Genomic DNA, 135,986 nt, shown 5'->3' with positions numbered 1-135,986 from the left:
TCACAATACAATATCAAATTAAAATCAGTAACCCAATTAAAAACGATTTAAAATTATACCAGTGTACCCCCAAACGGATCAGTTTAATTGGCGGAAGAGCCACGTCTTCAGCTCGCGACGGAAGGAAAGAAGGTCGGGGGCTGTCCTGAGCTCAGTGGGCAATCCATTCCAGAGGGTCGGGGCTCCCACAGAGAATGCCCTCCCCCTGGGGGTCGTCAGCTGACATTGTTTGGCCGACGGCACCCTGAGGAGGCCGACTCTGTGAGAGCGCACAGGACGATGGGAGAACGGCTGGAGATGGTCCTGCAAGTACCCCGGGCCTAAGCCATGAAGGGCTTTATAGGTGAGCACCAGCACCTTGAAACGTATCCGGAGTGCCACCGGTAGCCAGTGCAGCTCATGCAGGAGAGGTGTTACACGGGAGTATCTAGACGCCCCCGTAACTACCCGCGCGGCTGCATTTTGGACTAGCTGAAGCCTCCGGACACATCCCAAGGGCAGCCCCATGTAGAGGGTGTTACAGTAGTCCAACCTAGAGGTAACAAGGGCGTGAGTGACCGTGGCGAGGGCATCCCGGTCTAGGAACAGACGCAACTGGCGCACAAGACGGACCTGTGCGAAGGCCCCCCTGGTTACGGCCGTCAGATGGTCATCTAAAGACAGCCGAGAATCCAGGAGGACACCCAAGTTGCGGACCCTGTCGGAGGGAGCAAGGATTTCACCTCCGATCATTAAGGATGGAACCTCCAGATCCCGGGATACCGGCATCCACAGCCACTCAGTCTTGGAAGGGTTGAGTCTAAGCCTGTTCCTCCCCATCCAAACCCGCACCGCTTCCAGGCAGTGGGACATCACGGAAAGGGCATCCCTAGGGTGGTCAGGGGTGGAGATGTAAAGCTGGGTATCATCAGCATATTGATGATACCTCACCCCAAAACCACGGATGATCTCACCCAGCGGTTTCATATAGATATTAAAGAGCAGAGGGGAGAGAACCGATCCCTGAGGCACCCCACAAGTGAGAGGCCTCTGGGAGGATCCCTGACCCCCCGCCCAAACAGACTGCAGACGGCCCGAGAGATAGGAGGAGAACCACTGTAAAACAGTGCCTCCTAACCCCATCCCCCTGAGCCGCTGCAGCAGGATACCATGGTCGATGGTATCGAATGCCGCTGAGAGGTCAAGAAGGACCAGGATGGAGGAGCAACCCCCATCCCTGGCCCGCCAGAGATAATTTACTAGGGCGACCAATGCCGTTTCCGTGCTGTGGCCACGCCTGAAACCAGATTGGTAAGGATCCAGGTAGTCAGTTTCCTCCAGGAATTGAGGGAATTGCTGTGCCACCACGGACTCAACAACCTTCGCTAAAAAGCGAAGGTTGGAGACTGGACAGTAGTTGTTAAGTACGTCAGGATCCAGGTTAGGCTTCTTAAGGAGGGGTCGAACCACCGCCTCTTTAAGCGCAGCAGGAAAGACCCCTTCCTTTAGTGAAGCGTTGACAATAGCCTGGATCCAGTCTCCAGTCACCTCCCTGGCTGCCGAAACAAGCCAGGAGGGACAAGGGTCCAGTAAACATGTGGAAGACCCCAACCTACCCATAATCCTGTCCACGTCATCCAATGAAACAGGCTCAAACTCAATCCAGATGTCTCCACCGAGACTAGGCCCTGTCACCTCAACGGACTCTGTCCAGTCGGAGTCCAACCCGGTCCGAATCTGAGTGATTTTATCTTGCAGAAACTGTGCAAAATCCTCAGCACGGCCCTGTAAGGGGTCCTCCCTCGCTCCCTGATTAAGGAGGGAGCGGGTCACTCTAAACAGGGCTGCTGGGCGATTTTCTGCAGATGCAATGAGAGTGGCGAAATAGTTACGTTTCGCCACTTCCATCGCCACAAGATAAGACCTAATATGGGTTCTTAGTTGTGTTCGGTCGGACTCGGATCGGGAGGATCTCCAACCACCCTCCAGGCGTCTTTTCCGACGCTTCATTTCCCTGAGCTCCACGGTAAACCAAGGAGCCGCCCGGGATCTGCGTCGGATCAGAGGCCGCAAAGGCGCGATTCGATCCAAGGCCCCCACCGCAGCCTGTTCCCAGGCCGCGACAAGTGACTCAGATGAATCATGGGCTAAGGAGGCGGGAAATGACCCAAGCTCCATCAGGAAACTTTCAGGTTCCATCAGGCGCCTGGGGCGGAACCATCTTACTGGTTCCACACCCCTGTGACGGGGGGTGGCGGAGGAAAAGTCGAGTCTAAGGAGGGAATGATCGGTCCATGACAGAGGGTCAATAGATAGAGTCCCCTCCCCACGATCATTTATCCACTGTCCAGAGAGAAAAATAAGGTCAAGTGTGTGTCCTCCAATATGAGTTGGGCCCTGTACAATCTGAGTCAGGTCCATGGCCGTCATGGAGGTCATGAACTCCCGCACCAACTCAGATGACTCACCGGCCGATGGCAGATTGAAATCTCCCACAACCAAAAGGTTGGGGAGTTCCACCGTCAATTCGGCTAAGACATCTAGTAGTGCGGGCAGGGCTGAGGCCACGCAGCTGGGGGAGAGGTACATGATCAACAGCCCAGACTGAACTCCAGGGTCCCATTTCAAAAGGAGGGATTCACACCCGCCAACCTGAGGAACAGTGACCTCCCTAGGCCTAAGACTTTCCTTAATAACTACCGCCACTCCTCCGCCCCTCCCCTGGAGTCGTGGCTGGTGTAGTATCCGGAAACCTGGGGGACACAAATCCACGAGAGGGACACCGCCCTCCGGCCCCAGCCAGGTCTCAGTGATACAAGCCAGGTCCGCGTCCTCCTCATCTATAAGATCTCGGACGAGGAGTGTCTTGTTCAGATAATTAAGAAAGGGATTGAAAATAAAAGTGCCAACGTTGTTTGAATTCTGTTTATAATTCTGGTTGCTAGACTTCAAAAAAAGACATAATACAGCTACAAAAAAGCCAGATAAGGGCAAATAAGATGATCTCAGGATCAAACATATTATTTATGAGAAAAGGCTTTGAAGTTTGGGAGTCTTTATTTAATTAAAAAAAAAAACACTGAGAGTAGATATGATCGGAATTTATAAAATCATATTTGGCATGCAAAATGTGAACAGAAATATTTTCTGTCCCACTTCTACCTTGTGAAAACATCAGGTTATTCAATGAAACTGTTTAGAAGGATATGTAAAAAAAAGAAAAGAAGGCACTTCTTCACTCAGCCTATAATTAATCTATGGGATTCAGAAACCTAAAAACATGGTGATGGTCATTAACATGGACAGTTTTAAAAAGCAATTGGATTTTTAAAAAGAGATTGGTTAAATTCATGGAGGACAGGTATATCAAAGACTACAGATTTTGCAAACTGTTGTTTCCAGAATAAAACCCTGGAAATGAAAACAAAGATAATTTTTTTAATGAAACAGTTCTTAACTAGACTAGCAGACTGCCCCCTGAAATAAATAACAGTGGTATAAAATGCCACAGGGGCAGACTGCCCTCATCCAGGTGTTGGCATAGGTCAGAGATGGCAAATGTTGAATTCAGCATGTCAAAAATTCGGAAAATGCCTAACTTGATTCTGATGGGGTGTCACACCCCCAGCTCCCAAGCAAACAAGAAACAATTCTTTACATAATCATTATTAAAAAAAAAAATACAATCCAATCATAAGCATGATCCCCAAGATGTTCGACACACTACTTATCTATCAGGTGACATGCTCTTTCTGTTGATAGGCTAAGGTGACCAGATTTTAACATTGGTAAAGAGGGACATTGTGGGCGTGGCTTATTTTGTGGGTGTGGCTAGCTCATCATGTGACTGGGTGGGCGTGGCTAGCTGGTCATGTGACCGGGTGGCCATGGCTATGTGTATAGGGTAAGGTGAACAGATTTTAACATTGGTAAGAAGGACACCATTGTGGGCGTGGCTTATTGTGTGGGCGTGGCTTGGAGGCCATGTGACTGGGTGGGCATGGCTAACTGATCATGTGACCGGGTGGCCATGGCTATGTGTATAGGGATTACTCAGAGGACTGAAAAAAGTCATTTCTGACAGGTCCTCACACTTTTGACTGGTCCTCACACTTATGACCATCCTCACATTTATGCCCATGCAGCATTCTTAACAACCATGTCACTCATTTCACAACTGCTTCTCTTCACCATGATGACAAGATAGGGCAAAAATGTAAAATGTGAGGACAGTCGTAAGTTCGAGGACTGGTCAAAAGTGTGAGGACCAGTCAAAAATAACTTTTTCAGCCCTCTGAGTAGTCCATATGCACAAAAGGACTAACCAGAGGGCTGAAAAAAGTCATTTCTGACAGGTCCTCGCACTTTTGACTGGTCCTCACACTTATGACCATCCTCACATTTATGCCCATGCAGCATTCTTAACAACCATGTCATTCATTTCACAACTGCTTCTCTTCACCATGATGACAAGATAGGGCAAAAATGTAAAATGTGAGGACAGTCGTAAGTTCGAGGACTGGTCAAAAGTGTGAGGACCAGTCAAAAATAACTTTTTCAGCCCTCTGAGTAGTCCATATGCACAAAAGGACTAACCAGAGGGCTGAAAAAAGTCATTTCTGACAGGTCCTCGCACTTTTGACTGGTCCTCACACTTATGACCATCCTCACATTTATGCCCATGCAGCATTCTTAACAACCATGTCATTCATTTCACAACTGCTTCTCTTCACCATGATGACAAGATAGGGCAAAAATGTAAAATGTGAGGACAGTCGTAAGTTCGAGGACTGGTCAAAAGTGTGAGGACCAGTCAAAAATAACTTTTTCAGCCCTCTGAGTAGTCCATATGCACAAAAGGACTAACCAGAGGGCTGAAAAAAGTCATTTCTGACAGGTCCTCGCACTTTTGACTGGTCCTCACACTTATGACCATCCTCACATTTATGCCCATGCAGCATTCTTAACAACCATGTCATTCATTTCACAACTGCTTCTCTTCACCATGATGACAAGATAGGGCAAAAATGTAAAATGTGAGGACAGTCGTAAGTTCGAGGACTGGTCAAAAGTGTGAGGACCAGTCAAAAATAACTTTTTCAGCCCTCTGAGTAGTCCATATGCATTAAAGGATACATCAATAGAGAGGGATGAAGGAATGGAAATTAGAGTAGAGTGAGGGTAAGAGAGGGAGGAAGAGAGGAGGAGAAGGAGAAAGGAAGAGGAAGTAGGGAGGAGAAAAAGAGGGTGGGGGGAAGAGAAAGTAAGAAGGAAAGAAAAGAGAGAGGTGGTAGGTTTGAGGAGAAAGATTGCTGTACAATAAAAAAGATGAAAGGGAAGAAAGCCAACCCCAAGCAAATATAAAGATATTAAGATAAAGAATGAATTGTTAAACTTTAAAGAATAAAAGAGAACAAATATGAATAAATAGCAATAATTAGAAACACACATACAAACATACAATGTATTTTCTTTGAACAGAATATTTGGCTGGTTCACAAATTTAAACAGCGTTTAGTCATTTCAATTAAATTTACAATTTCTATATTTCCTTTTTGCCATATTTATTCCTCATCTATTTTTTAAAAAAAAAACAATATTACCCTTCATCCTCATCTCTAATCTTAATCAAATTCAATTTTTCCCTTCTATTCTATATTATACCCCTTCCCATTGTCATCTATTTTTATATCCATCCTCACATTGGTTAATTATGTAATTATGTAATACAGTTGTTTAATACAAATTCAACATTTTAATATAAATCAATTAGTTATATAACTATCTTTTTTGTATATTAATCAATATGAACATGAATATTCCAATTATTTCCATGCAATCCAATTTTTTACAAATCAATTAATTATATTTACCAATAATAATAAACCAAATAATTTCCCCCATATATTCCTCCAAACCACAACTTAACCATTTCTGCTTTCAACACAATATACAATTATTAATAGTATCTCAATTATTACAATTCCCTAGTTAAATAGAGCTTTTTTTCTTTTGTGTTTTAAAATCTTGAACTCTCCTCTTTTGCCCTAAATTTCCCATTGTTTGCAGTTTTGCACCTACCTTTTTTGGTGAGGAAAAAGAAAAAGAAAAAGAAAGAAATCTCTCTCTGCCTCATTTTGTCACATTGCAGCTTTACTTTCGCTTTCGCCTTTGTTTTCAGCATAGCTAGGGGGGAAAAAATCTTCTCCAGGAACTTTTTGCAGCTAATTAACCTAGCGGAAGCTGTAGGGGCTCTTTTTTCTATTTTTGCAGGCATGGGTCTACTCTTTTTTTTTTTTTAACACTGATCAGCTGTAGGTCGGCCCTTTGAAGCCCCGCGGCAAGAGTTTAAACAGTTTTTTTTCCCTCTAGCCATCAGCGGGGACTCAGGAGGCAGCCGGGACTCAGGAGGCAGAATAAAAAATCGGGACTTTTTTAAAACGCCGCGGGACGCGGGACAAATTGCTCAAAAGCGGGACTGTCCCGCCAAAAGCGGGACGTCTGGTCACCTTATGATAGGCTCCTGCGGCCTATTTGAGGCTGGCCTTTTCAAAAAGGAGCAATTCAGTCTCTTTCAAGGCTGATAGTAACTTCTGTCCTGCAAGGAGGCTCTTACAATCTCCAGGGGCCAAGTGATTATCCCTGCTGCACACAATAGCAGGAAGGCCAGGTTCCAAAGAACCGGTGAGAGGAAATAACTTAAACAATATTCCTTCTATTTCTTCAGAGTTCCCAGACTGAAAGGAATCCCAGATATGGTAATAGTGCAAGACAATGCGCTAATCACTATAAAGACAGCCCCTATGGGCTCAAAACTATGTTAAATCTGAGCAATTTTATCAGCAAGGTACTGTACAAAATGGTCACAATGACCTAGGGGGAGATCTGTATGTTAATATATCCCTATTAGGAAGTTGGTTGTTGTAAACAAGACTGCCTGCTAATACAATACGGGAGAAATAGCAGACATGCTTTGCCCTCCTTATTGCCACAAAGTAGGCTCAAACATGGGCATGTACTTTATTCAGGTAATTCAATTTTAGTGCCACCCACTTGCTCAGTCAGATTTGCTTTTCATCTTTTTCCACTGGCCCTCTAGACCAGGAGTGTCAAACTCGCGTCGTCACGTCATCACGTGACATATCATGATTTTTTTTTCCCCTTCACTAAAATGGGGTCGGTGTGGCCAGCTCATGATGCATCTGGCCCGTGGGCCACAAGTTTGGCACCCCTGCTCTAGACATTGTTTCTCAGCTTCCTGTCCTGAAGACCCCCATTAAATCAAGAACTTGGCTGGGAATGGAGTAGAGGCTACCAAAGAGGCTACTCAGGAGGTAATACTGTTCGGGGTCTGATTTGTCTCCCATTGCTGGTTACTCAATAGCATTGCACAGAATTGCTTGCCTGGATAGTTGGGAAACTATCTAAGCAAGGAGTATCTGTATCTGTATCTGTATCCACTGTAAGACAAAAACAAGGTTTGGTTTATGACCATCTATATATTAGGTCTGATATTATTTGAGCAAGTACATAGTTGCCACAGAGAATGTGAAGTTTTGCCAAAGCTGGTACCCAGAAAGGTTAACCCAACACCAAAAGATGAAGGTTAACCCAACACCTAAGCCCAGAAGCTATCTTTAGGACTTTAGAAAGTGCAGCAGGGCACTTGATACACTAACTGGATGCCAAATTTTTCTCTGTGGTCTAACTGAAAATACTGGATTATTCACAGTTCTCAATCAACCTAATGAACACTGCTGAACTCCCTTACAATCACTCTTATGTACATATTCACAGAGAGAGGTAGATTATAATTATCCTGTTAAATTATTACATTGTTAAGCATTTGGGTTCTTCCCAAGCACTTTATTCCAAAACCCCACAGGTTTTGTCCCATTAGCTTCTTACTTCAAGCAAGGCCTCCTAATCCCTGCCACATATTATGCTCGAGGCAGTCTTTAGGATTTAAACAGAAGAGAGTCGATCAAACTAATAGGGCTGGCGTGTGTCTAAATGTTTCCCTCCAAACACTCGGGGTCCATTGATCGCCTTCCATAGGTTGGTATTGAAGGTCTTCATCCGAATTCGCCCTCCAACAGCGATTGTCCAGTCATCTGTCTCAGACTTGGCAACTCTTTGCTGTAGTTGATCCAATCCTGCCCACAGTTGACTGATAACACTCTCTGATGCTTTTACAATCTGAATTCCAAAAGAGGTCCTGCTGAATTATAGTCAGCAGTAAAAGAATGGTTCATATTAAAATGAGACTATGCTATCCTCATGCTCTGAAGTCCTAAAGGCATGCTCTAAAATTTAATTCTGCAGCACACTAACCTTCACAAATTTTTTAGAGTGGCAATGGAGTGGTTCAACTGCCATAACTCAGCTGCTGCTGGAATTCAGCAATATCAGACTCTGCAGTCCAACCAGATTCCTATTATTCATATCTGCTCAGAAGTACAGTATGTAGGCTTGGTTCAAATGGAATTAACTTCTCCAGAAAACTACCTAAGATTGTTCTCTCAACTATGTATAGTGTTATATGCTATATAGTATTTATAGATGGATTTCTGAATTTGCATTTCATTGCAGGTGTCTAGCAAGAGATGGAAGGGGAAGGGATTTGTCCTTCATCAGATACTCCATAATCCCCAGACAGTTCATCTGATAGCTACAAAAACTGGATTGTTATAGTTCCTTTTTTACAGATGGATAGTTATATACATTTGTTTTAATAAGTAAATAAAACATCTAAAGAGTCATGTTATTGCCAGGTACATTTAGCATGTGTATTGTGAAAATAGCAAAATAACTGTTTGCTTTTCCTTTCCATTTTATTATAGGGAATATTAATTCAGAAGCTAAATGTTATTTGTATATAATCATACATGTAAGATAATTTGGCCCATGTTCAAGGAAAAGTAAAAACTGGTTACTACATCCTGATATTATAGATTCAGAATATGCAGCTATATTACTGAAGAAACTTAAGTTGTTGAAAAGGCTATAGCCCTCTCTGATAGCATGGAGCAGTCGCCCCAGTTCAGCTCTACTGCCCATGCATGCATGCCTCCCGCCAGCCAGCTGGTTTTCAGGTTTCTGCCGCGCATGCGCGGGGGCGGGTCACATGCAGGGGGGCCTATAGCAATAAAAGTGTAAACAAGAAAAAATGGATGAAAACTATAATCAAGGAGAAAAGCAGCCTGGAAATGAGAAACAAGAGTGAGAACAATTAACCAGTGGAACAGCTTGTCTTTAGAAGTTGTAGGTACTTCATCACCGGAAGTTTTTAAGAAAAGACTGGACAGCTACCTGTCTGAAATGGTATAGGGTCTCCTGCTTGAGCAGGGGTTGGACTAAAAGACTTCCAAAATCCCTTCCAGCTCTAGTCTGATTGATTGATGTTATTGAGAATTTAAAATTAGAGAATATGAGAAAAACTGTGTTGTGTAATTAAACACCTTTTTTAACTTAGAAGGGAAAACTTTCATTCAGAAAATAGGACAATTGCTGAATTTACATAGCATGGTGTCAGACATTTTGGGGGACAACACATTAGCTCACACTTTTGCTGACCCTTGAACAGTTGAAAGTATCTTAATGAAATATATTTGTATATAGTAGTCCTTGACTTACAATCAGAATTTCCATTGCTAAGCAAAGCAGTTAGGTGAGTTGCACCTGATTTTATGACCTTGCTTTTTGCCACAATCGTTAAGCAAATGAATCAGGTGCTTGTTAAGCGAATCCAACTTCTTCCATCGACTTTCTCAGAAGCCTGATAGAAAGGACACGTTAATCATGTAATGCCAGGATGTCTTAAATACATGCCAGTTGCTAAGTGCATGAATTTTGATCACGTGACCATAGGAATGCTGTCAGTCATAACTGTGAAGACTAGTCACAAATCACTTTTTCCAGTGCCCTTGTAACTTCAAACAAATGGTTATAAGTCAAAGGCTACCTGTATCTAACCCAATATTGGTGCTCTGTCAAAGTTAGTGTATTTTGGATCCCTGAAAATCAAATGCCATATATCAGAATATAATAAGTGTTGCAACAGCTTCCCTCTGGAATAACATTCCCAAAGATCCATATTGTTCACACCCCGATAATGTTCTGGAAGTCTTTAAAAACCTGGCAGTACTTCCAGGCCTTGTGACAGAGTATTTGTGGAGCCCTTATCAGTTGTGGTACATCCTATATAGAATGTGGTTTGTTCAGACACATTTTTTTCTATTGTTTTTTTTAACTGACAAGTGTCATTCTGGAGCCAACAGCCCTCAAAATTTAGTGAACAAATACTACCAGAGAAAAAGTACTGCTGAAGGTTGTAGGTGGAAGTCCACATTGCTAGTTAGAAAATTTAAATGGCAAAAGAGATTAAACCCTAAAAAAAGATATTCTTAGATTCTAAGACATATTAGCCAAAAACATTTCAATTAACCAGATTGCACTAAGAATAAACAAAAGCACTTTAATAGTTGTGATTTATATATATACATAAAACATATGTATAGATATGTTATATCCATTCCAAAGTAGCTAAAGCAAGTAGCAGAAATGGGATTTATTCTTTTCTTAAAATGTTATATTTGTAAAAATTGTCAATGAAGCTTTAAAAGCATTAGAAAAAGCAGATGACAAAAATGACGCCTAAATTTTATCTTCAAAAGGAAGATGCTTCTGACATTTATAAAATTCCCATCCATTTAAGGCTCATTTTAAAGGAAACAAAATTGCATGCAACACTGTTTGCACAACGTAATACCCATGGTTGACTAACCATCGTTTAAGCCATTGTCAGATTCCTTATCACACTGAATCACAAATTAACAAATTCAGAGTTCAAACAAACCAATTATATATTCTTTTATATTTATAAATCCAGCCTTTGTGAGCTTTTATGGGAAATGACTAGTTTTAGCTTGGTTTTTGGATTATTATTATTATTATTATTATTATTATTATTATTATTATTATTAATTATTATTAGAATTTATATACTGCCCTACTCCCAAAGGACTCAGGGTGGTGCACAGCCAAAAGATAAAATACATATGATACAAATGTTAAAAAAATCATTAAAATACAATTAAATAATTTGGTCCAGAAAACAAAATTTAAAAACCCCAATTTTATAAGACAAATTTAAAATTTAAAAAATTTAAAAACAATTTAAAAAAGAGGTTAGACCAGGCCGGCCTGCTGGAATAGGAATGTTTTAAGGGCACGGCGGAAAGCGCGCAGATCAGTGATCCTCCGTATGTCCGGGGGGAGCTCGTTCCAGGTGGCAGGTGCTCCTACAGAGAAGGCTCTCCCCCTGGGGGCCGCCAGTCGACACTGTTTGACCGACGGCACCCTAAGAAGCCCCTCTCTATGGGAGCGTACTGGTCGGTGAGAGGCTATCGGTGGCAGAAGGCGGTCTCGTAGATACCCCAGTCCTAGGCCATGGAGCGCTCTAAAGATGGTAACCAAAACCTTGAAGCACACCCGGAAGACCACCGGGAGCCAGTGCAGCTCGCACAGGAGGGGGGTCACATGGGAGTGCCCCGTCGCTCCCATAACCACCCGCGCGGCCGCATTCTGGACCAGCTGGAGCCTCCGGGTGCTCCTCAAGGGGAGCCCCATGTAGAGAGCATTGCAGTAGTCCAGGCAGGAAGTGATGAGTGCATGAGTGGCCGTATTTAACCAGTCCCGATCCAGAAAGGGACGCAACTGGCGAATCAGGCGAACCTGATAAAATGCCCTCCCGGCCACAGCCGTCAAATGCCCTTCTAAAGACAGCTTTGAGTCCAGGAGGACACCCAAGTTGCAGACTCTCTCCATGGGGGCCAACGACTCACCCCCAATAGTCAGTGATGGCACCAACTGACTATATTGGGATGTCGGAAACCACAGCCACTCGGTCTTGGATGGGTTGACCCTGAGTCTATTTCTCCCCATCCAGATCCGTACAGCCTCCAGGCACCGGACATCACTTCAAGGGCATCATTGGGGTGGTCCGGGGTGGAGATGTACAGCTGAGTGTCATCAGCGTACTGGTGGTACTTCACCCCGAAACCACGGATGATCTCACCCAGCAGCTTCACATAAATGTTGAACAGAAGGGGCGAGAGGACCGATCCTTGTGGCACCCCACATACAAGGGGCCTCGGGATCGACCTCTGCCCCCCCTGCCAACACAGACTGTGACCGGTCAGAGGGAAAGGAAGAGAACCACCACAACACGGTGCCCCCCACCCCTATCTTTTCCAGCCAGTGCAGCATGATACCATGGTCAATGGTATCAAAAGCCGCTGAGAGGTCTAATAGGACCAGGACAGAGGAACAACCCCTGTCCCGAGCCCTCCAGAGATCATCAACCAATGCGACCGTGCTGTACCCAGGCCTGAAGCCCAACTGGAACGGATCCAGATAAGCCGATTCATCCAGGTATTGAGGGAGCTGTCGTGCTACCACACTCTCAACAACCTTCGCAACAAAGCGAAGGTTGGAGACTGGACGGTAATTAGCCAACACTGCCGGGTCCAGGGAAGGCTTCTTGAGGAGAGGTCTCACCACCGCCTCTTTCATGGCAGCGTGAAAGACACCCTCACTCAAAGAAGCATTTATAATCCCCTGGAGCCAGCCTCATGTAACCTCCCGAGAGGCCAGCACCAGCCAGGAGGGGCACGGGTCCAATAAACATGTTAAAGTTAAATTGGAACACATGTCCCTTGTGACTCTGGGCATTTCTGTAACAATGTTTAAAATGATATGGTTTACACAATAACTAAGCCATAATGCAGGCCTAGTATGCTGTCTCATTGACTGGCTTATTCAATAAACCATGGTTAGGTAAAGCTATGTACAATGCATGCATCCAGTCAGTGACATTTTCCAAGTGCTTTGCCATTGACATAATAGAGAAATCTGATTTAGTAAGAAATACTCAAGGCACTAATTTATTTATCTAGCTCAATAAATCTATCTAGCTCAATAAATCTATCCAACTCAAATATCTGGCTTTTATATATTTCTACTAACATCTCATCAACTCTAACCAATACATCTTTAGAATTTAAAATTCTAAAATAGCAAAGAGGTGCTCAAGATACTAGCTTAATCAAAGGGTACTATAAATCAATGTAACTTTGCCCGAAGATCATTTTAGAAGAAAATATTCCATTTCTTTTGTACATGGAATGTTTCCCTAGCATAAATCAAAGGCAGTAACTTTGTATGAAGTGGCATAGACACCAATTTAGTATTTGAAAATTAAACAGCTAGTTGTGTACTTCCATAACTGCTTTAATGCAGTCAAAACTGTGCCTTATGACAGAGCTAAGAATTGTTCTTATATTAGGAATAAAATTCAGAGACTTAAAAGCAATTTTAAGACACTTAAACATAAATACATTTAGGAAAGAGAATTTTGAGAAGAGTCACAGAAAGAGATGTTGCTCATTGTGACAACAGTGTATGAAAGTAATGGTTCAGTTTCACTTTCTACTTTTGCCTACTTTTAAGTAATTATGAAAAGACATGAATAAGCAGAATAATGGAATGAAAAATAGTGGTCTTATGAACTATTATAAAATTAATAAAATAGCAACAAATAATGCCTAGAAATGTATTTTGGATGAAGGACCCAATATTGGAAAGCAGCAGTAGACCAAAGACTGGGAAGTAGAAATAAAAATTTGTGGCACCTTCATAAGTATTAAACTACAGGGTTATATAGAGCTTACACATTATTTCCAATAGCAATGTGTGTCTGCAAAGCTGGTATGCTAGGTTTCCAGTGAATGAATACTTTAATAGAGTAAAAAGAACTGGAAAAAATTCTGAAATCCCAGAACTGGCAGATCAAAGTTGAATGCTTATGGAGAAAAATTCTTATTGTTCCAATTGTGATTGGAGCCCCCACTGCAATATCTAAAGCAATTTCCTTGATATATGGAAATATCACAATTTATCGGAGCAGAACACTTTACAAAAATCCACCCTATTTGGAACTATCCTTGGACACTACCTTAATTCTTAGGTCCTTTCTTAGGATTTTAATTGTTTCCACCAGTTTAAACTACCTACACATGATAATAATATGGCGCAATACTAACTGGAAATTTTCAGTTTGAAAGTAAGTTGAGTCGTGATAGCTACGGGTCAACATAATGCACTGCAATCATAAGAGTTTCAGGGTACTGTTCGGAATCCTGAAAGGATAGCTTAAGAAAGAGTACCTTTGTCCATGCTGTTGTTGGCACTCTTTACTCATGCTAAGTTGTTGGACTACAATTCCCACAATCTTTTATAATGTTTGCTAAACAACTGTTTCCATTTCTGGCTTGAAGAGTGTTATTCATATTTGGAGAACAAAACAAATAAGATTATTGTAAAGTCTTCAGGAAGCAGTATTTTATGTTGTCACTTCTTACTGTGAAAAGAACAATTATATATTCAACCTAATTCTTAAAATTTAGCAATGCATATAAACTGCATGCTTTAAGCAAGGAAAACTAACAAAATGTGTATATCTGCATAATTTGCTCAGTAATTCATTTTGCTTGAACAGAATTCCAAGTCAGTCTTACGAAGTACACAGCTGGAGGCATTCGCCAGTCTACTAAACTACTGAAGACAAACAATCGATCTACACTTTGTTAGCTGCTTTAAAGCACTATACTTCATACCTTAAACTAGATTACAGTGCCAATGTGTCTGCTAACAGCAGCAAAAATATATCCAAAATTAGAGTATGACAACACAGTGATGAACTGTGTCAGTATCACCAATCTTTTCAAAGTAACAGATCTTACTGGTCAATTTTTTAATTAACAAAAGACATACATTATTCAGGAAACCATGACGCAGTTTTCTATATTTCACCTCATTTTGGCAGACTGAAGTTTGCTATGGTAAAATAGTCAGAAGGCCTCTTCATATGTCATTTTATTCGATTCCTGTGCTTGCTGAATAAACACTATTCTTTTTAAACTCTTTCCATTTCCAAATTAGGCATAAAACTTGCCTGTAGCATGGATCAAATGGGGCAATAGCCCAGTTTTTCTCAAACAATATTCTCCCAATTCCATCCCACCCCAAAGCTACTTGGGCTTTCAGAAATCAGAGAACTATTTGAATTTAAGAACTGCCATTCAATGAAACCCAGATTCTGTAGGGAGACAACATGGGTAAAAAAAAATATCAATACAGATGATATTTTAATACAAAATATTTTTACATAAGTCAATTTTTTTAAAATATAGAACCTTAAAAAAGAACAAATTGCTATCAATATACTATAAACACGAGTCTTTGTGCCATGTTTGATAGCATTATCTGAACATTTTTAAACACCAGTCCATATTTTAACACTGCCTTTCGGTTTTTAAGAAATACTAGCCATGGTCTGTTATGTCCACTGTGAAGTACTTCCATTCAGTTCTAATCTGACAGACTGCTCAATGTCTTTGCATAATGATTTTCGCGTTCAGCTTCTCATCACAGTTCAGTGGTGCACAATATGGCCAGTCCCATTATCTTAAAAGAATATCAGTTACATGTACTTGAGTACATTATGTAGTTACAAGTTCTTCATCTGAAAAGCAATCTTGTTGAGGTTTAATAGATGCTCTACCCTGATCATCCAACCAAATTTAACAGTACTCCAATGTTTATTTTGATTTCTCAAAGTTGAATAAAATCATGTCAGTTTTTCATTAAGAGATGAACTACATAGCATGTACATCTCAGGAATGTTTTGGAATATTCTATTTTTGAACTCATGAAAATAAAGAAAACTAGATCTTGCAAACTCTTGTTTAATGGTAAATCATCCATGACAAGATGGCAACTTAGCCAATGAAATTTAAGATGATTTACTTGCATTGGAATAATTTACAGGTTTGAACTTATGCATACAGTACAGAACTATGAACAAAAAGGTGAAGCAAACTTTATTTATATTCAGGTAAAAACATTAACCTGATGAAGTAAATTATTGCAGATTTGAGAAATCAGCACATAAAACAGTAGGACAGCATTTCTTACAGGTGCATTATCTGTGTCAAAAATGGATGAATTGTCTTGATCCATACCAGTATTGTGGGCAAATGGGGGGGGGGGGAGGGGGGAATGCTAGCTGAAGCAGAGGCAAGTAATTCAGAAAAAACTGTGAACTTAAAATAAAGGAAACAAGACTGAACAGGGAAGAAAAAAATATTAATTTGACTTTATAAAAAACTTTACATCAATTCAAAATGTTCTGGCCACATCATAAATATTGGCCAGACCAATCAATTGTTGAGTTTTTCAACTACACAAAAAGCATACACTCCTCCTAGCCCCTGGTAAGAGTTGGTTTGCCTAAATTACTGTGTAAACAGCTCTAGAGTTTCTTCTGGTAAGTAGCCAATATACACTACTACATTAAAACTAAGCTATAGGAAACATCCTACCTACTTACAAAGGTGGAATTATTGACAATATATTTAATAAAATTAAATTATTTTTTAATTTGAGAAAACATGGAACAGTAAATGTCCATGTCCAAAAATGTAACAATTGTGAGTGATGCACACAAATAGAGCCATGTGGATTGCATATCAGACAATACATGAGGGAGGGAAAGGGGAGCAAATCATGGTATACAGAACTAGTCTACTTAGCTAGAGGGTCCAATACTTCTTTCAATTTCTGTACTTATGTACAAAGTTGTCTTTGGGAGGAAAAAACTGCAGACTTGGCTAGATGGATACACACAGCCCAGTATTAAACTGCACAGCAACATTTATTGTTCCAGCCTGAAAAAACATCCCTTTTAAATTTCACACAGCAAAGCAAGTTAAACTTCACTCATTGATAAATGATAATTTAAAACAAGAACTTGCTAAAGAAACCTTGTCACAACAACTTTAGGGCCTGATCACTTTAAAGTCCAAGGGGCCTTTAATGAATATCAACCTAGTGTCTTTGTTTATAATCTGCAAGCCGTTTTCTAAACAAGGCGTAACGTTTCCTCGACTCAGATGATACATTTAGAAAAGAATCATGATTCTCTTTTTGCTGTAACAGGCAGACATTGCATTATTCTTTGTGATCAGGAAAGGTGGAATGACTGCTGCCCTTCTTTTGCAGCTATCAAAAGTTTTTCACGCATTATCTCAATACTTGAATAGTCTGGCAACTTGAGATAGTTTACACAGGTCATTACTGAGGGTAAGAAGTCATCTGGATTTTCTGTGGATTCAAATGTCTTCCGTACAATCGTAAGGGGAGGATTCAAACTTCGAAAGCCTAAGAAGAAAATGGGGGGGAAAACCAATCTTCACTACAAATTTATATATAAAGCCATCAGGCTAGAATACAACATGATTTACATAAGTTTTTGTATCACAAAGTGGATCCATATGAAAACAAACCATCTTTCAGCTCACATTTGTCAAAACAAAGTATCTTGTCTTTGTGTCTTCCATTATGGGATTCATTATTACAAAAGATACATGTGTTCAGATTTCCACAGCCTTCTCATTTTTGTTGTATGGTTGGTGTGATGCTCTTTTCTTAACAAAGAATTGTAATATTTAAAGTGGAAGTCTTTATATTTTCCCTGGAAGTTCCCTTAAATAGTAAATAGGGGTTTTTTTTAAACAGGAAGGAAAGGTAGAACATTTGAAGCTATGATGTTTCTTCAAAAATCTCTTGCCAACTTGTTCCTTCCTCAGCAGGCTAGAACTCAGAGTCTTAAATGAGTGACTGTCACAAAAAGTCTAATTGTTTAGAGCTTTCTATGTGCATTTCCCTCCACTGTAACAAGATAAGCCTATAAATATGGACTCCTTGTTTTATTTATTTTTATTTAGAAATATATTGCTGCCTGCTCGGACATTATTCAAGGCAAGTAAATTGTACTCTGATGAAATTATACATTTTTTATTTTATTCATTATATCCAGTTTTCCCTCTCAAGAAATCAAGAAGCATCTTTCCCCCACAATAAGCCAATAAGTAACCTGAGCTGAAAGACAGTGACTGGCCCAAAGATATAAAGAGAATGTCCATACAATTAACCAAACCAGAGGCCAGATCTACTTTCATTATAACTTCATATATAACTTCTTATATACTAGGATAATGTTGTAGTCAATATATACTTATCTAGGAGTAAAGTTTATTATACTTGACAGACTTTATTTACTGGTATGATCCAAGCAGGACCAGACCATAAATTATTTTATTTTAAAATATAACTATGGATGATTACAAATTAAGAATTATATAAGTACCCCCTTTGGAGCTAAAGCTGTGTTATGATTAAATAGAACAAAGATGGCTTTAAACACAAATAAATTATTAAGATTTGTTTTTATTAAGATACCAAACAAAACACGTACCTCCGACTGGCAGTCTCGGGCTACCAGTCACAAACTGAAGAAATAATCTCTGCTGTTCACTATCAAAACTACTAAGAATTTCAAATAGGAATTTCACAGCACGACTAAAATAATAAAAAGAGGAATACTTCAGTTAACAAACATAGTTATCTTTATATAGATACAGTATAAAAAGCTGTTTGACTCATAAATGAATTATTGCCACTTATCAAGAAATTTATGTTACCTGTCATGTGTATATCCATGATCTGGCCTACAACATTCCATTAGTGTCTTTGCATCCCAAGTGTCTGTTTTGCTACCACACAGCAATTGATCCAGCTATAGGAGTGTTTTAGAACAGGAGGCAACATGAGAAATGTGAGAAGAGAGAAGAGTACAGAAGCCAAGTCAACTTATTACTGCAGAACTATTACATGATTAACAGAATCCAAGCAAGCACTACCACTTATCCAAATCTTGCAGAAATTGAGCTTTGTATTTTTCAGACTTTTTTCTACCTATTCCTTATGAACAAAACCAAATATCAAAACCAAATAAGAGCTGATAGAAGAGTATCAGCTCTTAAAAACCAAGCCGCAAATTACAGAATTATGTAATACTGTGTAAGAGATAAAGTGTCCTCAACACATATTGATTGCAAACACTAAAAAAATAAAATATATGGCCATTTCAAAACTATGCGAAGAAATCAGGATAATTTAATTTTATGAAGTTAAATATTTTCCATGAGAGATATCCATTACCAAACAAGTTGTATAAATCTACCCATTTATAACAAAAAAAAAAAAAAACAGTTCAGAAGTACAAAGTTATTTCTCTAGATTCAAACATAAAATGTACTAACCTCCTCGGGATAGAAGTACTGAAGATGACTAAGGGGAAAGACAGATTCAAATCCATCTCTGAATGAGTCAAATTGTCTAGAAACACCTTCATTTAGTGCCCAGAATATAACTAGCTATAAGAAAACATTGACAAAATAGTAACATTACTATACTACTCAAGAATTCACTATCAGTATTAATGGGTAACAATGTTTGTAAGAAAACTAATTAATATACCATCCAAATCTAAGCTATATAACATAAAAGAGTTCTAAGGTTGATAGTTTCCTTTTAGTTATTAAATAACAAAGCAGAAAAACTCAGCAATATTTCTAATGAAATTCTCCAATTATGAAATTTATTCTGTATTAAGTTATTGGTACTTGCTCATGCAGCATGATTAACTGGCAATACTACACATTTCTTTCTAAATAATATTACTGTCCTATGCTGACCCAGATTTAAGTGGTCTATGATTTTAATTATATGTGTAAAGATTTATACTGATTTATACTGATTTTTTTAAAGTTTAAAAATGATTAAAATATATTTCTTCTCTGAAACAGATTAAACAGATTAAAACACAATGAAAGCATAGAATATGAGTGTAATAAACACATTTATAAATAAGCATATCCAGGAACAGTTATTCACTAAATAACCTTTTTAGCAAGTGTGATCACCAGCATCATGGAACATGTCAGCAATCATTCAGAATTAGTATTAGTAATAAAATTTTACTGCCAATCAAATCCTTCAAAATCTCTGATGTTACTTACTCTGAGATATTCTTCTAAATTATGAACAGTTACAGGTATGTCTTTCCCTCCTTTTTTCAGTTCTATATTTGGAAACCCTGGCAATGTGAAATCCAATCCTAGATCTTCAACTGAACAGCCATTCATTGTAAGGGTCTCCAGTGCATATTGTAGACTTTCTTTGGTCTAAAGGTATAAGCATAAACACAAGTGGTCATCTAGTAAAAATGTTTTAGCTTTCTATTTTTTACGTATGTAGTTAAACATGTTCCAAGAAGAATTAATTTAAATAGGGGACAAAGTGAAATACTCCTTTTAAGGATTAATTGAAAAGCAACCAAATAAAGCCTTTCCTATCTAACATTAGTACTGATACCTGTGATTTGTCTTGTTCAAGTCTCCTCTTCTGTCTCACAATTTCTTCAAGATGATACACAGATTTGGCTACTACAGGATCAATATTGAACAAGTCATGAGATGTTAGAGATGTTTCCTGTCGCAGCATCCATTTGTAAAAGGGAAGGCCAAGTGGAAGGTCAACCTAAAAGCAAGCGGTAAAAAGTTTCAATACCTAAATCAAGCTTCTCTCCCCCCCCTCTCTCTCTGTGTCTGTGTGTGTAGGGAGAGGGAGGAAGAGAGGGAGAGAGAGAGAGAGAGCAATCTTTTTATTGAACGTAGACTATAATTTTTTGCCAATATTAGCTGAATTGTCAAAAGGTAAATCATATCCAGCTAATACTGAATATTTTTTTCCAAAACTAAAAGATATACTGGTTAGTTTGCAATTTCACATATGAAATTGACATATGTGACATATGACAATAAACGTTACTTTAAAGATAGTAAAAGTTACATCAACCCAATTATGCTCTTACCAGTCTAAAATCCATGATTGCTTTTGCCATTAATTTCCCCAGAAAACGGAACTTCATTTTAACTTTAGCAATATGGGCAGGCTTAGCAGTTCTGCCAAATGGAAGTGCAAACAGACCTTGAATATTATGAACATATTTGGTCCCTTCTTGGCTTCCTGTTCAAAACAAAAAGTAGTTTTATATACAAATCATATAACAAGATTAAACTAATAACATCTTAAAGCTAACCACACCAGTTTAAAAGTACTTACACTAGTGTTTTTAAAAACATGGACAGTTTCAAGAAAAATTAACAATATTGAGCAGTATAACATTTTTATGCTGCTCCAAATTGAGCAAAAAGTCAAGTAGCTACAACTTACAAGTTTTATAAACTGTAAACTATATTTACAGTTCTGTACCAAGTTTAGGGAATTCTCCAAAGCTTTTGTCTTATTTACAAAATAAAATCCTCCAAAGTTTTCAATATCAGTCTTGAATTTCCACTTTCTAAAAAAGAATCACGCAGAGCAATCCTGATCCTGCATCTGCCAGCTAATGAGAGTTGGGAATAAGCAGGCAAATCTTTGAGTTGCTTCTATTGAGGAAATGTAGAGGACTGTTTGTCAGTCCAAGATGTTAATCATACTTGTAGTTCATTCTGCAAGTCTACAATTAATTACAGTATATTCCCACTAGTACTAGTTTTAGAAGTGAAGTAGGACATATACATAGCAAAAGTGACCCTAAATTTAGTGGATTCTAAATTTCTTAGTCTCTGAAGAAATACTCAACAAACTAACTTTCACGCTATATTCCCTTCTACTTTACTGGCAATACTGTTTCCACTGGCATATACCATTGAATCAATGATGGAATGCAATTTGATTTGACCTTTATTTACCTTTAGGATTGGCAAGAGTAACTTCTTCACCTCTCCATAGGCCCAAGTCTGCTCGTTGTAATTCCTGAGATACAAGTGCATAAAACTCCAGTGTGGGGCCTAAACCTGTGCCAACCTTTTGAGGAAAAACAAATCACTATTTAACATTTTATGATCTTTGAAGGAAAAAACCAACAACAGCCCTGCAACAGGAAATGCTAGTTGTTAAAATCCAGCAAACCATAGGTCTTGTTCTTGAAAGGAGGAGCAAACAAAAAAAAACCAGCCATTGAAAACATTGCAGTGGACTTAATTATAAGTGACTCACAATGGAAAAATAATCAAAATATTTTTCCTTCAAATACCTTTACTTTAATCATTTTGTGATAATTCTGGACAAATAAAATTAAAGTTCCTATGTCAGAAATAACAATTCTGGGGAATGAATTCCTTCCAGAATTTTCCAGAAGATGTGAAATGTCACAAGATTTCAGTCAAGAACAATGGCATGAGATTTCATGACAAGTTTAAACTTTAAAGTATTTTTAACAGTAATTTTCAGATTTTGTAGCTACAATAATGCCAATCTGTGTCCTTAGAGAGGTTGGAAGTGGACAGAAAAAGGGAAAACAGAAATGTAGAGCACAGAACCTTTTTAATCCTTTTACTCACTCACAGAGGAAGATAAACATTAACACTATCTGTAGACACAAACAGCCATAATCTTTGCTTACTTCATTTTCATACTGGATTTCCAACATAGCTCTTGAACTGCCCAGATCTTGCATCACTGATTCTGCTTGTTTTAATAGTTCCTCTCTATTCACTGTCCGCTGTTGTCAAAGAAAAGGACAAATTATTTCTTCTGCATTTATTGTCCAGCTACAATTTTAATGTTATCATAATCATAGATGAGAATATATAAATTCACTGAGGTAGACATGACATTTTAAAGGTTTTTATTAATCCTGTCTTTTGATTTTTATAAATAACTCAAGGTAGCAAACATACCTAATTCGCCTTTCTCCTATTTTCCCCATAACAATAACACTGAGATTGGTTGGGTTGAGAAAGAGTGATTGACCCAAAGTCACCAGGCCAGCTTTCATGCCTGAGGCAGAACTAGAATTCTCTGTCTCCTGATGTTTAATTTGACACCTTAACCGCAAAACTGTCTCTGTAGCCATGTAAATTACATTTAATTTAATTTAATTCATTTAAATTACTTATAATGGAAATTTGACATAGGCTGAATTCACATATCATCCTAGGCTTTGAGTGGTTTTAGCTATTTGTTGAAATAAATCTAATATTACAGATGAGCACAGTAATCCTGATGTTTATTGGATTCTAGTTTCTTCACCTTATAGGGAAGACAGGCGGCATAAAAAAATCATTAAATTAATTAATTATTCAAAATCCAATGGCTTTTAAGAAAGACAATTTTCCTATATTTTTTTATTATTTATAAAATAAATAAATAAATAAATAAATAAACTAAATAAAATAAAATAAAAAATAAAAAATAATTAATTATTCAAAATTCAATGGCTTTTAAGAAAGACAAATGTCCTGTAATAATTTACCTTTTTCCGATCCAGCCGGGGTGCTACTCTGCTATCCTGAGAATCAGACTGATTGATTTCTGGATTAGTGTCCAGCAGTCTCTGCATGGCTCGATCACGATCAAATGCAGTTACATAAAACAGCATTTGCCGAGTGTCAAATGGAAAGAAAAAAGGACTATAAAAAGAGAAATAATGCTTACATTACAAATTTATTATTTTGGAATTAAATGTCATTACAAAGCTGTAATCATGAGGCTGAAAACACTTTCATTATCTAGTTCTCACTGCCCAGTGTAAAAATTTAAAATAACTTGCTAATGAAAAAATATTACATACAGTAAAATATTTAAAGGACACTGGAGTGTAGTTTAAAGTACTGGGGACTACTGAAGGTGCAATTCAACATAAGCATTTAAACCTAGCAACTGGATGCCTACTGAAACAGATTTCAAGTAAACACCCCTAGGAAAAAAAAGATGTAAGTGATTTTCTTAGAAGCTACAAAACATACTTCTGAAGTTCAAACAAGCTGACATTATGGTAGTTAGCCCTTCAACAATCCATTCCGAAATTTTATATGTCAAAATCAGTGTAAAGTGAATTAATGAGCTGATTTAAGTATTGGCAAGACAGACTTGCATAAAGCTGGATTTGCAACCAAATGATATTTTTAATTTGCAAAATTCAGCCTCATGTAAAGTTGTAACTCTATCTAGAAAATTTGGAACATGAATAAAAGAAGCCAGATCTCCTAATTGTTTAAAGTTACTATGTTATATGAGTAATACTTGAGCACTCATTTGAAGAGCCAGGTTTTAATAGAACAACTCTTGGGAGCAGGGATACAACCTAGAGTCATGACTTGGAAAAATGTCACCGAGAAGCAATATCTTTTCATTATTTTCTTTGATTTCCCAACCACTAAGTGACTATGCAAACTGTATATACTGCATAAACATTAAAGATACTCAAAACTTTATGCAAAGAATTGCTTATTACTCTTCTTGGTATTTTGAATTTCAGTAACCTGAAATATATAGGTGTGCTTCTTATTAAATCAAGCAGTCTTATGTTTCATAAAGTCATCCATCTACCTACTCCATATTAAAATTTAGTATTTTGTATTTACTTTCCTATTTTTTATTCCTTCATAATAAAGAAAACCTTATGCAATACGGAATAAACATATTAAAATATCTAGTGATTAACAAACTTCATACCATGATTTTCCAAGCTCTGTCAGCCATGTTGGTATGTTTCCTGTCATTATTACCAAAGGATCTTGAAGCTGTCTGTTAGCTTTTGCTGTTAGCTTACTGTTGATAAATTCGGATGTTGGGATAATTTCTTTACAGCTTGCATTCTGTAGTAACAAAAAGAAAGTTGTTTCTATTTGACAGTTAAATGTATTAAGGCTGTTACGAAGGCAGATTGTGAATGTCTTCTGAACCTGCTTTGCCTCTTTATAAATCATGGTGTGCCATCAAAAGTTAGGTGCCATAACTCTCCCACTTCCTCTCTGAATAAAATTTCCTGGTCCCATTAACCATGTCATATATAACATAACTTGCCTGCAAAAGCTGTGAATGCTCCAACACTGGAAATTTTTAAGAAGATGTTGGATAACCATTTGTCCAAGTGGTGTAGGGTTTCCTGCCTGGGCAGGGGGTTGGATTAGAAGACCTCCAAGGTCCCTTCCAACTCTGTTATTCTATGTTCTATAAAGAACTACCACAAAACATGGAGAACAAAAATTATCACCCTTCCCAAATCTACACAGCTAGCAGTAGCTTAAATTTCCTGCAAAGCATTTTGAAGCATACTTCCAGAGTGTCTTTTGATAAATGACAGTGTAAATTATTCTCTGTATTAAACCATTTCACAGGATGTGCATTTATCAATACACTGAATAGATAGCCTTTGCTGTGATCCAAGGCAGTTCTTATATTCTCAGAAGTGTCAAGTAATCAACATTTGATATAGTTTTTAAAGTGTAATATCTGCATGAATGGACAACCAAACAGTACATTATTCAGGTCCACTATAAATTTCTATTGATACGCATGGACAAATTAGCTTTGTGGTGAAATAATACTATTGCCATTAGGACAATAATCAATAATTTCATACATTGTTAATTAACATTGTTCAGCTGATCTTAAATAGACAAGTAAACAATTAAAATTTGTTTAAATTATACCTAAGAAATTGAAGCTCAACACAGATCCAGACATCTAATGCAAATGTACCATGAATACTTACATCATATAGATAATACCAATAGCGACTCATGGCATGTAAAACTCTTAAAAGAATAACAACATCTAATGAAGGATCTTCAAAAGTTATACTTTCAGGAGCAGAAGATATGAGATAAACTTCCAAAGGATTTGAGACAGAAGGACATACACCATCTACAAGAAAATACATTCCATTAGAGAAGAAAGTATATACAATATTTTCATTAGAGCCATTTTACATCATACAAGTACAGAAATACAATGTCAACTAATTGCAGCTGAAATAATATACTTCAAAATTTATACAACCGTTAGTCTACATTAGGAAATGAACAAATTACTTACCATGCCACAATTCATCATGTTTTTTTGCATTTCTGGGAGATGTTTTCGTAGGAGCAGTTTGTGCTCTTCCTCTTTTACCACCAACACTATCTTTATTACTATCTTCATCTTCTCGTACTGGCTTGTACCTAAAAGAAATACACTCTAATAAATTATTGATTCAACAACGGAGAAGCATGAGCAATAGCTTTTTTCCTTGGATCAATTTAAACATAAAAAATCATGTCAATCAAAAAATATGCCTAACAGACAGGAAATAGGTGAAACTAGGCAAAATATTAAATTTACAGTAGATAATGTTGAATTAGCATTATGTAACCTAAATCTATTGCTATCCACAGGACCAGATGGATTATGTGCTTTTTTCCTGAAAAAGCTTGCTACTATCCTAGCTGAACCTTTGTGTACAATTTTTGAAGTATCGTTTTGAACTAGTTCTCTGCCTGATCTATGGTCATCAGCTGTAGTTATACCAATCTTTAAAAAGGGTGACTAGTTCAGTTGAAAATTATAGACCAATCTCTTTGTGCTGTGTTACATGCAGTTATGGAATCAATTATAAACCAATCCATCGTTCACCATTTAGAGACAAACAACATGCTATCTGACAAAACAGTTTGGCTTTAGGAAAAACCCGTCGTGTAATTTACAACTTTTGCACTGTAAAAACATCTAGATTATATGTCTTGATCAAGGTAAAGCTGTGGATGCAATTTACATAGATTTTTTTAAGGCTTTTGATACAGTAGTACATGATAAACTGCTGTTGAAATTAAACTCTTACGGCATTTCTGGAACTTTGCACAAGTAGATTGCTGCTTTTCTGTCTAAAAAACTGCAGAAAGTCAAAATAGAGAATAGAATAGAATAGAATAGAATAGAATAGAATAGAATAGAATAGAATAGAATAGAATAGAATAGAATAGAATAGAATAGAATAGAATAGAACAGAACAGAACAGAACAGAACAGAACAGAACAGGACAGAACAGGACAGAACAGGACAGAACAGGACAGAACAGGACAGAGTTGGAAGGGACCTTGGATGTCTTCTAGTCCAACCCCCTACTTAGGCAGGAAACCCTACACCACTTTAGGCAAATGGTTATCCAACATTTCTTAACAACGTCCAGTGTTGGAGCATTCACAACTTCTGGAGGCAAGTTGTTCCATTGATTAATTGTTCTAACTGTCAGGAAATTTCTCTTTAGTTCTAAGTTGCTTCTCTTCTTGATTAGTTTCCACCCATCACTTCTTGTCCTGCCCTCAGGTGCTTTGGAGAATAGCTTGACTCCCTCTTCTTTGTGGCAGCCCCTGAGATATTGAAACATTGCTGTCTCCCCTAATCCTTCTTTTCATTAAAACTGGAAGAATGGTTCCAGTTCCTGCAACCATTCTTCATATGTTTTAGCCTCCAGTCCCCTAATCATCTTTGTTGCTGTTCTCTGCACTCTTTCTAGGGTGTCGACATCTTTTTTACATCGTTGAACTCACTGTCTAATCCTGCATCAGTTAACAGTGGTATTCCGCAAGGCAGCGTTTCAGGTCTCATGCTTTTCTTGCTCTGTATCAACAATTTATGTGCCATCATGCCATCACTCTGCTAAACAACTAATTCCCACAACAGTCAAACTATTTATTAAGACTGTATTATTACTATTATTCTTCTCATCCTTCCTGTTACCTATTTCCTTCTACTTATACTATAACCTTGTTGCTTGTATCTTTACGATTTATATTGTTTTATTTAGTTTCCTAGTATGATTTGATTGCTTATTTAGTATCCTATGACTATCACTAAGTATTGTATTTTGATGAATGCATTTTTATGTACACTGACAGCTTATGCACCGAAGACAAATTCCTTGTGTGTCCAATCACACTTGGTCAATAAAGAATTCTAAAGAAATAAACTTATATCTATAAAATCAAATTATTAATTTACAATTTATTTCCCAATCTCTCTCTATTTATGTCACTTGATGGAGCCCCTCATAGCACATTCTGTTTGTTTTTCTTGATCTGAAATCTGCATTCACCTTTATATTTAGGAGAGGCGCTGGTAGAAATTGATCCTCTCCTTCACAAATGAGAAATATATACTATTAATTAAGAAAACATAAAAATATCCCATGAAAGTTAAGATTTTATAATTATCTTTACCTCTGCCAATATTCTAATCCTGAAAGGGGTAAAGTAGAGCAGCATTTTGCCTCTTCTCTTACTTGATATTTATTTGAACTCTATAGCTTTAATTAAAAGCAACTTTAATCTTTCAATATGAGGAATGTACAAATCACTATGTTTCCTTATGTTGATGATGATGGTATCTTTTTACTAAAAAGATTAGATGCAGCAGAAAACTGAGCTCTAGAAAGCTACTGTGATAAAAAAAACCTAATTATTAGTCTAAATCTTTTTTCTTCTGGTGGCGTAAATATCATTGGCAAATAAATTAAAACTCAGTGGTACAATTCAGATCCATTAGATACCTTGGACTGATATTCCATCCTTCCTGGAAAGAACAAAGTAGGTCAGCTGTCAAAAAGACTGACAGGGATGCAAAGATTATACTGAGTTTCTTTCTCATGAGGAGGCTATTGTACATTAGTGGCCATTAGTATCTTTAAAACAAAACCAATCTTTCAGATGTCATATGGTTCCCACGTTTGTACCCCTCTTAAATCCAATGAAAACCATTCCAATTTTTTAGCCAGACAGTTTTAAATGGACTTCCTTGCCCATTTAAACGCATTTGTTTACATAACTAATGGATTTAACATAGGTATACATCTGGGAACCATATTCTACTACACAGATATATCCAAGCAGTTTTTATGAAAACGGTTCAGTAGTTTTGCACTATCTTCTATGATTATTTTTAATTGCCCTAGTTTAGCCTACAACCATTGAACTACCTGGTGATCTCCCATCCAGGTAACTACAGGTCAAGTCCTGCTTTACTTCAGAATCCAGAAAAAACTGGTCAAGTGTCTGTTATCTGCTGCAACATATGCATGTCAAAAGAGAGAGTCGGAAGTGCTATTTTCCATGACATGTTATGGCCTAACACAGGCGTCAGCAACCTGCGGCTCTGGAGCCGCATGTGGCTCTTTCATCCCTCTGCTGCAGCTCCCTGTTGCCAGGGCCTGTGATTGATAGGGCTTTCGGTTAGGACAGGTAGAGGAAAAAGGATGCCGGGCTAGGAAGAGACTCTATGGTGGGGGAACCAGACTTCCGGTTAGCAGAGGAAAAAAGATGCCATGCTAGGAGGAGACTCTATGGTGGGGGAAATGGACTTTTGATGGGCTCCAGACTTGAACGAGGGGCTTCCAGTTAGGACCTTTATGACTCTTTGAGTGTTTAAGGTTGCTGACCCCTGGCCTAACAAAATTAACAAGACTCCAAAGTACCAAAATATATTCTCATCAAATGTCTACTGGAGGATAAAAATCCCATTCTATTCTTCAGTTTAAAGAGGTTAGGAGTTCAACCACCAAGGTGGCCTATAGTGTCCATTTCCAATTCCCTTCCACATATGAAGAAATGATCATTTCATACTAACTTCTAGTTACAATACTATAGCCAAAGAATGAGCCACTGAAAAGAGATAGGAATAATTAAAAACTTGACTGGCCCTTAGGAGATCCAGATACAAATCCACCATTAGCTATTGAACTTAACGGGGGATTTGAGACAGTAAACTCAATTTATCTGAAAATGTAATGTGTGTAGGAAAAAATGGAACTGGGAGTTTTATACATCATCTTGAACTTCTGGTGGAAGGTGGGACAGAAATAAAGCATATAAATAAACCTACTTCTACAGTAATTATAAATCAATAAAAATAGCATATCAGAAGAAATGAGTGTCTATTTCACCTCATTGAAGAGTCATCAATATTCATGTGAAACATTCAATCTTATTTTTCAAGCAAAATTCAGTAAAAGATCTCCCAATTTCCTTTCACCAGGAAACAAATATGTGGTTTTAGTATCTATTGTTCATTCAGGCTGTATAATGCCAAAACAATGATGCCAGAACATTTTTTCCCCGTTAGGAATGAAGCCAATCCCTATACTCACATGAATTTCCAGATTTTTGCACTAGATTAAACCATTCAGAATGTTTTAAAATCTGCCTCAACCTACTGCCCTCCATTTTGTCATGTTAACTAGAAATTAAGAAATATTTTATTTTATTTTATTTTCAGATTTACATGAGAACTGTCACAGATCCTTTCTTTTGACTCACCAAATGGTATGAGTTTTGGTCCAAATGCCAGCTCTTCCCAATGGGTTGCTTTCATCATCTGTAGACTCCCTCTCTTCTTCAGCTTGCAAACTAAATTGTCTAACTGCTTGATAAACTGTCATGTTGTATGGCAGGAGATGATCCCCAATATAGAATTGAAGCCGGTGCCTCACATTCCCTGAATTTAGGAACTGAGCAGCCTATTTTAAAAAAAGCAGATGTGCCCCGGGTTGGGGGGGGAGGGAGAAAAACTTTTAAAAATGACTTTTGAAAATGCATAGCAGAATTATACACTGAAGAGTACCTTACCAGAGATTCATCTATTTCCTCATCTGATCCATCATCATCACTATCTTCATCATCTTCTCTCACTCTTCCATAACCTAAAATAAACAAATAGAATGTGCCACTGGATTTTCAAAAAGAAAGAATGCTTTTAAAATAATTACAGAAGCTGCAAAGTATTATTTTATGCTCTTATATTTACAGAAATTGCCTTCACTTTTTAAAACTATTTTTTTAATGCTAAATCACAGCAAAATATTCTATCTCAAATAACCCATTACAGAAAGAATAATTTAGCATGGGAGTTCCAAGAATCTTACCAAGATGTTTCTACATACTAAGGAATTTAAGAAAGGACAATTAAAATTTTCTGCTTTAGGCATGGGAAGACTTACCAGCATGCTTCTTCTGGGATAAGTGATAGGTGGGTGTTATGGTTTTTTTTTTTTTACAAAGTTTATTTTCATTTTTAAAAACAATGCTTTACATATATACATACAAAATTATTGCAACTACCGTATACAAATATGCGCCTATACCACTAATGAAATCCGTTTCATTTCCCTGGTTTTTAAATTATTATGTGTGGGTAATCTAAAGTTAGATTTACAGTCTAGGTCTGGTGAAAACTTAATAATTCAAATGCTAACCAAGCACCTGAGATGGTACTAAGGTGCCATCTAAAAATATAGGCAGTTCCAAGCAGAGTAATTTTTAGGGTGTTCATATCAGATAAATTCAATATTTTGAGATATAGAGGAAGTTCTTTATGTATTGCTTTGAGGGCTCCAATCAGGATTGGTATAACAATGGACATGTCTTTAATAGGTATACAACTTTGGTCTGTATGTCCCACTATTTCGGTATTTCATAATTTTTTCCCAATTATTTTTCCTCAATCAATTATTATGGTTGGTCACACATTCAGCCAAATGTTTAAAGTGGGTTTGGCATTTTTGTCCACCTATCAAGCACTTCTTATGGACCTGGAATGATGAAGACTCTATGGTTTTTTGTTAACTTTATCATTTTTGCTTATACTACAGAAGTAATAATGTATATGTACATACATACATATGTTATGTGCATGCATAAATAAATACCTTCCTAAGTTATCCAATCATCTTTATTTTACTCATTACTAATGGATATACCTCTATTATGAATCTATGTATTACTAAAACTCACATGCCTGTAACCTTCCACTGGGATGAAACGGTGCATCATAGGGCAAAACATTTTCAAGCAAGGTATTTCAAATGAGCTAAATTACAGAATGTGTCTAAAGTCTGGGAGCCATGAACTCGCACGGAATTGAAATTTGACAAATTTTATAAAACATTTTATAACAAAAAACTATTATAAAATATCTATTATGTAATAATAAATGTCATAAAACATTTCCTGCGGTCAACCCCTGACATTTGATTGTGCTATATAGTTTAACATGGGCTATTTTTAAGTAGATACATCTCTGATATTTCCCTGAATTTTTAAGAATTTTTCAAATGCATTAGAAACTATGCTGATGACCCAAAGACAGGTTGTCTAGTTTCTATCAGAACTGCAAGATAGACAGCAACTGTCACAGAGGGAATAGTTATCATTCAGAGTCATCAGCTGTGTATCCCAGCAACATGGAAGAATTTAGGCAGGGAAAGTTGTCATATCACACTGGAAATGTTCCTTGCCTCATATAACACATACAATCCAACAGTAAACTGTTGCTGATATATGAAGGAAAATTATATATGATAAAAACATTGAACTTGAGTTATAACAATATTAAATAAGAAATGTCCTTCAATTAGCTATTTGTCCATATTAGCTGGTTAATATATTCCTCCACTATATATGAACAGACCATTTGGAATGAGCAGACCAAACTGTTCTTAAAAGTATTACTCAAATAGCTAGATATGTAACCATTAAACACTAATGCAATAGGGACTAGAACGTCGTTGCAAAGAAACCTTGGGTAGACTGCTTAAAACTTTTAACTAAGTGGGTTATAATATAGTATGTAAAAGATGAGCTCCTAAAACACAACTAGAAATAATATACAATTGTGATCATACAGTGGTAGTGACTCATAGCAAGAATAAAATACCTCTAACGACAAGATATCTTTCAATGGCTTGTACCAACGCTAGAGGATCTATCTTCACAGGTCCTCCTTTCCACTGTTTTACATTAGCACAATCTGGATGTCTTTGCAGCTGGCATTTCAACTGATGTGTGTTGAAAAATTTTAAAGCTTGTGATCCTCTGTTAAGAGAAAAACTCAAGATAATTTATGAAAAACGTTGCTACAGTTATTCTATTTTTAGTTTCATACAATAATTCATTATAATAATTAAAATAATTCATCTTTTTCATTGGCTACATAGATTACATTGGTAAGATTACAGATACTTTAATTTGTCTTTTAATTGAGAACCTTCATAACACCACGTGATATCTTTCAGTTGATTTCAAACTATTTTAGCAGGGTGCTGTTCAAGACCGTTTAAATTGATTAAAGTAGCACCTTCATACAATCTTACCCAGGGCAAGACCGATTAAAAAATGTTACCTCCTTTTGAATAAATATGTAGAGTAGTGCACAATGCACTAGAAGAAGAAACTAATTAGATATTACTTCATTAGACATCCCATCTTTGTTAGTTTTAATCTCAATGTTCAAGCATACAAATATGTCATTGTTTAACCTATTGTCTAATGGGTTATTGTTTTTAGTTCAAATTACTGTAGTTTTTCATCAATCTAGTCTAAAATCAACATAGACTTCCACTTTCCCACAATTCCTACAGATGCCATAGTATGATAGAATATACAAGAACATTCAGTGAAGCTGATACCCACATCATTTAAAAGCTAGCACTTCCCAACAGTTACTTTGGTGTATTTTTAATTAGGTGAATTCCTCAAAGAGTAGCAGGTTTTTTTAAGGAATTTATGATATCCGTTAAGAAAATTATGATGGATACTAACATCAAAAATGATTTATCAATTGACAGAAACATTTATGTTAGATATCAGAATTTTCTTTTGGAAAGCTAGAGTTTTATCCTAAAACAAAAACAAAAGAAAGCATTTGGACTATAATTTCAATGACAATCTAATTTAAGAAATTTGTTTGAGATTTATATGGTGCTTCTTGCATCTTTTTCTCATAATCCATGTGGATTTTCATATATCAGGTATTCTAGTAATTTTTATATTATGATTTTCCTCTTATAAATATAAGAGGCAGAATAGCTAGAAAGACAGGTTGCTTGTTTATAACTATAAATCTTTTGGTTGGCATCTGCACATTCACATATACAGGTTTTGCACCTGCATTAAAGCCTATCAAAAACCTTCTATAGCTAAGGTTTTTGATAGTCAAGAACCTTTGAGTGGAAAACATGCCAGTATTGTCGAGGAAATTTCTCCTCTTTCCTTTCCAATTCCTAAGGATTAGCAAAGAAATACTTGAACTAGAATCACCCAGCAAGATAGACTTAAAAGAGGAAGGGGAGTGGTTTTTGTAAATACAGAGATTATAAAGAACCGCAGTTGCAAGTAAACAATCTATTTTCCTTTATTGTGGCCTCAGTGCAACACACATTTGGGGGGGATGTTTACCTGACAGTGATGGCCCAGTGCCCCTATTAGATCAAAACAAATAAGAGTAATACCCTACTTAAGAATTTCCCCTAACCCACTGACTGAATTGGGAACATATGACAAGGCCTTAATCAGATGCTTCTTTCTAGGTATCTGACAGAAATATACCGTTGCAAAACACTGTTGATATTGAAAGGGCCCATGTGGCGTGAATGCATAATTCCTAATTCATTCAGAATCTAATGTACAAAAATGGACAGAAACATACAGTAAGGCTTTTCAGTCTCTCCAGTGAATATTGAAGGCAACAGAATAATTGCATCTGAGAACTATATTGTGGAAAGAAGTGGGATTGATAAACTACTGAAACTTGTCCTGAAAATCATATTTGGATAAAATATTTTTGGGGCAAACCCACAATGGAGAATAAAACCAGTGCTGTGAGAACCAAGAGCCATTGTACTAATGTATTAAGCTTGATTACATTAATCCTCAAACTACAAACTGGAGTTCAACAGGCTAAAGCTACCGATTAAGAAGCTAATAAATTCTATTGTACCTGCCAATCAGTGAATTTCTTAGCTATAGAGGCAATTAAATAAAAAAAAGGAATATCCTCAACAATCAACCAACTGCTAAATGGCAGAAAAGGAATAAAGAGGAAGAGACTGTTTCCATGCATGCCAATACTGGCATAGTTCCCCAGGAAAATTTTCTTCAGCAATAGAACATTCACAAAGCCCACATAAGTAATGCACAGAGACCACACATGAAGAACCAGATACACTTTTAGGGATAATACCTTTGCAATTATTCCACAAAAGAATGATTCAAACCATGGATAACAACTGGAAAAAAATCAGGAGCAAACAGAATATCAAAAGAAGACCTACTATACGTAATAATATTATTGATCTAATCTAATTGAACTAAATTCAAACCAGGAGTTGTTTTCTCTAAATACAAAGTACTATCTCTAGTAGTTAATGAACATGAACACCTACGAAAATTAAACAATCAGAACATGCCTTGATTAAAATACTGGAGGTACAATGCAACCTGAAATTACAATAATGATACTACATTTAGCCTCAGAGTAAAGTTTTTCTGGAAAACATTTTACCGCAGATTAACATAGATTATGAAAATATATTCTTTTCCTTCTCTCTTATATGGATACACATAGACTCAACCACTTTTTCAGTAGGTTGAGGAAGACTATTTTAGAGGCCAAAGTGTGATGTGCGGATAGATGAAATTGGCAAATCATATTCCAACAACTGAAGTTCATGCATCATGCCAGATTAGGAAGCTGGAGTTTTATAAGTATTATATTCTTGCAACTTCTACACAGAACAATTTAAGATTTTCCACTAATTTGGAAATACCTGTTTAGTATTTAAAGAAAAGAAACAATAAACACCATATAGCATATAATTTTACCTGTGCAGGATTCATAATACAAGGAACATGCTACAAGGAATACAAATACATTTACCTGAGCATTAATCCTTACCTGCTTCCCGTTCCATTTCCACTTGGAAAGTCATGGACTTTAACTGGAAATTGCTCCATCTGACTAAGACAATTATTCATTTTATGGACCAATGCTAACAAAGGTGCATTTTCTAAAGGTTCTAATCTTCCAAGGGGTTCTTCTCCAGGAAGCTGTAAAAATTAAATTTTTTCCCATTATGTAAAAATCACAAAGCTTGGACAAGTCAACATCTAGATAATCCAAATGAACAAACAGAAATGGAACATTATTATGTATTTGAAAGGGACCACTGAATTCATACAGCTCTTAATGAGGAACTGAAATTAAACAATACAGTATTATTATATTCTTTGGGCAATACGGAAGCTAAATTATAAATGTTCAAGACAGTACAACTCTGAGAGCAGTATAATTGTATTTTATTTAATTTGTTAACTGTCTCGATCATTAAACTGAAGAATTTACATATCAAATAGAAAACTCAGGTATTTTTCTTTGTATGAGGTTGGCGTCAAACCATATTTCATAATTTGGCTGTCAAGCATTTACAGGGATAAAATAACCAGCATATTTATCTGGCAGAAATGTCTTTAATATATTCAAAAGATTTATTACAGGGTAGTAGATAATGTACACTGGAATGAAAAGACCCCTATAATACTGAACAATATATGAATACTTACAGGAGAAGAAAAAAACACATGAAGGAACCTTTTCAATCTGACATCTCTGCTTACGGCATCTTTTTCACCCTTTGACGTCAAGTAAAGCAGCAACTGCTTCATAAACCCACTGTGCTGGATCTCAAATGAAGAGACATCAGACTCAGAGACTATACTACGGATTTCTACAAGGCACTCAACTCCACCATCCGCCTGAAAGAAATAGTTTCTATATAAGAACAAGGCTTAGTAATGTTGGAACCATTTCATAAATGGAACAGAACCAGGTAGTTAAAAACAGAAATGAGAGAAAGATGTACTGCAAAATATATGCAGATTTTACTTTAACTGACCTGTTTTGTCATATCTGAGTATGCACAGAACCCATACTATGAGTAAGAGATTGAGCACAATACACTCATGCAATGCATGACCCACACAGATAGGATGCTTGAAATATTTATGTTCAGAACACTTCCTCAGAGCCATCCAAGTGAAACTTTGACACACACACACAAATATTTTCTTCTGATAGAGGCAACAAACAATAAGAACCAAACTATGCATTTCTTATTTCCCTCTTACTTTCATAACAGTTTCATTGTTTCCACCGTGGCTTATTAAATTCATCAGTACCCATTATTTGTGAATCCTGAAATTTTCATTCATCCATTGCTCACTAATTAGCATACGATCAATTACACCTGTATGGATATCTACTAATACAAATTAATGAATAAAAATATGAAGAACACTTAAAACAGTTTGATGAGAATATTAAGAGCCACTCTTACAAAATCATGAAATAATTGTATTACCCAAGGTCTGAATTAAAAGAGATACCAGATCTATTAAGTAGTAAGGTTGTGCAAAGCATCTGAACAAGGTGTTTTGCAATGCATGGGGCCTTGAATGAAACATATATCTTTAACAAATCATTAAAGCAGCTTTATGTTTAGTGGAAAGTAAAGCAATAAGATTATGTCTGCAGAAACACCGGAAAACAATTTCGAAACGAGGTATAGGAAGTCGTCATTTAGCAACCACAATGGGGACCGGCAATTTGCTTGTAAAGCAAAGTGGTCACTAACTGAAACTGAAACTGCTTACATTGTTACTTCAGCTTTCCTTTGCTTTACAGACCTGCAAAGGTCACTCTATCAGTGAGATGGATGGTAAAGAAATGTAATAAATAAATGTGAAGATTAGTTGCAAAGTTACTTTCTCATTATTGTTGCAACTGCAAACAGCTGCTGTACATTTAGTCACTAAATGAGGACTACCTGTACCATGAAATGAGTACAACTGTTTTTGAAGTGCTTAAATTAAAATAATAGTTGCTTGTGTGTTTAGTTTCAAAGCTCAATTTCCACAACGTTTGACCTTTTTTAATATTTAGTTACTTTAAGATACATATTGCTAGGGAAAATAATATTTAATTGGCTCAGATTAAATCCAAAATTTACTCAAATGTAAATTTCTAGTGTGTTTCAAACATAAGATTGTCTATCCTGCTATATTTTCCTGAAGAGAAAGCCTGGCCTTCCATGGACATGCACATCTTCATACTGGATCATTAACTGGAATAAGAATTCCATAACTACTATTATGTACTCAGCCCTGGTCAGCCCAAATTACTTCTGTTTGTAGTATTAAATTCACACATTCACAGATCGAGCTTAGGCACTAGTTTATTCTATGTTCAATTGTGCTTAGTAATATCATTACAAAATTACATCTTAGAATTAAAAACAACAAGAAGCTGGTACAATTCTAATTATATCCTTAAAAATTATTTGAATAAAAACTGATAGTGACAACATATCACCATCTTTCTTCAGCAAAAAAACTACAAGCAAGGATCTTGAGCACAACCAAGTTTAAAAATCTATCTTTTCCAAAGCAAAGCTATGTGCATTAAACATTTTTACTTAAGCGAGAAGAGATATATAGTTTAAGCAGCGAAGTGCATAATCCCACAAATGTTACCCTTTTATTCAAAGGCAGATGAAAAAGATATCCTAACCTGAAGGTTGAGTTGTTCAGTTGCAGTGCAAAGTCTCTGTAACACATTTAGTGCAGGGTTACTTCCATCCATATTCTCCGAACTAAAATAACGTTCCACAAATTTGTGAGCCTGCTCTTTAATCCAACTCTTAATTTTCTCTCTACAAAAAATGCACAATTTAATACATTACCACCTTTGTACTACACACATTCTCTGAACAACTCTTTGAATATATATTTATAATGTAAACAAATCACATAATTTCAGAGAGAATGAAAACTAAAAACCAAAAATTTTTCTTCCACCAGTAATCTCTGCTTATTGCAGACTGACTAGTTTCTTCAACATTCCTTTTCTTTTTATAGAAACATGAAAGACTTGTCCTACTTATTTATCTTGGTTTTAGCTTGAACGATTTGTTCTTCAATTTTTCACACATATACTCCCATACCTTGATAATCTCCATCATCTAACTATTGGATAACATTTCTGACTCAACATGCTTTTTAGGATCTTCTTTCACTAAGGAAGTTATAAGCTTAGTTGCTATAGACAAATCAATACATTAAAAAAATAAAAGTAAAAATAATAATAATAATAATAATAATAATAATTTTATTTCTATACCGCCCTTCTCCCGAAGGACTCAGGGCGGTGTACAGCCTATTTAAAAACACAGAACAAAACAACAATTAAAATTTAAAATCATTAAATAATTAGGCTCCAATTAAACACCCGGAGGTCGGAGATCTTATGTATTTCCGGGGGCAGTTCATTCCACAGGGCTGGGGCTCCCACAGAGAAGGCCCTCCCCCTGGGTGTCGCCAGCCGACATAACTTGGCCGATGGCACCCTGAGGAGACCCTCTCTGTGGGAGCGGACTGGTCGGTGGGAGGCTATTGGTGGCAGAAGTCGGTCTCGAAGGTACCCGGGTCCTATGCCATGGAGCGCTTTAAAGGTGGTAACCAACACCTTGAATCGCACCCGGAAGACCACTGGGAGCCAGTGCAGGAGGGGTGTCACGTGGGCGCAACGAGTTGCACCCATAACCACCCGCGCGGCCACATTCTGGACCAGTTGGAGCCTCCGAGTGCTCTTCAAGGGGAGCCCCATGTAGAGAGCATTACAATAGTCCAGCCGGGAGGTGACAAGGGCATGAGTGACCGTGCATAGGGCGTCCCGATCCAGAAAGGGACGCAACTGGCAAATCAGGCGAACCTGATAAAAGGCCCCCATGGCCACGGCCGTCATATGCTCTTCTAAAGACAGCCGTGCGTCCAGGAGGACACCCAGATTGCGAGCCCTCTCTGTGGGGGGCAAAGATTCACCCCCAATAATCAGCGATGGCACCTGCTGACTATATCGGGGCGCCGGAAGCCACAGCCACTCAGTCTTGGAGGGGTTGAGTCTGAGCCTGTTCCTCCCCATCCAGGCCCGCACGGCCTCCAGGCAGCGGGACATCACATCAAGGGCATTGTTGGGGTGGTCTGGGGTCGAGATGTACAGCTGAGTATCATCAGCGTACAGATGACACTTCACCCCAAAACCACGGATGATCTCACCCAGCGGCTTCACATAAATGTTGAACAGGAGAGGCGAGAAGACCGACCCTTGCGGCATTCCCCATGCGAGATGCCTCGAGGTCGACCTCTGTCCCCCTGCCAACACAAACTGCGAGCGGTCGGAGAGGAAGGAGGAGAACCACCGCAGAACGGTGCCCCCTATTCCTAACCCCCTCAACCGCTGCAGCATGATACCATGGTCGATGGTATCAAAAGCCGCTGAGAGGTCTAATAGGACTAGGACAGAGGAGCAACCCGTCCCGAGCCCTCCAGAGATCATCCACCGACGCGACCAATGCCGTTTCTGTGCTGTACCCCTGCCTGAAGCCCGACTGGTACAGGTCCAGGTGCCGGGGAAGTTGTCGTGCCACCACGCTCTCAACAACCTTCGCCACAAAACAGAGGTTGGAGACTGGATGATAGTTGACTAATTCAGCCGGGTCCAGGGAAGGCTTCTTGAGGAGGGGCCTCACTACCGCCTCTTTCAAGGTGGCAGGAAAGGCCCCCTCACTCAGAGAAGCACTTATAATCCCCTGGAGCCAGCCTCGTGTAACCTCCCGGGAGGCCAGCACCAACCAGGAGGGACACGGGTCCAATAAACACGTGGCGGCACTAATCTTACCCAGAACCCTGTCCACATCCTCGGGAGTCACAGGATCAAACTCCTCCCAGATAACATTCTCAAGACCTGCCCTCGTCTCCTCCCGTGGACTCATCCAGTCGGAGTCCAAGCCATCCCGAATCCGAGCGACTTTATCATGCAGGAATTGCACAAAATCCTCAGCACGACCCTGCAAGGGATCTTCCCGCACTCCCCCCCGAAGAAGGGAGTGGGTCACCCTAAACAAGGCGGCTGGGCGGTTCTCTGCAGATGTGATAAGAGCAGAAAAATGGTTAAGATTTTGCCGCTTTTATTGCCACTAGGTAGGTCTTGATATAAGACCTCACCTGTGTCCGGTCGGAATCGGATTGACTGGTCCTCCAAATGCTCTCTAGGCGTCTTTTCCGACGCTTCATCTCTCTCACCTCCTCAGAGAACCAAGGAGCCAACTGAGATCGGCATCGGGTCAGAGGCCGCAAAGGCACGACGCAGTCCAAAGCTCTAGCAGCCGCCCTTTCCCAGGCGGCCACCAGCTCTTCAGTCGAGTCGTGTGTTAGGGTCTCAGGGAACGGCCCAAGCTCCGTCAGGAACCTTTTGGGGTCCATCAGGCGCCTGGGACGGAATCATCTAGTTGGTTCCGTCTCCCTGCGGCGGGGGAAGGCGGTAGGAAAGTCTAGTTGGAGGAGCGAATGATCTATCCATGACAAGGGTTTAATATCTAGGTCCCCTCTACCAAGATCATTCAACCACTGACCAGAGACAAAAATCAAGTCCAGAGTGTGTCCCCCTATGTGAGTTGGGCCTTGAACTAACTGGGTCAGGTCCATGGCCATCATGGAAGCCATGAACTCCCGAGCCAACTCTGACGCCTCACCTGCGGATGGAAGTTTGAAATCCCCCATGACGATAAGTCTGGGGGTATCAACCGCCACCCCGGCAATGATGTCGAGTAGCTCGGGCAGGATCGCTACCACGTGGCAGGGAGCCAGGTACGTAGTCAGCAAACCCATCTGCACCCCACGGCCCCACTTCACACAAAGGGACTCACATCCGGCTATCTGAGGAACAGTGATCTCCCTCGGGCAAAGACTTTCCCTAATAATCACCGCCACTCCCCCACCCCTCCCCTGGGCCCTTGGCTGATGAAATGCACGGAAACCTGGCGGGCACATCTCAACAAGGGGGACCCCCCCTCCTGGCCCAACCAAGTCTCCGTAATACCTGCCATGTTGAATGTTGTACAGAATTGTGTTTTATATAACAAAGCTGATTTCCATTTTTTTGTGAGAGGTACCTGTTGTTGGATATTGTATCTTTTGAAGCAGCTCTTGCCAGGCCACTCACACCAGCTGTACGTGCTGGTTCAATGTTGTTGCTGTTCGACTGTGTGCTTAATCTTCCCCACGTTTTAGGATTCAAACTTGCCAAGAAGGAAGATTTTGGAGATTGCGTAGCAGTAGGGCTTTTTGCTTTTAGAAAATAATGGAAAATGGTAACAGACTTTAAGTTTAAAGGAACTTACATAGGATTAATACATTTGCCAATTATTTTAAGATTGTTCTAGATTAAGAGGTACCAACATTTGTGTTTGTTAATACTCTGTATGTGATTCAACCCACAGCAAACTGTAAGGAGTCACAGCTGCCAAGTGAATTAAAAATAGTATCATATTACCAATGCACTTTCAAAATGAGGATATGTATTATTCATGCTTTACATACCCATATTGCTGCCACTCTTTGGTTTATATATACATATAAGCTGCCACTGCAGGCATATACCGCTGTAACAGTTCTTTGGTATACGTACCAACTGTCAAGACTGTCAAGATGCTGAGGGGCCTGATGTTTGCGTGTCTGCTGACTCTTGGTGCTGACAGTCAAGCATCAGACCCCCCTCAGCATCAATTACCTGGGGCAGGAAATCCCCAGGAGTAGGGGAGGAGGAGCAAGGTGAGAGCTAGGGATCAGAATCTGGCAGCGCATCTAAGTCCAGATGTATCTGTGCTGCTCTGCTCCACAAGAAACAAAGACACAAATGCTTAAAATTGAGCTATTCATCCAACTGGCCTATTTAAGAATAGATGCCAGTAATTGCCCCTCTGCTGGAAACAACTCATCCCCTAGGATCTGCATTTCTATATCCTGCTCTGTTTTATAGCTCTGTCTAGCTGACTATCTCTCTAATGTTTGATTTCCGGACTGCAGTGAACATTAGCCTCTCTCTCTCTCTCTCTCTTTCTGCTGTTGCAGCTTCTTTCCTCAAATTTGTACAAGTATTCCTTGATTTACGAAGCACAATTGAGCCCAAAATTTATGTTGGTGAGACAGTTAAGTGAATTTTGCCCCATTTTATGACCTTTCTCACCACAGTTGTTAAGTGAATCACTGCAATTGTTTAGTAACACGGTTGTTAAGTGAATCTGGCTTTCCCATTGACTTTGCTTGTCAGAAGCTTGCAAAAGGTAATCATATGACCCCAGAACACTGCAATGGTCATAAATATGAATCAGCTGCCAAGCATCTGAATTTTGATCACGTGACCATAGGGATGCTGCAACAGTTGTAACTTCAAACAGTCACTAAATGAGCTAAAGTAAAGGACTACCTCTATTCTATCAGTGCCCTATGGTTTGACTCTGGACTTAACTCTAAACCATTTGCGCTATGCCTAGCTAACAAGATAGACTTTTATTTCCCTGTGTTTTCTAGGGAAAGCATCTGAACAGTCAACTCTTTGTAATTTCCTGCAATACTACTCATCATTAAATCTTTTCTAAATCGAACTGTTGTGGGTGCTCAGCCTGAAACAAGACATCAACCTGGTTTTTTAAAAAACATTGTGTGTGTTTGCATTTAGAAAGGGATTTTTTTTTAATATTAGAAAATTTGCTACTGTTTGATTTCTCTCTATTACTGTAATACTTTGGGTCATCCAAATACCATAATTACTGTTTTTCCCCCCTCCCAAGCAAAACAAAGTAACCGCAAATAAATAATAACTAGTATACAGATACTTAAGAATAAGCCAGGATGTTTCAGATTCTAGCTTCTTATTTCATGTTATGTAACCAATATTTAACTGCTTGCTTGTCCATTCATTTAAACATGTATACTGTTGGTTTCAATGAAGGGACTCACAGCAGTTTACAGCAAAAGCAAAAAGAATGCTATTTCTTATCACAAGCTATGATAAGGAACAATAAAACATCCAAGGTAACAGGACTTAAATGCAGGATTAGAATATCCATGGCATATTTAAAATTTAAATATTTCAAACATTTTAGATGTGAAAAAAACCCTGATGGCATCTGTACATTGAAGAGAATCCCTATGAAACAGTGCGTATTGTCAAGAAGACGGAAACCTTGATGTCAGTGAAAGGCTTTTCTAGAAGATGGTATTTCAGCAGAAAAGCAACACCACCTGGCAACAGCCTGAAAATTTCTCAGAAGTGGGTTATCCCAGCAGTTTCACTTGAGATGGTTTTGTTGGCTAGGATAATACTAGCTAAACTATGTGGCTGGAAGAAACCTAATTTATTTTAATAATTTACATTACCTGTTTTGACAAAACTTACCTTGATTGTCTACTTTGTCCTCATCTCTGGGAGGTGAATATTTTGGCCTTCGGGGTCCACGTTTTGGCAATCTTTTTCTCTTCAAAACATCACTTAATCGGCTATTGAATCAATACACATTATATATCAAGCTTGCTTATGTGGCTTCACATTTCAACAAATATCAGTTTAAATATATATGAATTTTAAATGATCCTACTAGATATACTTGTCAGCAGCTAACATTTAAGCATTGTTTAGAAGACAAATATTTGCCTTGATACACAGGTGATTTGTACTACTTTTTCATTTTATACAATTTAAAAAAACAGGTTGAGACAGGTTGGCAAATAGTTCATTGAATATCAGCTACTGATATGTATTTTAAAAGATCAAAGACAGCCAGAACAAAAAATTCAGACTTTTTTAAAAAACAAATGCATGTAGGAGAAAGTCCAAAATTATTACAACAATACTAACATCCAATTATGTTGATTTCTTTTTAAAACTCACTCATTAAATATTGAATCATAATGTTCTTCACTCCAATTTTCTTTATATGCAAATAAAGAATAGAAAATCTTGAACGGGTTAATAGACACCTTAGGAGGATATGATTTGGAGACCCAGTCAAGTTAACTCACCCCTGTGGACTCAGGTCCAAAGAGTCTTCCCTGCTATGCTGTAAGCTTGGAGAACCTAAGTCTGAAGCAGCATTGCTAGCAGTAGTGGCTGTTCCAGTGCTTACTGTTGTAGTAGCACTAAGAGTTCCTGAGCCATTAGTGCAAGCCCTGGGGGGACTTGTCAGTAAAGCCTCCGATTCTGCTAAATTCTTCACCTGGTGCATAACTCCTGAAAAAAGTGACAGAATTTATAGCTCATTAGATGAAAATTTTACTTGGATAGAAGCAACATGGTTTAATAATTACTTTATAAAATCAATGTTGCATGTACACTCAAAGATCATGATGCCCAGTCTTGTATAGGCTAATCACAAGTATTCCAACGTTATCCTACTTGCAAACAGTGGAAGGATAAAAGAAAATATAATGTAAAATACTTAAATCAAGTTTACTCAACAAAAACAAGTAAATGGAAAAAATGAACTTATTCAACAATTCTTTGACAGCTAACCAAAACAAGAAAACAATTTCCTCTCATAAATAAAAGTACAGATGTTTCTTGCTGCCTACAGACTCAGAAACTAGCAAGTGTTCCGCAAACTATTTTCCCATATTAAACATCTACATTTCAAATTCGCTTAGAAGAAATAGGAAGAAGAAAGAGAAGATGTAGTAGGGGAATGCAGAGAAAAGACATGTCAATGAGGGTGAGGGTACCCAAAATGCTTGGATTTCAAACCATTTCAAATTTAAAATATCCTGTTTGGACCAACAGCTGGTTTGTGTAAGTACAGACTGTCTTGTTCATTTGGGTTCTGGTTCAAGCTCCAAACACTTTCAAGATGGCTGAAATATTGTTTTAAATTGAAAACAAATAATGAATTCAAAACAGGAAAATTAGTTTGATTTTGAAACATTTTTCACAATCTTAAATATATGATGAGAGCCAACATGGTATCATGGTTAATGTGCTGGACTGAAACTGAAGAAGCCCAGATTCTAATTCTCTTTTAGGCATGGAAATCAGGTGGGTGATGTTTTACCATTCTTTATCAGCCCTAGACAGGAAATCAAAAATTATCCCCAAAGAAATAATGGCAAACCACCAAGAAAACTGCATAGAACTGTCCAAGAAGTCATCAGAATCATAACTGATTCAAGAGCACTTAAAAGAAAAGGATAGCAACTTATGTTCAGGTTGCCCCTCTTGTATGCAACTGCTCCTTCTTGAAACTCCTTCTGCAGCTAGGAGATTGAGGCAGTTCATTCAGCCCCCAAACCGTTATGTGGCCAGAAGAGTTGCACTAAATGTTAGTGCTAGAACTGGTGTACCACTAAAGTTCATTAGAAGAATTGAGGGGATGTCAGTCTTGTAAGGTAGACAAGAACCACACCTGGTTGAACTAATCCAATTTTATTGTAAGGTTACATTAACAATCTTGTTAGAAGGAACGTACTTAGCCCCTCATCTCTCTTTTTAGTGCCTGGAAAACTAGGGAGTGTGTGGACTAAATTGCATTTTATCAGACCATTTTCTATGATGTGGGTTTTCTTCCAGTCTCCAAAGGTCATTCTCACATAACATTATAGGGAGCTCCATCAAGTCCATACAGCCTAAGAATCACAGAGCATGAAATTTAATTTTCATAGTTCTACAAATACTGAATTTATAACTAGTTGATTATTACCTTATACTTTGCATATAATCAAAACTGTATGTAAGATACCAAATACCAGAATCCAGTCAAAAGTTAGCATTACCTTCTCTCCTGAAGTAAACACTAAAAATGTCAGGTAATTTTTGCATTAAAATTTCTGCCATCTGAAGGGCTCCAACAACTATCTTAAGATCTTGACTTGACAGCATAGAGGCAATATGACTGTAATAACCAAACAACAAAAAAGAACATTATGGAAAATGCAATTTAACTAAGATAAATGATATTTATGATATTTTCACTACTGAGCACAATGCAGAAGATGGGGAGGAAAAGTATATTGAAAATAACATTAGCAATACACTTTATATTTCTATAGCATATGCAATATGTTAATATGCAAGTCCTACAATGGAACATGTGTTTAGTATTTGCCGGACTGTACATTTTTCCAAAATGAGTTGAAAATAACTATACATTTCTAAATATTTTGCATGTATTTCTTATCTTTATTGCTGAATATTTGAGTCAATTCTCAAATACAAAGTAAAGGTAAAGTGGTACATGACGGAAGTAAAAATAAAAAAGCAAAAAGAAAGTATAGGGCACAAATGCATACTATACACACACACACACACTATACACACACATAGTATTGTAGATAACTAGATATGTTATGTAGAATTTGGGATGCAACAGGGTGTATAGCTATGAAAATTAGCATATCAAAAACTGATATAATTATTGTGACAGAGAACTAGTAAGTAGATGAGATTTGGCAGTGTTTTAAACAGATGGGAAAATTAAGAAATTTTAAGAAATGCAAATGCTGGTAGAAAGCTGGTAAATAGTATATGGTCTATTACAAGGAATGAATATTTGTCAAAATAAGATGAATTGGTACGAAGGACATCCTGCTTCTGCCTGCTTTGTTATGTAGAAGAGCTGGGAATGAATTTCAAAAAGAAGTTAAAGAATAAAGGCAATAAAGAGCACATGATAAGAGAAGCAAGGGTGGTTTGCAAGGAGAGACAAATTTATTTAATTAATTTAATTTAATTATTTAATTTAATTTAATTTAATTTAATTTAATTTAATTTAATTTAATTTAAATTAAATTAAATTAAATGTCGCCCCTCTCCGAAGATTCAGGGCGGCTCAAATAATGCTGTGAACTATTGTTACCTATATTTCCTTTTCCTGTCTCACACCTTGAATTTTTTATCTTACTATTTCTTATTCTTTTTGCATATTTTGTATAATGTTTCTCATTAGCTCTTTATTTCCTTTGTATAAATAGGCCACACTAAAACTTTCCTAAAGGCAATTTGTCACTAATATGATAGGAAATAAGACTAATTTTGGGACGGCATTTTCCAGTATATTAAATTTGTTAAAATATAAATCTGAACTCCGTAAACAAGCTGAGAAAATTTTTAGCAAGACCTTGCAGGCTGCACGAATAAAATTTTGAATGGAAAAATATCAAGATGAGGAGGTATGTTGAATAACCCTGACCCAATAAGAGAAATGTGTGCTCTAAGATAAAGAGAGATCCAGCTGCATCTCAAGATACTTATATTTACTACTTATGTGTCCTGCAATATGCAGTGCAAAAACTAATACTGGCACTAATTTTTTGATCATTTATTTCAAATAATATTTAGGCAAAAAGAAGGCAATGACCTCAATGCCTTTCTCATTTCCACTTGCAAGAAGACAAAATTAAATCAACTACAAAGTTGAAAGTGCAATTTCCTAACACTATGGGATAATGAACAGAAAATGTGAGAGCCTCAATTATTAATAAAGGGGAAGAAGAATAAAATACACCCTTGCCTTACTCTTCTCTTAGTAGTAATAGTTCCATCAGTAACATCTGACTCTAAACATGGGGTTAAAATAGTCTGAATAATAAAAATCAATATTTTATCCACTGTGTTTTCTCTCATAGCCTCTCCAATGGAATCAGATCAAAAGCTGATTTGAAATCCATGAAGGTAACTTTTGACAGTAAAATAAATTTTTTTAGCTAAATGGTACAGGATCCAACAACAGTCCAAGGTTGAACAGTTGACTCTGAATCCAGCCTATTCCTTAGCAAAAATATTTTCACTTGGACTCAATCCAATAATTTTAAATAAATGTTTGCATATAGCTTTCTTCTTGTATTAAGCAGGAATATTCGATAATGGCCTGATTCTACTCTAATAGGAAACATATGGATTAATATAAGTAAATGAAGCAGCGGGCACTTAATATTAAATAATAAACATCTAATGTTGATTAAGTAACATTCTCAACAATTCTCACTGTAGCTATAATTGCCAAATATAGAAACTTTAAACAATTAAATATCTTAATTAAATTAAATTATTAAAATTTCAAGACACTGGTTTCAGCAAAACTCAAGTATTTTTATAGTATCATTCACAACAAAGATATGAATTAATAAGCACCTTGACACAGCATGATTTTTCAGTACATCCTTCAGAAGTTCAGCATCAGCAAAATAAATTATTCTAAGAATTGCTCTAAGGCACTTGTGTCTAACAGCAGGTCCGGCTGAAGAACTATACACTTCATAGAGAACACCAAATAAGGTTTTAATAAAAGATTTAGCTAGATCTGGATCTTCTTTCATTAGCTGTGCTCGAGCATCATCCTTCTTTGATTCTGGATGTCCACCTGTAAAAGGATAGATAGATGGTTAATTATTTGCATTGAGCTAAATGTACACATAGAATTCAATTCCATTCCATTTATATATTATAGCATTCTTTTAGAAAACATTTGACACTTTTACATTTACAAAAAATATCATAAATTTCCCAGTAACTGACTAAATTTCAAACTAAGCACTAGGAAATAACCTTTCTTAAAATTTTGTTGAATACTTATTCATTTTTTATTTTGTCTTTATTACTTTATAACCAACTCAAAGCAATGAACATACATACCCGTGTTTCCCTGAAAAAAAGACTCTGTCTAATATATATTATATATTAGTATATATTATATATACCCCGAAATAAGCGCTTGGCCTTATTTTCAGGGAGGTCTTATTCTTTTTGGGCGCGTGGAGTAAGACAGGGCTCCTCTTGCTGTCTTACCTGATTTCCAGCTCTGTCTCTCTAACCCTAACCAGAGAAAATGGCGGGGACCAGCTGTGCATGCAATTACATTTTGGGGGGAGGGCTTATTTTCAGGGGAGTCTTATTTTAGCGCATGCGCTTAAAAGCCTGATTGGGCTTATTATCAGGGATGTCTTATTTTGGGAAAACAGAGTAATAGTCCTTCCTCATCCGATTTTCCCCACAATAATTATCCTGTGAGATGGGTTGGTTGAGCAAGAGTGACTGATTTAAAGTTACTAGGCTGGCTGTCAATGCTACAACTCACAGTCTCCTGATTTCTAGACCAACAATTGTTACACCAAGCTAATGCTCAATGTTTTAGAAAAGAATATGGACCATAAAAAATGAAGGACATATTTAAAATATAAATAAAACAATCAAATTCCAATAACTTCAAGTAAATAAACATGGGATCTAAAATGTCAGAGCTTTGCAATATATCCTTAATTACTTACAAAGTTAAGGCATATATCACTTCTGTAGTCTGTAACTGCAAGTCCACTTATCTCTCTCATTCCACACTGAAATAAATATTCTCCCTTGGGATTTGAAGCATAGCATTCTACCACCTCTGAGTGAGATCCAACAGAATAGCACAAATCTCACTATAACTTACGATACTACTCTATCAGACCTGAATCATGAAGAAGCTACCTGTATAAAGCCATGCTAGGATATGTAATTTAGAAACCCAGAAAATAGGATACAGAGCAATAGTCTTTAAGAAAGCAAATTCTAGTTGAATGTTGGGGGTGGGGGTGGGGAAATCTAATTATCACAGCAGTTCAACAGTAGATGCAATCCTTGATTAATTTGGTAAGTTTTCTTTCTGGGCATATTTTAAATTGGAGTTCTGCAGTCAGAAGAAGTAGATTTAATGACTTAAGAATATGCCTAAAACTCTATGATTCTAGAAGCAGAATAGAAGCAGAATATGTGGCCAAACCTGCTCATTGAAACCACTGGGATATATGCAGTTCAATAATTTACTAGCATGCCTTCTACAAGATATTAGTAACCCAAGGTGGGATCTACTATTTGAATTATGAATATATAAAACTACTGGATTTACTCCAGGTAGATTAACAACTTGGACCACTAACAGGGATACCACTGCTCAACTACATCTCCTTTAGAGCAAGAGACTCTTGACAAAAATTACTTATACTCTCATTCCACGCTGATTGGGCTATTGCAATGTGTTCTGCCTGAAGTTACCTTTAAATATAAAGCAATATAAGCATTTTGTGGGCAGTGCACTGGCTTCCAACATTTCTGAGTACAATTATCACCCTCTGCTTTACAGACACAGGATACCTGCAAAATTATCTCCTCCAAGGTGAAATAAATTTAGACAATAGCATTAATGCCAGGCATCCTACCTGGTCTGCAGTAGGCTTTTTAAAAAATTTATTTCTGTTTTACCGTTTTTTACTGTTGTTACTATTTCATTGTGACTATATGGAATTGGAATATGGAATAGTGGCTGCATAGAAAATTAGAAATAAATGTATTAAAAAATAAATTGTAAGACTACACAGGAAGCACTCTTCAGTGACAAAAATAAAATAGTGCTTACTAGTACTGGTATTGGCTAGAGGATTGGGTTTTCTCTGAATGGCACGTGCTGTTCCAGTATCCTCATTGATCTGCTGCATAGAATTAAAGTCAATTGTATAAACACGCCCCAATGTAGACAGACTTATTTCATCTTCACCAACCTGATGAGCTGCCTGAGAACAAATATATAAGTTTAAATACAAATACAAATTTCTTTAGGACAACTTCCTCTTCTTCCTATCCAGCAACACATTTCTGAGTAATCACAGAATGCTTTAAATGGCATAAGTCACACACAATACTAAACCATAGTGGGTGGGTTACTTGCTTCTGCTTCAGTAGGATTTTTTAAACCACCATTTTGGTTTAATGTCATATGGAAATCTGGTCTATGAGTTCATCTAACTTAATATGTGACTAATGTCAGAATAATACTTTTTAAAGTTTATTGGCTTTTTGTTTGTTTGTTTGATTGATTGATCGTTTAACAATCTTGATTTTGTTTAATCTATCCTGTGATCCTGCTGAAGGACAGTAGAAACATCTTTTCAACAGCAATATATATACAGTATTAGGAAGAAATACATTTTAATCATTCAGATAAAGCAAATAAATGATTAATTTATGAATATTGAATTCATAAGTATTACATCTTGCCAACTAGTGCTAATTCCAAAGATCTACCTGTAATTCACAGCTGAAATTTGATTAGAAGTTGTTATATTTATGACAGTGGCTGATAAGTGATGTCCAACCCCCTATATAAAATGCAGATGTTTATATGCTGATGTTACTACCTCAATTATCCGGCTATCAATTCTGTTATAGGGATGCCAGAGACCCCTGTCATCTCGCCACTGCCATATTGCACCATCTGTGTTTTGCGCATTTCCTTTCTTTAGCATAGTGTCAACAGCAAAAATTCCTTCTTTAGGTAAGCATGGCATCAATTCACTAAAAAGAACAAGTCAACATTTTAACAGTAAATGTGTGTTTTAGTAACAGCATTCATCTCATTTTAGGTATTATGAAATATGATCCTGGACAAAAACTGGATAATAATTTCAGATGAAACCTACCAGATAAGTGAAGTAAGTTCATACAGTTCTTGAGGACTTCTTGGAACAAGATCAATTTGTTCCTGACAACTCCCATTTGAGGCTCCACAAAGAAGAAAGTGAAGAGTTTCTGCAATGTCTTTAATAAAAACCACACAATTAGAATATTAGTTTCCGCTATAATGTATAATCAACATGTTGCTTTGAAAACATACATTAGGCAGATTTACATGATTTAAATTTGCCTAATATATGGAAGATGTGTGGGAAAATGGTTGTATATGTAGGGTTTTTCTGGTTTATGCAAACCCAGATTATTTGTTGATGATTCCATAAATTTACTTGTAAAATGCCATGAATCTGCTGGAATAAATAGCCTATGAACAACTGTGTTTGATAAAATAAACAAATGCAATGTCAGAACATAAATAAATTGAATATGCTATGCAAACTCAATTTTTAACTACATGAATTAGGTTCCTAGACACAACAATTGAAAAAAGCCAAACCACAACACTGATTACTTCACATGCCCTTGAAGGCAGAAAGATATGACACATTACAAGATAGGCATACAACAATTGAAAGATATATTGTGGCATTCTCAGGAAGTTTGAAATCATCACATTTTTTTTAGAATGAAACCCTTCTGTACAAATATACAGACTTAATATTAAGGTCCTACTTTCTTTTAGTTCCCCCAATCTTCTGACACCTCATTCATAATTAATTTTGTCAACAACAAACAAAATCAATTCAAACAAATAAGTTTTTGTACTTTGAACACCTTCATTACTTGGTATGACACCGATACCGATCACCACAGATCTTTGGAGGCTCTTTTCTAAATAAAACTTAGTACAGTATGTGTGGAGTGCTTGGTGCTCTGTGAGCTTTGTTATTTTCTTGCAGAGATTTCATTACTTGGCTAGATAACATCTTCAGTGCTGGAAGGGAATGGAGTTTGCTCTTTTTCTATATACAGTAACTTGCCGTCAGGGTCGATGAGGATGTTGTTTTCTCCTTGGTAGTTCCTTGATTAAGCTATTGCTTACTGCTTGTTTGTCTGAGTTGGTAGTTCCCTTATTAGGGTATTGTTTGTTTGTCTTAATCTTTACTGCTTGTTTGTCTTAATCTTTATTTGGGTGTTGATTGCTGACAAGGAGTGTTCTGGTCATTTTTGTTTTTTTACTTTTTTGTCTGTTTTGAATGGTATGTAAATGTGGTTTATCTCTATGTCCCTGCTGATTTGTCCGCCAAGCTTCCAGGAATTCCAGAAGGTTTTTGGATTTAACTTGGTCTACCATCTTCACAGATTTCCAGTTGAAACTATGGCTAAGTTTGTTCATATGTTCTGAAATTTAGGAATTTTCATTGTATATTCTGTCTGTCCTACATAGTGGTTGTTACAGTTCTTACACGTATTGTACATCACTTCTGTTTTTTTCTTCTTCTTTCATAACTAGATAATTTGGTTTATTTAAGATGATTTGGAGGCCTTTCATTGATTTGTGTACTATGGTAGTAGTATGTGGTTGTACTAGTCTGTGCTGCTTGTGCATTTGATGTATGGCAGTGTTACCCTTGTCATACTGTTGGTTATACTGTAGTGGATTGAATGGTAAGGCACTTTCTGATAAAAGATGGGTGGGTATATTTCTTGTTGGAAGGTGCTGTATAGGCAGTCTGCTTCCTTCTTCTGGCATTCTGAGTTGCTGCAGTATGTTTCTGCTCATGTATATAATGTTTTTACATAGCTCCTTCAATGGGATGTGAGGTTGTTACTTTGGTAGTGGAGCACTTGGTTAGAATGGATGGTTTTTCAATATACTGGTGCTTTTAATTTGCCACGTTTGTTGTTGATAGGAATATCCAGGAAGAGTACTAGGTAGTCTTTGACTTATGGCCATTAGTTTAAGAATGGTCTGGAATTATGGCAGCCCATAAAGGACTTCCAGCCTTTATCATGTAAATCCCATTTGCAATCTTCTCTGTCTGCTGAAAAGACTCACTCTTGTCTCTGAGGGCTGGCTAAAAGGGAGCTGAATTCTCTTGGTAGGAGCTCTTTTAGCCAGTCCCCAATGACAGGGAGCAGATTCAAGCAGAAAGGCAACATTGCAAGGTAAAGAATGTGAGATATGTCAGGGGAAGCCCTGGGAGACCTGACAAAGGCCATGTTTGTCTCTCCCTTAGGGGCTGAAAATCCTGCCTGGATTTTGGCAGGGAGGATTTTCAGCTCCTGAGTGAAGCCTCAAGGATCCCCCCCTATCCCCGAGTCACCCCACACAATTTACCTAGCAACTAACAATCACACCTGGGAGTGCCGGGATTGTAGTGGTTGAGAGAAGCAGTAATGTGGGCAACTTTTTAATGACTGTTTCGCTTACTGACCAAGATTCCAGTTCTAACTGTGCTCTTACATTGAGGACTACCTGTACTGTGGTAGGGTTTTTTTTCCCTTCCCTTGTGAATTTTAATCTTTTGAAGATGTTGATTGTTTCATGTATCTTCTGTTGATGTTGTTTCATGTGTTCCGTTTGTGTGTGTTTCTCAGCTGTTAAATGTCATTACCAAAGGAGTTCACATAGCACCCAGTATGTTGACATTCCAGAGCCAAGGATTTTAAAAATATTATTCATTTCACTTTATCTGGTTTTTATCTAATCTGCTTTTATTCTATTGTTTTCAACTTTAACAATTATGTTATTCTCTTTCTATACTGATAGAATGGTCTTGCTACGTAGTGGCCTACAAGATTTTATTCCCAGATAATGTCAATAAACTTTTCCTCAAGAAATGTGCTGCAGTATCCTTGTCAGCTTCTTAAAAATAATTTCTATTACTATCCTATGCATCATCCTTTTCCCAGCTGGGCACTTTACTGATTCACTGGACTTCATCTATAAAAACTACCAGCTAGTAAACAAAAATAATTGACACATGAACTTACTTTGCTTCATAAGCTGAACTGCTAGCATAGGACAGTTGGAACACATTAGAGAAAACATGCGCACCACCATGATGAACATCCCTGAGCTCAAAATTGGAGGAGTCACTACTAGGAGTTGTTGAATATTTGTAAGCAAATCCTTAGAAGCAACCTGCTGCAGCAAATTCTTTGAGAAAAGAAAGATAAATTATTAATATTTCATATAATCAACCCTTTTTAAGATTATGCTGAAGAAAAAAAAAAAAGACACTACCTCTTCATGTTGGAAGTTGTCCACCAAACGTGCAAAACAAAGGCAAGTGCTTTCTACTGACTTTTTATCCTATATGGTTTGAATACAAATATTATGTTTTAATATACAAATATACATCATCAGGCATTTCAAGAACCAAATCCTGAAAATTTTCACTAAGAACTCAAAGATAGTGACCAAGAAATACACAAAAACATCTAACTCAGCTCCAGTATCCTATAAGAAAAAAGAACCCAAAGAACTGAAACAATTGCTTTTTTATTTTGGCTGTAAAGCTAGGCTGATATGAAGTATTTTCTCCCATAATAGATCTCATTATCAGTTAGAATTACAGGAAATTCTGCATCATCATCATCATCATCATCATCATTTTATTTATATACCGCCCATTCTCCCGAAGGACTCAGGGCGGTGTACAGCCAGAATTAAAATACAAATGTACAATATGAAATACCTTGAACCATACAACATGAATGCCTTAAACCATACAACAGTTCAAAAGATTTTCCAACCTGGTGGGTTAGCCTTTGGGTAAGCAGTGGAAGAGAATCTGCAACAAAGTGAAACTCATCAGGAGTGATGCTCTGGCAGCAATTGGCAGCAATAGCTAATGCATTCCTCTGAGCATTTATGCTGAAAAACTCCAGGTACAGCAAACAGTCTGCTAAGCCTCCCTATAAAAACAAAAGTTAAAAAAAATGTTTGAGTCATAAGAGACTTTATCTCATCCAGGGAAGGAGGCAGGGAGAGGGGGGGAGAGGGAGATGATCACTGTAACAGTAACTTTTTTTAAACTGGAAGCAATACTTACTGCCTGCAAAATAGCTTTACTGTGTCTGCGTGACAACATCTCCAAGGCAGTCAATGCTTGCTCTGCCACATCAATACACTGAATAACTTGAAGCTAGAACAAATGAAAATTATTTAAGTCATATGCAATGAATCGAGATAACTGTCTAAAATAGCAAACACTTCCAAATGCTCAATGTTCGTGTTATGTAAGGAATCACTTACATTTTCAATTCAATTTTTTCTTCTCATTCATTTTAGCAGTTTTTAAAAGGCATTTCAAAATACTCAGAAGCCTAAAGTATATAAAAGACCAGAAATTCTAAAAGAAAACTAAAACTACTTCCTGAATTGAATTTATGATCAAAGGTACCCTATTAGTTATCATTATAACTTATCATTAGCTGCCATTCCCTCTGACACTCATGGATAATCTCAAAATCTAGGAAAAAAATCTAGAACAGCCCTTTCCAAACTTGGATGAATTACCCAAAATTACCGTATTTTCCGGAGTATAAGACGCACACACACACACACACACACACACACACACGCTAAAGGAGGGTGAAAATTTGGGTGTGTTTTATACACTGAATGTAGCTGCACCCATCCGCCAGCCCCCACCCTATGGTCTCTGCCTCCTAGCAATTTGCCTCCTTGCAGCAAACAGCAAAGCCTGTTTCAGTTTCAGCTTCAGCACAACCTGATTAGCACAAGCAGCTGATTGTCGGTTGGATCGGCCTCCCGACCATCAGCTGTTTCAGGTTGCAGGGATTGCCGTTGCCTATTGCTGCCTCTGCGTGCCCCATTTTCAGCCTTTGCTGTTTGCTGCAAGGAGGCAAATTGCTCAGAGGCAGATTTTTTTTTTCTTGTGCTAATCGGTTCGGTTGTGCTGAAAATGAAAATGAAACAGGCTGTTCGCTGTTTGCTGCAAGGAGGCAAATTGCTGGGAGGCAGAGGCAGATTTTTTTTTCTTGTTTTCCGCCCCCAAAAAGGTAGGTCTTATAGTCCGGAACGTCTTATACTCTGAAAAATACAGTAGATAAAAGTGGTTTCTCTTTGGGTAACAACACACAAAACCATTACCCAATCACAAGAGGAAAAATTAAATTGACTTAAGAGTATTTTACCTATATTGGGTAACAAGGACTTTCTAATAAACAGTTTCAGGTAAAGAAGGACAAAGTTTGGGAAGCACTGATCTAGACTTAAAAATCTGATCTACTACAATATATATCTACTAGAATTAATACTAGATTCATGGAGAAGATATTCACTTGTATCATAAATATACATTAACTATGATAATATGTTTGGGTACAAATCAGGAAGAAATATAAGAAAACAATTAAATAAGCCAAAGATAATTAATCATGGAGATTAAAATAGAAACAAAAAAGAAAATATTTTGCACAAGGGAACAAATATGTTTCAAGTTTTCATTGTATTCCAAACAATGCTTGGAATACTAGGCAAAAAATCTAAATTTTACAATTTATCTGATCAATATTAGACAGACTTCACATTTCTATAATTAAACTTTTTCAAAACCAATTTTCTATTCTCAAATGCACCAGTTCTATATTTTATAGTGTTCCTGCTCTATCCCTACTGAAAGAACAATTAAGAATATTCAGCTATAAATATAAATTATAAAATTATTTACTTCTCAAAGAACTTATAGGAAATTCTGAATTCCTGTACCACAAACAGGCTAGTATTAAGTACAGCCAATGAACAATGACTTTGAGAACATTAATTGACAATGTCTTTTATTGCAATTCTTGACTGATCAGTTTTTACCTTCTCCAAAAAAACAGGAATTGCATCCACCACAACTGCAGATGATCTGGGAAGTGCTTCCATCATGTAAGTTAAGGCTCGACAAGCATGATTCATCTGTGAAAGCAATGCAAAAGCAGTCCTTCCAGATCACACCATAAGCACAAAAGCTTGCTTATTTTGCACAGTATTTTCTTTCATAGTATAGCTAACTAGAAATCCCAAAGAAGCTCAGAAGCAGAATATTAAATATTTCTCCTTTCTACTGCTAGTTCCCATAAGCATTATTTTAGAGACAAAATGTTTCTAATCTTGAATCGAACCCTGAAGATAAGTAGCGCATTTAGACATTTGCCCTCAAAATGTAGGGTATACATTCAAGATGAAATACTCACAATGTCGAAGTTGTGCTCCATCTGTAGCAAAGTTATCTATAAATAATAGAAAAAGAATAGTCTTTATTCTATTTATTGATTTATACTGCTCTTTCCTTCAAAAGCTTAAGGCAGCAATTATGTGTATGTCTTTACGGTTTATACAATATTCCCTATTAGCACTCTCAGTAATAGATTAATGAAGTGTGTATTGTATTATATTGAGCAGACAATAATCAGGTGGCACAAAAATTACAGCTGTCAGCAAGAAAGGCTAGTAAAAAGTATTTCTAAAATTTAGCATCTCCCCATCCTGAACAATTTATGTTTCTATTTTAGGTACATTGCTGTATTATTTTAAGATAGTTTAAGGATTAATCTAACAGTTCTTAATTTTTTATGCTATGGACCCCTTCAAATAAGTAAGAACATGGGGAAAATAACTGCTTCCATTTATGTACATATTTCAATTGATCCATTTGGTCTTTCATGAAATTACAATGAATCAAAGGTAAAAGTTGATATGAATTAATGAATATCCTTACTAGAGCTGGAACAACACTCTTGACTGGAAAACCTCCTAAAGTTTCTTCATTACCCATGACCAATAGCTGACACATTTCTATCACTGACTGTAACTGCTGGCTTTCATCAGTGGCCTGAAGCCCTTGTAGAAGTTGCTGAGCTTTAGAACCTAAAAAAGAAAGAGAGAGGGAGGGAGGGAGGGAGGGAGGGAAATTCAAAGCATATTAAGAGCCATGGTGGCGCAGTGGTTAGAATGCAGTATAGCAGCTTAATTCTGCTGGCTGTTGACTGCCGGCAGTTTGAGTCTCACCAGCTCAAGATTGACTCAGCCTTCCATCCTTCTGAGGTTGGTAAAATGAGGACTCAGATTGTTGGGGCAATATGCTGACTCGTAAACTACTTAAAGAGAGCTGTAAAGCACTATGAAGTGGTATATAAGTTTAAGTGCTATTGCTATTTTTTCACATTTTCACATTTATTTGATTATAATAGATAATAACTTTATTTGTTCCTTATTAAAAATTACAATGAGAACCCAATAAAATTAATTCATCACCACCCCATGCCAGCTTCATCAACATCCTAGACCTGGGGGGAGCCAGTCTTTACTGCCTTCTTGAAAGTTAATAGGGTGGGATCCATGGATACAGTATCTCCAACTATACCATTAGGCAGTATTTGATAAGAATTTAGTGCTTGATTATAATCCTACAAAATGAAGACTCACTATCCTAAAGTACTGTAAAATATGCAAATCAGTCTACTTACTAGCTCCACTTCCAATTGTTCTGTGGAATAGCTGAGACATTCGAGGGCCAAGAGGACCAAACAGATGTGGAGGGAGTCCTCTAGCTTCTAACAAAGCTAGAAATAAAAATAAAAACTTCATTAAACTCTTTGTATTATATTACAAGCTATGATTTGCATAATATAAAATTTCATTTTGTAGCATTTAAATGGTTGAAACTTATGCTGCATTTTTATTTTACAAGATTAATTATTAGGCCCAGTTATATATATTTCACTTTTGTAGAATCCTAGACATAAAGCAATTTTCTCTTGAATGCCACTAACATTGTAATTTATCACTATGCAATTTTAATGACCAGACATCTTTTTGTTTCTGCACAAAGTTTTAAATTTTGTAAAATTTTGAAATAGTCCTGTTAGATATATCCTACTTTACCTTTACTTATCTAAGCCAAAATCGAGGAAACTTGCTCTTCTTCCATATTAAAAATAGCAAAATTTGAATGGAAAATTTACATTCCTATAGATAATAATGGATTTTGATTTCCAAGAACTTTAATAGGCATGCCAATAGTCAAGAATGTTAAGAATAGGAGTACAAACAAAACCTGGAAGTCAAAGATTCCCTCAACACTTGTGTATTTTGGTTAGGTGAACTGAAAACATCTTTGAGAATAAAAGGGGACTGAGTTCTAAAGAAAGTTATACAGCTACATAGATTGCAGGAGTCCCTCTAGTAATAAATACCTTTGAATAATGAGAGAAAACAGGATGCTACAGAAGTAGAACAGTTTCTAAAACCCATTTTCCCTAAAATAAAATGGATTTTACAACTGTATTAATATGCTTATTTAAATCGTAATAATAATTTCAATGTATTCATTTATACCAAAGATGATTGATATGTCACTAGTTTTAGCAGACCTTTAATTACTTGGTCAAAAATGACCAAGCATTTTCTTCAAGTTATAGAAAAAAATTGAAGTGAACATCAGAAAAGGCTTCTAAGAAAGACTCCAACTGTTTAAAAGAAATCTAGAGAGTTGTAACCTTAAAATTGTTATTTATATAATGGAAGCTTAGTATATACCTTGTAATCTTCCCATCTCAGAATCATCTGATTCACTTTCACCAGAGGTGGTCATGCCCACAGCCCCAGCAACAGAACTAGAAGCTAATGAAGAACACAAAATAAATGGCATTAGTAAGTCATGCAGCTTACATACTTACAAACTCAGAAATCTTCCTTCCAAAGTTGTGAACGAAAACCTTTAACAACCCCAGTAGGAATTGGAATGGGCATACAAAACAGCAGGTTTATTTTTAGTTTTGACTTACACAGTATGGCAAGACTGCACTTGAACAGCCGGTTTATGCTTTCAACCATGCATGTGACTGAAACATTCTGAATTTTTACTTATTATGATTTTTATTTGAAATAAGAAAAAACAGGTAAACAGAAATCTGACAACTCTACAAAATATGATTAGCGTAAAGTGTTCATCACAAGGGCTTGACAGATCTGAAATTATAGTATACAGATCTGAAATGCACACCAAAAAGTATTGGTATAAAATCTGCACACACCACAAGAAAGAATGAAAATTACTATTGTAAAGAAATGTCCTCCATGAAAATCAAGGAACATGTTCATATCTCTTAAGAAACTTTTCCAAAAGAAGCACAATGCAGTGATCAGAATTAAGTTCTAGATTGCAATGGGGTTTCATTTATTATTAAGTATGTGTAAGATTGCAGCTTAACCAAAAATAGAAAACTATGTCAATCATTATTCTATTTAAATCAGAAAATAAGATACAAAATAAGCTTATTAATCATCACACATTGACAACAATTTAATTTCTTTAACTGCATTTAACAATATTTTTATCAAAGTATACAAATATATCAGATAAAAATGTATTTAACTAGGATCACTATAGGAAAACCCTGGTTCCTTTTAAACTGTACTAAAGACACTGGAAACAAGTTAAAGGTTCTTTTGAGATATTTTCCCATTCTCAAATGTTATATTCACTTAACAAGCAATAGCAACTGTCATCTCAAATTAATTAATAGTGATAAGGGCTTTTCCTTAATTTCAATGATAAAACCTTGAACAACTGTATGTTATTAGAAAGAGAATATGTCAAGAAGAAACATGAAGCTCCAATTAAATTAATTAATTGCTAAATCATGACAATGTGTGTTTTCCCTTTTCAGAGCTGGGGTGGGAGTGGCCTACCCATGACGCATCCAGCCCGTGGGCTGTCAGTTTGACACCCCTGGTCTAAGAGGACCTCTAGATTATCAATACACTTTGATTGGGTTAGTGTGACCCTGTCCAGAGCTAAACATGGAATATCTTTGGAAACAGAGGGCTTCCATACTTTCACAGTCTCCATATATACTCAACAATGTCTCATGTTCAGCCCAGAATTAAGATATAAATCAGTATCCTTTGCTTACTGGTGATATCTGAATCTATCCTAGTAGAGACCACCCTGAGCAGCTTCATTTAGGTCTTAAATAGGAAGAGGGGAAATACCATACCTTATGTCTCTCCACAGTAGAAGGCCTTAAGGTTTGTCCTCTCATGCTTACCACTGATTTGAATCACTACTTAGAAAGAACCACCACAATACAATGCCCCCAATATCAAATATCTCAGATGGTTTAAAAGGATACCATGATTAATTATATTGAAAGCCACTGAGAAATCAATCAGAACCAGGGGGTTTAATTTCTCCAAGTTGTTCTTGAGAGAGACCAATGTGAATTCATTTCTCTGTACCTGAGCCTAAACCTTGACTGAAAAGAATAATCTATTTTCTCCAGAATTCCATCCAATCTCAGCACCCATCAACCCTCAAACTTTCAATAACATTCTCCCTGAAGGAAAGATCACAGACTGGTGAATAGCTAATCTAAATTGCTGGGTCAAGTGAAGGCCACAAGTGAATAGCTAATCTAAAATACTAGGTCAAGTGAAGGCTTCTTGATAACAGAGTGCACCATGCCTCCTTCAAAGCAGGCAGCATCACATTTCCCTCAGAAAGTATTCATTACCATCCAAACTTAGCATTCTGTCACACTTTAGGAGTTTTTCACCAACCAGAAGAAAGAATGGGGATTCAAGATGTAAGTGGCTGTGCTAATTTTGCAGAAATCAGGACTAACAGACTAAGAGACCCCTTTAAAATAATCCCACATAATCTTGCAAATTTATCTTCATAGGATATAACCAGTTAACAAACAGTTAACATTCAAATTAAGAGTGAATCTGAGTGATTTTAGCCCACAAACCCCTCACAGTGACTCAAAACATGGTATTTTAGCCTATTTTCCTCCAAAGAGCTGCAACACTTTAAACCGAACATCCAGCCAGTATAAAGACATAATAAAAGCATGAAAAATTGTTCTTTTTCCATATTTATTGCCACAGTATAGTCTCAAACCCAAGTTCACATCTGTATTCAGTCAAATACCTTTTTTCTGTTGCTTCATCTCCCAAAGCTCCTCAGTAAACAAGGAAAAATATCTGGATTGGCAACTTGGAAAACCACTCAGGTCTAATTCGGTCCTATATTCCAGAATGCTACTAAGTCTTCTGCCACAAAAATGTTGGGGAAATGATTGCCACTGTAACTTTTGGGAGGGAGGGGGGGATCAAGTATTCTCAAATCAAGAAGATCCATTAGGCACCTGGGATGGACAATCAAATAAGTCTATCCTTGTAGAATTTAGCAATATTGTCAAGTACACAGCAATCACGTTGTACAGCTAGCTTTCTAAATGTAATTTTTCCTTTAAAAATATAGAAAAAAGACTTCAAAGTATTATTTTAGCTATCTACAATGTTTTAGAAATGGTGAGTATTAAGCTTTTAGTTGTTTCTTTGTTTAAATAAGCTCAATTTATATCATAAATTAGATATGAAAGTCCTAAATTTATCAGAACACATAAGTGGTTTAACAGCTATATCAGTATCCTCAACTTTCTACCATAATTGGAACCAGAATCCCAGTTACTATGGAGTCACTGAGTGAAGCAGTCATTAGGTGAGAGGCCTACATGATCGCTTCACTCAATGACTCCATCCCGGCACTCCCGTTAGTAGTGTTTAAGCCATTTCCTGGGTTGTAAAGGAGATGGAGTGAAAGAGCTGCCTGCCAAGTTCAGCTCCCTTGTACGTGGAAGAGTAGGGGTGAAATGCTCCTGGTTCGGACCGGATCGCCTGATCCGGTAGCAAAAATCCCTGTCCCCCACCCCATACCCTTTTCCGACGAAAAAATGCTTTTAAAAGTTTTTTTAAAAAGCCTCTGATGATCGTGCGGCTCAACTGGAATCGTCAGAGGCTTTTCTGCAACCTTTTGGCCGAAGAGGTGGTTAAAAAAAATGCTTTGAAAAGTCTCTGATGATCCCAGCTGAGTTGCCTGATTGGCAGACAGGCCTTTCAAAACATTTTTTAAAAAGTCTCTCTGACGATCCCAGCTGAGTTGCCTGATCGGCAGAGGTTTTTCAAAGCATTAGAAAAAATGCTTTGAAAAGTGTTTTTTTTTAAAGTTGGCCACGCCCACCCAGTCACATTACCCCCCCAAGCCATGCCCACAGAACTGGTAGTAACAAATTTTACATTTCACCCCTGTGGAAGAGAACTCCTTTGGCAGGCTACAGGAAAGGAGCTCAGATCTTTAGGATCTGAGCTCTGTTTCTTTATCCTGCCAGAGCAATTATGCGGCCCTCTCCATGCGCTGGCAGGAACTGTTCTCACAAGTTGCAGAATGAGAACTTGAAATCCTTAGGATCTGAGCTCCATTTCTACACCCTCCTGAGGGAGTTCAGCTCCTTTCGCAAATAGCAATCATGTAACTGCAGGGTGCTTGGCAACTGATAGTAAGTGCAAACAGGTTGCCAAGGACCCAGATCACATGACTGCAGGGGTGGTAATGCCACATTTTCAATGGCCAGCAATGTTTTACAGTCCATATAGCACCCTTTCCATGGCCATTATAATTCCAGATCATAATTAAATGAACAGTCATAAGTTAAGGATAGCTGTAATTCAAATTTTAAAAAATGCTTATATACTTACTTTATTAACAATAATTATAAAGTGTTCAAAATCTTGAGGACTCTAGGAAATTTATAACAGGAAGACGGAAAAAAGTAATAAAATCACAGTAGAAAATAAAAGACAGATTCCTTTAACAGTTAGGTGGAATAGAGGTTTACTGAAATATCATCTACGTAACTTGGTTATAGAATGTAATCAGAATGTTATCAGGTTCGCCTGATTCGCCAGTTGCGTCCCTTTCTGGATCGGGACTCCTTACACACGGTCACTCAGGCACTCGTCACCTCCCGCCTGGACTACTGTAATGCTCTCTACATGGGGCTCCCCTTGAGGAGCACCCGGAGGCTCCAACTGGTGCAGAATGCGGCCGCGCAGGGGATTATGGGAGCGATGGGGCGCTCCCATGTGATGCCCCTCCTGCGCGAGCTGCACTGGCTCCCGGTGGTCTTCTGGGTGCGCTTCAAGGTGTTGGTTACCACCTTTAAAGCGTTCCATGGCTTAGGGCCTGGGTACTTACAGGACCGCTTTCTGCCACCGATAGCCTCCCACCGGCCAGTACGCTCCCACAGAGAGGGACTCCTCAGGGTGCCCTCAGCCAGACAATGTCAGCTGGCGACCCCCAGGGGGAGGGCCTTCTCTGTGGCAGCACCTGTCCTCTGGAACGACCTACCCCCGGAGATATGAAGGATCCCAGATCTCCATGCTTTTCACCGTGCCCTTAAAACTTTTTTATTTCATCATGCCGGGCTGGCTTAACACACACACCCTTTAGATATTTTTAATTGTTAATTGATTTTAGTCGGGATGTTTTAAATTTATTGGACCAAAATTTGTTTAATTCTTCTTAAATTTTGAATATGATCTTTTTTATTCTTAGCTGTTCACTGCCCTGAGTCCAGTGGGAGAAGGGCGGTATAAAAATCTAATAAAATAAATAAATAAATATGTTTATTTCTGTTCTTCTGGATGAATACTATTCCACAAAAGAAGGCCAACTTTAGAGAACGCCTGTCATCTTGTGCTCAACCCATGAACTTTACAAGGAGAAACTCTACCAGGATTTCTTTAAAACACGACTAGTAAAATCAGTTCCATCACAGTATTTCCTGATAAACCCAGGACTGCATTAGAAGAAAGCACTATATAGTGAAAGTAACCTAGAATTTATAGGTATTCTGTTTTCCTTACCTGCAGCTCCTTGTGGAGCCTCATCAGCTCGTGCAGCTGAAGAATTAACACCATCCTGATTGTTATCAGGATCAGCCATTTTCTCCTGTCGGCGAGCCTCAGCTGCTCCTCTTTTGCCCAGGCCAGAGCCTCGCCGACTAAAAAACAGGTACAATCAGAAACCTTCTAGATTATGTTTTTAGTTTACAATGGCTTCAAATTAAACCCTATATGCCCTATAGTAGTACTTTTTCACTGTATGTTCAAAAATACTTTAAAAAGCAACTTCAACTATATATAAGAAATATACCATCAATACCACCACATCTTGGCTTAGCTAACTCTAACAATCTAGTTCATGGAAAAATACTTCCATGTTAATGTCCATCTATTTTCAAAATCTATATAGCAAATTAAAGACTTCCTGCAGAAATATAGATACATTTTTTTAAAAAAAACCTCCCACTGAAGTAGGAGCTAGGAGTAAACAAATATTTCAGATGCCACCCCAAAAATCTTTAATCTTCTGTTAAATTATATATTTTTTATTTATTTAAAACATTCCTATAGATGCTCTGGGCAGCTTCCAATCAAAAGCAATTGATTATTTCACCTGCAAATCAACACTACATGTAGTCTTCGGGCTATGATAGCATTTGGGACCAGAACATTTGTTGTTAAGTGATGCAGTCATAAAGCGCAATGTCACTTAGTGACAGTAATTCAGGTAGCTGTCGTAACTCCAGGATGGCACAAGTCATTAAGTAGGAAGAGACAGGAGTCCCAGGCTAAGTGCTTAAGAGGATGCATGAGTGCTGCTGGGATGTGTGCAACTGTCACAGGCAGGGACTAGAGTTCAGGAATATGCCATTGTGGGTGGGGTGAATGCCACAGATATGTAGTGCTAGTGCGTCAGGGGAGACTGCAGGCTGCCAGTGGAAGCCACATACACAATAGAGTGCAGGCACATTGGCAGCCCGGGGGGTGGGGGTTGGGTGTCAGTGGATGCTATGGATCATGGGTGGGCCAGTGGGAGGAGGCACGCATGAGTTTATGGAATGGGGGGATGCTACAGATATTGTACTCCGCAGCAGGTCTTCTTAGGAGAAAAAGTGGAAGAAGCAACTTACAGGAGCAACTTGCAACCTCTTCTGCCTGCATCCTCATTGAATTTGCTTGTAGTAAGCCAGTAGGGAATTTTACAAATGTGATCACGTAACTGTGGGATGCTGCAACTGTTATATATGCAAGTTTGCCAAGCACCTGGGTTACGAACAGGTGACTGGGAAATGCTGCAACTGCCAGAAGTTTGTGGACTGGTTAAAATTATCACTTGTTCAGGGCCATTGTAACTTTGAATGATTGCTAAACTAGTAGTCATAACTTCAAAGCTATTTGTAGTTACTGCCAAGAACTATGCAGTTTAAATCATAGCGAATCTATTAAGATTGATTCAAAATATTTCTTTTCAAAAATATTTTATTTTTATTCCTATGTCCCTTAGAAACATCTTCACTTATTTTCCAAATCCACATCATTTAGCTTACTTGATCTGTTACATTTGCCAACCACTCAAGTATCTTCAACTATATTATTTATCAGCTTACCAAACATCACTTTTTCAATGTATAAAGTTATGCATAATATTCAATTTTCTCTATGTTAATTTCGAAGTCTTTCTACCTCCTTGTGGAAGAGATATTTAAATACTCCATCAGCCATATAACTTCTTTGACTAAAGAGTTTTACACTGTTATATTTTATATGTTATATTGTCAATATTGTTTTATATTGAGAAAATTAGTACACAGTCTTCTCATACTTTTTTCCCATTACCTATATTTGAATCCTATTCAAATCCTGTCCTCTTGCAGTCACCTCTACTAGTTTTTGAAGTATTTTTTTAAGTTCACTATTTTATGCTATTCAATGTGTTTGAAATATGTAGCATGATATTGCTTCTTGAAAGGTTTGGTTAGTTTGTTGACTTATTAAATAACATTATCAAAGCACTCTGGGAAGCTGACAGTTACAAAACCCAAATCACAGCAAGAAAAATAATATTATTTAAACTGCCGCATTAAAAATTGGCAAAAGATCAGCAACCCCAAATTCACCCTCTGTTCTTAAAAGTTCATCAGAAAAATCTATTCCTAACAAACTTCCAAAAGATTAAAAGAGAGAAACAACTAACCTAGCTATTTCAGAAGGGTAGAGCAATCGCCTTATTTATGTTTAAATATTGTATAAAGTTCTGCACAACTAACTGACAACTTCAGGACTTTTACTTAAACTTTATTTTTAGTTTTTAACTAAAGTTTAAAAACTAAGTTTTTAACATATATGCTTGTACAACCTATACTTATACAATAGATAATTACTCTCCTAGAAATGATCTGGTTTAAATAAACAGTTCCTACAGAATGTATTTTTGAAAGGGAAATTCATGTAATTGTTGAATGGCCCAATTCAAATGCTTGTATGTCAGCAATATAAATTGAGTCATAACTTAACCTTGTTACAATCTGCTTTCCTTCTTGATGTGTCTTGAATTAGGTATTATTTCTTTTAAATCCCAAACTATGAAATGTTAAACTACAGTGTAAGATCCTGTTTTAACTGAAATTTAACTATCTGAAATCTGATAGTTTCTGGGTTAAATGTAATGGGAAACAATAGTTTAAGATGTGCTGTATCTCAGAGTGTTTCAAAATGAGCCTGGTGGAACAGAAAGAGGATGGCAAAAATGTGGAATAGGTTCACATGTACCTCAAATGATTAAGGAAGTTGTTTGAACTGGATATAGTTATCATATTTAAAATCAGCAAAGTATTTAGTGTGGACTTGCTAATTTAGTATAGTACTGAGAACAATTACTTATTTCAAACTGTGATTTTATGTTATAGTATTTCTCAAATCATTAAATTTGTCAAATTAAACATACTATCTATCAGGCACACAAATATAAACTGTCCATTATGTTCATTCAAATTCTTTATAAGCTTTTCCCAAATGCAATTTCTTCAACTATTTTAAAGTGTTAGTAATTTTATATCACATTATACCTGGTACTAGCACAGGAGCCCGTGGTCTTTTGCCGTGTGCTCCGCCTCAAACTGGGGAGCTCAGCAGGTGGTGATTCACTGCGCTTTTTTGTAGCTTTTCTCAAGCCTAAACAAATAGAAAATGGGTAATAATGACAGCTTATATTTCTTCACAAGTTTCCCAACATGAAATGTTCCCATTACGCTCCTCGCTCTTTTTACTCATGCCACCATGAAAGAGAACTTCTACAAAGTTGATTTAAGAAAAACAAAAATATGGTAAGGTTAAAAATGTATTTATTTTATAAATACACTATACATTATACTATTACTGTGTTCATTTATTTACATGATATTTGAAAAGCTTTTCAATATTCTCACCAGTAAAAAAAAAATAACCTGGTATTTCTTAGATTTATATTCTGACTTTCCTCTATGCCTATCTTTTTTCTCTATAAATACAATTTTGTCAGATTTATTTGCCTAAGAATGATTAACCCACTGAACTACCATGACTGACTTGAACTTTATCAATTCTTTCTTAACTTTTATCGCATACAACTGCATATCCCATGGTATGTACAACTTCATGCTATGATTTATAGAAGCCCATAACATACTTAATGCGGAGGACAGGGGGAAAAAAATTCAATCAACTATTTTATTTCAATCTATTGAAAGGTATACACAAACCATTTTGACTTTGAAATGCCTTGTTTAAAATTATGATTTTCAAATTTGAAACAACATATTTCAATCTAATTTCATTTCAAAACAGTGCTGTTCTGTGCCCAGGAAACTTTTGGAAACTAGTTCAATATCAAAATATTTGACAATATTACATAGAATACCTTGTATGAAATGAAAAACCACTAAATAATCTCTCATATCAAAAAATATGTCCATATATGAACATTTTGATATATCACACTAGTTAAAGAAATTGCTTTCTAATGTCAACAACCTAACTATTCTGCAGTGGAGAATGGATGTATAGAGAGAATCATCAAAATATGATGGGATACAAGAAATTCAAACAGGGATTAATTTTCAATCATTGCTGAAGCTAAAATACTTTTTACATGAAATTAGAAAGTGGAGTGGCTTGATTTTTTTAGAAAGTCATAAATATCTGCACAAAACGAAAGGAACTAAATCCTTTATATCTCAATAACTAGTATGACTTAAGCTATAATTTTTTTCCAAAATTTAATTGAAGGAAGTTTCTTGAAACTATGGAAAATAATAAAGAAAGTGCTGACAGACTTTAGGATACTCCCATATGCATGATCGTAGAAAGAAAAAATCTTTCCTTCTCCTGGAGAGAATACGGGGACATGAGTGATACCTTTTCTTTTATGAGTGGAAAGTGGAACATTAGAATTAAAAATAGTTTATACTAACTAATGCCATCTCATTTAATTTTCTTTTAATTTGCAGGGGAGGAGGCAAAATACTGGGAAAGGAGAAAGAGTATTTTTACTATATTATTATATACTATATTATATACTGATATTATTTCTGTACAAGTTAAACATGTCAAATTATAAATTTTTAGCACTGATCAAAGAAGAAAAACGAAGTCAAGGACCTGTTTATGGGTTTATTTAAATTTATTTAAATCAGTGTAGTACTGCATGATTCATAGCTAGGACTGTGCAATGCTTTGAATTCAATTTCTAAAGGATGCTTCGAAATGCAATGGAGCATAAATGCAATGTTTATCTATATATGACTCTTTTTTCCAAAGATGCATGGTTACTCCCATGCATCTGTCACATAATCCCAAGAAAGTCCTGGTTCTTTTACAATGTATAGGTATGGTATCATATTTGCTTTGTTGGATGCTAAGGCATATCTTTTGTGGGTTAAACTAAAGCACTATACAATGCTAGGTAAATTACTTACTATGGCTACTAATGAATCCATTTAAGGCAAGAGAAAGGGAGCTGAGTTACTACACTGAAATCTGAGAAAAAACAAGGTGGTCACAGAATTTTCACCAAGCTGCAGAGTGTCCACCACGAACGCCGGCCCCAAGACAGTTGGTGACTGGGGAAAAAGCCAGGGAATGGCTCTGCCCAACTCCGGAATGATCCCAGGTAGTGACGCAGACTCTTCCCACCGATGCCCATACACCAACCAAGGAGGTCGGGAGCCCACCAAGTACTGGACGATTACCGGTTGTGTCCGGTGACAGCGACAACAAGGACCCGAATGACCCAATGGTAAGTAACCCTGTTCGTCTCTTCATGGTCCCATTAACCGTTCAGAACTCACACACATCCCAGGGGTTAGGCAGGGGGCTTTAATTGACTTGGACTGCACCCGGTGCTTAATGCACCATGCTGTGGTCGATGAATTGGGGTTTCGCATGACAAGGCTGCGTCAGCCCATTAAGTTTGAACAAATGGATGGTTCCACACTTGGCGGAGTACCTGCTACCCATGTCACTGAGCCAGGTAGGTTAGAAATGGGAGACCACTGGGAAAACATCAAGCTTATTGTAGTGGAAAGGATGATTGAACCTATCATTTTAGGATTAGCCTAGCTGGATAAACTACCAGAACTAACCATCTGGTGGGAACAGGAGTTCCAGAAACTAAGGATGGCACTTGGTCCTGAGCCACCAATCCGGAGTCAGGTGAAAGGGGGAATAGGAGCGGAGGGGGGTGTACAGCAGGAACAGGCACTCACGGATGGGTGGTTCCCAAGTACATTCGGGGATTTGGAAGACGTCTTTAGTGAGGAAGAGTGTGAGGTCCTACCACCTCACCGCTTGACACACTGTGGCATCGAGTTGATACCAGGAGCCAAACTGCCAAAGCCCCGTATGTACTCGATGACACCGAAGGAACTCGAGGAGTTAAGACGCTACATAGACAGGAACCTGGCCAGGGGGTTCATTCGGCCCAGCAGGTCCCGCATGGCCGTGCTATCCTGTTCGAAGAGAAAAAGGACAGCGGTCTACGCCTGTGTGTAGACCTCCGTGAACTAAATGAAGTGTGTGTGGAGCATCTATATCCGTTACACTAATGAAAGATCTACTTGCCACCTTACGACGGGCCGGTTTTTCACTAAGCTCGACATGTGGGAAGCCTATTACCGGGTGCATATCCGACCGGGGATGAATGGAAGACAACGTTCAATTGTTCCCTGGGGAGCTATCAGTTGCAAGTGATGCCATTCGGGTTGCAGGGAACCCCGGCCATATTCATGCAGTTGATAAATGAGGTACTGCATGAGTATCTGTACAGGGGGTATTTATATACCTGGATTACATCCTAATTTATACCAAAATGATGGAGGAACACTCCTGATTAGTACACCAGTTGTTGCAAAAGCTGCTGGCTGCCAAACTGTTCGCGAAGCTCTGTAAGTGCAAGTTTCACCAAACAGAGTTGGATTATTTGGGTTACCGAATATCTGGTGAGGGGGTGGAGATGGATCCTCAGAAGGTCAGGGCGATGTTGGAGTGGCAAGCCCCGAGAACAAAGAAACAGTTGCAGTTTCTTCGGGTTTGCAACTTCTACAGGCAGTTTATTCCATTATTTGCTCAGGTGGCGATGCCCCTGACAGACTTACTGAGTACCAAACCCGCCACGATAAAACCATGCCCGGGGCAAGCGTTGACGTGGACGACTGCATGTCAGCGAGCATTCGAAGAGCTAAAAGCGCTGTTTGCCCATGAACCAGTCCTAAAATACCCCGATCCAACATTGCCCTTTATAGTGCAGGCAGATGCAAGTGATGTAACTGCAGGAGCGGTCTTGTTACAAAAGAACAAGTAGGTTCCAGCCTTGTGCTTACACATCCCGGAAGCTCATGCCCACAGAATGAGGCTGAGCGATATGGGAGGAGGCCTTCGCAGTACGATGGGCACTCCTCACATGGCGAAATCTATTCGAGGACGCAGGGACGCCGTTTGAGATATGGATCAACCACAAAATTTAGAAGCCCTCCAGACACCCCGGAAGTTGTTTCCAAAACAAGTGCGCTGGGAATAATTTTCTAGCCGACGTCTTGTCCCGTATGCCCCAGTACAACAGCAAATGGGAAGAAGTGATACAAGCCATAATACCACTTAGGCAGTCAGTAGGACAGATAAAAGGCAATGAGCCAGTAAACCCTTGGCACGCCGAACTACGCAAAGCCTTGTCAACTGACTCTTGGCTAGTGGACAATAAAACATTATTAACCCACAGGGAGGGCCTTGCCTGGAAGGAAGATAAGCAGTATGTTCCCACTGGCCTTTGGCTTCCAGTGTTAAAGAGATGCCATAACATTAAACCAGCCGGTCACTTCAGTTTCCTTAAAACATTACACCTGACAAGATGACAATTCTGGTGGCTATGGATGCGCATGGACATTGAGGCTTATGTAAAGAGTTGTCCAGTCTGAGCATTAACCAAGCCACGGCTGGGTAAACCTCTTGGCTTGTTACAATCTGTAGCCGAGGTTGGTCGGCCATGGGATGAAATTGCCATGGATTTCATCGTCAACCTCCCGGATAGCAGCAGTCATACAGTGATATGGACTGTGATAGATTTATTTTCAAAACAAGCACACTTCATACAGTGCAGCGGTTTACCATCAGCACAGCAGTTAGAGAAATTGTTTATTCAACACATCTACCGCCTGCACGGGGTACCCCATTGCATTATCTCGGATAGGGGGGTAAAGTTTACCGCCAGGTTCTGGCGGAACTTCATCCTACTAATAGGATCATCACAGGGGTTAAGTTCAGCCTTCCACCCTAGCATCAATGGAACAGCCGAGAGGACCAATGCTATGGTGGAACGCTACCTGAGATGTTACGTTTCCTCCAGGCAATCAGACTGGGCAGGCCTTCTACCATTTGCCGAAGTAGCATACAATAACACGGTACACCGCAGTATTGGTCTCACTCCCTTCCAGATAGTGTCTGGGAGAGAATTTTCTGCTATTCCAGAACTAGAGCTTAACCCCCAAAACCCAGTGACCCTGAATAAGTCGGCTGATAAGATTGGGGAAGTCTGGCCCCAAGTCAAACTAGCATTACAGAGAGCCACAGAGGATTATAAACAGCAGGCAGATAAAAGAAAGGCAGACCAGAAACCGTTCCAAGTGGGGGATCGGGTATACCTGTCCACTAAGTAACTAAAGATAAGGACACCCAGTAAGAAATTGGGTCCCAAATACCTAGGACATTTTACAGTGACCCGGATTATCAACCCCGCAGCGCTGGCCCTGAAACTACAACCCCTATTAGACAAAATCCATCCTGTGTTCCATCATAGTCTGCTAAAACCAGTGGAGGCCACTAGGGCTCCGACCGAATCCCCTGGGCCCAGGGCTAATGACCACTACAAGATAGACGAGAACCTTGACTCCAAACTCTCTAGAGGAAAAGTACGATATTTAGTACATTGGAAAGAGTACTCTTACATGGAGGCTTCATGGGTGGCGGAACATAACATCAATGCCACACGGCTGTTATGACAGTTCCTTCACAAGTACCCACACAAACGGGGGGGGGGAGGCGGCAGTGGTCAGTCAGGCAACACAAACCTCTCTGCTTTTGTCTCTTGCAGGTGGACTCCTGGAGCCCTTCGAGCTCCAGTCCAGGGCTCGACACACGAATAGGGGAAGTACACACAAACCTGGAGGGAAGTTAGAGCAGCTGAGGCGAAGCACACAGAGGCTGACATGAGCACGGATGATGGTGGCGAAACGCAGGGCGGTGGGTGGATGGGCAAACGGCAACAGCAGGGCCATATTCGTGGTCCGGCTTCCTGGCAATGGTGGATGATGTCACGGCAGTCAGCACACAGGAGAGAGCCGGGCAACCCGTTTGAACCGAGCCACCAAACAGCTGAGAGGGGGCCTGATGCAACCGCCGAATGCTTGTTTGATATGGGGTGGTACAAGCTGTTAAAAGGCGCTTTTGTTTTTTTTTAATTTGATTTATATGCCGCCCTTCTCCGGAGACTCAGGGCGGCTTACAATGCGTTAAGCAATAGCCTTCATACTTTTGTATGAAGCAGAAGCTCTCAGCGCCAACTTTACATCATTGTGACTCAGCGTGGACTAAGAACCGGCTTGTAGCGGCAATAAAAACTACATCAAACCAGCACAGGCCTGGTTTAGCTGGGCCGAGACTCTGATTTTAATCTTATTTTTTTCTGAAGAAAATCAATAAACAAATTTTAGAAATCATTTTGAAGAATTATCTGTTGGAATATCTGTTTAGAAAAGTTACTTTTTTCTAAAAAATTTAGTCTAAATGCTCTTTACCCCTCTTCAGATATTAAAATTCTTCTGATTGGGTAAAGGACTATGTCTTGCTGTGTTCCCTTCATCCTATCGTCCCTATCAACACAGGACAGACAATAGGCTACCTTGACTTGAATATCTGCTACTTAAGTAGTTCTTCATAATCTTCCCCTAGAATTTGCTACAAAATGATGAACAATTTGGGTTTTTATTTTAAAAAAATAGAACATTTCATAGAGGTTAAAGTTGTCAGTCTTTTAACTGTCAATAACTCTATTTATCACAAACAGAATCAAAAGGATAATATTTTTCAAAACTAATTTCTAGAAAACAGAAGTATTAGTTCATATTCTGTGGATTTCCTAGATGCAGCTGACTGATTTTCTCAAAACAGTATAGGCCATTTTTTTTAGGACAGATAATATGTAGAATCAGAGTACTGGATTTGTTTCAACTCAGAAGCAGCCTTATGGTATTTTAGCCTTTCTAAACTCATTTGGAAATGTTAGAAATATAATAAATTTTATGTGAATTAAACTGCATATAGATTTAATTTGAATTAATTCTAGGTTTAAAAAACTATTTAGTTCAAACTATATCTAACATGAAATGATCCAGAAAATGAGTTATTCAAATATATATATTTAAAATGGGCATTACACTGTAGTGCTCTAGACTCTAGACTAAAACAATTATTCATGTTCTACACTAAATCCAATATATACAGTTTCAGAGAGCAAGAATTATAAATATGAATCACTGTATCCTGAATTTTACTGAACAAATTATTTTTAGACATTAAACATCAAACATGTACCCACACATGTAGTAGTATATAGACTGCAGTGATAAAATCAGAGATTTTTTAAACTTCACAATTGTCTTCCTTAAACTAAATATTTACTGCAAAAGTATGCATTGTTTTCTTGTAGCACATGGTAGATATTCATAAATCATATGAATTGCAAAAGTTAGAAATCTACTGGAAAAACAGTATATGTTAGTTGATAATTTAAGTATCAAAGAGAGACTCTGAACAGAATCCGCATTCTGATCCAAATTCGTATTTAGATACAATCATTACATTTGGTAACCCTTGTCCAAGTTGATACCTTTCCCTCTCTCTTTGCCACACAGGATTGTGAATAAATAATTCCTACTCTTGTTTGGAAGATACAATTTAAGAAATAAGAAAAATGGACTCATTCAACATAAAATATGCTAGTAAACCAGATAACTTGAAATATAGGCAAGATATATAAAAACTAGAGGGCACTGGAAAGTTACATCTTTCCTAGTCCACTATAAGCATAGAACTTAAAAGTACAAAGACATACCCTACTGAAATAGAGATCAAGAGTAAGAACTGATGTCTCTTTGCACCTGAAATATACACTCCCTGCCTAGAGCCCCCAACAGCCCTTTCTTTAATTTACTAATCATCCAGTGATTATGTATGGTAAATTACCTTTCATATGATTTATTATAGATCTTACTAAATTATTACAATAGCTATATTACAATAATAATAGTAATAGTAATAATAAAAATAATAAAAATTCCAAGACCTCACAGAAATGAAAACATTTTCAACAACTCACTTGCTAGTTTAGCCTGTAATCCTGAAGGCCCAGGTTTTGATGCCTCTGGTTTAGAAGACCCCGGTAGAGAAAGTTTTGTTTTAGGCAAGCTAACCTTGGGGCTAAAACGAGCAGCCCAATCAAACTTTGAAGAGCCACCTATTTTATTTTGTTCTTTATCCCTGCTACTCCTCCGTGGGCTAGGGCTGGATGCAGATCTGGAGCGCCTGGCCTTGCTCTGGTCTTTTCCCTGTTTGACTCTAGCACCCTGAGAAACAGCAGAAGATGCAGAAGCAACAACAGAGGAGGAGGAAGATGTAGAGGCTGAAGAGGAGGAATCTGTGATGGTACTGCACCCAGCTTTGGCTGAGCTCACTGATTTTGAAGCCAGCTTGGTGGGTTTTGCTGGTCTCTCTTCACTGCCAGTTGATTCAGCTGCTGAACGACTCTTTACAATAGGTAAGGTTTCTGTCCTTTTCCGTTTCTGGCTTCTGGAGCTAACGGTAGCTCCACCCTTTCTGGTGTGAGCTTTACTGGTTGATGGCAATTGTGAAGACTTTGACTCTTGCTCTTGATGCAAATGTCTTTTCTTAGACTTAGTCTGAGATTTATTTCTTTCCAAGTCCGAAGAAGAATCAGCGTGCTGAAGTGCTTTGGTTTTTTTGGCAGGGCTAGGAGAATTTGTCTGGTTGTAATCTGGGCTAGCACTGCGTTTCACTCCTCGAGAACTGTCTCTTTTAGGCACCTGCCCGGATTTTTGATGCTCTAAAGTACTGTCTGTGTCCAGAGCCTCTTGTTGTGGAATTATAATAGCAGATGAGCTACAGCCTCTGAGAAGGTAAACATAAATTCAATATTACTACTCAGCAAAGAAAATAATATTTTTAAAACCTTCAGAAATCACCTGGCTATTTAGTTTGTACTTTTCAAAGAAATGTGGCTGAACAGTTACTACTCTACCTCTACATAAGAACAAAGAAGCAGGGCAAAGCTTTGAGTCAAATCATAATAATCAACTAATCAACATGTTAGTTATTAACTAACATGACTCCCAAATCATGAATTATATTTACCATGTTTCCCTGAAAATACGACATGTCCTGAAAATAAGACCAAGCCTGATTTTTGGGGTGGGCGTGAATATACGCCCTCCCCCGAAAATAAGCCCTAGTAAAGGGTTTGGCATGGGCAGCACAGAAAGCAGCCCTTCCGTTCCCTGGTCAGCTAATGGCAGCTGGGCTCCTTAATGGCAACCTGCGGATCAGCTGAGCTAATCAGGAGCTGCCCCAGCGTTCTTGGCGCTCGCCCGTCTCGCATCCATCCATCTATCCCCCTCGCTTGAAAACTCCCACCCCGCTTGATGGCCACCCAATGGACACCTCCCCCCTCTGGCCAGGCAGAGCGCCCCTCACTGACCGAGCGGTATCCCAGAATCACGATATGGGCGAAGCCGGTGAGCACCAGGTCCTTGAGGAGTCTGTGCCGCCGCCATCCCAGGACTGAGCCTGGCTTCCTCTGTGACTTCTAAACCCCGGCTGGAAGCCGCTGGAAGCCGCTGGAAGTGGAGAAGAGGCTGGTCGGGCCAGCTGCCTGCTGCCAAGTCTTCGGGAGCCGGGGCAGAAAGTCTTCTGGCAGCCAGAGCAGCCACATGGACCTCAAATCATAGAGCAGGAAGTCCACTCTATGGTTCTAGGTCCTTACGGCTGCTCTGGCTCCCGAAAGATTCAGCATCAGGCGGCTGGCCTGACCAGCCTCTGCATCCAGCCGAGGTTTGGAAGCTGCAGAGAAAGCCATCTTCAGTGCTGGGATGACAGCGGCGCGGACTTCACCCTTCGCCGCCTCTCTGCCCCGGTTCCCAAAGACTCTGCAGCAGGCGGCTGGCCTGACTGGCCTCTTCTCCACTTCCAGCGGCTTCCAGGCGGGGTTTCGAAGTCACAGAGGAAGCCAGCCTCAGTGCTGGAATGGTGGCAGCACGGACTCCTCAAGGACCTGGTGCTCACCGGCTTCGCCCACATCGTGATCTGGGATACTGCTTGGTTGATGAGTAGTGCTCTGCCTAGCCGGAGGAGAGGTGTCCGCTGGGTGGGCACCAAGTGGCAAGATATGCCGGGCGGCTGCTTTCTTCCAAGCAGGCTCCTGAAGACCCAGGCAGCAGCACAACACAGCAGCAACCATAAGCACCCCCAAAATAATAAGACCCCCGATAATAAGGCCAAGCCCTTATTTTGGGGTTCAAAAGAAAATAAGACCCCATCTTATTTTCGGGGAAATATGGTAAATAATTTTTTAAAGTTAATATTTAGTATATTTCAACTGGGAGTAATAGATCAGTTATAGTAAATGCATTATATGAAGAAACAGTAGCAACTATGATTCTGGAGTCTGTAATATACCCACAGATAGTTTATTGGATACTTAGAAGTTCTTTTGCCCAACTTGGCTTGAAAAAAAAGATTACAAAAAGAAATAGAAAGCTGGCACACTACAATATGGCTACCTTCAGCTTTATATTTATTTTCAAAAATGACAGATTATACATGACCTCTAAACATTGAAAATAAAATTAGTGAATTAGTGGGCCCTATGATCCAGTATTTGAAGAGATTCAGAATTCATTGGTTGCCATTTCTCATAAAGGCTGGGAACAAACTAGCAAAGATATAGAAATTTTTTATTTCAGGAGTGTTCGATAGCAATAGCAGCTCTTTGGTGGAATTTGACTCTGATTATTGAATATGTTTGTCTCTAGTTGGCAGGAAACCATGTTGAATCTGCAGGTGTGATATAAGTAATTTATTTTTGCATTTAAAGCATTTCTGCCCCCCAAAAGTGGAATTGTGCCTTGGCCTGTAACCCCATTCAAAGTTGCTGTACTTTTTCCCTCATTTACTACATAGACATTTTTAACTTTCTAGCCCAGTGTTTCTCAGGAACTTTAAGGTACATAGACATCAGATCCCAGAATTCCCCAGCCAGTATTGTTGAGAAACAATGTTCTTGCCTAATGAATATATGTAAGTTAAGAGCATGTTTGGGGTATTTTTATAAAATAACTGTGATACAGATAGCTGATCACAAAATATGATTGAATTTATTTCCATTCCCCTTCTTTTCTCATAACTTTTGACTTCTAAAGAACAGGTGTTTTCAACACAGTGAAGTTTCCTTGCTTCACATCTGATGTTCTTATATCAGGGCTTTGTAATGCTTCATTGGGAACTACATTGAGTTTCAAAGTGAAAATTGCCAATACTGAACAAAATTAAAGATGCTAAAGCATTCAATGAAACAATCTGATTCCATATTACTTAGACAACTGAATTGTTATTCTACTAGATTAAGAGGACTCCATTAAATATCCCAAATAGGAAATTTAAAAAATCAAAATACACTGATCACCTATTCATCTTTTGAAATGAATAAAACAGGTTATGATTCAGACAGCCCAGCTGAATTCAGAAGGGCTTCATAAACCTTGAAAATGATTCAGAAAGAGTGCTTTTGACTTTGCATGAGCACATTGTTTTTCTATTACTAATTACAGCAAGCAATTTCAGAAGAACACAAAGATATGTTGTTCCTTTAAGGAAAAAAATAATTAAGTAGTGTCTGTTTAATATGACTCTTAAAGCCGTTTCATCTTTTTCTTTCCATGGAAGATTTAAAAAAGACTTGCATACTTTAGCAAATAGCAGAGAAGTGCTACGTTTGCACAAAGCTAAATTAGTAATTCTCCCAAATTATTTCTGAACAGAGTATAACTCTAATCTTTAATAAACAAGTTTATTAAAACACCAATCAACCATAAATAATATTTATTTATTCTCTTTCTTGCAGTCTAAAACAGATTTACAAGTACACTGCTTTTGTATCACTCAAACAGACACCTTTCATTCTGCTGATATCAGGCTTGTCAAACTTTCATCATCACATACTTATGTTTCAAATCTGAATGTCTGAAATTGAAAGTTTTTCCTTTAACTCAAATCAGGTAAAAGTTATTTAGAAGTTTCTAAGAAATTAGCATGTTTGCAACACATTCCATTGAAGTTACATTAGTGAATTCATAAATATAAATCTTTTACCTTTTAGAAAAGTGTCCTTTGGACTGTTCAGTAGTAGTATTGGACTGCACTTTGGGTGCCTTTGATATAGATTTTCTACTTTCAGAAGGGCTACGTGCTTTATGTTTTGCCTGCCCTAAATGTGACCTGTCAGCAGAAAAACAGAAAGCTATGAAGAACACTGGAACACAAACACAAACATGCATAAGGAGCAATTTATACACTGAATTTATTACACAGTTTCTCATTAAGTTGCATAACATGTTTCAGGAATAGTGCTACTAGCTAAGCTTTAGATCTCCTTATGAACTCCTGTACCTGAAATTATGTTTAAAATATTAGGTTTTCTTTTGATGTTCTGTTCTTCCCATTGTTCCAATATTTTACATTAAATAAAGTTTTAGAAACAGTAAGCTATTCAAAAGCTTCTATTTTCCTTTATTCTCAATATTTACCTATTCTCATTGAGTGTGGGGCCAGTGGTCAGGAACGGGTTAACTCCTGTCTGATCTAGATGGATCAAGTCTGAAAGTTGAGAAGCTCCTCCTCTTCCTTTAGCTCCCCAGCTTTCAGACTCGGTCTGATTTGGATCAGACACACCTTTCTGAGCTGCCATAAGTTTTGACCGTTGGCACCAAGCAATTTGACCGCTTTTGCATCTTGGCTCCCTATTTTAGGTTAAGCACTTCCAGCGAGAAAGGCTTTGCACCAAGATGAAATGATGTAATTGATGTAACTGTCACAGAGGTGTTTAATTTGACAATATCATACTACGAATTATATTTCTACTTGAACCTAGCACACAATTTAAGGATTTGATCAGCAATAAAACCCATGGAATATGGATAGGCAAGTTTATGTGAAGTCTAGCAAAAGAATGAAAGTTATAAATAATGATAGCAAATAGAAGAAATGGGGGTGGGGATCAGAAGTGCTATTGTCACATCCAGGAAACAGATATCATTGTAAATTTGAATGGTCACTAAACAGGACAGTTGCTAACTATATGTAGAGGGTGAAGGCATGAAAGAGCATCTAATTCAGTAACCTCCCCAACCATGCCCATACTTCGTAACCCAAATGCCATTTACTTTTATTTATTTAAATCAATTCCTTACCATTTCCGTTTAAAACAACATTCAAAGCAATTTACTATTATAAATCACATATAAATCTAAATTAACACATTTATAAATACAATGCAAAACACAAAATAAAGTAATAAGCAAAAAAAATCAGAAAACAAAAGCATTAATAGTTTTATGATAGCAGCATTTGTACATTATTAAGAGGCCTGGAAGGCTAAAAATGTATTTACCTGACACACATACACACACACCCTGAAAAGATGCCTAGCATACCTCACTGAAAAAAAACTCTCCTAAATAGGGGAGAAGAGAGTACTTTTAAAAAAGATCCTCCTCAGGCAGCCAACACACCTCAGGGTGGCAGAGCACCTGGAACAAGTTCTTCAGAAATCAACTCAGGATATGGTTTGAAAGAAATGTTCCTTCACATACTACAGCCCCAAACCATTAAAAAAAATCCCATAGGTTAAAACGAGTATCTGGACCTAGATGGTGTATTTCATTGTGAATGAGCTTAGTTTAAAGTAAACTATAATGGTAACTCATGGACTTGAAAACATGTAGCTTCCTGTAAAACGTAAAAGAGTATATTTTAAGTAATGAATATATTTTGTTTCACTTTAATTATATCTTAGACTTTTCATACAGAAGTCAGGTGTCCACAGATACAGTCAAGACACGACCTTGAGGGCAAATAATAAGGAAACCATATAAAACATAGAACTATCTGTAACCTGCATGGCAAGGAATTTTCTTCCCGGAAACCTTTCTTCTCACCTTCTTCCAGAGATGATCTCATTTCCTCTTCTTACACTGTTCTTAGGACAGTTTACAGCTCCCAAACCAATTTCTACATTTAAACTTTCTCAAACATCATCTCTTCAACAATATAACAAGAGGTGGTATATCAACTACACAAATCTGGGTAACCACATGATAGCACTGAAGAGATTTTTTAAAATCTCTTTTCATTGCTGCTACATAGTGGGCAGAATTACATATAACTAAAAATTCAATTAATTGGTAGTACAACAAAAAGAGTAAAGGTAGAGCTGAGGATTTTGGGCAATATCTGCATGATAAAATCGCTTAGATTCGGCACGGCCTGGACTCTGATTGGATAGTTTCGGACGGGATGATGGAGGCGAGTCTTGAGACTGTTATCTGGGAAGAGTTTGACCCTGTGACTCCTGAGGACATGGACAGATTTTGGGGAGGCTTAACGCTACCACATGTTTACTGGACCCGTGTCCCTCCTGTTTGGTACTAGCCTCCCGGGAGGTTACACGAGGCTGGTTTCAGGAGATTACCAACGGTTCGCTGTGTGAAGGTGTCTTCCCAGCCGCCCTGAAAGAGGCAGTGGTGAGGCCCCTCCTCAAGAAGCCTTCCCTGGACCTGGCTGTTTTAGCTAATTATCGTCCTGTCTCCAACCTTCGCTTCGCGGCGAAGGTTGCAAGAGTGTGGTGGCGAGACAACTTCCTCGATTCCTGGATGAAGCTGTCTATCTAGATCCGTGCCAGTTGGGCTTCAGGGCGGGTTACAGCAGGAAACAGCATTGATCGCATTGGTTGATGATCTCTGAAGGGCTCGGGACAGGGGTTACTCCTCTGTCCTGGTCCTCCTAGACCTCTCAGCAGCTTTTGATACCATCGATCATGGTATCATGCTGCGTCGGCTAGAGGGGTTGGGAGTGGGGGGCACCGTTTTAGGGTGGTTCTTCTCCTTCCTCTCTGACTGCACGTAGTCTGTGTTGACGGGAGGGCAGAGGTCGACCCCAAGGTCCCTCACTTGTGAGGTGCCGCAGGGATCGGTTCTCTCACCCCTCCTGTTTAACATTTATGTGAAGCCGCTGGGCGAGATCATCCGTGGCTTTGGGGTGAAGTGTCAACTTTATGCCGATGACACGCAGTTGTACATTTCAACGCCAGGCCACCCCAATGATGCCCTTGACGTGATGTCCCGTTGCCTGGAGGCTGTGCGGATCTGGATGGGGAGGAACAGGCTCAGACTCAACCCCTCCAAGACTGAGTGGCTGTGGTTTCCGGTGTCCCGATATAGCCAGCTAACACCATTGCTGGCTATTGGGGATGAGATCTTCAACCCCTCAGAGAGGGCTCGCAACTTGGGCGTCCTCCTGGACTCACGGCTGTCTTTGGATGATCATATGACGGCCATGGCCAGGGGGGCTTTTTATCAGGTTTGCCTGATTTCCCAATTGTGCCCCTTTTTGGATCGGGACGACTTGTGCACAGTCACTCACGCCCTCATCACTTCCCGTCTGGACTATTGTAACGCTCTCTACATGGGGCTCCCCTTGAGGAGCACCTGGAAGCTCCAACTGGTCCAGAATGCGGCCGCGCGAGTAATAATGGGGGCGACCCATCGCTCCCATGTAACACCTCTCTTGCGCGAGCTGCACTGGCTCCCGGTGGTCTTCCGGGTGCGCTTCAAGGTGTTGGTTACCACCTTTAAAGCGCTCCATGGCTTAGGACCTGGCTATCTACAAGACCGCATTCTGCCACCGATTGCCTCCCACCGACCGGTACGCTCACACAGAAAGAGCCTCCTCAGGGTGCCGTCAGTCAAACAATGTAGACTGGCGACCCCTGGGGGAGAGCCTTCTCTGTGGGGGCCCCTGCCCTCTGGAATGAATTGCCCCCGGACATACGAAGGATCCCCGACCTCCGCGCCTTCCGTCGTGCAGTGAAGACCCTGTTATTCCAGCAAGCCGCTCTGAAGGGATAAATGGTTTTAATTTGGTTTTAATGGGGTTTTAAAACTGGTTTTAAATGAGAATTTTAAATTCAGCCTATGATTTAATTATTTTAATCTGCTTTTTAATTCTATTTTGTACACTGTTTTATTATGGCTGTTCAGCACTCTTGAGTCCTTCAGGAGAAGGGCGGTATATAAATTAAATAAAAAGAAAAAAAAACATTGTAATGCCTGGAACGACCAAAACATTGTACTTGCTAACTGAAGGCAGAATTTTAAATGGTGAGTCCTTAGATTGTTGCACATTAAAGCTACATAAACAGCATGGAACCATTCCAGCTGGGCAGTAAGGATATGTTGCGGGTGCATCAAGAGGCAGAATTTCCCGCTAGTTTCAGAATGGGAGGAATATGGTATGGATGTGGATGTGTGGATGTTGCCTAAGACAGTAAATAAATGAGTATTCATTTTCTTAAAAGATAAAAGTATTTAAAAAGTCACCACACAGTTTGCTTTGGAAGAGGCTAAGATGGCAGCAATCTTTATAATCTTGAAAGGAAAAGATCTGATAGACCTTCAACTCAACTTGACAAATGCTAAGTGTGTTTACAATGATATGCAATAAAGATGTTTCGAATATGCTTATTTATGTTATGATTTATGTTTTTACACAGGCTGTACTACAGTAAATTACTAAAAAAAAAAACCCATGAAATTAATGTAATAACTTCCTCCAAAAATTGGGAGTCTATGCTATGGAGACTGTTTCTCCTTCAAGAGGCTTTTGTCAACCAAAGCACAAATATGAATCTGACCTACATCATTTTAAATTATTCTTCAGAATTATTTTCCATTTAAAATATTTTTACTTGTCCTCTTACACATCCAATTTTATTCCAGCACTTCATGAATGGAACTGTTTTGTTATAAATTTGAAAATAATTGGTGTGGTTAAATTAGAACATTTTTAAAAACTGCATAAATGCTATTTTATAATGCTCAAAAAGAGTGCTGCTAGACAAGACAGGCAGCACACAAATCAATCAATCAATCAATCAATCAATCAAATATATACATACATGCCGGTACATACATACATACATACATACATACATACATACATATGATAAGTTATTCTGGAGTTTAAGATACTAAAAAAAGATATAAAAAGATATGAGGCAATTAAAAAAGCCTAGTTTAATGAAAAGAAGGACTGGGGGAGATATGATAGCAGTATTCCAATATCTCAGGGGCTGCCACAAAGAAGAGGGAGTCAAGCTATTCTCCAAAGCAGGGGTAGGCAAACTTGGCTCTTTTACACCTTGTGGACTTCAACTCCCAGAATTCCTGAGTCAGCCAAGCTGTTTTAGGAATTCTGGGAGTTGAAGTCCACAGGGTGTAAAAGAGCCAAGTTTGCCTACCCCTGCTCCAAAGCACCTGAAGGTAGGACAAGAAGCAATGGGTGGAAACTAATCAAGGAGAGAAGCAACTTAGAACTAAGGAGAAATTTCCTGACAGTTAGAATAATTGATCAGTGGAACAACTTGCCTCCAGAAGTTGTGAATGTTCCAACACTGGAAGTTTTTAAGATGTGGAATAACCATTTATCTGAAGTGGTATAGGGCAGGGGTGGGTTCTACTTAACTTTACTACCGGTTCGCAACGGGAGCGCTCACACAAGTTTCTGCGCATGCAGAGATCGTCAATGGTGGATGACATCCTGGTGGATGGGCGGAGCCTCCCGCCACTTTTACTACATTGTGCCATCTGGGACTGGAAGTGGGCACCCCAGCCAAAGAGGCTGGCATCTGTTGTGATGGTCAGGCAGCCGGGCTCCTTGAAAACACATCCCTTGGTGATGGCCTGGGATATCCACCACTGGAAGGATTAAAGTACATTTGGTGAGACCTGAACCCTGGTATTTGAGTTGCTCCTGACAGACCGTTGGTAGGGCAGGAGGAACCACTGCAAGGTTCTGGCATTCATGCGTGCCCAAGGGACGATTGCAGGACACCATTTTGCCCTACCAACGGTCCGTCAGGAGTTGTGAGAGGAGGGCCAGGGACACTGTTCGGTCTGCTCGGATCCAACTCGCCAAAAGGTCCTTATACTGACCTGACGCTTCTGAGAGAGGGAGACCTCGCACAGCATGGTGTCTATGACCGCCCCAGGTGTAGCAATCTGTTGGTCAGAGCCAGGTGGCTCTTTTCGAAGTTGATGGAGAACCCGTGATCCTGAAGGACCCGGATTGTGACTGCAGATCCTCTGTCGCCCGGAGGGGAGAGGAGCACCGTATCAATATATTGTCCAGGTAACATTGGACTCGCACTGGGATCGCCCTGAGGTGTGCCGACAGTGCCGCCAGCAATTTGGCGAAAGTCCTGGGCGCTGAGGATAGGCTAAATGGTAAGGCTTTGTACTGATAATGTCGGCCCACGTAGTGAAACCGCAGGAACCGCCATTGGGATAGTAGGATAGGTATGTGGAAGTATGCCTCCGTCAGATCTATGGATGTTAGGAAGTCGCCTTCCCGGATGCTCTCCAATATTGACCAGAGGGACTGCATCTTGAATCTCCTGTAAATTAGATGTCTGTTCAATCTTTTCAGGTCCAGAATTGCTCTCTCCCCCCACCCCGAGGTCTTTGAGACTACAAACAGGATGGAGTAGAACCCCTGTTCCTGTTGGCCCTTTGGGACCGGTTGAATGGCTTGGATGTCCAACAAGTGTTGGACTGCTGTCTCCATGAGGCCTCTTTTTGTCTTGTCCTTTGATACAGGGCAACATATGAAGAAACTCAGGGGTGTGGAGAGGTATTTGAGGGTGAGACCTAGTCTCACCGTATTCAGGACCCAGGTATCTGTTGCAGTTGTTTCCCATTGATTGGTGAAAAGGATTAAGCGCCCACCAATAGGAGGGTTGGACCTGTCGTCACTTGGAAAGGTGAGCTGGGATCTTACTGTGAAATTTCCAGAATCCAAGGAATAACTCTGTCCTTCTTTTCTAAGAGCACTCTTCTACATGTCTCCTCTGAGCAAAGACTGAGTCAAAACTGGACATGCACCGGCAAAGGAGGCGTGACCAAAAGATTGATTGACTCAGTCTCCAAGCAGAAGAGCAGAATTAACCCATTCCTTGGAGTCTCAGCACATTGGAGAAAATAGATTTTCAATATTTGCTACAACCAAGATCTTATTTAGAGTGAATGTTACACCCAGTCCCAGTACTTCAATAAATCTTGCTCAAGACATTGACAGAGTATTATTGTACAAACACACACCTAAGTTATATTTCTGTTTAAGATACAGTTTCTAGGAATTGTTTTAAGTTTCTTTATACTTAAAGTAAACTGACCACTTACAATAGATCAAATCTACAACAGCTTAAATTCATTTTATCCCTACAGTTCTAACTATCTTAGCTACACGATTCCATTTTAAAACACAACTTGCATAATATTTAAACCCCTCAACATACTTACCAAATAGAATACCAGTAGAAATTGCTAAATGTTATATAGATATTAAGTAGTATTTAAATAGTAAAAAAGAAAAAAGCTCTCAAGATCATTGTAAATTCCTAAGTAAGAGATTTTCTCACACCTAAATTAAAGACTGTCATCCATCCCTTTAGCCAGCAGAAAACTAAAGCAAAATAAATATCCTGTCCCCAATGCTGAGCCATATCCTGCCACCAAAACCAATGTTCCACTTTAGGATAGCAGTATCTTAAAATCAGATATCCAGTGTTTATTAAACACAACCACTGATTTTGTTTTCCCAATGTACCTGGCAGAAAACCATCTGACAAACACAACTCTTATCAGAGGCTTAATCTAGAGGGATGGGAAACTGCCCAAGACACTATGATAGGTTCTTCAGTTTATTGGGAAAGTTTTCCAGACCCAAACCAATTGTTCAATCAAATCCCCAACTACGCTAATAGCAGTATTAGGGGGGTCTTGACTTTTACACTTCTACTGGTTTGTCCTATCTTAATGGGAAAACATTATTTCACACTGGTATGTATAATGGTATTTGTACACTTCTCCCTTAAAATATAGTATATTATTTAAAATTGTTCTTTGCAGTTATTGTTCTGTGTGTTTCATATTTGCTATTACTGTACTCAGTTCAGATATTAATATCAATAAGTAGCTCTTTTAGTTAATGCTTAAGAGAAAGTTACATAATTTCTTGTCATGTTAGTTAACAGTCCTGATATAGTCAGTTGGTGCCATCGCTGACTATTGGGGGTAAATCTCTGCCCCCCACAGAGAGGGCTCGCAATCTGGGTGTCCTCCTGGATGCATGGCTGTCTTTAGAAGAGCATCTGACGGCCGTGGCCAGGGAGGCTTTTTATCAGGTTCACCTGATTCGCCAGTTGCAGCCCTTTCTGGACCGGGACGCCTTGCGCACAGTCACTCATGCCCTTGTCACCTCCCGGCTGGACTATTATAATGTTCTCTACATGGGGCTCCCCTTGAAGAGCACACGGAGGCTCCAACTGGTCCAGAATGCGGCCGCGCGGGTGATTATGGGCAACCCGTTGTGCCCATGTGACACCCCTCCTGCGCAAGCTGCACTACCTCCCAGTGGTCTTCCGGGTGCGATTCAAGGTGCTGGTTACCACCTTTAAAGCGCTCCATGGCATAGGACCCGGGTACCTTTGAGACCGACTTCTGCCACCAATAGCCTTCCACTGGCCAGTCCGCTCCCACAGAGAGGGTCTCCTCAGGGTGTCATCGGCAAAGTTATGTCGGCTGGAGACACCCAGGGGGAGGGCCTTCTCTGTGGGAGCCCCTGCCCTGTGGAATGAACTGCCCCCGGAAATGCGTAAGATCTCCGACCTCCGTGTATTTCGCTGTGCCTTCAAGACCCTGCTGTTCTGCCAGGCCGGGCTATCAATGTAATGATTTTAAATTAGGTGTTTTAAATTTTGGGGGTTTTAAATTTGAGCCAAAACTATTTAATAATTTTAATTATTTTTAATTGATGGTTGTCTTTGTGCTTTTAATAGGCTGTACACCGCCCTGAGTCCTCCGGGAGAAGGGCAGTATAGAAATAAAATTATAATTATATTATTATTATTATTATTATTATTATTATTATTATTATTATTATTATTATTATTGTATTCAAAAATATCAACAATATTAATGAGTACATTCAAGCCCCAAGTTATATTTAAAAGATATCATAGCTTCTTTTGTACAATAAATTATGCTGACTTTTGAAAATTTTGAAGAAATTAGCATACCTTCCTCCTACTGCGTCGTCTTGCGATTGGGCCCCGACAGTGTTCCTTTGTGAACGTCGCAGTGACCCCCCTGGACTGTTATTAGGCCGGTTGGACATTGGCACCTCTCTCCTGAAGGGACATACCCTTTCTAGACACTACCATTCACTGAAAAACAAAGCAAACATTTTTTAAAATCAAAATATAGGACATTTATCAACAAAATTGTTTGTATGTCAGCTGACACATTCTACTTTATAGCACAAACAGCTTGAATAGTAAAACCATGAAACTTACAACATGTTGTTTTGCTCTTGCTACGCTCCCATTTTATGTTAAAGGTTATTTTAATACCTCAGGTTATTTACAAAATAGAGAATCAAGCATTATTATCATTTCATTCGATAACTGAATTTATGGAAGGCTTAAATTACCTGTCAATTACCTACTACCATTATATATTTCATTATGAAACATAATCCTAGAGTTAAAAAATAGAACTCTATCAAATTTCATTTTAATTTTTAAGAATGGGGAAATGGTATCTCATACCAATAGAAGATAATACAATTGTTTAGACTGGGGGAAAAATAGACAATACTGGTATTTTTTAAATGCACAAACTAAACTGATCCTAAATTAACACAATGAATAAACAGCTGGGATACAAAAATATAAAATTCAAGATTAAATATCTGTGTCTTCTTATTTTGGCTCCAATATTTAAGCTACAAAAATCTATACAGGATCACTATTTTATTGCAATATTATCCAATGAAAGTTGTGTCACAAAAAATGGACCATTTTAGTCTAGTAACGGCCTATCAGAATGTATTGAAAAAAGAGAAGATATTTCATATATAGGAAGAGCCAAATAGATATTAATTACGGTATTTGCTGAAATGCTCCCAATATCTTAGTATAAACAGATTTCAGAGAGTACATCATATTAAAGTGCTTTTAATCAGCTACGTAGGTCAATTACTAGAAATTTCACTCCCCTAAAACTGTCAAGTATTTAAAGAAAAAAATGACAATAATAACGATCTCATATTTTTTCTGATTTACAAAGGAAGAGAATAAAACTGAGTAAAAAATTTGTAAACACTTTCCCTTTCCACTATCAACCTGCCAATTTTTTCAAGATTTTTTTTAACAATGTTTATGGAATTTCAAAGCAAATAATTCTTTCAGAACATTGTTTATTATGCTATTTAATATTTAGACATCTGCTGCATGTGAAACAGAGTCACCCAGCTCATTTTGACTATGAAAATAAGAAATATTCTTAAACAGAATATAGAAGCACATAGACAAATAACATCATTCCAAGTGATAGTTTATGGTGTCTATAAAGCAAAACCCTTTTTTTTTCCAAACTCAAGACTAAACAACCTCACTCAAAATGTTCTGATTAAGAAACATGAAGCGCATCCCTTGTTCCAATACAAAGCTTATCTGGGATTGTGGCTTTAGGCATAAGAAACAATGGGAAAGCTGATAAACAAGTCTCTTGATTTTTTTTTTTTTACCTCAGAGATCTAAAGTAAATATAGTTAACAGTCCAGGTACACTGATCAAGCAAATTGCAGAAAAAATAGCTAATGAGATTTTTAATATATTTCTTACAATGTTAAAGCAAATTCTAATAAGAAAGAGTGGGAATATAGGCCTTTCATCATTAACTGAAACACTTTAGATTCTGTTACATAAAATGTTTCCTGGAATTCTTAGTTTTAACAAAATGAAGTATTTCGCTTCAAAAACATCCTTTAAATAAACTCATTCTATTAACAGATGATGAAAAGGTGATTTCATATGGATGCTACACAACCAGTGTAAGTCAAGGTCTATCTCCACTCGCTTGCAAATAAAGTTCACCAATTCGCCTACAAACCACGTAGTTACCCATCTGGATTCTAAGTGCTCCATTAAAAAAAAAGTTAAAAATCAGCTATAATTTATAGAGCAGACATGCATTTGAAACCAATCAATCACAATCACGTGACTGCATGGGCACTACAATGACATAATGTTCAGGCATAGATCATGTTCATTCATTCTTACAAACCTACTCTGTTCTCAAACTATTCTCAAACATTGGAATGGAGTATTTTATTATAATTTTATTTTTGTTTGGCTTTTAATCTAAAATGAGTCAGAAGGGCTGCACTTATGGCTTCTAGAGTGAATTATCTGAGTGATTATATCGAATAATTAATGGAGAATCCCACTTTCAATATGTCAAGTAAAAACAAATTAGTGAACCAGAAGTCAAGCTATGGAAGTGAGGCAGAGAGATATCCCGCCCCCAGGGATGGAAGTGAGGACAGTGCAGACCACTAGGCCACATTTCTAGCTGAATTTCAACAAATATTAGGGCCATATTTGGGGGGAATTAGAACAATCTACTATTCTATCCATACCCAATGTTTTTTTAATGCTTTCACCCCTTTTGATGTAATACTGTCATTGTACCATTCAGAAAATCAGAAGGCTAAGCTCAATCATTGTTCAATCCTGTCTAAAGGAAATTTCAGCCCTTCCAGATAAACCAGAGGGGAAGCGGGATTAGATGAATCCTACATTATTGTAAGGCTACATTAACAAAATCTTGCAAATCTGAAGGCACAAATTTCCCACTGCCATTTTTAACTTCTTGATCCATTAGAAGGTATTCTTTCTAAGTTTCTTTCTGACCATTGTGCCGCTGAAGGTTCCTGCCTCTCTTGTCTGTTTCCTAGGCAGCATCTCTTCTTTCCCCAAGGTCATTCACATACCCCATCAGAGGAAATGACAGCATACAAGCAATCCTTAGGTTACAATGATAATTGTGACCGGAATTTCTGTAGGCAAGCAATGTAGTTGTAAAACATGTCATATAACTGCACTGCTTAGCAATGCACAAACCCACAGTCTTGGTTGATGTTTAACCCCAAGACTATATGGGCCATTAAGCATGAGGAGGCGGAAATCCAAGACAAGGAGGCTGGTGGGTTCAAGTACTATGGAGTATTATGGACAGGTTCCAGGACACATGCAGGTGTGCAAGTGAGCAAGTGCAGGCAGGCACTTAAGAGTTGGGCATATGCAGAGATGCTGCAGGCAAGTGCTAAGGAACATGGGCAAGTGGAAAAGTGAAGGAAGTAAAAGCAACTCACAACTTCCCAGTGGCTTCTCCATTGGCTTTGCTTGTAAGAAACTGGCAGAGAACATTGGAAATAACTATCATATAATTGTGGCTAACTGCAATGTCATCGCAAGCTGGACATCAAGCGCCTGGATCACAATCACATTACTATTGGGTTGCCGCAATAATCACAAATTTGTGGACCAGTCACAAGTGCCCCTTATTCAGGGCCACGGTATCTTTGAATCACTAAATGAGCGGCTGCAACTTGTAGACTGTTATGTGCATTTTACCTAACTACTAAGAAGTACAGTGATCAACTTTGCAATTCCTTTGAAATAGCTAGTGCTAACAGAAAATGCAGCAAATCATAATTGTAACAAAATAATAACATATACTTAGTGTCATCATTACACAAATGTTGCCTTTATATTATTGCATCAGAAATCAGAACAGAAATTATTTTGGGGATAAAATTATCCCCATCGCACGTTTTGTCATTTGTCCTATCCCCATTGGTGGATAACCACAACCAGTGCTCTGCTCTGCTGAATTCCCAATGCATAGCCCACTCCATGCATATACTATGTACAGGTAATCTTAAATTTATGACAATTGGGGCACAATTTCTGCTGTTAGCAAGGTGGCGGTTATGTGAGTCGCACCCAATTTTATAACCTTTTTTTGGTTATTAAGCAAATCACTGCCATTAAGTGAATCATGAAGTTATTAAGCAAATATAGTTTCCTCCATTAACTTTGCTTCTCCCAGGCAGATTGAAAGGTCACAAATGGTGATCACAAGACTCCAGAAAAACTGCAACCATCGTAAATACCTACTGGTTGCCAAGCACCCAATAACTGGGTGGCCTCTGACCCGGTGTCGATCCCTCGCGGCTCCTTGGTTCACCGAGGAGCTGAGGGAGATGAAACGCTGGAAAAGACGCCTAGAGAGCGGTTGGAGGGCCAGTCGCGCTGAATCTGACCGAACACTGGTAAGGTCGCATATTAAGACCTACCTAGTGGCGATAAAGACGGCAAAGTTCAATTACTTTTCTGCCTCTATTGCGTCATCAGGGAATCGTCCGGCTGCCCTGTTCAGGGTAACCCGCTCCCTGCTCCACCTGGGAGCGCGGGAGGATCCCTTGGAAGGCAGGACGGAGGATTTCGGACAATACCTGCATGACAAAATCGCTCAGATCCGGGGGGACTTGGACTCTGACTGGGTAGATCAGGGCAGGGTGACGAGGAATAGTCTTGAGAATGTTATCTGGGAGGAGTTTGATGCTGTGACTCCCGATGATGTGGACAGGATTTTGGGGAGACTTAGTGCGGCCACATGTTTACTGGACCCGTGTCCCTCCTGGTTGGTACTGGCCTCCCGGGAGGTTACACGAGGCTGGCTCCAGGGTGTTATCAACGCTTCGTTGAGTGAGGGTTACTTCCCCACGGCCTTGAAAGAGGCGGTGGTGAGGCCTCTCCTCAAGAAGCCGTCCCTGGATCCGGCAATATTGGCCAACTACCGTCCTGTCTCCAACCTTCACTTCCTGGCGAATGTTGTTGAGAGTGTGGTCGCGCGACAGTTCCCGCAATTCCTGGAGGAAACATCCTATCTGGATCCGTTCCAGTCTGGTTTCAGGCCTGGGCACAGCACGGAAACGGCATTGGTCGCGTTGGTTGATGATCTCTGGAGGGCTCGGGACAGGGGTTGCTCCTCTGTTCTGGTCCTGTTAGACCTCTCAGCGGCTTTTGATACCATCGACCATGGTATCATGCTGCACCGGTTGGAAGAGTTGGGGATGGGGGGCACCGTGTTACGGTGGTTCTCCTCCTTTCTCTCCGACCGGTCGCAGTTCGTGTTGGCAGGGGATGCAGGGGATCCTGGATACGCAGCTGTCCTTGGAGGAACATCTGACGGCTGTAACCAGGGGGAACTTTTATCAGGTTCGCCTGATCCGCCAGTTGCGGCCCTTTCTTGATCGGGATTCCTTGTGCACAGTCACTCATGCCCTCGTAACCTCTCGCCTTGATTACTGCAATGCTCTCTACATGGGGCTCCCCTTGAGGAGCACCCGGAGGCTCCAACTGGTCCAGAAGCAGCAGCGCGGGTAGTGACGGGAGCAGCGTGGCGCTCCCATGTAACACCGCTCCTGCGTGAACTGCACTGGCTCCCGGTGGTCTTCCGGGTGCGCTTCAAGGTGTTGGTTATCACCTTTAAAGCGCTCCATGGCATAGGGCCTAGCTATCTTCGAGACCGCCTACTGCCACCGACGACCTCCCACTGACCCGTGCGCTCCCACAGAGAGGGCCTCCTCGGGGTGCCATCAGCCAAACAATGCAGGCTGGTGACCCCCAGGGGGAGGGCCTTCTCTGTGGGGGCACCTACCCTCTGGAATCAGTTGCCCCCTGAGATAAGGAGAATCCATGACCTCAGTGCCTTCCGCCGTGCCCTTAAAACTTTCTTTTTTCAACAAGCCGGGCTGGCTTAATTTCTTTTTAAGGGTTTTTTAATTGTTCTGTTTTGCTTATCGTTTTAATTAATGGGGCCAAATCTATATATATTTTTAAATGTGTTTTAATATTTGTATTTGATGTTTTTATCTGGCTGTTCACCGCCCTGAGTCCTCAGGGAGAAGGGCGGTATACAAATTCAAAAATAAAATAAATAAAATAAACTGATCACATGACCATGAAGAATGTTACAATGATTGTAAATGTGAGGACCCCTTGTAAATCACTTTTTTCAGTGACACTAACTTTGAACAAACATAAACAAATAGTTGTAAGGAGAGGACTACCTGTACTACATCCCTCTTCACAAACTGCAAAATATTTATTATGTGCTTAAAAAATATTTTGCAGTTACTACAAAAGTGTGAAAATCTATCCTTAAGACAAAGACTATTTTCTAATCAAAAAAATTTTCTAATCTGCAAATGAAGCCCAAATCTATTCAGTGGAACATTACAGAAGTGCTTCAATAATGGCTCAGTGCAGTACATGATTTCAAAACACTTCTAAGCATACAACAATGGACTTTCCCTAGTGTGTCACTAACTCTTCCATCAGCAGCATTTCCCTTTAAACAGTATAGAGTTCCAGAGTTTCCAGAAAATATACACTTTTTACCTATGATTCCAAACATTATGTCCATGGGCGACAATGTCTTGCCAACAGCTATTTATCACTTGCACCCTGTCCTACCCTCAGATTTTGAAATATTTCAATTTAAAATGAGATTAAAGAGATAGAAAATTGTTAATCAAAACACTAGCCTCATTATCTCTATTTACAATTATCTTGAATTCCATATAAGCCCCATAACTATTCTTGTACATAAAATAATAAGTGCTAGTGGCTCAGTGTTTTATTTGGATTTTAAATGGAAAGAATTGAGTGATAGAGACTCAGCCAACTAGCCAGCATAACAATAGGAAATGGTAGCTAGCCAGCCTAAAGATTGCTGACATTATTATGAAAATGATTTATTTTATTATGATAAATAAGCCATAATGGTAAAGCATACAAAAAGCAAGAGGTGTTTTTTTTAATGCTTAGGTTTCTTAACTGCATTTAAAACTTCTTCAGTACAACAGCATAAAATAGCTATCTGTAATTTTTCTTTATAGCCTATCCTTTGAAAATGTCTCTGTTTTTCCACATAGTTTATATATTACTGAACCTTAAACTCTCAGTCATGAAACAGGTTACAAAATATGGTTTTAAAAAATATACATTTTTTTCCCTTTTCCTTTGTTGGACACCAAAAGCTGCTTGCTGTTTCAGGGGCTCATCTAAATGAGCACATTTTATACGCACAGAATCAACATAAAGATCATTCAGAACAAGGAACATCTTTGTACATATTTTCCCCTTCAGCTTATATATGAATATGTCCTGCAATCAGAATAGCATGTATATCATTTACGCGCATATACAATAATTTCAACTATCTTTCATTTTAGACCATAACCGTTTAGGTAAGGTAGATTCTAACACAGACACTTTTATATCAAGATACATGTAGCTCATGTTTCAGAATTCAATCAAATGTACACACTTTAAATTAGCATGCTTTCAGAGGGCATAAGGTATTTCATTTGGGAAAAGGAAAGTTATTTCAAGAGATTAGTTCGTCCCCTCTGTCTGGGTCTTTCTTCCATTCTCAGTTCTGAACTAAATTTGAAGAAAATCTGAATGAAGATTCAGCTATAATTACTATATGAACAATATAATTACAGAAAATACATTTAGGAAAAAGTAGTAGAAAAAACTACACGTTTTCTAAGTTGTAACTTCAACTAAACATTTCAAATTTTAATTGAATTATGTTTTCAACTTTTTTCCTCTGGTTTTTAGTTTTTTCCAGTAATAATGGTTGAATACTCATACATAACACAGCTGAATAGAGTTAATTTTAAATTCACTTTGAAGTCAGTTTTAAAAAATTGATAAAAATGATCCAGTTGTTTTCCTTCACTAACATACATAACCACTTTGCCTCTGAAGATGCCTGCCACAGTTGTCAAGTGAAATGTCAGGAAATCTGTTTTCTATAGACTACAGTCACTTAACCCTGAAGGCCAACTCTGCCGAGAAGAGTTAATATTTCCCAATTTAGGACAAGAGTTAGCTATGGCATAGGCACCCAACATTCATCATTGCCTATATTAGCTATAACAACTTTCAGGGCAAAGAGCAAGAAAATATGCTCAAGAGATAAATATTTGCTAATGAGGTTTGAAATAAAATCACGAGTAAGATGATGGAAGACATTTTAACATAAGGCTTCAGAAATCACTGAAATAATCCCATTTTTAATAACAGTATCTTCTTTCTCTGAAATAATTCAAAATTAGGAATTAGTTGAAAACAGGGTGGATAAAAATCAATGATTTTTTTAAAAAAAATAAAAAAATCAGATTTTTTTATTTAAATTGGATTTTTTTGATTTAAATCGGATTTTTTTATTTTTATCAAATTTATTTTAATAAAAAACTTTTGGGGTAAAAATCTATCATAAGATAGTTTTCTATTTAAGATACATAAATAATTTAGTTTATTCAGCATGAAATGGAGCTTAGTTATGTAGCATGAGGCTGTATATTCTGCAACACTGGGACTATTGGTGAGTCAACAGTGGGTCAAAGGAGTAGCAGAGATGACAGTTGCTCTTTAAAAATTATGATTTAAATCGAGTTGATTTAAATCAAGCCTTTTTACTAGTGATTTAAATCATGATTTAAATTGTGATTTAAATCAATGCAATTTAAATCAAATCCACCCTGGTTGAAAACCAAAAAAGCAAGAAAGTTTGTCTTTGTTTTCCAGGTTCTAAATAGATACCTGAAGAATGAATTAACCACTTATGGACATGAAGTCATCAAGTTAAATTCTTGATGTTACCTTTACCTTTACCTTTAAATTTAATGTATTCTTTTTTACTAGAATTATATTCAGTTTATGGAAAAAAGAACCCCGTTTAAAACATTTGCAGCAATTAACTGAACTACAACTGGTTCAACAACTAATACTGAAGTTGTATATATGTGCTTGCATAATGCCAAAAGGATCACTCCATTTTTATTCTTTCATTCCCTAAGGAATTTTGAAAAGAAATTACATAAAGAGGCTTAAAGCTGCATTTATTTGCCAGTCTGTCAGCCCTTCAGCAGGATAACTGTCCAAAATCAGTATGGGACCAAATTTAACATAGTGGGAAAATTCCGTAAAATAAAAACTGAGTTTGAGGATGGGCTAGATATGCCCAATGGTTAGGAAGAAAAACATTTCAGAAAAGATTTCTCCAAATAGACAAATAGATAAACACATGCACAACGTATCTGTCCAATTAGACCCTCCCTAAGGTACAAAAATTATTCTTATGCTCATTGCTCAAACAGACCTGAAAAATTCAGAAGCCATGCCCTACATGTTATCCATAACTTATTTGATAAAAATTAATCTGAAAAAAGTCTGACACAAAATTGATTTGTATTTATATATATTTTCTGATTATATATAATAGTCAGAAAATGGTCTCTAACTGTAGAATGAAGAACATATATTCAATACACATCAAACAACAAGAATGTATTTTAATAAAACTAGGCAATGCTTTGGATCTGGACTGGGAAAGGGTTCCAGAACACACCACAGCAGCAACAAGCTCTATTTTAAGACTTCACATGTAGTATAATAGTTGCCTAGTCCTAGAAAAGAAAGGGCTATTTTAATGAGCCAGAGATAGATGCTGCATTTGTGCAACTACACATGCTGAGTCATCACTTCTAATCAAATATGAAGCAATGCAGAGTTCTACTATACCAAGCATTACCAAAAAACAATTCTGTCAAGAAGGTACCACAAATGGTGCATTAGTCTTCACTGATAAAAAGCATACTTTATCATAAAATTCACACAGACACTGAAAGCCAGGAGTGACTATAAGTAGTTCATGCCACACAAGATGACAGGGTTTAATGTTTAGGACAAACAAGCCCTGAAAAACCTCAACTTAGTTCTTTTTGTTGCAAGTCACTAAAAAGAGTATGTGTTTGGTAATGGATAAAATCTGCATTATGGCCTCTTCACTGTTCTAAATTCTGCTACCTCCTTTTATCTGCAAGTGTTTGGAAGCATATCTCCTGTTCTTATTTCACCATGAAAATTTATTGTACTACTGAAAGTTTATGGATAAACTATAGAAAAAGTATTCATACCATAATTTAGTTTTCAAGTTTTGGTACAGCTTTATTTAACAACTTGATTAGATGCAGCTTAAATTATTCTGTTTTGTTTTAGGATTATCCACCAAAACTCACCTAAAAAAAAAAAAGAACTCTTTTTGGTGCCAACGAATTTACCATTTCCAGTCAATTTAGTGGAAGACAATCCAAACAGAAGCAAAAACAGTGCAAAGAACTGTTAATCAGTAGCTGAAATTAGCAAACCAGTACTGGAAATAAATGCTGTCTATAGACTTTAATAGAATTTAATCTCTGAAAAAAAAACAAAAGCTCTAAACCAGTGGTGGTGAACCTTTTCGGCACTCACGGAAACGTTGCGTGTGTGCACTCATTGGGGACACACTCCGCAAAAGCCAAACTTCTGGGTTCTAGCGCACATGCATGCCCAACGATCAGCTGGCCGGCACGTGTGCGCAGACCATTTTTTGGCACTGCAGTGCGAATGAAGGGATCGTGCTCCAGAAAAGCCAAACTTCCTGGTTCTGGTGCGCATGCATACCCAACAATCAGCTGGCTGGCGTGTGTGTGCACACTGGTTTTCAGCACTTTCGCATGCGCAAAGGACAGCTTATCATCGCATGTGCACCAGAAACCCGGAAGACAAACAGGCAAGGCCGCATGTGCCAGGAGACATGGCTTCACGTGCTACTTTGGGCACGGATGCCATAGGTTCGCCATCATGGCTCTAAACAATGAAATTCTATTTTGTTACAGTACTGTAATTAACAATGGATATTTTTCTCCATTCTCCTCATACAAGTCATAAAAATACTAAAGGCTAGTATAGTACATTGGTCAGGTCAACATATATATTTATATCTCATGTGTCCACCTGTTTCCCAACTATGCTTATTTCATTCTTAATTATTAGAGTATCTATTACTCCAAAAGCATTTATTTATTTATTTATTTATTTATTTATTTATTTATTTATTTATTTATTATAATTCTATACCGCCTTTCTCCCGTAGGACTCAAGGCGGTGTACAGTCAAGAAAAATATAGATACACAAACATCATAAAATTGCTAATTAAAATTATTATTATAACATAACATAAAAAGCATGCCTTTTCTATAGCAGCACCCTCCATCCCAGGGAAATCTGGATGGCCCTGACCCTGTCAGCAATGTATGGCCATTTCTCCAAGTATTTGGGATATGAGATTAGGCAAGTTCTACTGCCCATGTGATTTTCTGTGATTGCAGTTATATCCAACAGTGCCCAAGGTTAAAACACTATATTGTGGTTAGTGTTTTGATTCTTATATGCCCCCCAGACTCACTATTGTGAGGATGGCCATTTATAAGAGCCTTGGTGGCGCAGCAGACTAAAGCACTGTTAAGTAACACCAGCTGCCTGCAATTACTGCAAGTTCAAATCTCACCAGGCTCAAGGTTGACTCAGCCTTCCATCCTTTCGAGGTAGGTAAAATGAGGACCTGGTTTGTGGGGGTAATAAGCTGACTTTGTATAAAAAAGAACACTGCTTGGGGGGGGGTGCGAAAGCCCTACTAAGCAGGTATATATAAAAGTATGAAGGCTATTGTAAGCCGACCTGAGTCTCCGGAAAAGGGAGGCATATAAATCAAACAAACAAACAAACAAACAAACAAACAAACAAATAAATAAATAAATAACAAATACTAATTGTTTTGGCAATAACTGCTTCATAAGAGGCAGACAAACAGGCAGGTATCAGAAAGTGTTTCAAGAGTTCTTTTGCCATTTAGTAGACTGCTTGACATTAGTGTAATCAAATGCCACAACTCGCATGTCTACAAACTCTGCATAGGTGAAACCAGAATTACCAATATGGGACAGCTGGTAATTAAGACTAATAATGATAATACCAATAATACCAATAACCTTGGTTAGGACTTGAACTGTTAAGTTTTTACCAGACCCAGACTGTGAATCGAATTTAAGACTAACTTATATTAATAACATACACTTGTATGCCACCCAACTTCAAAGGCTCATACCAATTAAAAACCAATTATATTTTATAAATATTTAAGAAATTTATAAATTACAGCATGGTATTCTCCAAGTTCAACAGATATAGTGAAGTCCTGTATCTGAGAAGAGGACTGGAGAACTCACTTTTATCTACCTCATTTAAGGATGTGTTCTTTCTCGTTTACAACATTCTCTAGAGATCCAACATTCCTCCATATAGCTCTCCTCCTTAAAATGATTATGAAAGTCACTATTGGGTTTTTACAGGGATAGTTTCATGTGCTCTGATGTTCTAAATAGCATATTAACAAGCTCATCTGTAAAGATCAAGTTCTTCCTTTCAGTCCAGTGTCTATCTTCTATATTACTTCATAACTGATTGAGCATCTGTGGTACAATTTCATACTAGCTATCAGGTTAGATATCTAACAATGGACAAAAGATTCCAATCTCTAGTCTGCTGCAATAGTCTGTAAATGTTGATTTTAGTAGTCAGCATGTTGAGGTTTTTTTTTTTAATTTCAAACTAGAATGCCACAATCTAGAAAACCCATTTAAAACGGCCCAAATCCAACTTTTCTTAGCAGAAAGGTCCCCTTTCTTTCTGTCTTTTTCTCACTCACATTTTCCTTTCTCCCCTAGCCTGTCAAGAGTCTGCCTTTTCATTGACTGGCAGAGATATTTTGCTTGCTTGCTGCTTTCCCACTCCTTGCAAAGCAGAGAAACTTTCATGATTAAGGCAGCTAGATCCAGTCTTTCTCATCAACCTTCTCTTTCATCCCTCTTCCTTGCCCAAGGGTTGTTCTACCCTGCCAAGAAACACTGTTGAGGATTCTAAAAAGGCCATGACAATAGTATAAGAGACTTTCAAGTGCCAACTGTACAAGCCCACTGTTGTTGAGACAAGGTGCCATGTCATCACCAACATACCAATCCTCTTCTGGAAGTGTTTCCTAGGATATCCAGTCTGCATATTTATCCAGTACTAAATACTCTCACATTGCTGCAGCAGCCTCAGCTTCCCCTAAGTATTAAACCATAGAAAATAACCTGGAGAATCACATGTACACCTATAGGCCAGAATTCTAAATTTTCTATATTAAAATAGAGCACTAAGCATCATTTCTGACGAAATGTTAAATCATAGCTATGTCACCACAATAAGTATTAACATTCAACCAATGTGAAGTCTCTGAAAATGTGTAGACAAAATATAGAAGCAATGTGGATGACCTTGGAAAACTAGGGGAGGAGATGCTGCCTAGGAAACAATCAGACAAGAGAGGAAGGAACCTTCACTGTCTCAGAGAAAGAAACTTAGGAAGGGCCTGCCTCAACTGATCTGACACTTAAAAGTGATAGCCAGAAATTTGTACCTTCAGATTTGTAAGACTCTGTTAATGTACCCTTACAATAAAGTAGAATTAGCTCAGTTTCCTGTCTAATTTACCTGAGAGGGCTGAAAAGCAGTTTGATAATGAAACAGTAATTGTTGCTGATATTAACATCAATATCGCACTACACCTGTAGATGTTACATTTTTCATACTTCATTCACTCACATTTAACAGAAAGTTTTTGTGCCATGGCTGAACCTGAATCCACTTTATAATTTATGCCAGTTTCTTACCTAGTTATAGACTTCAATGGCTCATCAGTAATACACTTATAAAGGACTCAACAAGAGAGGAAAACAAAGTGGCTGTTCAAGGATGCTAAAGAATAGGAGCCCAGCATATCAAACAGTATTTCTAGAGCCTAGGATTGAAAAAGCCTTTGAAAATGTTGCTCGTAAAAGGCAAAATTAAATAAAAATAATTTTTTTAGAAATTTTAATTTGAATAGAACTGAATTTCTGATAATTCATGACAAATCGTGTGTAATTTACTTGGAAACAATATGGAAGTTGTTTGCCACTGCCCTCTTCTGGGATTTTTTTTTAACTTCTCAGGCTCTAGTTCCTAGTGGCCTGCCAACAACATATTAACCTGATCTAATGCAGCTTCATTTTCTGAAATCAGACAAAAATAGCTAGATATTTTACTCTTGGTGTTTTTGAGATACTGTTCTATTAATTCTCACTCAGACTTACAATAAAAATAAAATAAAAATTATTTTAGCAACACAATTTCAAATTTTCTGTATGCACACATACATAAATAAATCTACTTGGGAAACGTGAGCCTAAGGGAACCCAGATTCTTTGAGTGATTGTAGGATTTAATATTAAGAGATTAAGAGATTTAAAAGTACTAATATAATGTATTTAAATATATGGCTATCTGCATTATATTAAAAATATTGAAGTTTTAAATTAAGTCTAAATTGGCTTAGGGCAGGGGTGGCCAATTGTGGCTCTTTTACAACCTGTGCACTTCAACTCCCAGAATTCCTGGGAGTTGAAGTCCACAGATTGTAAAAGAGCCACAATTGCCCACCCCTGGTTTAGGGCAGGCTAACTTTCTCCAATCTCACATATTCCAATTGTGTTAGGACTGCAGCTTCAGAATTTCTAACCAATAATTTCTATGCTAATTCTAGGAACTACAGTCACAACACATATAAAAGCCACCAGGCTCAAGGAAAAGTAGCTTAGACATAACTACTAAACAACTGTTTTGGGGGTTGTAGTTTTTACTGCAAAAACAGGAATAAAAGAAATAAAAATTCCTGGCAGCAAGAGTTTGTAAAGGACACCCAAAGCCTCTAATATTACCTAATATCAACCATTTCACTCACAGAGTTATTATATCAAAATTTCACAGGAAGCAGAAATGACAAGTTTACCTGACCAGGAAAAGAATGCATTGTGTACAATATAGATAAAACTTTGAACAAAGTTGAAAATATAGTAATGCAGGAAAATACAATCTCAGGATGCTATTAATAAGCTTTTCTATTATGTAGGATGTTCTTACTTATCAGAGTCCAAGAGCCCATAACTTTACATTATTCATTAAAAATTTTCAGCATCTCCATTTTAATAATTCCTTCAGTCAGACATCTTCAAATCAGATGAATGCTGTGTTAAATAGCTTGTTAACTGAAGAAACTGCAGGATTTATTTATTAGAATTTCCTGTACTTTTGGGGGGAGTGGAAGACGTCCCATGCTGAAATGCTTTTCCTCTAAATTGTTGTCAGATAAACAGATTGGATAGAGGCTATACTGAATAAGAATAGTACCTAGGCAGAAGTTTATATCTCTGTTAACTGGCAGGCTCTTCCCAAGTATAGGAAATGCATTCACTAATCAAATAAGAAATATAAAAGAAAATGTATGATATCAGCAAAGCACTGGGAATGCTGATGTGGTCGAAAAGCTGAAGATAAGAAAGTTAAAGCCTAGGGTAGATATAGGATAATTGAAAAGTATAAAGAATTAGTAACATTTTATTACACTTGTAGTGAATTATGTGTGTATTCCTAGTATTACATGAGTTTAGATAGATTCTGAAGTTGGATATATGGAAATATTTTGGAGGCTTTGTTATCCTGCTTTATGGATATGATGCTGGCACCTAGGAACTGAAAATACTTTTTAGTTGAGAATATTTATCTGCTTTATGCTTTGGGCTGTTTAAAAGGCATATCTGAGAACACCAGATTGTGTCAGGGGAAAAGAAGACAGTGTAAACAGGTTACCTATATACAACTGTACTTTCTCTTTTTCTTTATACGAAGTAATAGAATACTCTGAAATAAATAACTTCTACTAAGGCCCTTACATTCAAAAATATAAATGAAAAGGACATTTTCAAAGATACTTAATAGAACAGCACCTGTTAGTACAAGGCTACTGTATACCGAGTGGTTAGGATAAAGACCACCTTTTAATACCTCAAACACACACTCCCTTTTATCTTTTTTTAAGATTCTAATGCTTTTCTTTAAACTATTTGATGCAAGTGTGTTTATTTTAAAACATTTAAGAGCAGAAGGTTACAGCCTAAACCTAATCAGAAACTTCAATTTTAATACAGCATATTTTCAAATACATAAAATGCTAGCGCTAATCAGTGTTTAGTAAGAATCACATCAATTTAACATTACTATATAAGTGAAAGGTTGTTACCCAATGGTAATGTATACAAATGTATACAAAATAATTCTAATACTATTATTCAAGTTATTAATAAACTTGAATAAAAACTTATATTGATATATTGAATGCAATTTATGAAAAAATAATAGTTGACACTTCAAATTTCAAAAAGTTTTGAAATGTGATTTTGTTGGACAATAAAACTTCACCCCCTTCCAACATTTGTTTAGGTGCAGCAAACTGTAAACATGTCATCAGTTGGTCAAGAAAATAATTCCTTATTTATGGAATACAGGATCAGACAAAACAAAGAACAAAATCTCTTATTTATTTCTTAACCTTTCACAGATCGAATACCCACTCTTGTAATAAAGCCATTATAAAATAGGGAAATGACTTAGTCAGAAGAGTAATGGGATGTGGCTTTAAGCTGTATCAATTCAATGCTTAGCTTAATTAACTGGGCTAATAATGAAAAGCTTAAAAGTATGGAGAATTCCCCGTGAAATTATTAGATCAGGGCTACACTGACAAAGCAATCCTGAAATTAAATCTAACGAATTCTAGAAATATTTCTGAAATGCGTTCCAGACACTGAACACATTTACTGTAGTCCAATGCCAAGCTCTCATTTCTTTTCTCGGTAAATGCGACATAGTCAGGCCTAGTATGTAGGCCTCTGTAGTACAGACAGAACCTTTGTTCCATACATCGATGTTTCTTTCTAAAAGCTCTTGAACAAAACTTTCCATTCTCCCCGCCTTAATGTTTTCGTGTTCCTAATGTAAACTTTTTCAAATTCCTGATGTCTTTTAAGCCCACTAGGAAGAACATCACCCCCCACCCCCCGCCCTCCACCGCGACAGGACTGCCCATTAGGAGAAAGGAACAATAAAAGTTGTACAGCAGGCAGCTCGGCCTGCAAGGCTGGCAAACGCCTCGAGATCAGTTTGAATGTTAGCCCGGTACTAGTCGGCAGAAGCTCAAGTTGTCGTGCGGGAAAGAAGAGGGGGGGGGGAGGAGAATGTGAATATCTAAATACGACGCGTTATGCAAACAAACCACAAGCTAGGCTAGTTTCTTCTCGAATATACCAGTAATACAAACCAGCTCTAAAATTACAGGGTGAAAACAATCTGCTCCAGTATTAGGATTCAACACCTAAGGGAATCTATTAACGATCATTCTTCTCTTCCCTCCCCCCCCCCATTCCTACTCCCCCACAACTACACAATATGATTTCCCCTGTTTTCGGCCCCCAAAGCAAGTCAGCATTAAGGCTGATAATTTAGCTTTTCTTTTCTTTCCTTTTAAAAAAAAATGTAATCGTCTGGTTGGGTTCCCCTTGTTTCTCTCCTAAGTGTATTCAAGGGGACTCAATAACAGCATCCAAGAAAAAATAAATAAGAGAGTCCCCCCGGGGGGGGGAGATAGTGATTAGCTGAAGGACTGAGGAGAAACGAGGCACAGCGAAATGCAAATCGGATTCAGGATAAACATTAAAGCTGTCCTTTTGTATCCAACAGCCACACAAAACCATAAAGACAATCTTTACTTGGGCGGAAGGGGGGGGGGAGAGAAAGCAAAGTAGGAAAAGGGGTTAGGATAGGCCCAAACGGCAGAAAGGAGCCAGAGTCAGTTTTCGGTACTGTTGGAAAAGGGGCCTATAAATTGGGTCTTCAAATTCACCCTTTTAATACATCAGAGTTAGCAGAAGAAAGACAGGAAAAGAAAGGAAGGGAAGGGCTGAATCACGATAAGCTTCACCCTACCGCTTGGCCATTTTAGCAGCTCCATTTCTGCCACCCTGGCTTCCCTTTCGTCACTTCTTTGCTTTGGGGAGGAAGGGGGGGGGACACCTTGACCCTGGGAGTTTTCCCCACCTCGGTATAAAAAGCACCTTCTTTCTGGCCGATTACTTCCTCATACCTGCGTAAGGCCTCGACCCATGAGACAGCCAACTAGTCCTCTGCCCTTCTTTCCTTTCCTGGCCCAGGATATCTCTCGCCACAAGCCTCCTCTGTCAGGCTCCGCAAAACAGTCCCTTCCTCCCACCCATCCCCCACTTCGGCCCTCAGGAAAAAAGCAGGCAAGGAAAAGAAGGGACCTTCCATTCCCACACACACACACATACAAAAAAGCGTCGCCGAGAAAAATAAGTCGCCGCCGTCGCCGCCCGTCTTGTCTTCTCCCCACTCCTCCCTCCTTCGCACAGTACCTAGTTTGTCCCGACGCGGCCTCCGCAAAAGCGCTCCGTGCCTCCCCGGTAGCCCTGGCTCCTTTTCTGTCCTGCCCGGCGCCTCTTCCCTTCAATTATCAGCTGAAGCCGCAGCACCGATCAGTGCGCCGTCTGCCTCCGCTACCGTACCCCTCCAGCGGCGTAGGGGGAGGCCGGGGACTACTTCACCCCCAAAGGGGGCCGGGGGCCCCCCTCTCCCCCCCTCGCCAGCAGCGGGTGTTCTCCTCCTCCCTGCCTCAGCGCTCCCTGCCGCGGAGCCGGCAGCCCCCCTCCTTCTCTTAAAGATCGGCAGCAGTTCTATCCTTCCTGTCCCCCTCCGCTCGTCTCAGACGTTCCTTGGCTGGAAAAGAGGTATCCCTCCGCTGGGGTCGTCACCCCCGGGGTACGTGCAAGCGTTATCCCCTCAGGGTCGGCGAGATCGCTCCCGTCGCTCCCCTCCGCTCTTTCCCCTCCTCAACGGTGGCGATACCGAGGCCCCTCTTTCCTTCCTGGGGGTGATAAAAAAACCTCCGCGACTTCTATCCCTAAGAACTGGTCGTCTCCTTTAAGAGAGGGGGCTGGGCTTCCAGTGACCTTCCATTCGCCCGCCCCTTCCTGGTTGCCAGAGCGACTGGGAGTTGGCGTCCTAAAATGGCGTCCCTCCTGGACGATACTTTGTTCGAGACGCGCGGACAAGCCCCGGCGCCTAGCAAAGACTTCTACCAAATCATCGTTACTAGGAAGGATGTGAGTATATATATATATATATATTTCTCTCTCTCCCCTCCCCCCTCCTTCTAGAGATTTGTTTGGAGGGTGGTGACTAAGTATCGAGGAAGAAAGAATAGAGGACGGTGCTTTGACGAAGGGAAAGAAGGAGTGCCGATGACCCTGGATGTACGAGAATACGTTCCTTGCGGGCAAAATAAAAGAAGGAAAGCGGGGGAGGAGAGAGATTCGCCGAGTGCTCATCTTTTTCCCGACAGTTCCTGATTCAGGGCTGGGATGTAAGTCGATTAATAAGGATGGACTGCAATGCTAATGCTAGCTCCGGCTAACAAAAAACAAAAAAACAAAAAAAATGGCCAGGTGCAACTATAAGATGATTTTCCCGGATGGGGCCCTCAACCTCTAATGCGGAGATAGGAATAGGCTACACTTCTAAACGCCAGTCAGTATGTCGGCCATTGTCTGAAATTCTGAAAGTGATAGTAAGTAATAGCTGGAAAGCAACAATTTCCTTAAATTTGCCCTAATTTGCCTCAAATAACATATACAGATGTTCAATGCTTAAAGCTATAATAAACCTTTCTTCTAATTAAGCCCTTTGTAATTGGATTTATAAATAGAAGAGAGGCAGAAGCTGACATGTATATCTTACTTTCTCATTTTATTGATAAAATTCCTGTTTTGTTACATTCATCCCCTATTATAAGTGAGCAAGGAAAATAGTTTGAAGTTTTGAATATGCTTCTTCAAGAACAGCTAGCTAGAGAAAGATAGGAGGTAATAGGTATACAATTTTTAAAAATATTATAAATGCTTTAGCTTTTACACTTCTACAGAATTATATGAAAGCAAGATTCTTTGAAAGAGCGGAGTGTTTTATATTTTTTATTCCTAAGTAAATATTTTTCAGTACTAGTGTTTTATACACCATGTGCTAAACAAGTCAATGTTATGTCCTCCATCTGCTTTGGATTTTATTCCCAAACAGGGAATTAGTAAATTCCCAATTAGTAGCAAGGGACTATATCTGTTACAATCTAAAATATCTGAAATGCATAGAAAAAATCAGTATTTACTAAATACAAGAACCTGAGCTGAATGTTTAAACAGATAAATTAGGGCAAGGATTCGGAACCAGGTGATTAAGGTAAAATTGCCAGATTTCAATTAAGCTACTCCACCTGGCACAATTGTAGTTCCTTACAGTTGCTTTTAAGTAAATATAAAAATGTGTTTTTCTGGTAACCGAATTGTCACTTTAAAAAAACAGAATAACATAGATTGCTTAAAAAGTAATTCATTCAACACTAGAACGTATCTTAATAATTTCCTAATAGAACACCTGCTCCCTCAAATCCTTCTCTCCTACCTCAATGAGGTGACAGAATGTTTCTAGGAGAGGTGAGCAAAGAATGCCAGGTATGTATATCATGATTATATAATCCCAGCAAAGCTGTTTCGCTAAATCAAATAGGTATGTTTATCCGGCATCCGCAACATAGCAAGATATTGGAGGCAGATGATTAGTGACACCATTTCATACCATGGAAGAGATGGCACTGGCAAACCACCCCTTAATTTAACAGTGAATAGACAATATAGAAGTATTGATAATATAGTAATGGTTGATTGGCCTCTTAGGTCTGATGGCACTCAATGTGTTATTGAGGAAGAGCTGAGTAACTTTTGGAATATTAATGAAGTTTACAAAATGTCTAGATTAAAGCCTTTGAGATATCTAGTTGCTGAGGTTGCTATACAAAAAAGGAAAATTTGAAGCTGCAAAGACATATTACAATGGGAAAAAATATGAGATGCATCTACATGGGAGAGTTCATATAGTGAAAGACAAAATAAATTGACTATGCATTAAACTTTCTGGCATCATTGCACTGAAATTGACTGGAATTGGAAATTTTCAATCAAAAAATCATACTGTTTATTACTAAAAATATGAAAAGCCAAGAAGAAGCAGGGTTTCTTTCATAACCAGGAAAGCTAAAACAAAGACTGTACTTGGGAATAATGCAATCAGTGATTGAATAGTATCAATTATACTCCACAGGCAACCATTTATTATGATGCTTATCCAAGTTTATGCTCCAACTACTGATGCAGAAGACGAGGGGGTTAATCTGAAGTTACAAAATATGTAAGCAAGATGTGCTGCTTGTATTTGGCGACTTGGAAATATTACAAAGAAAAATGTAATTCAGCTGTATGGCTTAAGAAAGTGAAATGAAGCAGATCAACTTACCAATTTCTGCCAATCCAGTCACTTCTTCATTGCTTACACTATATTTCAACAACCATATCAATACCTATATACATGAATATCACCAGATGGTGTACACAGAAATAAAATTGACTATATTATTAGCCCAAGGAAGTGGAAGAGCTTAATTATAACAGCAAAGGCCACGGCTGACTCTGGAACATATCATAAACAACTCATGTGCAAATTCAAAGTCAAGCTAAAATGGAAGAAGAAAGCCAACCAGTTTCCTTGATATGACCCATCATTTTTCAGAAGAATATCATAAGAGATTGGGTAAATTTTATTGAACCAATCTGCTCTCACTCCACAATTTTGCTCTCTGGCTAGGTTCACAAATGACACCAGTCAATGGTTCGTTTAATCACTGTTGGGTTCTCATTAAATGCTGAATCTTATGGTGATTTAAGATTCCCAAGTAAATCCAGTATAGTACATATCATTTAAAAAATATTTAAAACCTTTTTTCTAAGAAAGGTCATCTTTTGAAAGAGGCAAAGCTGCTATTCTAAATGTTTACTTTAGCTAACTTTTTTAACATTTCTATGTCTTTTCCAAGAAATATTGTGGGGAAAATCACAGCATTTAATCTCTGGATTTTCAGCAATTACTTTAATAAGTATAGTACGGGAACATTCCTTATATAAAGAATAATGATTAAAAAATCATTTCATATCTGTGTATGTGATACAGCTATTCTCTCAAGATTTTAAAAACAATCTTACTAGTCTTAAATATGGCAAATTGATTAATGTTGTATTAATATATTTAATTTCATGAATTATCTGGATAATTGGATAGTTTCTCAAACTTTATATCCAGAAAGGTCTGCCTATATTTTGTTGTTTGTTTTTGCAGTGGATAATTGTATAATAAATTAAGATTTACTTTTTACTTTTGTCAAAAACAGTTTTTCTGCCACTTTTTTTTTTATTAGTTACAATTATAGGTGTGAAAAATTCTATTCGATAACAAGCCAAGTAACTCCTCTTCCAGTTCCTCAAAACTGCTCTGTTTTGAAAGCATAGAAGAGGAAGTAAAGAGTGAAATTGCAATTCACCTTGCAGTCATTATTTACAGTTTCATGGAAAAATGCTTATTTCCTCTCTAATAGAGGCAATGTGTATGTAGCCTGTATTTCATAACATGCTAAGATTTAGGTCTCTTTAGTTCCTGTTGTGCCAGGCAAACTATTCACAGATTTTTTGTTTTTAAAAAAAACCTTTCCTGATATAAGTAATGAGAGATGCAATTAGATTCTTACTTCATTTCCTGGGGAAAGAACAGCAAAGGAGAAAACAAAAATAATTTGTGGGAATTGGAGGTTGCTGTGTTGTAACAAAGCTGCCCCATTTTTTTTTTACCTTGGGAATATATTTATTAAGAAAGTATATATTTTCTTATATGCTGTATATATGTGTGTATTAACCAATAACAAGTAAGTTCAATTCAAACTTAAACAGATTCATTACAATGAATACAATACATTGTAATACATTACAATGCCAATAGACATAGATAGTACAAGTTTCTTGTATCTGACATTTGTATCTGTATCTGAGTTTGGTTAAGATTAGATGGCTTGTTATTTGACAGTATAAGGTACAATTATAGTTACAATCAAAAGTTTGTACAATATTCTACATTACAGCAGTTGTATATGTGCATATAATCTGATTCTCACTCCACAAAATTGTAAGTGTTTACATTTTTGGTAATACTATATACCAAGTGTTAGTATTTCAATTATTTGTGACTTAAAAGTAATATATTTTTAAAGGTTGATAAATGGATGACAAAGAAATATCAAAATATTTTTCGAAAGCCTAATGTATTTCTGATACATTTAATCATTACTAAATATATGGTTGTAATACTACACATCAATAAGGGCTTTTTTATTTGAATGCATCGTGTCAATAAACAGAATATAAAGGCAGAATCACATCTGGGTTATTTTTCTTCCTTCTGCTTCTTAAGGACTTATTTACTAGGCAATCTTTATTGGTTCTTTATATAATGTTTGGGTAATATTGATTAAAATATTGATGTAGTCAAATAACATTGTGAAACACACACACACACACACACACACACACATATATATATATATATTAAACAGAAATCCTGATTTGACAATAAACACTACTGAATGAAGAGGGTAAAACTCCATAACAGCAGAAAATGCATATGCATATTACATCAGTGCAGCATTCCATAAACAAATGAGATTAGCAGAACTATGTATGATAGCACATGATCCACACATTATTTTGAACCTATTTCTATGGCACTTCTTTTCTGTCCATCTTTAAGAAATACCCTTATTTCTGAAGTATATCAGTATAATTATTTTATCTTGTATTCTATAATAAAGTGCTTGATATACCTTCTCTATCCATCCAGTAGCAAAGAAAGAGAAAATCTTTAGCAAGGAAGTATTATTAGTATTCTTTCACATTATTTCTTATATGGTGCTTTTCAAAATACAAGTAGCTTCTATGCAATTGATTCTTTGTAGGGTGTTTTTAAGCTCAAATTTCCTAAACAGCATATGAAAAGCTACTTTTAATATTGAACTCCCCCAAAATATTTTATCAGCATTTGAAATCTGTTGGTCAAATTAAAATTGGACAATCCCAGGTCCACAACATGTATCCAATAGCTGTGGAATCTGGGCCTCTGAGGTATTCATCCTGACATTATACAAAGAGTTCTCTTTTTTGGTGCAAGCACCTCCATGGCTAAATTAATCCTATATTTGTGTGACTGGGTTACAAATAATGCAACCATATTTTGGCTCAATGGAAATCCATCCATGGTTATTTTGTGGTTTACTGTATTATGAGAATCTGCCAAATTGGATTGAGTAAATCATTAATAAACGAATCATTGGTGTCATTTGCAAACATAGTTATTTCTGCAATAGTATCTATGATTACTAAAAAAAGAAGTTATGTGCTTTCCCAGAAGAAAGCCAGTTAGAGACTTTACATTCCAATATATTTATTAATGTCCATCCTGAATTATTTTATATAAATATTAATGTTCTGCTTAATGTGCAGGATCTGCTTTTTGCATGGATTGGCCTTGTTTTTGCAGTGAAGTTTATGAATACATAATACAATGGAGCAAGAAATGTTCAGTAAACTTGCCATACAGCCTGATGCTGATTAGGACTGAGAGAAAAGGCTAGCCCCAAGTCATTTTTGCCTAATCTGACACCCCCCACCCCATTCCCAGTCCACCTCCTTAATCACTATACCAGCTATCTAAATAATTTCTCTAAATACTTGTCACTATTCTCCATTCATAGGTGATTTTCAGGTGGTGGAAAATTTCTCTTCGGAGTGAATTCCGTGAAGCAAGGCCTGGAGAACTCAAAGAATCTCATGAAGATTTCTTGGATGATCCCTCCCTCCAAAGTAGAATACTATGAATTTAGTCATAGCTCAATGAGTGTACTAGTCTGAAGAAAATGCATATTTGAAGAAAATGTGATAAGTCCTATCTTTAACAATTATATATAATAATTGTATAATAGTAATAGAACACTATTTTATTTTTATGACAAATGTGAATGCATAATATAGTGCTAATAATTTGACATCTTTTTAAAAAGAACATTTTTTAAAAGTGTTAAAATTTGGGATTAAATATCCATTATTTGTGGCATAGAAAATAATCTATAGATTCCTATTCAGCCATTTACAACAGATAAACTCTATATGAAAATGCAATAATATTCACCAACATGTGGAGGACCAAATCTACTTTTGAAGAGTCTCGGTGTTCTTTAAAATTCTTATTTACTTAAAATTATTTAGATGAATCAGAGTTGTTTTGGAAAATCAGATCTATTATTCAGGAAGCTAGGTGAATTTTCCCCAATCATAAACTAAATAATAGGAGAAAAATATTATTAGTTTGTTTATTATTACTGTAGCAGTCCGTTTCATCAAGTGAATTGGCTTAAACTCTAACTACAATCCTGGACATTACTGTATACTGTAAGCAAGCAACAAAATAAACAAGTGCATAAATAATGACAATATAATAATATGAATTCATGTAATATTATAACAGTGTATACTTCATCTCTATGCTCTCAAAACGTAACATACATAAAGAAGAGAAATAAAGCATACATTTCAAATCACATTATATGCAGCAACTTAAGACTTCAGTATTCTGTTTTAAACAACATATGAGAAATATATAAACAATATTAGTTCTTTTCTTGATTTTGGACAAAGTTAAGTCTCTTTTAGTCATACCTCAGTTACATTCCAATTTTCATAATATCAATGTGGATTTCATAATAAAAAGGGATTTGTGATTTCACCCAATGAATTACTGTATATAGTGAAAAGCTGATTATTTATTATTATTATTTATTGTTATTATTATTTATTGAATTTGTATACCGCCCTACTCCCGAAGGACTCAGGGCGGTGAACAGCCAGATAAAATACATATAATACAAATGTTAAAAAAGCATTAAAATACAATTAAATAATTGGCCCAGAAAATGAAATTTAAAACACCCCAAATTCTTAAGACAAATTTAAAATTGAAGAATTTTAAAATTTTAAAAAGTTTAAAAGAGAGGTTAGGCCAGGCCGGCCTGCTGGAAAAGAAATGTTTTGATTATAATAGACAAAAATCAGCTTTTTAAGCTTAGGCAACAATATTGGTAATTCTGCAGACCTTATATGTAAACAAAAATGTAGTGACAGAATTCAGTGAACAGCCTCAAGGTCTTTATTATTTTTTTTCCAAGAAGGCAGACACTACATAACTACAATTGGATTAAAGTAAAAGAAGATGGAGAGATATTCTGAAGGGCTAATTCCAAAAAGATGCTAGTAGGCAAATACAACATTAGTCATTTTTAAGCAATCTTGCTCAGTTCCATTGTAATGTTGGGAGGCATTCACAGACATGCTGTCATTAAAAAAAATTGTTTTAATCTCAAGAAAAGATAAAGTAAAATTAAATTTGTCAAACCATTGTATGTCAGTCATTAGTTTTCTCTGAAAAACATTGTGTGAGGTATTGCTTATAGCAAAATGCTTATGGAATAAATATTTTATATAGTGGAATAAACATTTTAAATAGTGGAGAACTGATAATAGTTTTTAAATGTTTGTAATGATAAATGAATATCAACCAAGAAAAATAATCATGTAATACTAATAATGCAGTTTTCCAATTTATGCAGAGTATTGCCATGCTATTTAAAATAATTTTGTACTAGATATGATTTTGTGGAAATGCATCATTGTATACACATTAGAACTTCTATAATATCTCTGTGCGTGCATGTGTGCAGACACATATTTCAAACTTGAGTTCATTCTGTATTGGCAATAAGAAATGTTTAAATAATGGTTCCATCCACACAGGAATGCTTTACCTAAATGAAGCTATTTTGATAGAAGTGCTTTGTTGGGAAGATTACATTAGTAGAAGGACAATCTCTGAATCCATCTCTATATTGTATCTTATTATAGTTTATGAAATGGAATTCATCTCTTAGTTTTCTACAAAATGTGTAAATACAATATCAGTTATTTTTGCATAATCATCATCATCTTGAAAAGTGTAATAATATAAACAAATGGAGGGTCATACATCATAAGAGAGCCGGTTTGGTGTAGTGGTTAAAGCAACAGACTAGAAACCAGAAGACTATAAATTCTAATCCCTGTCCTGAAAGCCAGGTAAGTAACCTTGGGCCAGTCATTCTCTCTCAGACCAACCTACCTCACAGGATTGTTGTTATGGAGAAAATAGCAGTAAGGAGGAGTATTAACTGGGTTTGCTGCCTTGAGTTGTTTATAAAAATAAAACAGATTAAAAAAATGTAAAAAAAATTTTTTTAATGAAATTGTAATCCTAATCCTTTTGGGCAACTTTATGAGGGAATTAGAATGAGGCAAAAATGTCCCTTTACTGATAGTAAGAAATTCCACAGGAGGGGCAAATCTGTTGGTACCATAGGCTCCCACCAAGCTGTGCTGGCCAAGATTTATAAATAGCAGCATTCCTATTGCCAGTACATTCTGAAAATCTCTCACGGATCTAAAACCTCTTTAATAGTTCTCTAGGATTGGGTTCATCAATAATTCCAGTCTATTACTATTGGACAAAGCAATCTTAAATCAGTGGGGGGGGGGGGCTTGTTGGCACTACTATCTATACTCTATACTATCTAAAAGTATATCTATACTGTCTATAGATGGAAGACACATTTGGATGCTACCCAACATACCTTATGGATCTGAATAGATTCCTACAGGAAATCATTCAGATTCCTTGTAGATTTTGCCATTGATCTGGCAAATAGTTTAGTTATATACTTGATCAGTCTCTGAAACTCAGATAAGTACATTAAATGTCATTCCTATAAAACAACTTCTCCTGCCCATCAACCCCAGGAAATTCCTTCATTCACCAAGGAGTTCTGTAATAGACAGTAAAACAACTGAAGAGAAACCTGGAGGATCAGTGGTATAAAACAAGTAGTAACTAAGACTGAATATAAGTACAAAGTCAGGTTTGAATCCCCAATGTGACTATAGTGAAGAAATAAAACTTTTCTGTATTTATTACCTTGTGAAATATCATCTAGCAGCTGTGTTTAATGTGATATGCACCCTGTTGAGAATGGGCAAGCATCAAGACATCACTATAAGCCACTAAGATTTTGGCTAAATAGTGTGTTGAGCGTTGTTCAGATATCCTGTGGCCAGAATTGGATAAGATGACCTGGGTCATGTCTTGCAAAGTCATCTAGATTTTGTGAGCATGTAGTCTCCAAGAAAATGGACAGGGTCCCCTACAGGATGAGCTCTGCTACTTGCACATCCTTATTACCTGCATGAATAGGAATAAAATTGAATTTTGAAATAAAAGTGGTAGGAAAATGCTTAAAGCGTAAAGCACTTGAAAAATATAAAGTCTTTTAAAAATTCCAAGTGTCATAAATATTATTTTATTGTGCATATTGTAATCAGTACTACTAAAACATTTGCAATATACATGTGTGTTATTTTGAGTAATCTGTAGGCAAATTACTCAGATTTATCAAATCAGTGCTGAACAGTTTTAGTAATAGAGCCCCATATGACCACAATTGCTAAAATTATCAGCATAATTATTTCTTACTCAAGCAAAAAAAAGAATAAAAACAAAAAATAAGATCTACTGTAATTTTAACATAGTTTTAAAAAATCATTTCAAAACTTTCTGTTCCACTCAAAATAATAGAAAAAAATCCTTTTACTCCATGATGCTAAGATCGGCCTCCAGGAGGTGCCGTGTTAAGCCTTCTTTTACAGCCAGTTATCATTCATTATCTTTCGTCCTGTCACATTCATTTTCATTATTCTCACCATCCTGCAATTTCAGGATTTGCGTTTGCTTTTTCTGGCAACCCAATGGAAGCATCTCTGTATGCAGACACATAAAAAGCAACCAAGGATGGACTTTGGGTCAAATCTTTCAAGAGAAAAGACTCATATAACACTTTAAGGACAGATGCTTCACTTGTGCAATGCATATTACAATATGTCCTTTTCAAATGCTTTATACAGCCCTAGTAGAATAAAGTAAAGAAGAATCACCAAATAACTATTGTTGTATGGTGGCTTTCTCCATCTTGCTGAGAATTATGAAATTAATCATCGCAGCTCATTTCAGGATGAAGTTGAGGAAGTCTGTTATAACACTGAATATCTCAAAACGAGTTCAACAACTCAAGGACCGGTGCGCTTTCAACAATGGTTCCATAAGTACTGTCTAAATTGTAAACAAAAAACCTGTTTAATATCTTAGTTCTATTTAAGTTTCTCTGACTTAATTATATTTTCTAAAATTGCAGTTCAAATAGCCATTGTATTTGGAGCAAGCACTCTGGAGCATATCTTCAATCTGTGCAGAGGTAATTTTGATTTCCTGGTGCGACTGCCAGATACATTGCTTCTGTACATCATGTCTTATTTGGATCTTGAAGACATTGCAAGGCTTTCCCAAGTATCACGCAGATTTGAAATGGTAAGCTTAAGGGACTTAATGTGAGTAGCTATACTATTCAAAATCCATCCAATAAACCGACTTCAGGTTTGGTTTGGTTTGGTTTGGTTATTTTATTTTATTTTATTTTATTTTATTTTATTTTATTTTATTTTATTTTATTTTATTTATTTAGCATATTGCAAATACATGGATTTATAGTGGTTCAAATGTTAATGTCCAGTCCACCCAGCCATTCAAGGACAGGGTGGTCTATGTTGAAAAAATCAGACATTGGGCTGGTGTAAGCTCAAACACAATGTGATGGATATTTTGTCAAAGAGCACATTGAGGGGTAGAGACAAGACCCCATTTAAACAATGAGTCCTGGCAGACATCATGTTGGGTACGGATCCTGTTCAAAGTTGACCAATGCTGGCGAGGAAGGTCAAAACTTAGCATCTTTTCTGTAGGGTCATCTATGTAACTGCCTGTATCTGGGCATTTAGCAGCCCATTTGGCTTTCCACTGTGTGTTGATGTCAAAGTTGTTAGACATCTGCAGGGCGAGTGCCAGAGAGGGCTTCCTGGATTCCTAGGAAGAAGTGGGTTTCTCATAATTTTGTTGTACTCCTTCACTAAGGCTTCCTGCCTTCGTAGAGCTGGTGGTGCAATGTGGCTCAAGACAGGGAGCCAGCAAGTAGGAGTAGATTTTATGCAACTGCCTATGATCCTCATTGTATCATTTAGTCTAGCATCGATCTTGCTAGTGTGGCAGCTATTAAGCCAAACGGATGCAGTATTCATCAGTGGGGTAGACCAACCCTAGTGCTGATATTCTGAGAGTAGAGGCTAATTTGATTAGTATTTTGATAAGACACCGGCAGAACTGCCAGGGTTGTAGACTAGATTGGGAAGTTGAAAAGCATCCTGGAAGAGGAAATGTCACTTTTATTGTGTCCTTTTATAGGAAGGCACTAGAAGTCAGCTGCGATTCAAGATTGTATTTTTTTAATTGGATTGCATAGCTCAGTGATTTCTTCCCGATATTATATATAACCATTTGGTTTGACAAATCTAACTTTGTTACACTGCCATAAGATATTATTATTAATAATATATTGTACATCTGCATTTCATCTGGCAAGTTAACCAGGGATGATTTGCATCCCTTGTTATTATAATAAAGTGCTTTGAAATTTCTATAGTCTCCAAATTTTAAAATCATTAAAATGCCAGTAGAGGGAGCTTAAACCAAATATAAAATGGAAAGTAATGGAGTTGCATTTTTAACAGAGTTTAATTTTGATTGTATGGTTTATTACTTTTTTAAAAAACATTCTAAAAAAATAGAATATTGAAAAGGTTCAAGAAAAAAGGTTTTACAAAGTAATCTTACATTTATTTATTAAATACCATTGAGTCTTAATAAGGTTTATCCCTAGATAAACAAACATAGGATTTATATAAGTTTTCAGATCTTATTTTTTATCATTATTTGATACACATAAGTGATTAGAGATCAGATATGTACTATCAGAGTATTGCAGCTCCTTTATGTGATATAAAGAGGAATTTGATAAAGAATTTTCTTTTTAAAAACATGTTATGTAAGGTTCACATAAAAAGGCAAATCAAAGTTAGCTAATCTATGATACAAACAACCATAGTTAAACTTGCCAGTCTGCTTTTATTTTCTGCATAAAATATATGCTTCTGCTTGATAATCCAATTAAAGTAGAACAATTTACATTCAAGTAAATTGTTGAATATTTTATATTGTAATTTCTGGTAGCATATATAGTTTCTCAATCACAGTTGGCCAAACTCCAAATACAACTGTAAGGAATTTGTGAATGTTATTGAACCTCCATTATTCATGGCCATTGCCCATACTACATGGGATAGGAATCTAATAATATATTAAATGCCATAGATTTCTGTTCTTGTCTAATTCCTGTTTTTTTCTCTATAAGAGCAGCCCGGGTCAACCAGTTGCTAGTGCTTTTATTATTTTTATAACCATAAAATCTTGAAATCAAGAAGAATTTGGAATTTTTTTTGTTTTAAGGTTGCTGGCACACACTTGCAAAGCTGAAATATTTACTACAGTTAAAGCAGATAACAGGAAATAGGAATGTAACTCAAATGTCTAGTAAAATGCATTTGCCTGAAAAATGGTGGTACAGTCCAAAAAGCAAGACCATCATCCAAATATGTTTCAAGAGTCACAGAAAGCCAAATGAGGTAGTCAGCCAAAGGGTCAAAAGCAAGAGAGTTAGAAAGCCAAATGGTTATCTCCAGCAAAAATCTGCAACGAAAGAAGCTACCTACATCTGTCTGCTAATAGTTGGCTGCAACAAACTCATGTCCCACCCTTTGTTTAGTAAGGAGTCTCATTGAGGAGAATTGCTCGGTTTGTCTCTGTGGATGTCTAAACCTGGAGCTTGGAGGTTGTGCCTTGTCATCAGACTGTTACACCGGAAGAGGAGATTCCTGTGGTTGATCAGCCTCAAATGAATCCTGACTTATTGGGTCCAGAGGCTGACAATCCTGAAGCACAAGCCAGCTGGAGCAATATCACCAGATTCAAAATGGATGGTTGTAATAAGTAACTGAAATAAAGGATGGTTCCTAAGTAGTATTTGAATTATTTTTAAAATGTAGTGTTGATACTCAAGGTGATACTATAAATTATGGATTTGAACATTATTATTCAGTTGTCTCTTTCATTTGTAGAAAAACTTGCAAATACTGGAACTCAAATAGCCCAGTGGAATCAGATCCTAATATTTATTTGCTTTTAATAAAATAAATTTATTTTTATCTGCTCGTACTTTTTATTTGTTTTACAAATAGATATGCAACTCTGACAAACTATGGGAAATGATTGTGCAAGATTTATTGGGCACCATCACTCCAGAAATGAAGTCCCTGGCACAAGAAATTGGGTGGAAGCAGTTCTTCTTCACTAACAAGCTTCAGCTGCAATTACAGCTCCGAAGAAGGAGAAATAAGTCAGCTGGTTCTTCTGGAAGTCAGTCTGATTAGATGAGTATTTTTCCTAATTAAACATTTTGAAAAGTGTGGATTTATATATATATATATATATATTGTAAACTGAACATCTTGTTTAGCTTTTTAGAAAAAAAATCTGATCACAAGATTTGAATAAAGATAGAGGCTCCCTTAAAATAGGCTATTAGAGATGCCTGAGAAAATCTTCGTTATATTATTCCATTCATTTTCATTTAATATTTCATTTAAATTGCATTTTGTTCTCCATTTGTTTTCAGTAAATTTATTTAAATTGTTCACATTTTATGCCTTTTGATGTTTGTTTGTTTTTTTGCTTTATTCGGACTTTGATGTCCAGCAGGTGGCAGCCACCTTTTATTTTATATCGCTGTTACCAGCAATGATTACTAATATGTATGTACTGTATGGATACATAGAGAAAGCTGTTTTTTCTTTTCATACAATATCTGAAATGACACAATGGTTATAGCATTCTAAGAAAATAAAATGAGAATTGCCAGGAAATGGCAAATGAAATCAGCTGCTATTATCAAAGAAAGTTAAGAATCCCCCACTGTCCAAATTAATATCAAATAGTAAGACTGAGATAATGAAAACTCATTAATTCTTGGTTTCATTTGCTATAAAGCTGTTATGTAATTAACATAATCAATTGTAATCAAATTACTAATATTTCTCTCCCACAATTTCATTGACAGAGCAAACATTTCTTTGTCAGGGTTTAGTTCTGAAGTCCTCAGAAAGATCTATCCCTAAAAAAAATTAGGGAGAGGAGTTTTATAACCTTTGTTTACAAAATAATTTTTCCTGATGAGTACTTCTACAAAATCTTAGTAGCATTAAATTTACCAAGAAATGTATTTTCCAGGCAAGGTTGTTAATTTCCTGACATGTGACAGTCACACTGTGCATTACAAATTTCCAGCATACTGAATCTCTTGTTCTTTCATAAATGTATTAAAATGTGTAATGTTTTTTCTATAGTGTTAAAATGCTGGTTCATCCTGAGTGGCTCAAAAATAAGAATATTCTATAATAGTTTTGTTTGATATATTAATTTAAAATGGATAAGAGGACCAGATCCACAACAAAATAACATTTTCTTCTTTAGAATGCTGCTATGTTATTTACCACAGACTGAATGATAAAGCAATGTTGTTCATAGGGACCCTGATTATTTGCACTATAAAGGGTCTTTTTGTTACCTTACATAATTTTCTAGAAAATACTTATAAAGATGGGGCCATTAATCTTATAATAGGAAAATAGTTTTTCTACCTTGAAGAAATAAAAATACAGCTAAATGATTTGAAACAACGCAAACATGACTATTTTCTACCTTAATAACTTCAAAAAAAATTATACTTAATCTTTCCTATTGATGTAGGTGCTTGTTGTTGTATTTTTAAAATAATTATAGTTTCAAGACTTGAATTATTTATACAGAAACAAATGTGTGTGGGTTTCCTTCAGTATCTTTTTGTTTTCCATTCCATTAATTATATGTGCCAATATTCTGGATAGCACGTTTGCTACTGATATGCCTGTCCTTAATAAAATATCCCATTTGGAAGTTTCTAAGTACTTGACTTTATGTATGGAAGAAAAATAATTCACCTTTTTATTATAAATATCTAGATAAAATCCTTATATGCAAAATTAAATAATACTGTGCAATATTTTAATGTTCAGTTTAATGTTCAGTTTAATTATATAAAAATGTGCAGAATAACAGAGTTGGAAGGGACCTTGGTCTTCTAGTCCAACCTCCTGCTCAAATAGGAGACTCTATAACATTCCAGACAAGTGGCTGTCCAGTCTCTTCTTAAAAGCCTCCAGTGAAGAAGCACCTATTACTTCTGAAGACAAGCTGTTCCACTGGTTAATTGTTCTCACTGTTAGGAAATTTCTCTTTAGTTATAGATTACTTCTCTCCATAATTAATTTCCATCCATTGTGTCTTGTTTTGCCTTCAGGTGCTTTGAAAAATAGATTGACACAACCCCCCCCCCCTTTTCTTTGTGGCAGCCCCTCAAATATTGGAACACTGCTATCATGTCACCACTAGTTCTTCTTTTCACTAGACTAGACGAATCCAATTTCTGTAACTGTTCTTCATATGTTTTAGCCTCCAGCCCCCTAATAATCTTTGTTGCTCTTTTCTGCACTCAAAATGATGGCCAAATCTAAGTCTCTGTAAGATCTAAGTGTGATCTTACTAAGGCTTTATAAAGCGGTCTAGTGATATTTCTTTGTCATGGCGGAAGAAAGGACAAGACAGTCTCATTGTAAAATGCCTATTGGAACTAACGGAGAAGTTGGGTTCAATTCTTTATTGGGTTTGCATTGTGTTAAACCATGGATTCTTGAATGAATTAATACATGTTTACTATCATTCTAATGCAGAAACATTAGATTATAATTGGCTTGGGCAGCACTTTGGATTTGAAGCACCAGGAATGTGAAGGTCCCAGATACTGTAGTTCCAACTCTCCCCCTTCCCAGGATGGCTGGCAGCTGCATAGGCCAGCTATGTAAGCCCAAGAAAAGATGCAACTCCTTTAAGCCATCGCTGGCAAATGTTACACTTGAGTCCTCAAGGTGCACAAAAGCACATATTTGCCTTCAAATTCAAAGTGCCTCATAGACCTAGTTTATAAATCACATTGATCACAATGCTGCTGGTCTGAATTGAGATGTCAACAGATATTGTATTTGTAAACACTAAATAGGATTAGTGGCTGGGAACAGATTAGTGATATAAACAAAAAATAAAAGGTCATATCTAAAGTAAAAATCCAATATCCATCCAAATTCCAAATTGCAAGATATCTTTTGGGTGAAATGCAGAATACCCTGTAAATTAGTCTAAGTTAGAATTGATAGGCAAAGATTTATTTATTAATATCTTACATAATTATTGTTATCTCTTTTACATACGTGCGCGCACACACACACACACACACACACACACACACACACTGAATGTATCAAAAATTTAGGCATTCTTATTCCAAGTGAAATCTCTCAAGTAATTACATTATATACCAATAATAAGCTCCAGTATTTAATATGTTTCTTTGGATATTAAAGCCAGCTTGGTCTACTGGTTAAGGCACCAGGGTAAAAAGCAAGAAATGTGAGTTCGAATCCTGCCTTAGGCATGAAAGCCAACTGGGTGACCTTGGCCCTCTTTCTCACCACAAAGGATTGTTGTGGGGAAAATGGGAGGGGGAAGGTGTATTGGATATGCTTGCTGTTGCTGCCTTGAGTTATTTTAAAAAATAATAAACGTGGGGTACAAATAAAGATGAATAAATTAATAGAGGGGGATATTTAAGCATTATTCTTCAGGATAGTGTATACACTTTTAACATGAGCAAGCCCCATTTAATTCAAATAATTTGCAGCTCTTGGTGCTATAAAACGTGGTGAAAAATAGATCTGAGTCCCTGTTCTGAGGAAATTTAGTAGCCCAAATGATCCAAAGCAAATAGATTTGGTCAGTTAGAGTGTTCTCCTCACTCTCAGTGTCAGTGAAGTTGCTTTAGGAAGAATGAAATTTTTTCCAGGCATAGATGGTGGTGAGACAGATGGTGTAGAGTGCATACTGGTAGTATTCTGGATTGTAAAACAAAGTATTAGCCTCCTTATTCTATGAGTTAAAATAGAAGACATATGAAAGTTACAGTGAGGAGGGGGAAAGACATCTGACTTGGCTTTGAGCTCATCTGTAAGAAATTTGTAATTGTCCCAGATTCTTGTGATCAGTCTTGGCTCTTACTCTATTTTATTCATTCCAGAAAGTCCTCCTTTATGGCAAAAACTTTTTATTAAAACTTAGTAATTCTTCTCAGCTGGCAAAAGTTATCCACACAAAAATATATAAAGAAACAGGTTGCCCACAGCATTGACTATAAAACTATTGCTTCCAGAGTAAAAACTGAGACATCATTTTTAATAACAAAGGGAGAGAGAGATTTGGGTGGCAAAAGTGGGTTGGGAGGAAGGTTTGCTGAGTGCCAGGATCTCAGTCAAAAGTTTATCAACTCTATGAGTGGCATAGCTAAAATTGTAAAAATTGGAATAAACTTACAAAAGAAGTTAGCAAGCCCAGAAAACACTGGAAGTTTACAAAAGTAAAGCCGGAGATCCTGAGATAGGAGAGCCTTCATAAGAGGATTCATTTGCATACCTTTTCAGGAGATACAAAATCCAAAGTAAGCAATTTTTTTTTCAAGTAAGCACTCAAGCTGTGTTAGCAGTAACTTTGAAGTCTGTGTGCAATATACTCATCTAATTTTTCAGAATAAATTAGCAGGTTAAATAGATAAATATTTGTCCAAAAGGAAGAGAGTGTTTCATACGTCGTGTAAAGACTGCAGGAAAATTGGCCAAACTGAGTTCCATTACAATATATTGAAACTTGTAGCTGGCATCAAATATTGTTAAATGTTTATACCCCTTTTTCATATGGTTAGGATATAAAGTCTCCTAAATAGAATTTGGTAAAAAATATATGTTTTCTCTATTTTTAAAAGTTCAGAAATAAGTACAAGAAAGTAACAGAGTTCCAGATCTAAAACTATGAACCACATGAAGAGATATTTTTTTCATTAAAAAAAAAACAGAGCTCCAGGTGACATGGAAGACTGGTGAACAAAATCCATTTAATTGCTTATTTTACAATATTTCTAAATCACCCTCATAGTTTACATTCAAGACAGTGAAAAAGAAAACAGGATAAAACAAATAATAATAAAAAGTAATGATAGCCATGCATTCCATTTACAATTTGTCCTCAATAAATTCATTTAGGCACACCAATTGAGTTGTTTAACTCTTAGTTCTAGAATCAATTATAGTTTTACAAAACCACTGGGTGAGTAAATTCGGTGTTTTTTCACTTCACAAAATGTTTGTGTGGTCAACATACCAGGCAGTTAAAATAACTTGGATGGAGTCTAACTGATAAGAGTGAGTCAGATCTTGAAATCCATGAAACTAACATAACTGAAAATCAAACATAATGCTTTCTTGATCCCAATGAATGCACACATTATGAATCTGAAGTCAAGCCATTGCCAAGGCAGTAGAAAAATGCATCAGGTTGTCGAATTAAGATAAAGGAGTTCTTGATAATGATAGTAGAAATGACTCTGTGCACTCAGAAACTGAGCCAGATCTTAAGAGCTTGTCATTGATATTTCCATCCACATTGGGAATTTATTATGCTGAGAAGGCAAGGCATAGTAGTGTGTGATTGCAGAGATGATAAAATTGCCCATAGTACTAGAATATATTGGAGAACACAGTTATATTGCATAGCGAACTTAAATCTTAAGAGTAACACAAAGGACCAAATCATTCCAAAGGTGCTTTTCAAAAGGCAACTGGATTTTCTTGATTTTTTTCCCCCTTGAAGACATTTTACTTCTCAACCAAGAAGCTTCTTTAGTTTGAAGAACAAACTGAATAAACTTATTGGGTGAGAAGCAAAACATCTTTAAAGGGGAAAAAAATCCCAAGAAAGTCTATGTACCTAATAAAAACACCTTTGGGACAACCATGACCCGGATGATTAAGAATCTCCATAGAAACAAAGGGCCAAATGTTGATATCTATGATCAAAACCCTGGACCCTTCATAATTTTTTAGAAATCCTCAGCTCTGACAAACTAACTAACTAATTTGGGTTAGTTTTCTAACTAACCCAAATCTGAAGTATGTACAGAATCTGTTTGCAAAATATCTCTCTTCTCCATAATTATAGAACTTAATTGTTACACCAGGAAGGAGAGATTAAGCAAGACGTTCCTGAGCAAAATGGCTCAATTCTTAACAATACAAGCACGTCTTTTGCATGCCAGTATTGTTTTTTTTTTACAGAAAGACTCTTCCTGCTAGCTCCCAACTGACATTAGAATATTGTGATGAGCAAGAAGAGAAAATAAGACAAGAGAACGGTGAGTTTTTCCTTTTTCACAGTAGCATTGCCATGATTCTTTGAGTCTTCTGTTTTCAAATTCAGAATTAGATTAACACAGACAGGATCCCTGAGATTCCCTGCCCAGTGAACTCATCCTATAACTCATCAACTAGGCCCTCTTTAAACGGGTGGTTTAATCCCTTTACATTCCAGTCCAAATCTTGATCTAATATCTGAAAGTCGACCACATATGCACTCATCAAGCATTTATCTTGTCACAGGCAGTTGATTTTATGGTTGGCTATCATCAGTTTAGCAAAATTATCAAAAACACTCCTCAAACACATCACAAAATTATCATCATTAACCATACAGTATCTAGGCTATTTTGAATCAGAAGGGATGGGAAGTTTTATACAGCCATCCATTATTCAATATTATTATAAATCTTACGAAGAACTGATCTATAGTAATTTATCCACAGGTTTTTTAAAAGTGTACTTCACACTGAGTGTGAAAGATCATATTTTTTGCCCACATTCCCATCATATTTGCCAGGCAAAATGAGAGAACAGTGGAGCACTGTAGTTGTAGCAGCTATTGCAACAACAGTTCCTAAGGCAATTGGAAGCTACACTAGAATTACTGGTGTGTTGCGCTATGATAAATTCTGGTCCATTAGCAGATGGTTCATTGAATGGACTGATCTTTCTAGGTTGTCATTTGATACTGATATTGGAGCAAAGCATTAAAAACTAACCCATGGTAAACAGGATAGCAAAAGGGGGTCAGTAACTATGGTCTTGGCCTAGAAAATCCAAATTGATCATTTTTTCAGTGGATCAGAAATAAGGAGAAATATCAGGTATATCTACTTTGGCCACTTGCAATAACCTTTGCAGTCTCAAAGGAATCTGTACTTGATATCTTATTATAGCAGCAAGCAATTGCAGAAAGATAAAAATCCATTCTATCAAACTAGGAACCTGACAGTATTTCTTTCTTTCTCCTACTTATTATTTTTGGTGTGGGGTACAAAGGATTATTTGCAGACTTTTTCTCACACTGGCAAATGATCACTCCATACCCAAGCTCTTTGTTTACTGCCTTTTACCTCCAACTTCACAAAAATTAATGTTCAATTATTGATTGAGATGCACCTTAGTGTAAGGGTTGATATGTTCAGTTTTGTTTAACATTGTTAGCTGATATATAATTTAATACTTCCTTCAGAAATGCAAGATTTCTTCTATAAAAACATGAATTGAATGGTTCTAAACATTTTCATTTTCTATATTTTTTCCTGATCGTGGCTTTTCCTTGTCTATATAAGGCTGAATGAGCAAAGTAAGTATTCCCACCATATAAAGGAAGCCACATATGTAGAAAGAAAAGTCATATTTTTGTGTGAGATCATAAATCCATCCTAGAAAATAAAAAGAAAGCAGTCAATAGGGTACCATTAACAATAATAAAGAACATAGAACATAAAACATTACTTTTCCTATTAATACAGTATTACTCATTGTCAGACATAATTCTATGTCTCACTTCTTTTTTTCATCCATAACGAGATCGTCATTCATTACATTAATTTTGCCACTCTCTCAAATAAGTCTTTTCTCCTTTATTGTCTTAAGCCTGAAACAGTAGTGGGATGCTAGTCTGTTTCTTCAAATTTATACCAGTATTTTAAATACACTTTTTCTATAAAACTTCTGGAACATCTACTTAGATCAAGAGGTGGGCAACTTTGTTGTGACTTTGGTAGACTTATTTATTGCCTCCATGCGTTTCAGGAGCCATGACACTGACCCATCCAGTTCCCATTCTTTCAAGGGTAATTAGGGTAAGGGATTCAGATGGGGTTTATTTTTATTTGCACAAAAGTAAACCAAATTATGCCAATTATGTTTTCCAATAAATGTTTTGCAAAAAAAAAAAAATGGGTAAAGGAGGCATATTTTGCACAGAGGTGTGCAAATCTAGGTTTCAATCCTACTTTCACTAAACATAAGTGTATGTGGTTAAAATATATATATTTCTGTTTGCTTCTCTTTTCAGTTTCTTCACTTTTCTCTGCTCTTTTGTATTTATTAAAATTGCAGAATCCTGGTTGGAAGAAACCATTTCAGCCATGTATTTCAAACTCCCGCTCCATAGCAACATCCACATTAAAGTATTCCAATAGATAGCCAGCCTCAACATGAATTTATCCAATAAACCCACTATCCCTCAAGATAATAGAGTCTGTTGTTAAAATGCTCTTAGTATTAGAAGTCCCTTCTCCCCAAAAATTCAGTAAGAATCTGACTTCCTGAAAGACTATTACTGTCATTCCTGCATTCTGAGATAACAATAACATAAAAGTACTACAAGTTAATAAATAAGTATTTCTATAAAGGAAATGACTAAAACCTGTCTCTTCTTGATGTATTTTACTGATGTTTTGTAGAAAATGAACAACATCTGTTGATTTCCAAACTTTAGTATCAGGGCTGTGCAAAACATTCAAATTAGGTTTTTATAATTGGCAGGCATGCCACAAAGCAGTTGCTATGTCTTTTCTTCTTAGAGAAGCAAAGCAATTGAGCATGTAAATATAGGCAATGATAAGTTGCGATGGCGCAGTGGTTAGAATGCAGTGTTGCAGGCTGACTCTGCCCACAACCAGGAGTTTGAGCCTGACCAGCTCAAGGTTGACTCACCCTTTCATCCTTTGGAGGTCAGTAAAATGAGACCCAGATTGTTGGGGGCAATAAGCTGACATTTGTAAACTGGGCAGAGAAGGCTGTAAAGCTATGGTGCAATATAAGTCTAAGTGCTATTGCTATTGATACCATGTACGGTAAGTCAAATAAAATGTTACATTTACCTGCAAATGGTGGTCCCAAGAGTGCTGATACCCCATTGGCACAAATGATGATTCCGTAGGCATTTGCAAGATGCTTAATCCCTACTAGATCTTCAGTGACAACTGGCATAAGTGAAAAATATCCACTGGAAAATCCTATTAGGGCACAAACCACTGCTAGGCTAGCAAATGTATGCATTAATGGCAAAATAAAAATGCAAGAGACAAGAGTAAAATTAGCTGCCATGAAGACATTCCAAACACTGATGCAAGGCAAATCAGAGATTATGCCAAGGACGACCTTCCCCAAAATGTGAACAATTGCAATAATTGAAGTCAAAGGAAAGATGTCATTCTGTGCTGATAATCTGTACTGTTTCACTATTTCGGGGAGATGGATGAAAGGGATCACAAAAGTGCTATAGGCAAATAAAGCCCAAAATACAAAAGCTGCAAATGTTCTGTTGGTGAAGAGAGAAGCAGTTCCAAAGTAACTAGAATACCAGGTTCTGAAGCCTTTCTGGCTTGTAACTGTCAACTGGCCTACTCGCTTTAGAATACCAAGAGTATAGATTTCCTTTTGGTCTCTGATTCCATCTTTATTTTCCAAGGCTGAAATTTTGGCAATGTTTTCTTTTGTACCTTGTCCTCCCTTTGCCTCTTTCTTCGCTTCCCTTAAAACACAATTAGATGTTAGCACTTCGGCAGAGCAGGAAAGAATTTTTGTTGGACTATTGCTTTGACTCTTGTTTCCATCCTTGCTTTGCTCAGGAGCTTCCTTCTTGTAACGAATTGGCCTCAGAAGTGCTCCACAAACACACAGGTTCAGACAGACTGCACCATGAAGGAACACGGCATTCCTCCAGCCAAACTCCAGACAAAGATATTTCAACAAAGCTGTCATCAGGAAGGCACCAAAGCCTGTTCCAGTTGTGCTGAGTCCCTGGGCAAGAGCCCTTCTCTTTTGAAAATATTCTCCCACCATAACCACAGCAGGCAGGTACACCATCCCACTTCCAATACCTGAAACATGAAACATTTCAGACTTATCCAAGAACCCTCCGTGATTGTATTAATACACGATTAACTGACAGAAAATCCTAAAACAGGAATGAAAGGCTGGGCTAAATATCTAGACAAACATAGGTTTTGGCCCTCAGGAACTAGAAATGGGACATGAATCGTTCTAGGATCTTTTCAAACTTTATGTGTTAGAAAGTAGTCCTAAACTCATTATCAACGCAAAGCCATCTATCCTAGAGCAAATCTACACTTCAACTTTTGAATATCAATTAAGTTATTAAATTTGGGTTGCAACAGAGGTGTAGAGTTTGTTAGAAGGCCCTCTCTTGATTTATTTTGAAAGAGGGGATCTACTTTTTTTAATTTAGACTTAAATTTATAATCAACAAGTACAATACATATTTGTGATTCATATCAGTCAGGCTTTTTGTCAGTGCACTGTTACTGTTTGGCAGCTGTTTTACTTCTTCCTTCTGGACTAGTTCCAGGAAAGACCTGGCCTAAGACCCTTCATTTTCAAAATGCCAGAGGATTCAATATTCTCCCCCACTTTTATTCAGTATACAATACATCTGATACTGCTGGGCTAGGTAATATACTGTTAAGTATTCTTAGTGTGCAGATGATTACATCTAGATCCCTAGCTGGGCAAACAATGCTATGGAAGATGCTCCAATGCTTGGAGGCTGTGAGGGTATGGATGAGGAGGAACATCTTAGGCTCAAAACTAGCAAAACTATGTGGCATTGGTTTCAAGGACCAGCAAATCCCAATGATTTACCTTCTATAGTTCTTGACTAAATATCACTTCTCCAGGTAGAACTAGTAAATAATTTGGGAATTCCTTTGGATTCTTGCTTCCTACTCAGGGAATAGGTGAGAGCAGAATCCAGAGGTTTTGCAGTCTCATCGTGTGCCAAATACCTCCTTTCCTGAATCAGATGGGCTCTGTCACTCATGTCCTAGCAGCTCCCATTTGGACTATTGCAATGTACTCTATATAGGACTACTCTTCAAGACAACTCCAAAATTCCAACAGGTCCAAAATGCAGCTCCATTAATAATTATGATTGAATACATACTGTGTTATATATGCAACTTAACACCTTAATCAAGCTTATATAGCCTGAAGCTACAGTCTATGTGTTCACAAAGAAGATGAGCTGATTTGCTGCCACAGACTTAGGCTTGTTTGTGTTAACATATTTATAGTCTTCAAAAAAATAGTTAGATTTCCTAATGTATATCCAAAATTATTTATGCTTACCAGCTATAATTCCAAATGTAATGAAGAGGTAATGTACATTTGAAGCATAGGAACTTAATATCCATCCCAGGGCATTTAAGATTCCTCCAGTTATTGCTGTCTTCCGACACCCACAGGTGTTAATAAACAAACCAATAAAGGGACCTGTGACAGAACATGTGAAATAGATTGCTTTCATAAACTCTAATTATTTTCTTCACAGATATGAGATTTGGAAGCAGTTAAGTGCAATTTGCCAAATCAGTATACATCGCATAAGCATTAATGGGTAAAGGTCTATCTATACCCAAGGATTTGTCCAGTTATTTGTTATCAATACATGAAATTCAGGTACTAGATTACAGCAACAAGACCTTACATAAATGCAGTGTGTCTCAAAAAGCTATATGTTTGTGGTAGAAAATTGTATACTGGTAGCTCCTATACTGGTAGTCCTCGATTTATTGTCACAATTGTGACTGGAACTTCCATTGTTAAACAATGTGGTTGTTAAGTGAATTGCACCCAATTTTATACCTCTTTTGCCATAGTTGAATCACGAGTCATTGGGTGAATCACACAGCCGTTAAGTAAATCCATCTTTCTCCATTGACTTTGCTTGTCGAAACCTCCTATGATCATGTGACCCCAGGATGCTGTATCTGTCATAAATAGATGCCAGTTGCCAAACACCTGAATTTTAATCATATAATTGTGGGGACATGATGATCGCTGTAAGGGCAAAGACTGGTCCTAAGTCACTTTTTTCAGCACTGTTAGAATTTTGAACAGTTATTTAACAAATGGTTGTAAATTGAGGACTACCTGTATATACATTAAAGGCACTCCAAGGCTATGTTTTCATCATAGATCAACTATCAATAACAATTAAGCATGCATTTTATTTCCTATACACACATACACACACACAGACTAATTTAAGCCCAAAATTCAGATTTAATGTGTTACTCATACCCCAGATAGCCATCATATTAATCCAGATGCTGTAATTAGAGTTTATTGAAGGTTATGGCATCTGGGCTGAAGAACCTCAAGATAGAGATTTTTAATATAGTTATAATCATTTGAAGTTTGACAAATTGGCAGAATATACAGGCTGGAAAGCAGATATATAATGCATAAAATAGAAGCACACACAGGAAAATAATGGTGCTCTGTGTGTGCTTCCCAATCAGTGATGTCTGCACACTGTCATTGCTTTTGTCAAAATTATAAGAGTTGCAGCCTAAGTTCTGCCCCCTTTTTGTCAATGTCTACAATATGACAGGATTTGTGATAGGACACCACAATGCTGCATTTGGCATGGCAATCCTCAACCCTTGCCTTCCTACAGATGCACTATTACCCACTGTAATTTAGAACTGAACATGTCATGCAAACTCAGTCTAAGATTGAGTTTAGCCATTGTATTAATCCATAATTGCTTGGATTTGTACAATATCCTAAAATGGTGATCCTGAATAAATAAATCGCTGGATTTGTACAATTACTAATAAACTACAGTTTATGACTGTATTTAATCTAAAGCAAGCAACTGAAATTATAGGCTGTACAATACATACATAAACATGTACAATACATACATAAAAAGTTGCATGTCAAAAAGCCAGACTGGCTACAAATTAGAAATTGGAAGAAAATCACAGTTTACCATCATCCTATATTCCAGCCTATTGGAAGAACTGGACTATTTAATCAGTGTAAACCTGGCCTGATAAGATCTTTGGCATAAATAGCTGAGGATGGATGCTTTCAACTTCCAAACTCTCATACTGTAACTCGATCAGCTATGGTTACAGTGTTTGTCTTAATATTTTTATCATAGTCATATTAGTGCTGTGGGTCATCTACTGATTTGTAACATCATTTTCAATAATAAGCAAAGAAACTATATGCTACATCACAAACGTTTGAAATCCATTAGGAACAAACAAACAAAAATAATAGAAGACACTAGAAAGTCTATTCCACAACAAAATTCCAGCCATTCTAAAATTTATTTCTATGTTCTAATTTTATTTTATTTTATTTACATGAATGCACATTTCTCTTCTTTCAAATTAAGTCTATTTTAAGTAACCCAGGGGACTGATTTGAGCTACTATAATTCTTAACAAATATATTTCTACTGCTGTTTGAAGAGGTCCTCTTCAATAACCTAAGGGAAGGAAAAAGCGCTTGCCAAAATTGTATTTTTTATGAACTATCTTTCTTGTTAATGATTAATACAGCAAAAATGCTGATGTCTCAGTTACAATCTACAAAGCATTCATCTGTTTTCTTCCAGATTATTGTAATACAGTTCAGAGTACTAAAAATTAGGATAAAATAATTTCTTAGCACTTAATGCAAAACATAATTTTTTCTCAGTGCCAGACTTGAAGGGTTTCTTTAAATCGTTCTAAAACAAGAAATTTTTACATAATTTTGGAATTATTTTGGAATTTTGAGATAAAGAGAACTGCAGGTTTTTCAAGTTCGAATCAGTGATATTTATTATAAACCATTTACAAGGAACTATAGTATTTCTAACCCAGACATTGTCTGAAAAGCTGCTAAAAATTAATTCAGAAATCGTCAGATGACCAGCTGAAAATTCCTTAAGAACGTATGTTTTGATTCCTGCATTATGCTGTTCTCAGCAAGTTAAAGTTTGTCCAAAGTTTGAAAACATTCACTTTTATGAATACAGTACATCTGTATGTGCTCATGACAGATTAGTAGATAAAACTGATAAAGGGCTAAGCATGGATCAAGTACAAGGCAGTAGAACAGAGTAATTCAGAATATATTGTAATTTGGATGAAGTTGAATAGATACCTCTAATGAACCATCTCCAGACTCAATTTGCTACTAAACACTAGCTTCAAACTCTTCTGAACTTTGTCATGCTGCAAATGGCAGCATTATAGTATCTGTGCCATGAAGAAAAAAAAAATCTGAGGTTGTATAAATCACCCCACTGAGAAGTGGAGAAAGGAGGATTCAGTGATTTATTTATTCAGAAATTTATATAGTTACCCTTTTTACAGTGTATATCATAACCCTCAGATTCCCCTGATCTGAGAACTACAGTCAGATCTCTGCCAATTGAACCAAACATAATATTTAGGATGGGTGGGGAAAAAATCATTAAAGTGGACAAGCAAAATACCTGCAGGCCTACCAGAAAGATGGGCAGGGCAGGGCAGGAAT

General features: G+C 37.5%; 3 protein-coding genes across 5 annotated transcripts in view; 1 reads left to right on the top strand and 2 right to left on the bottom strand.

Annotated features, from left to right (window-relative positions):
* Positions 1 to 15,772: 15,772 nt before the first annotated feature.
* TRIP12 (thyroid hormone receptor interactor 12) lies at positions 15,773 to 107,989 on the bottom strand. Of its 2 annotated transcripts, none has more exons than XM_070945988.1 (42): positions 107,658 to 107,989; positions 89,580 to 89,726; positions 80,540 to 80,665; positions 76,476 to 77,284; positions 68,641 to 68,746; positions 65,597 to 65,733; positions 60,422 to 60,505; positions 59,350 to 59,445; positions 58,602 to 58,750; positions 58,078 to 58,113; positions 57,704 to 57,799; positions 55,923 to 56,015; positions 55,624 to 55,785; positions 55,112 to 55,180; positions 54,859 to 55,024; positions 51,930 to 52,047; positions 51,648 to 51,804; positions 50,870 to 51,023; positions 48,613 to 48,841; positions 46,257 to 46,375; positions 44,517 to 44,724; positions 43,894 to 43,994; positions 41,609 to 41,783; positions 38,170 to 38,311; positions 36,165 to 36,356; positions 35,500 to 35,651; positions 32,482 to 32,654; positions 30,396 to 30,469; positions 30,087 to 30,286; positions 25,834 to 25,961; positions 25,511 to 25,662; positions 24,469 to 24,611; positions 23,267 to 23,423; positions 22,415 to 22,513; positions 21,702 to 21,816; positions 20,819 to 20,973; positions 20,320 to 20,484; positions 19,965 to 20,129; positions 19,206 to 19,319; positions 18,585 to 18,679; positions 18,359 to 18,462; positions 15,773 to 17,262 (listed from the first exon to the last, which is right to left on the bottom strand). In XM_070945988.1, exons 2-42 carry the CDS (start codon positions 89,675 to 89,677, stop codon positions 17,066 to 17,068), a joined length of 6,210 nt encoding a protein of 2,069 aa, XP_070802089.1. In that variant the 5' UTR covers positions 89,678 to 89,726; positions 107,658 to 107,989; the 3' UTR covers positions 15,773 to 17,065. The 2 variants fall into 2 exon arrangements, with proteins under 2 accessions (XP_070802089.1, XP_070802090.1); XM_070945989.1 differs by having other exon boundaries at positions 32,482 to 32,639.
* A 147-nt stretch (positions 107,990 to 108,136) lies between these two features.
* FBXO36 (F-box protein 36) lies at positions 108,137 to 121,730 on the top strand. 2 transcript variants are annotated; one of them, XM_070945990.1, is made up of 4 exons: positions 108,137 to 108,404; positions 113,978 to 114,086; positions 118,550 to 118,722; positions 121,539 to 121,730. In XM_070945990.1, exons 1-4 carry the CDS (start codon positions 108,309 to 108,311, stop codon positions 121,728 to 121,730), a joined length of 570 nt encoding a protein of 189 aa, XP_070802091.1. In that variant the 5' UTR covers positions 108,137 to 108,308. The 2 variants fall into 2 exon arrangements, 1 of the variants encoding a protein (XP_070802091.1); XR_011600517.1 differs by lacking the exons at positions 118,550 to 118,722; positions 121,539 to 121,730 and adding an exon at positions 110,452 to 110,538 and having other exon boundaries at positions 108,319 to 108,404; positions 113,978 to 114,161.
* Positions 121,731 to 128,921: 7,191 nt separating this feature from the next.
* The window catches only part of SLC16A14 (solute carrier family 16 member 14), a 9,494-nt gene continuing 2,429 nt past the window's right edge, over positions 128,922 to 135,986 (bottom strand). Inside the window, exons 2-4 of the mRNA XM_070946178.1 lie at positions 132,792 to 132,935; positions 130,523 to 131,524; positions 128,922 to 129,073 (exon numbers count right to left, since the gene is read on the bottom strand). Of these exons, the coding sequence (XP_070802279.1) occupies positions 128,922 to 129,073; positions 130,523 to 131,524; positions 132,792 to 132,935 (1,298 nt within the window). The remainder of the gene's footprint in view (positions 129,074 to 130,522; positions 131,525 to 132,791; positions 132,936 to 135,986) is intronic.

This window comes from Pituophis catenifer, unplaced genomic scaffold, assembly GCF_029215685.1.
Source record: "Pituophis catenifer annectens isolate HBS135680 unplaced genomic scaffold, rPitCat1.0.hap2 SCAF_6, whole genome shotgun sequence".
NCBI classification, from domain to species: domain Eukaryota; kingdom Metazoa; phylum Chordata; class Lepidosauria; order Squamata; family Colubridae; genus Pituophis; species Pituophis catenifer.
Note: the sequence above shows the minus strand (reverse complement) of the source record. Positions and strands in the feature narration are given on the sequence as shown.

Excerpts from the sequence above, each read along its gene's own strand:
- TRIP12 (XM_070945988.1), bottom strand. The coding sequence starts at position 89,677 with ATGTCCAACCGGCCTAATAACAGTCCAGGGGGGTCACTGCGACGTTCA. Across the intron at positions 38,312-41,608 it reads GATACAATATCCAACAACAG|AGAGAAAATTAAGAGTTGGA; the intron begins GTACCTCTCACA and ends CATTTTTTGTAG. Across the intron at positions 17,263-18,358 it reads CCCGAGACTGCCAGTCGGAG|GCTTTCGAAGTTTGAATCCT; the intron begins GTACGTGTTTTG and ends TTTTCTTCTTAG.
- FBXO36 (XM_070945990.1), top strand. The coding sequence starts at position 108,309 with ATGGCGTCCCTCCTGGACGATACTTTGTTCGAGACGCGCGGACAAGCC. Across the intron at positions 114,087-118,549 it reads GGATGATCCCTCCCTCCAAA|TTCAAATAGCCATTGTATTT; the intron begins GTAGAATACTAT and ends CTAAAATTGCAG. Across the intron at positions 118,723-121,538 it reads TATCACGCAGATTTGAAATG|ATATGCAACTCTGACAAACT; the intron begins GTAAGCTTAAGG and ends TTTTACAAATAG.